Raw genomic sequence first — 139,526 nt, 5'->3', positions numbered from 1 at the left:
ATTTTTAAAGGACACCACTGGGTTGTGAAGAAAAGCCTATTAAGCTTATTAATAATAGCTTTGAATTAGACAAAGAGAGGACAAAAGGTAACACATGACTAACAAAGTGTCTGGGTGACTATGCCATGTCCATATTTTAATGTAATTCTACTTCTACTTCAGTAATTTTGAGCTGAATTGGTCACAAATTCATCTTTTCAGTCAGTTTGTGGTTTTGGCTCCGTGTGTATAATTCTGTTATAACCACCCAACAGAAAAACCGACGTTTGCTTTTCTTAAATCACATTTTTTGACCCAGGTCCAGTTTGCCTTGGCTGTCTTGGATGGTTCGGTCACTTTACCATCTCAGGCTAAGATGGCGGACGAGGTTCGTCAAGAGCTGCAGGAAAAGGTGGCACGAGGAGTCGAGCAGCGCCACCTGCTGATTATGGACCAGGACCAGTGGGAGTACTGCCAGACACTAGCTCACACTGCCGGCTTCCCTCTGCTGCCTCCGGTTGTACGCAGCCTGTACGAGGAGGTAGCGCAACAGCGACAGATTCATCCCCAAAACTACCGGAGGCTCAACTACAGGGTTATCAGTGAAACTGAGTGGGAGCTGGTCAATAGATCAGCTGACAGTGATTGATTAAAGGTTCAAAAACAGGTGTACACAGTCACACAATCACCACAGGATGCAACACAGCATCGTGAGGTAAATTTACACCAGCTTCATTAGAGGTGCAGCCAAACATGTTTCCCTCAAACTGATCTTAAATAACTTCAAACAGAAAGACAAAGGTGAGTTCAATCATACGGGGTTCTAGGATCATTTTTACGTTTCATGGTTCCAGCTCCTTCAATGTGAGAATGTGAATCATTTTCTTCACGTGATAGTAACTCAATACTTTTAGGGGTTTGACAAATTATTATTTTAGGCTGTGAGAAATTATACAGCGGCAAGAAAAGTATATGAACCCTTTGAAATGACCTGATTTGTCATAAAATGTGATCTGATTACATTGATCTCACCTATTGAGTATTAAGCACTTGTTCAAAAGTAAGTGAACCCTTGGATTCTACCAGCTGTCCGAGGCTCCTGAACCATTATCAAACTCAAACAAGCACTTTCAGTACCTGTGGATCTCACCTGTAGAGCTGCCTCCAGAAATTTGGTCTATTCTGCTTCAGAGAGCTTGTGCTCAGACATATTCTAAGGAAATCTGTCTTCTGACATTTTATAAGATTTAAATTTAAAAAAATCAGTTGATTAATTCTATGAAAATCCTGGTCATCAGTTTTTGACTCTTTTTAATGAACAGATCAATCATGTTTGTTCTGTCTAGCACTGTGGCTGTAACGAACACAGCAGCCTAAATGAATATTGTATATTCAAAGTTCTTTATTACTTTCAATAAAACGTCTTTGTTATAAATGATTTTGAAGAATTTTGCAGAGTCCACTGGAACTTCCTGCATGCTGTGGACACTATGAATGGCTGAAATCGAATAACCTTTATTCATCAAGAGTAACACTAGATTACCTTATGTGTTATAGCAGCCAGTGCTTCTTGTACAACTCCTTCACTAAAGTCTGTTTTAGAGGGTTTGGTGGTGTTTTTAAACTTATCTACTGTACTAGCAGTGTGAGTTGATGGCTGTCATCACTTTGGTCTGATATATTTCAAAAAGCATTGGAAAGGGATAGGTTGCCATGAATTCAATTCAGGTTCATGTTAGGTGCAGGATGACATATAATAACTTACCAACACTCTCTTCCTTCGTTTCTCTTCGTCTTTTCACTGTCAGCTATCTGATAGAGCAGCTTGGAAACAGCCTGCTGGGAAAGCTGACTCAAGTTCTTATATTTGTCCAAGACTTTGGTTTATTGAGCAAATACCTGGGACACTGTTTCCATTAGCCTTAGCTGTACTTTGTCTTTCCCACTAATTAACATTTTTCAATCACACCTCTGGACATTATCAACTAAATTCTCAGATCAAACTGCCTAGAGTGAATTTAGGTCTGATTGCACACACTCAAGTTGGACCTTAAATGCAACTGTAACACCTCTAAATTGAATTTGCATCCTGCCAAGTTGGTTTGAGTTCTCCAACCAACTTTGCTCAGACTGAAAAAGCTACTTGGACGAGTATTTCAACTTAACAAGAACAAAGTAGGCATGACTCCATCCAAAAGATCTGTCATTTGAAGAAGCAGAAGAAGTGAGGTCAAGATATAAACCATCATCTGTAGGAAGAAGATAAATCAGGTTCAGGTTCACATAACTTCTAGCAGCCCATAAAACTTGTTCACATAACAAGTTTTATGGGCTGCTAAAACCAAGCTCAACCTCTACCAACGTGATGAAAAGACCAAGGTGTGGAGGAGGAAAGGTTCTATTCATGATCCAAAGATGAGCTTGTTTGGTTTGGATTCTCTCTCTCTCCATCTAAAACCTAAATGTATCTGGAAGCTATATTTTTAGATTTTGTTGTAAAATGAAATTATTTGCAGAAATACGTCAAAAATGTTTGTACTAAGTAAAATGAGGTGTCGTTCAGTGCTTTGGTGCAGCCGTCTGATCTGCTGTGTAAGAGGCCCAGCGGATACGTTTGCTTCCAGAAAAATGGAGATGATGGTTCAGCTAATTAATTATTTCTGAGACGTTGACTGCAACCGAATGCATTGATGCGTTAACCATGAACGAGGCCAAAGACACAGGGAGCTGATGTCAACAACAGACTTTAATCCAAGTATTACAGCACAAAACGTCAAAGAATGAGGTCTGATATCACTGACTGACCTGAGCTCAAAAAAAGGTCACGTGAAGCAGGAACATCCATCATGCAAGTGATGCTCTTTAAAGAAAACGTAACGACACGAGCACAGGTCAGTAACACGGCTGCCGTTCAGTGTTTCACAGGACATTTAAAGTGCAGAATCACATACTAATTACAGGTTTTAGCGTGTTTCAGTGAAGGTTTGTCATTAGTTCCACTGAAACGTGACATAAAAACAACTAAGTCAGCAACACGTTAATACTCGACAGAAGTCGTATTTTACATCACAGAGGTCACCTCTTTACTTTCTTTAGGTGTAGGTTCTTGGGCAATGCCTGAAATGAGTCTTTAAAATAGGTGTAATTCTGTTTTTGGACATTTTAAGAATAATTGTCCAGTTAGTTTTTTCAAAACTGTAAACTGATTAAAAAACAAAAAAGACATTTGAAGACGTAGGCCTCAAACATCTACGGACTAGCAATAATTATTTCAAATGTATCTTATATAAAAGACGAAGAATATAATAAATGTATGCCTAATAAATAAAAGGAATCCACATTTAAAAATTACAACACAACAGGGACAAATGTAGGTGCTATTAATTTTAGAAAATACATTAATACATGGGAACAACATTCTGAGGACATGTAGTTAGTAATTCAAGGGGACAAATTACTGAATTAAAAGTACAACAAACCTACAGCTATATAGTGACTTGAGGGAAGGTCATATTCATAAACTGTGGCTCTAATCAAACATCTACGGTTTGTGTTGTAGAATAGTTTTTCTTATTTGCACAAATGAATTCTGTACTTTAAGACATAACAGTAATGTTGTCATTTCATTTGGTACGTACCTGTGTCTTTAAACAGAAAATACAAAAAATATGATGTTTAGTTATTTTCTCATTATTACTTCTGTAATTAAATCCCTCCTGATTTAAATTTACATTTTGCCTATATAAAATTAATCAAGAGTAGTTTGGGTGTCATTAAGTGTATTGTTAAATTTCTGGAAACATCTGGAATTTGAAAAAATATTGAAAAGTTTCCATAAACTTTCTCTGTTTGGCTGCAGTGGAGTTGATGTATCAGTTAAAGAACACTGTAACAGGGCACTGGAAACTGGCCTTTGCCAATTATCTACATATTTGTTTAAAATTTGTCCTAAATTTGATGGAAAATTGCAACAAAGCTCAGGTACTGTAGGTACAGCCCTGAGTACTAGTACTGAAAAAATACCATACCCAGCATTACAGAGCAGCTTTCATTTATCTGCTGGATTCTTCATCTGCCTTTTGTCTTTTATAGAGAAAACAGCTCCCATGTCCTAGAAGATGACCCTTGAAGACTTGGATTCATTTTCTACATGCAACTCCCTTGCAACCTTCTCATCCACCTCATGATCATCCTCTCCCACCGCCTCCTTTTTCAGGATCTTCAGTGGCCACCAAAGGGAACCGCTCCGATGGTCTCTGCGGATGGTGTGTTCTGCCGACCAGCAGCAAGGAGTTCCCTTATCCCCTGTCAGGAAGTAGAGCAGGGCGTTGAGCCAGGCATTGCAAGAGGCCAGTGGACGAGTGACTTTGTAGCAGATGGAGACGGTCTTCATGGCGAGGCAGCCGCCGAGCTGCCCTCTCCGCAGGAGCAGAAACAGTGTCCGGGTCACATGGAAGGGCAAGAAACAGAGCGCAAACAGCAAAGTGATAGTTAGGATGGTTTTAATAGATTTACGCCGGCGACGGATGTAGTGGGAATACTGTGAGCCAGAGATGGAGACTGAGGTTCTTTCTCTATCTCTAGCTGCCTCTGTCACCACATCCCCCACTGGACCATCCTCACCACCCTCTATTGAACTAGGAGGGGAGCGCAGAGTCTGAAATATTGTCTTGACCACCTGAGAGTAGCACCACGCAATGATAACAAATGGCACAAAGAAGCCCAACACATGGAGGACAATTCCATATGGGACATAGTCAGCAAACTCCTTATCAATGGCATCATCCCAGCAGTTCATATACCCCTCCATGGGCTGTTCTCTAGTTGTGTTCCCATCGTTCCATGGCCCACCGGGTCCAACACCTCCTCGCCTAACGTATCCTGTCTGGGCGAACCTGAAAATGGGGCAAGTGAGAATAAAGACCACCACCCACACCACAGCACAGGTCGCCTTCACCACCCGCTTGCTCTCCAGAGTGATGGTCCTCATTGGATGGCAGATCCCCAGGTACCTGTGCAGTACAACCACTGGTAAGTTCAAATTTATTGTTCCAGCTTATTTTTTAATCAGTTAGGTTCTTTACTTGATGATGAAGTGCAAACTACCACAATCTGTCAGCAACAACTTGAGAAACTGTCCCTGTATAGTGGGACAAGACTCTCTTAACTGCAGTGTGAATGATATATACTGATATATAATATATACCTACTAATGCATCTGCATGCTTTTTGTTGCCTGCCTGCAAACATTTAACATTTACATAACTGTGGCCAGTCTGCAAAACTCTCAGGTCATCTTTCGTGGTTTTCTGCAGAAAGCTTGTTCGACCCTTAAACAGTGTTCATTTGTGGGGTTACACAGTACATTAGAAAAAGATTTTTCCCGTCAGTGCATGGATTCATGAACAGGCATGCAAGACATAGGCCCAGGGGTCAAAGTGTTCTTGGGGCCCTTGGGCCTCTGTGTGAAATAACAGTTAATATTTCTCTTTGGTAAGTCAAACAACTACAAAGAGACAAAATATACGTGAAAAGCCTTTTCATGTAGACCGTCGTGGGACAGGTTAGCTTACTCTACTGATGATGTGTTGTTGCATTAGTTCCAAATTGAAAACTAAAAACAAACAGCAGAAAAGGTGTTTAAAATGCTGCTGATGAAAACATTATATCCCAATTTGCTAGTTGCACATTCAGAGTTTCCTACCTGTGCACGGAAATGCAGGTGAGAAAGAAGATGGAGCAGTAGAGGTTGAAGTAGAAGAGGAAGCGGACGAGGCGACACATGAAGTCTCCAAACACCCAGCTGTCCCTCAGCACGTAGCTCGCCACCAAGAAGGGCAGCGACAAGCCGTACATCAGGTCAGTGGTGGCCAGATTTACCATGTAGATCAGTGAGGTATTCCAGCGTTGCCCACTGCCACAGCAGCCACCGTGGTGGCAGCAGGAGCGCAACAGCACCACCGAGTTGAGGGTGAGGCTGAAGAGAAAGGTTAGCGAGTAGCAGACGGGCAGGAAGACATACTTGTAGGATTCATCAATGCTGCAGGATGATGGAGGGAGAGACAACGTGGGAAAGGTGCCAGAGGTGTTGGGATGGTTGCTTGCTGCTACGGCCGCCACCAAACTGATGTCTGGCGTGATGCTGGGTGTTTGGATCAATCCCATGATAAAGGCTATTTCTGGCAGAGCTGGATTGGTTCAGGTTCCTCTGGCATCATCTCCACTCCAGACTCAACTCTTCTCCCTTACTGAGGTTTCCTTCATTTGTCCTTCTCTGGATCTACTGTAGCTATCTAATTCTCCTTTGTCTCTATCCTTTAGTTGACTGATCCATGTCTCTAGTAAGAATGGGTCTCTGTGGCAGAGAGGAAAGAAAACACCTCGTCATTACTTCAGAAAAACTTGTTCAGAATGTACTGCCGGTGTTTTGCTGATGAAGACTATGTCTCGCTCTACTAGCTCCTCAATTATTAACAAAGCTTTCCGTAAACTCTCCATTCATGTAGCCTTTCCGTACGGCAGGTAGGTGGTCTGTTCCAACTGTTGAAGCGTTTCGGTCAGGGTTTAAAATCAAGCAAGCAGTGTTTTGGAACACAGGTGTCAAATAATGTCACCACTGTTGCAGTTTGTGTTGAGGTTCATAGGCCGTGAAGAAATGAAGCTCATTCATAATATTAAAGACTGTCAGACATACTTACTAATGTTAGAGTAGAAATCAAACTATTTCAGTCTGTTCAGAATGAGATTTACTTCATATTTACAAAATATATCAAAAGCAATATGAAGATATATATCAGTAAGTAGAGACAAATCAATGGACAATCAATAAATAATTAGATTTAGGAAGTGGGATATGGTCATGGACATGTTGGGGGCATGAATTTGGTGACCTGAAGTGTAGTTAACATTTTTAATAGTCTCACTCATTGAAATGCAATAGATTTTTTTAACCACAAAACCTAGAACGTTCTCTCAGCTGACCATGGATTGTCATAATATTTTAACAGGACCTTCATGGTCCTGAAAAGAATAAACATACTGAAAATTCTGACCTCACTTTGACTTTTATTCAAGAAATATCTCCAAACGGTTGATGGACATGAACTTTGGTTCATATTCCCTTCAAAATGAAAATAGTAAGAATATGAAAGTTTCTAAGTGGCCCACTCAACCCAGCAGTTAGAAAAAGACTTCAGATGACTGTAGTTTGTTGTTTAATCATTCAGTCTAATTGTGACACAGTTTCCCACAGTTATCAAGCTGACATATTTGGATTCTGCTTTTGTCCAACAGAAGCTCTTAAACCCACAGATATTTAGTTTAGTATCATAGAAAATGGAAAACAGCAGCACATCCTCACATTGAAGATACATAGATATGTTTGTTAGCTTTTGTTGAGTAATGCAACTACTCAGATATTTGTTCTTTCAAGAACACATGAAAGAACTGATGTGTGTTGTTGGTTGATCCGTCTTGGATGAAATATGGAATATGTCCAGTCAGAGTTGATTTCGAAGGGTTTGACTGGTGTTGACGTCCTACCTTCAGCTGTCCTTGTACAGACTGTTCTGATCTCACCTTGTCCGGAGTCTTCGGTGGAGTTGTGGTTCAGATGTGTCTGTTTCGGGGCGAAGGGTCTCTCAGGGCTTCTCCCCTGACCTTCAGCTTCTCTGTAAATAATTGATCAGCGTTCATTCAGTCAGAACTGCAGGAATGAAACCCAATACAGGGACTGCAGAGGCGGAGGAGGTGCAGCTCCGAGCTGCTGATTTTATAGGACGCACTGGCTCTTAGCTACTGAGGTTTAAAATAATGTCAAATCAGAATTAGAATCAATCTACTTAAAAATGTTTCAATTAATCTATTAAATTGTAATTTTAATAGCCTGTTGCATAATGTCTGTGTAGATGCAAATTAGTTGAGTTAACTCTGCTTCAATTGTCCTGCACATGATCCGAGCTAAAAAGAGGAACCACAAATACTTTGAACTAAACGCATGTGCACTCTTCACTAAACTTTACATGTTACTCATTTTCCTCAAGAAACCAAGAAATATAAGGTTTATGTTTCTGAACTTTCAACTACTTTCACTTAACATCCCATGCTACTTTGCATTAAAAAATTACATTGATGATCAAGAACAAGACTGACTAAAGAGTATAAGTCATAGTTTGTGAAAAAGAGAAGAACATAGTTAAACGTGTTTCTTTTCTAGTTTTAAAATGGTTGAAGCCTTTAATCAACAGCTGCTGTATGATATTGATTGTTCTAAAATGTGTTTGTGAAAGCAGATGAGGTATTAAGTCACTCACCTTTTCTTGCAGAGAAGCTACTGAAGCTTTACCTGTGTCGCTTTCTCCTCCTCACCCTGCCTCTCCTCATCTGAAGCTGTAATTAGAAAGCGAAGTGACTTCAGGAAACTGGAAACCTGCTCCTCCTCCTCTGCTCTGCTTCTGGTCTTTGTTCCATCGTCATCATCAACTCTGATTCATAAATACTCAGTTTGTCCTCTGACAGCGAGCACATGTGTTTGAATAAGCATTGAGTGTCCTCAGTGCAGGCTGGGAGCAGAGGTACATTATGAATGAACATGAGACGTAGGACATGAGATCACTCTCATATTTATTAAAAACCTATTAATACCTATTGCACATAAAGAAAAACAACACATCCCTTCATTTGACTTTTACAAGATCCAAGAATCGGTGCAACTTTTATTAGATTCCCAATCAGGCTTGATTATGAATCGGTGCAGGGACTTCAGGAGCTCCAAGTTTGCTCTGTGTTATTTGGATCTACATATTCTGACTGGTTACAGACTGTTAATAGGGCCCAATTCCCACATTTTCACAACAGAACTTAAATACATAGTGTTTTCTTTCAACAAGACAAAATGGTTGACTCAGTGTGGGAAACGCCACATATGTTAGCTAACTAATTCAGCTACATGTTAGTTAATTAATTCAGCTACATGTTAGTTAATTCAGCTACATGTTAGTTAACTAATTCAGCTACATGTTAGTTAATTCAGCTACATGTTAGTTAACTAATTCAGCTACATGTTAGTTAATTAATTCAGCTACATGTTAGCTAACTAATTCAGCTACATGTTAGTTAATTAATTCAGCTACATGTTAGTTAACTAATTCAGCTACATGTTAGTTAATTAATTCAGCTACATGTTAGCTAACTAATTCAGCTACATGTTAGTTAATTCAGCTACATGTTAGTTAATTAATTCAGCTACATGTTAGTTAATTAATTCAGCTACATGTTAGTTAATTAATTCAGCTACATGTTAGTTAATTAATTCAGCTACATGTTAGTTAATTCAGCTACATGTTAGTTAATTCAGCTACATGTTAGTTAATTAATTCAGCTACATGTTAGTTAATTAATTCAGCTACATGTTAGTTAATTAATTCAGCTACATGTTAGTTAATTCAGCTACATGTTAATTAATTCAGCTACATGTTAGTTAATTAATTCAGCTACATGTTAGTTAATTAATTCAGCTACATGTTAGTTAATTAATTCAGCTACATGTTAGTTAATTAATTCAGCTACATGTTAGTTAATTAATTCAGCTACATGTTAGTTAACTAATTCAGCTACATGTTAGTTAATTCAGCTACATGTTAGTTAATTCAGCTACATGTTAGTTAATTAATTCAGCTACATGTTAGTTAATTAATTCAGCTACATGTTAGTTAACTAATTCAGCTACATGTTAGCTAACTAATTCAGCTACATGTTAGTTAATTAATTCAGCTACATGTTAGCTAACTAATTCAGCTACATGTTAGTTAATTCAGCTACATGTTAGTTAATTCAGCTACATGTTAGTTAATTCAGCTACATGTTAGTTAATTAATTCAGCTACATGTTAGTTAATTAATTCAGCTACATGTTAGTTAATTAATTCAGCTACATGTTAGTTAATTCAGCTACATGTTAGCTAACTAATTCAGCTACATGTTAGTTAATTCAGCTACATGTTAGTTAATTCAGCTACATGTTAGTTAATTAATTCAGCTACATGTTAGTTAATTAATTCAGCTACATGTTAGTTAATTCAGCTACATGTTAGTTAATTCAGCTACATGTTAGTTAATTATTTCAGCTACATGTTAGTTAATTCAGCTACATGTTAGTTAATTCAGCTACATGTTAGTTAATTAATTCAGCTACATGTTAGTTAATTAATTCAGCTACATGTTAGTTAATTCAGCTACATGTTAGCTAACTAATTCAGCTACATGTTAGTTAATTCAGCTACATGTTAGTTAATTCAGCTACATGTTAGTTAATTAATTCAGCTACATGTTAGTTAATTCAGCTACATGTTAGTTAATTAATTCAGCTACATGTTAGTTAATTCAGCTACATGTTAGTTAATTCAGCTACATGTTAGTTAATTAATTCAGCTACATGTTAGTTAATTCAGCTACATGTTAGTTAATTCAGCTACATGTTAGTTAATTAATTCAGCTACATGTTAGTTAATTCAGCTACATGTTAGTTAATTCAGCTACATGTTAGTTAACTAATTCAGCTACATGTTAGTTAATTAATTCAGCTACATGTTAGTTAATTAATTCAGCTACATGTTAGTTAATTCAGCTACATGTTAGTTAATTCAGCTACATGTTAGTTAACTAATTCAGCTACATGTAAGTAAATTAATTCAGCTACATGTTAGTTAACTAATTCAGCTACATGTTAGTTAATTAATTCAGCTACATGTTAGTTAATTAATTCAGCTACATGTTAGTTAACTAATTCAGCTACATGTTAGTTAATTCAGCTACATGTTAGTTAACTAATTCAGCTACATGTAAGTAAATTAATTCAGCTACATGTTAGTTAATTCAGCTACATGTTAGTTAACTAATTTAGCTACATGTTAGCTAACTAATTCAGCTACATGTTAGTTAACTAATTCAGCTACATGTTAGCTAACTAATTCAGCTACATGTTAGTTAATTCAGCTACATGTTAGTTAATTCAGCTACATGTTAGTTAATTAATTCAGCTACATGTTAGTTAATTCAGCTACATGTTAGTTAATTCAGCTACATGTTAGTTAATTAATTCAGCTACATGTTAGTTAATTCAGCTACATGTTAGTTAATTCAGCTACATGTTAGTTAATTCAGCTACATGTTAGTTAATTAATTCAGCTACATGTTAGTTAATTCAGCTACATGTTAGTTAATTAATTCAGCTACATGTTAGTTAATTAATTCAGCTACATGTTAGTTAATTCAGCTACATGTTAGTTAATTCAGCTACATGTTAGTTAACTAATTCAGCTACATGTAAGTAAATTAATTCAGCTACATGTTAGTTAATTAATTCAGCTACATGTTAGTTAATTAATTCAGCTACATGTTAGTTAATTAATTCAGCTACATGTTAGTTAATTAATTCAGCTACATGTTAGTTAATTCAGCTACATGTTAGTTAATTCAGCTACATGTTAGTTAACTAATTCAGCTACATGTTAGTTAATTAATTCAGCTACATGTTAGTTAATTAATTCAGCTACATGTTAGTTAATTCAGCTACATGTTAGTTAATTCAGCTACATGTTAGTTAATTAATTCAGCTACATGTTAGTTAATTCAGCTACATGTTAGTTAATTCAGCTACATGTTAGTTAACTAATTCAGCTACATGTTAGTTTAGTTAATTAATTCAGCTACATGTTAGTTAATTCAGCTACATGTTAGTTAATTCAGCTACATGTTAGTTAACTAATTCAGCTACATGTAAGTTAATTAATTCAGCTACATGTTAGTTAATTCAGCTACATGTTAGTTAACTAATTTAGCTACATGTTAGCTAACTAATTCAGCTACATGTTAGTTAACTAATTCAGCTACATGTTAGCTAACTAATTCAGCTACATGTTAGCTAACTAATTCAGCTACATGTTAGTTAATTCAGCTACATGTTAGTTAATTAATTCAGCTACATGTTAGTTAATTAATTCAGCTACATGTTAGCTAACTAATTCAGCTACATGTTAGTTAATTCAGCTACATGTTAGCTAACTAATTCAGCTACATGTTAGCTAACTAACATGTTAACTAATTCAGCTACATGTTAGCTAACTAATTCAGCTACATGTTAGTTAATTCAGCTACATGTTAGTTAATTCAGCTACATGTTAGTTAATTAATTCAGCTACATGTTAGTTAATTCAGCTACATGTTAGTTAACTAATTCAGCTACATGTTAGCTAACTAATTCAGCTACATGTTAGTTAATTCAGCTACATGTTAGTTAATTAATTCAGCTACATGTTAGTTAATTCAGCTACATGTTAGTTAACTAATTCAGCTACATGTTAGTTAATTAATTCAGCTACATGTTAGCTAACTAATTCAGCTACATGTTAGTTAATTCAGCTACATGTTCGCTAACTAATTCAGCTACATGTTAGCTAACTAATTCAGCTACATGTTAGCTAACTAATTCAGCTACATGTTAGTTAACTAATTCAGCTACATGTTAGCTAACTAATTCAGCTACATGTTAGCTAACTAATTCAGCTACATGTTAGTTAATTCAGCTACATGTTAGTTAATTAATTCAGCTACATGTTAGTTAATTAATTCAGCTACATGTTAGCTAACTAATTCAGCTACATGTTAGTTAATTCAGCTACATGTTAGTTAACTAATTCAGCTACATGTTAGTTAATTCAGCTACATGTTAACTAATTCAGCTACATGTTAGTTAATTAATTCAGCTACATGTTAGTTAATTCAGCTACATGTTAGCTAATTCAGCTACATGTTAGGTAACTAATTCAGCTACATGTTAGCTAACTAATTCAGCTACATGTTAGTTAATTCAGCTACATGTTAGTTAATTAATTCAGCTACATGTTAGTTAATTCAGCTACATGTTAGTTAATTAATTCAGCTACATGTTAGTTAACTAATTCAGCTACATGTTAGTTAATTCAGCTACATGTTAGCTAACTAATTCAGCTACATGTTAGCTAACTAATTCAGCTACATGTTAGTTAACTAATTTAGCTACATGTTAGCTAACTAATTCAGCTACATGTTAGTTAACTAATTCAGCTACATGTTAGCTAACTAATTCAGCTACATGTTAGCTAACTAATTCAGCTACATGTTAGTTAATTCAGCTACATGTTAGTTAATTAATTCAGCTACATGTTAGTTAATTAATTCAGCTACATGTTAGCTAACTAATTCAGCTACATGTTAGTTAATTCAGCTACATGTTAGCTAACTAATTCAGCTACATGTTAGCTAACTAACATGTTAACTAATTCAGCTACATGTTAGCTAACTAATTCAGCTACATGTTAGCTAACTAATTCAGCTACATGTTAGCTAACTAATTCAGCTACATGTTAGCTAACTAATTCAGCTACATGTTAGTTAACTAATTTAGCTACATGTTAGCTAACTAATTCAGCTACATGTTAGTTAACTAATTCAGCTACATGTTAGCTAACTAATTCAGCTACATGTTAGCTAACTAATTCAGCTACATGTTAGTTAATTCAGCTACATGTTAGTTAATTAATTCAGCTACATGTTAGTTAATTAATTCAGCTACATGTTAGCTAACTAATTCAGCTACATGTTAGTTAATTCAGCTACATGTTAGTTAACTAATTCAGCTACATGTTAGTTAATTCAGCTACATGTTAACTAATTCAGCTACATGTTAGTTAATTAATTCAGCTACATGTTAGCTAATTCAGCTACATGTTAGGTAACTAATTCAGCTACATGTTAGCTAACTAATTCAGCTACATGTTAGTTAATTCAGCTACATGTTAGTTAATTAATTCAGCTACATGTTAGTTAATTCAGCTACATGTTAGTTAATTAATTCAGCTACATGTTAGTTAACTAATTCAGCTACATGTTAGTTAATTCAGCTACATGTTAGCTAACTAATTCAGCTACATGTTAGCTAACTAATTCAGCTACATGTTAGTTAACTAATTTAGCTACATGTTAGCTAACTAATTCAGCTACATGTTAGTTAACTAATTCAGCTACATGTTAGCTAACTAATTCAGCTACATGTTAGCTAACTAATTCAGCTACATGTTAGTTAATTCAGCTACATGTTAGTTAATTAATTCAGCTACATGTTAGTTAATTAATTCAGCTACATGTTAGCTAACTAATTCAGCTACATGTTAGTTAATTCAGCTACATGTTAGCTAACTAATTCAGCTACATGTTAGCTAACTAACATGTTAACTAATTCAGCTACATGTTAGCTAACTAATTCAGCTACATGTTAGCTAACTAATTCAGCTACATGTTAACTAATTCAGCTACATGTTAGTTAATTAATTCAGCTACATGTTAGTTAATTCAGCTACATGTTAGCTAATTCAGCTACATGTTAGCTAACTAATTCAGCTACATGTTAGCTAACTAATTCAGCTACATGTTAGTTAATTCAGCTACATGTTAGTTAATTAATTCAGCTACATGTTAGTTAATTCAGCTACATGTTAGTTAATTAATTCAGCTACATGTTAGTTAATTCAGCTACATGTTAGTTAATTCAGCTACATGTTAGCTAACTAATTCAGCTACATGTTAGTTAATTCAGCTACATGTTAGTTAATTCAGCTACATGTTAGTTAACTAATTCAGCTACATGTTAGTTAATTCAGCTACATGTTAGCTAACTAATTCAGCTACATGTTAGCTAACTAATTCAGCTACATGTTAGTTAATTCAGCTACATGTTAGTTAATTAATTCAGCTACATGTTAGTTAATTCAGCTACATGTTAGTTAATTCAGCTACATGTTAGCTAACTAATTCAGCTACATGTTAGTTAATTAATTCAGCTACATGTTAGCTAACTAATTCAGCTACATGTTAGTTAATTCAGCTACATGTTAGCTAACTAATTCAGCTACATGTTAGCTAACTAACATGTTAACTAATTCAGCTACATGTTAGCTAACTAATTCAGCTACATGTTAGCTAACTAATTCAGCTACATGTTAGCTAACTAATTCAGCTACATGTTAACTAATTCAGCTACATGTTAGTTAATTAATTCAGCTACATGTTAGCTAACTAATTCAGCTACATGTTAGTTAATTCAGCTACATGTTAGTTAACTAATTCAGCTACATGTTAGTTAATTCAGCTACATGTTAACTAATTCAGCTACATGTTAGTTAATTAATTCAGCTACATGTTAGTTAATTCAGCTACATGTTAGTTAATTCAGCTACATGTTAGCTAACTAATTCAGCTACATGTTAGTTAATTCAGCTACATGTTAGTTAACTAATTCAGCTACATGTTAGTTAATTCAGCTACATGTTAGCTAATTCAGCTACATGTTAGCTAACTAATTCAGCTACATGTTAGCTAACTAATTCAGCTACATGTTAGTTAATTCAGCTACATGTTAGTTAATTAATTCAGCTACATGTTAGTTAATTCAGCTACATGTTAGTTAATTAATTCAGCTACATGTTAGTTAACTAATTCAGCTACATGTTAGTTAATTCAGCTACATGTTAGTTAATTCAGCTACATGTTAGTTAACTAATTCAACTACATGTTAGTTAATTCAGCTACATGTTAGTTAACTAATTCAGCTACATGTTAGTTAATTAATTCAGCTACATGTTAGTTAATTCAGCTACATGTTAGTTAATTCAGCTACATGTTAGTTAACTATTTCAGCTACATGTTAGTTAATTCAGCTACATGTTAGTTAATTCAGCTACATGTTAGTTAATTCAGCTACATGTTAGTTAATTCAGCTACATGTTAGTTAACTAATTCAGCTACATGTTAGCTAATTCAGCTACATTTTAGTTAACTAATTCAGCTACATGTTAGTTAATTCAGCTACATGTTAGTTAATTCAGCTACATGTTAGTTAATTCAGCTACATGTTAGTTAATTCAGCTACATGTTAGTTAACTAATTCAGCTACATGTTAGTTAATTCAGCTACATGTTAGTTAACTAATTCAGCTACATGTTAGTTAATTCAGCTACATGTTAGTTAATTCAGCTACATGTTAACTAATTCAGCTACATGTTAGTTAATTCAGCTACATGTTAGTTAATTCAGCTACATGTTAGTTAATTAATTCAGCTACATGTTAGTTAATTATTTCAGCTACATGTTAGTTAATTCAGCTACATGTTAGTTAATTCAGCTACATGTAAGTAAATTAATTCAGCTACATGTTAGTTAATTAATTCAGCTACATGTTAGTTAATTAATTCAGCTACATGTTAGTTAATTCAGCTACATGTTAGTTAACTAATTCAGCTACATGTTAGTTAATTCAGCTACATGTTAGTTAACTAATTTAGCTACATGTTAGCTAACTAATTCAGCTACATGTTAGTTAACTAATTCAGCTACATGTTAGCTAACTAATTCAGCTACATGTTAGCTAACTAATTCAGCTACATGTTAGTTAATTCAGCTACATGTTAGTTAATTAATTCAGCTACATGTTAGTTAATTAATTCAGCTACATGTTAGCTAACTAATTCAGCTACATGTTAGTCAATTCAGCTACATGTTAGCTAACTAATTCAGCTACATGTTAGCTAACTAACATGTTAACTAATTCAGCTACATGTTAGCTAACTAGTTCAGCTACATGTTAGTTAATTCAGCTACATGTTAGTTAATTCAGCTACATGTTAGTTAACTAATTCAGCTACATGTTAGCTAACTAATTCAGCTACATGTTAGTTAATTCAGCTACATGTTAGTTAATTCAGCTACATGTTAGTTAATTCAGCTACATGTTAGTTAATTAATTCAGCTACATGTTAGCTAACTAATTCAGCTACATGTTAGTTAATTCAGCTACATGTTCACTAACTAATTCAGCTACATGTTAGCTAACTAATTCAGCTACATGTTAGCTAACTAATTCAGCTAGATGTTAGTTAACTAATTTAGCTACATGTTAGCTAACTAATTCAGCTACATGTTAGTTAACTAATTCAGCTACATGTTAGCTAACTAATTCAGCTACATGTTAGCTAACTAATTCAGCTACATGTTAGTTAATTAATTCAGCTACATGTTAGCTAACTAATTCAGCTACATGTTAGTTAATTCAGCTACATGTTAGCTAACTAATTCAGCTACATGTTAGTTAATTAATTCAGCTACATGTTAGCTAACTAATTCAGCTACATGTTAGTTAATTCAGCTACATGTTAGCTAACTAATTCAGCTACATGTTAGCTAACTAATTCAGCTACATGTTAGCTAACTAATTCAGCTACATGTTAGCTAACTAATTCAGCTACATGTTAACTAATTCAGCTACATGTTAGTTAATTAATTCAGCTACATGTTAGCTAACTAATTCAGCTACATGTTAGTTAATTCAGCTACATGTTAGTTAACTAATTCAGCTACATGTTAGTTAATTCAGCTACATGTTAAACTAATTCAGCTACATGTTAGTTAATTAATTCAGCTACATGTTAGTTAATTCAGCTACATGTTAGTTAATTCAGCTACATGTTAGCTAACTAATTCAGCTACATGTTAGTTAATTCAGCTACATGTTAGTTAACTAATTCAGCTACATGTTAGTTAATTCAGCTACATGTTAGCTAATTCAGCTACATGTTAGCTAACTAATTCAGCTACATGTTAGCTAACTAATTCAGCTACATGTAGTAATTCAGCTACATGTTAGTTAATTAATTCAGCTACATGTTAGTTAATTCAGCTACATGTTAGTTAATTAATTCAGCTACATGTTAGTTAACTAATTCAGCTACATGTTAGTTAATTCAGCTACATGTTAGTTAATTCAGCTACATGTTAGTTAATTCAGCTACATGTTAGTTAACTAATTCAGCTACATGTTAGTTAACTAATTCAACTACATGTTAGTTAATTCAGCTACATGTTAGTTAACTAATTCAGCTACATGTTAGTTAATTAATTCAGCTACATGTTAGTTAATTCAGCTACATGTTAGTTAATTCAGCTACATGTTAGTTAACTATTTCAGCTACATGTTAGTTAATTCAGCTACATGTTAGTTAATTCAGCTACATGTTAGTTAATTCAGCTACATGTTAGTTAACTAATTCAGCTACATGTTAGCTAATTCAGCTACATTTTAGTTAACTAATTCAGCTACATGTTAGTTAATTCAGCTACATGTTAGTTAATTCAGCTACATGTTAACTAATTCAGCTACATGTTAGCTAATTCAGCTACATTTTAGTTAACTAATTCAGCTACATGTTAGTTAATTCAGCTACATGTTAGTTAATTCAGCTACATGTTAGTTAATTCAGCTACATGTTAGTTAACTAATTCAGCTACATGTTAGTTAATTCAGCTACATGTTAGTTAATTAATTCAGCTACATGTTAGTTAACTAATTCAGCTACATGTTAGTTAATTCAGCTACATGTTAGTTAATTAATTCAGCTACATGTTAGTTAATTCAGCTACATGTTAGCTAACTAATTCAGCTACATGTTAGTTAACTAATTCAGCTACATGTTAGTTAATTCAGCTACATGTTAGTTAATTCAGCTACATGTTAACTAATTCAGCTACATGTTAGTTAATTCAGCTACATGTTAGTTAATTAATTCAGCTACATGTTAGTTAATTCAGCTACATGTTAGTTAATTCAGCTACATGTTAGTTAACTAATTCAGCTACATGTTAGTTAATTCAGCTACATGTTAGTTAATTCAGCTACATGTTAGTTAGTTAATTCAGCTACATGTTAGTTAATTCAGCTACATGTTAGTTAATTCAGCTACATGTTAGTTAATTCAGCTACATGTTAACTAATTCAGCTACATGTTAGTTAATTCAGCTACATGTTAGCTAATTCAGCTACATGTTAGTTAATTCAGCTACATGTTAGCTAACTAATTCAGCTACATGTTAGTGAACTTCTGACTCTTGGCAACTGGGACTTCGAAAATCTGATTAAAAAAACACGTATATATAGAATTTAAGTAGAAAACAAACAGATTTTCACTTCTCTTTGCCTCTCAAAATATATTTCAGAATAAATGTTTCCATTTACAAATACATTTGGAATTATTGTATTTACATTTCTAAATATTCTTGAGGTCACAGTGAGACAAACGACATTTGATTTGTTCCCTTTGTTCTTTGATTTTCAGAACAAACTACTTTCATTATTCAGCACTTGTGAATTATCCCTCGCTCCGTTTCGTCCCACAGTAACGTTGTTATCACACTGATCATCAGCTCATCGTTACATATGGGAATAAACACACTTCCTCTCTTTTACAGTACATTGCTATTTCTATTAATGTGACATTCAGCATCTTATATCACTGTACGAGAACATAGAAATAATCAGTATGAAAATATAATTTTTTAAGGCACTTGAAAACATTGCTGGTAGTATTTTATAGAAGCTACATTTTAAATGATCCAAATAGGTTATTCTTGACAAGTGTATAAACAAAAGGTAGATTGCTGCAGTCAGATTGAAACCCCTTTAAAAATGTTGAGGATGTTATGATGAACAACTATGTAGTAACATGAATATCGAGTTGAAAAGAAACGTAAGATTGCAGCAATATTTAACATACGTCATCACATATACTTGGTTATATTTAAGTGGATTATTCCCTTGCATTTCTTACAAGTAAACAGTAACATATTTGCTGATTGTACCTGAAGTGATTAATAAGAATTTAAGGGAAATGCCACCAAAATTAAAATAGAATTTTAAAATTTCACAACAAACATATCTTTCACAACTTTGACTTTGTAACATCGGTCCAGGGACTACACATGTAGATGAATTTTCAATGATGTACACTGTACCTGTAAAATAAGATTCACTGTATAAATGATCATCATCACATTTACTTTCTGAAGTTTTAATTTTTCTAATCTTAGGTACAGATTAGTGTTGGATAACCTTTAATTTATTCATATCTAACTAAATCATTTGAATAAATGACACAGATTTTGCCTCAATATGATGATCGCAAAACTAATTTTGGTGAAATTCCCCCATTGTTTTTCTTAAGAAAAAACAACTATGAAACTATCACGGTGTCAGTTAAGTATACCATACAAGTGTACTGTTCCCTTATTATAATCACAGAGAAATGTAATAAACACAATAAAACTTACATAAGATAAGTTAGGATCCCTCATCTGCATATAAATGTATGTAAGAACCAAATCCCACTTTGTCAACAGATGCTGAGTTGGCTGTCATCAAATGCAAACTTCAGATGCATGGACCTCACCACAACATTTATGTATCCTACATTAGAGTTCAATGCTGCTGCTGAAGTCCTGATGTTTTCTTTTTCTACACAACTTAAGATTTCACAGTTTTTCCAGCATCTCCAAATCTCTGAAAACGTGGTTTGAAATCTTATTTTTTCTTTCTTTACATTTAGAGCTGGAGTTCAGCTCTGATCTTAAAATGGACTCTTGATGATTCAGTTCACTCGACATCCACATCGTATAGTCAGAGATAATATCTCTACAACAATCACAAACAGAGCAATACACAGGCCCTTAAGCATCACAGTAAGAATTTTTAAATAAAATTGAATCATCACTAATAATTAATAATGCTATCATGATTTTCTTTTTTCCTTCATTCCATCATTTTATCTGGAATTTAATGCATTTATTTAAAAGGAGGCCTTATAACATGAAGTGTCTTTTGCATTATTGTACAATAAACTTTAATAAAATTTTCTCCCACACTATGAACAATACATTAGAAGAGAATGTGAGGTTGCATTCTTTACTGCTGTAGAAAATCCCTTATTGCTGACACCAAATATATAACAACACATAAAAGAAGCTCATGAGCCACCATGAATAATAAATTCCCTGCACAAATCTTTTTACAGGCATCATTGACCACAGCTAAGCTGCATAAATACAGTTAAAATTACTTAATCTATATGATCTTAATTAGATCAAAATGTTATTTATGACCTCACTGCCATTCAGAGCGCCACAGTGCTAACATGGTAGATGTTCTGTTTAACTAAGACCACCATATTTCTCTTTAAATAGTTTAAACTGAAATTTTAACTCGTTCATTTTTCTTACTACAAGTGGATACTGGTGGAAATCTCATTTTGTGTGTTTGTAAATAAACTAAATGATATTTTTTAACTGGCAGTATTATATGAAGGTCATTTTAGAACCTGAAGGTGGTGCCTTATTATAAATTTCTTTACATGCAGTTCAGAGGTGGGAACATCTTAAATAGTTTATTTTCTGTGAAGTAAACTGACTAAAATAACCACAGCCTTCCTCTCCTGTTATTCCCAATCATTAATCATCACCTGCTAATTATCTATGTATAGCTGTGTAACAATGGGTGACCCAGTTACTGGTATCCATCTACATGTCTGTTTTCTCTCCCAGCCTCCACCTTCATTTCCAGATAAACTACAAAGAACTTGAAAGCCCCGATCCTGAGTAGCTTAATGGTAAAACAAAGCACTAACCCCACGCAATTCAAATTGCTGTTAGGAATAAATTATGACAAGGTCCAAGAGCTGTTGTTCTTCTCTTCCTCTGTTTTACAGTCCAACATAACTCTCCCTAATCAGAAGGTGTCTGGGGATGCTGACAAACTTAGTTCCTGTATGGATTTAAAACACTGATATTCTTCGTTTCTGTGGTTGGTTCTCATCGTTTCCTATCAACCTGCAGTCATGTACCAACTCTCAAATCAACTGCTTTTGGAAGACTCATCATGCCAGTAACATTTGATGTCATTCTCTGTGCCACATTAACGGCGTACCACATTTTCATGAAGTAAACGACTCCTGGCTGACGTGAACCTGCAGCCCAGCCTGGTCCCAAAGTGGCTAAATGGCTGTTCTGTTTGTGTGGACCATCCAGTCTGTGGTCCTGTGTTAGGTCAAGTCCTGGACGTCCAACAGCATGGCGTCCTGCTTCGTCCTCAGCTGGTCTCGTACCAACAGGTGGGCGACCAGCTCAGAGCTCAGAGCTGCAAGAAAAACAGAACCGAAGAATGAACTGCATTAGAGACCAGTTTGCCTGCAGTGTTTACTGTGCTGCTGTGACATCTGATTTCTGGTTGGAGAAGGCAGATGAAGCATTTGGCACATGTTTTGGTAATTTGAATACTTAACTACTTAATGTTTAATTGAGAGTTGCCAGATTGAGAAACTGAAGAGTAAAGAGGGGAACAGATCGACTCAGTCGCCTGATCTGTTTACTGTAAAGTTTTGTCTTAAACCTTGAACACTGTAAAGTGCCTTGAGATGAAATCAAGGTGCTATAATATGGTGCTATATAAATAAAATTGAATTGAATTGATCCCAAATCCAGGCAAAGTGCTGAAGACCAGACTAAAAGCAGAGCCCACAGCCACAGGGGACGGTGTCTGTAGAAGACTGGGATTTACTAAATATTAAACATGATGATTTAGTTTGACGTCATGTGTATCAGTCCAAGTACTGCAGTATTGTGTGTACATGCCGTGTATGTCCTCTTGTAGTGATGTTCTCAAGCTGCTGAGCTGCTGCACCGAACACTCCTTCAGCTCCCAAACCTCCAGATGTTTCCGCTTGGCAACACTGCTGCTGCCGGCCAGCTGCTACAACACACACACACACACACACACAGTTGACATTATAGTGTTCTATGTGTGAAAGTATGATGGAAAACCAGTAGGGACGATATGAACAACAACTATTTACCATCAAATTTCCAGCTGCACATACTGTAACATTAGCTCCTAAAGTTACTGCCTGTTATCTGTAAGTTCCCACATTCAAAACCTGATGTCTTTAAAGATTTTCATTTTATGATCATGTGAACAAGAAAAACATCAAATCCTCACATTTAATAAGCAGGAAATTGCAAATGAGTGACAGAAACCACAATGCTGCTATTAAATAGTAGCTGAAGACTACTTCATTCTTAGTAATCTTGCAAAAACAATTACCCTCTGAGATTAATAAAGTTTGTTGAATCTTGAATACTTTCAAGGTTTTTAAAAACCTATTTAATGCTTTTAAAGACTTTTCAAGAACTGCAGTCTCCTTGTTTTAGTACCCATGTTTCCTTTACCTCTTTCTCCTTCTGTTCAGCCAGCAGTTTGTCTCTCAGTGTCCTCAGAGCTATGGCCACTTCCTGTTTTAGACCGGCAGCATGGCAACCGTGTCCCATCCCTGTAACCTGCAGGAGAGGTAGGATGAGTGGTTTAAAAGTCTTGTTTGTTTCTTGTCTTTTAAGTCAAATGAAGCTGAATTCAAATCTGCATGTTGGATTCTGTCAAACAAACTGCATTAAAATGAGAAGAAACTGGTTTCTGAGGGACATCAGTGAGGGGCAAGGTACAAAAAGAGTAGAGGCCTGTTTCTACTACAGGAATTTTTCCCAAGACCCAGGAACCTTTTGAGAAACTTGGTTCCTCTACTTGTGTTTCCACCAGAGGAGCCAGAGTCGAAATGTTATTCTTGTGTCTTAGTTGTACGTCCCGAGTGTCCCAGGTCGGGGTGTAGTACTTTCTGAAGAACATCACTGATTGGTGAATTTCTGCACAGAATTTTACACATGCAGTATTTTTGCACATGTAAAAAGTGACTGACTGTCGTGTGTGTGTGTCAATTTGCTTAATCGTCCTAGGGTTTTGGCCCTGCAGTGAAAGTTCCTTAAGTTTAATTCCCAGGAAAGAAAAGTACCAGAAACCTGTGGTGAAAATTGAGCCTAGAGGCTGTTAAAGATGTATTTATTTAACCTTTATTTATTTATATTTATTAAACCAGGTAGAGAACAAACTCTTCTTAAGGCAACCTGACCAGTACATCAACATTACATTGCTACATTCCTTAAAGAACAAACAGAAAGTGACCTTTTTGTTGGTTCCTTCCTCTTCGTCCTCACTGTCGCTGTTGTTGATGAAGCACAACTGCAGGTTTCTGTGGTTCTGAAATCTGGAAACAGAAAACGAACATCTTGAAGCTCCAACAGGTCTACATGTATGAGAGTTTCAGTGTTGCTGTTGTTCGTCTCTGCACCATTTTCCCTGCTCAACTCTGAGCACACATCTCCAGTAAAGGTCTCCCAGAGCTGAAACTGTTTACACCACGTTATTCTGTTTATTCTTTCTCAAAAATTCACATATTTCAGTTTTTTTTCTGCAGTGAACAGTGGGGACGTTTGTTACGTTTGTTCAGAGCAGCGTCTCTGCAGACTGGTTCATTTACTGCCTGTGTCAATGAATTTTACACTTTCAGTACAGCATAAGCAGAAGTGCATGCACATCAGTAATCCACATTCCCATTGCTTCAGGGGCACAAGCCCCTATTGGTTTTACAGTGGCAAGAAATAGTATGTGAACCTTTTGGAATTTGGAATTAATTTGTCAGAAAATGTGCTCTGATCTTTATCTAAGTCAAAAGTATCAACAAATATAATGTGTCTAAAATAATAACACAAAAAATATGAGGTTTTATGTCTTTATTAAGAACAACCATAAAAACCTCATAGTCCTAGTGGATGAAGTATGTGAATCCTTGTAATAATAACCTCCAAAAAGCTAATTAAAATCAGGCATTAGCATACCTGAAAGAAAATTAGTTTAGAGCTGTGGACTAGAATTACTTCGACTGACAAAAACCAGATGCTTATGAAGATGCTTATGGGAGCCATCCCTCTCCAAAAGGAGCTGTCAGAGGATCTACGATCAAGAATTGTTGATTTACATAAATCTGTAAAGGGTCACAAAGTGATGTCAAAGACTTTAGAATTCACCAGTCTACAGTTAAACAATCTACAAATGGAGACACTTTGGGACTGTGGCTACTCTACCAAGAAGTGGGTGGCCAGTCAAAATGACCCCAAGAGAAAACACCTACATTACCTCATTGATGAGGTAAAGAAACAACCCAGAGAGACAGATTTAAAGGCATCATTAGAACTGCCTAACATCTGTGTTCATGAGTCTACAGTTGGTAAAACATTGAACTAGCAGGGTGTCTATGACAGGACACCACGAAGGAAGCTGCTGCTCACTAAAAAGAACATTATTGCAGCCTGAAGTTTTCCAAAGAGCACGCTGACACTCCACAGCAGTGTTGGCAAAATGTTTTGAGGACTGATGAAACTATATTAAACTATTTGGAAAGAACACACAGCACTTGCTGGTGCTGGTGTGTAAGCTGGTGTAAAATACCAGTATGCTTTTTTCACTAACTTATGAGGGTTTTATTGTTGTTTTCAATAAAGACATGAAACATCAGAATTTGATTCATGTTATTAGTTTAGGCTCATTATATTTGTTAATACTCTGGACTTGGATGAAGATCAGAGCACATTTTATGACAAATTAATACAGAAAACCATGAAATTCCAAAAGGTTCACATACTTTTTCTTGCCACTATGTATATAGGAACACTAGCAGACATGGTCAACTGGACACCTTGGATGTACAAGACAAACGGTCATGTGTCCGGGATGTCCAGTAGAGATCAGCATTTCAAAAGGTCATGTGTCAACCTGCTCTTAGAGACAATGTAATGATCTGGAAGAAGAGCTGCTGCTCCTTTGTGTCCTTCTGTGACAGCTACATGTTCTAAATCCGACTAAATCATTCCACTCTCCACTGTTCACAAACCCACTGAACATTAGAAGGTTTAAAATGTGGAGTTCTGTTACCGTGATGTGACGGCAGTGACCCAGCACCTCCTGAAGTCTTCGTCCTCTTCCTCCAAGATGTTTCTCCACACTCCCCCCTCCTCCGTCCTCTTCCCCGTCCCTCTCTGCAGGACGACAAGGGTATGTTACACAGATCATTTGACAACAGATGATTCACTGATGTGGTTATACTAAAATATATAACTAATATAAAGGTTTCTCTAAATACAGGGTGTGAAAATAGTCAGTCTGATGAAGGCTCAGAGAGCTCTGATCTGATCTGATCTGATCTGATCTGATCTGATCTGATCTGAACTAATTTGATCTGAACTGATCTGATCTGAACTAATTTGATCTGAACTGAACGGATCTGAACTAATTTGATCTGAACTGAACGGATCTGAACTAATTAGATCTGAACTGAACTGATCTGAACTGATTCTCCTGATTCTCATTTACCCCCACACTGTAAATTACAAACAAACAAAAATCAGTCATCTTTAAGCCTCCATGTTATGTTTGTGTGTCATCCTTCCGTCCGTCCATCGACCCCGTTCCTGTGAACTCTTTGAGGAAATTCCTTCAAATTTGGCTCAAACCAAATCAACCAGGAAAAACCAACAGCTGTAACTGACCTTTGCCCTTTCCACTCTCTCCTGCTCCTGTTTCTCCAACTCAGCAATACGCTGGCCCAGGTCCTCCCAGTGCATGATGGGAAGTTCCTTGTAGTCTACGGAGGATGCTGCTGCGATGTGGTGATGAAGCTGCTCCTCCTCCTCTTCCTTCTCCTCCTCCGTCTCTTTCTCTCCCTCCATCCTCCGGTCCACAAATTAACCACAACAACAAAACTTCAAAATGTTTTAGACGTTTATATGAAACTTTCATTCAGGCCATAAAACTTGAAATTAAATAAAAACCTCATCTAACAGAAAATCTACTTTTATAGGTCTGAATATGCCTCACTACTTTAAATACTTAAAGTACATTTTCCTGATTGCATGGGTCTATCTATCTCTTTCTCTCTATCTCTATCTATTTATCTCTCTATCTATTTATCTATCTATCTATCTCTTTCTCTCTATCTCTATCTATTTATCTCTCTATCTATTTATCTATCTATCTATCTCTTTCTCTCTATCTCTATCTATTTATCTCTCTATCTATTTATCTATCTATCTATCTCTTTCTCTCTATCTCTATCTATTTATCTCTCTATCTATTTATCTATCTCTATCTATCTGTCTATCTATCTATCTATCTATCTATTTATCTATTTATCTATCTATCTATCTATCTATCTATCTATTTATCTATCTATCTATTTATCTATTTATCTATCTATCTATCTATCTATCTATCTATTTATCTATTTATCTATCTATCTATCTATCTATCTATCTATCTATCTATCTATCTATCCATCTATCCATCTATTTATCTTTCCATCTTCCCCGCAGCCCTCACTCCTCTCTGTCCGTCCTTGTTTACCAGCAGCGGGGACTCCTCGGAGGGTTTTACCCACCTACCAGTCACATTGAGGCGGCCCCGGATCTCTCCGACATGTCTCCGTCCGTCACCCCGCGGCTCCCTTCAGCTCGTCGGCTCCGCTGTCTGAGCTGCTCCGTTACTTTTTACAGCGACATTAAGTAAAGTTTGGGCCTAAAACTAGTTTGACTCCGTCTGAAGGAAGGCAGGACTCACTCTCCTCCTCCTCCTCCCCCGTCCTCACCTCTTCCGCTCGTCCCACTTTAACCTCTTGGCTTCGGCGGATCTTTGATCGGTGAACGGCACCGGGACCGGGACCGGGACCAGAGCCGCTGCTGGTTCAGAGGAGCAGGTCCAAAGCTTTAAACTGAAGAATGAAATAAAATATGATGATACAAAGATAGAAAAGGACCACAAATACAAATACACACAGAGAGACAACTCTAACGTGTCTCTAAAAGAAGATTTAGATTTAGTTTATTTCACTGGTTCCGTTTCAGGACGTGAAACTAGGATTAACACATTTCGACCCCGTTTAAAAACGTGTCCTGCTTCACTAAAGGTTCCAGTTCCTCTCCAGCAGCCTGGTTCGGGTCTTTCCTGGTCCCGTGTCCCACTCAGGGTTAACTCAACGCGGTGTCCGGTTTCACCATTTTTTGGAGATGACGACTCGGAGCAGATGAAATGTTCAGTGTCCATAAAGCGACTGAGTCTCTAACTTGATCCTGTCCACATGTTCTGTGTTGTTCCTCAACAGGTTCCGATGGAGGAAGAACGAATAATGCAAAGAAGGGAAAAGTGTTTTAAAGTGAACTGAACTCGTTCCAGTAGTGTTCCAGTAAAAGATTAAGTTTGAATAAAAACGCCACTCTGCATAAATTAACACTGAATCCAGTGTTCTATGTTCTATATGAGCATGAGAACAAATAACAAATAAAATGTGCATCAACATAAACATTTCAGGAGAGTGCGAAATGTTCAATTCTTCACAGGAACACTCTGGTTCTTCTAACCCTGTAGAACACTCTGGTTCTTCTACCCCTCCAGAACACTCTGGTTCTACCCCTCCAGAACACTCTGGTTCTACCCTCCAGGACACTCTGGTTCTAATCCTCCAGAACACTCTGGTTCTTCTAACCCTCCAGAACACTCTGGTTCTTCTACCCCTTCAGGACACTCTGGTTCTAATCCTCCAGAACACTCTGGTTCTTCTAACCCTTCAGAACACTCTGGTTCTACCCCTCCAGAACACTCTGGTTCTAACCCTGTAGAACAGTCTGGTTCTAACACTGTAGAACAGTCTGGTTCTTCTAACCCTCCAGAACACTCTGGTTCTTCTACCCCTCCAGAACACTCTGGTTCTTCTACCCCTCCAGAACACTCTGGTTCTACCCCTTCAGAACACTCTCGTTCTAACCCTGTAGAACAGTCTGGTTCTTCTAACCCTCCAGAACACTCTGGTTCTACCCCTCCAGAACACTCTGGTTCTAACACTGTAGAACAGTCTGGTTCTAACCCTCCAGAACACTCTGGTTCTAATCCTTCAGAACACTCTGGTTCTAACCCTCCAGAACACTCTGGTTCTTCTACCCCTCCAGAACACTCTGGTTCTAACCCTCCAGAACACTCTGGTTCTTCTAACCCTCCAGAACACTCTGGTTCTAACCCTGTAGAACACTCTGGTTCTAACCCTCCAGAACACTCTGGTTCCTCTAACCCTCCAGAACACTCTGGTTCTACCCTCCAGAACACTCTGGTTCCTCTAACCCTCCAGAACACTCTGGTTCTACCCTCCAGAACACTCTGGTTCTAACCCTGTAGAACACTCTGGTTCTAACCCTGTAGAACACTCTGGTTCTTCTAACCCTCCAGAACACTCTGGTTCTAACCCTGTAGAACACTCTGGTTCTACCCTCCAGAACACTCTGGTTCTAACCCTGTAGAACACTCTGGTTCTTCTACCCCTCCAGAACACTCTGGTTCTACCCCTCCAGAACACTCTGGTTCTACCCTCCAGGACACTCTGGTTCTAATCCTCCAGAACACTCTGGTTCTTCTAACCCTCCAGAACACTCTGGTTCTTCTACCCCTTCAGGACACTCTGGTTCTAATCCTCCAGAACACTCTGGTTCTTCTAACCCTTCAGAACACTCTGGTTCTACCCCTCCAGAACACTCTGGTTCTAACCCTGTAGAACAGTCTGGTTCTAACACTGTAGAACAGTCTGGTTCTAACACTGTAGAACAGTCTGGTTCTTCTAACCCTCCAGAACACTCTGGTTCTTCTACCCCTCCAGAACACTCTGGTTCTTCTACCCCTCCAGAACACTCTGGTTCTACCCCTTCAGAACACTCTCGTTCTAACCCTGTAGAACAGTCTGGTTCTTCTAACCCTCCAGAACACTCTGGTTCTACCCCTCCAGAACACTCTGGTTCTAACACTGTAGAACAGTCTGGTTCTAACCCTCCAGAACACTCTGGTTCTAATCCTTCAGAACACTCTGGTTCTAACCCTCCAGAACACTCTGGTTCTTCTACCCCTCCAGAACACTCTGGTTCTAACCCTCCAGAACACTCTGGTTCTTCTAACCCTCCAGAACACTCTGGTTCTAACCCTGTAGAACACTCTGGTTCTAACCCTCCAGAACACTCTGGTTCCTCTAACCCTCCAGAACACTCTGGTTCTACCCTCCAGAACACTCTGGTTCCTCTAACCCTCCAGAACACTCTGGTTCTACCCTCCAGAACACTCTGGTTCTAACCCTGTAGAACACTCTGGTTCTAACCCTGTAGAACACTCTGGTTCTTCTAACCCTCCAGAACACTCTGGTTCTACCCTCCAGAACACTCTGGTTCTAACCCTGTAGAACACTCTGGTTCTACCCTCCAGAACACTCTGGTTCTACCCTCCAGAACACTCTGGTTCTAACCCTGTAGAACACTCTGGTTCCTCTAACCCTCCAGAACACTCTGGTTCTACCCTCCAGAACACTCTGGTTCTAACACTGTAGAACACTCTGGTTCTAACCCTCCAGAACACTCTGGTTCTTCTAACCCTCCAGAACACTCTGGTTCTTCTAACCCTCCAGAACACTCTGGTTCTAACCCTGTAGAACACTCTGGTTCTTCTAACCCTCCAGAACACTCTGGTTCTAACCCTGTAGAACACTCTGGTTCTAACCCTCCAGAACACTCTGGTTCCTCTAACCCTCCAGAACACTCTGGTTCTACCCTCCAGAACACTCTGGTTCTAACCCTGTAGAACACTCTGGTTCTACCCTCCAGAACACTCTGGTTCTACCCTCCAGAACACTCTGGTTCTAACCCTGTAGAACACTCTGGTTCTAACCCTGTAGAACACTCTGGTTCTTCTAACCCTCCAGAACACTCTGGTTCTAACCCTGTAGAACACTCTGGTTCTTCTAACCCTGTAGAACACTCTGGTTCTACCCTCCAGAACACTCTGGTTCTAACCCTGTAGAACACTCTGGTTCTACCCTCCAGAACACTCTGGTTCTACCCTGTAGAACACTCTGGTTCTAACCCTCCAGAACACTCTGGTTCTACCCTCCAGAACACTCTGGTTCTAACCCTCCAGAACACTCTGGTTCTACCCTCCAGAACACTCTGGTTCTAACCCTGTAGAACACTCTGGTTCTACCCTCCAGAACACTCTGGTTCTAACCCTCCAGAACACTCTGGTTCTAACCCTCCAGAACACTCTGGTTCTACCCTCCAGAACACTCTGGTTCTAACCCTGTAGAACACTCTGGTTCTTCTAACCCTCCAGAACACTCTGGTTCTAACCCTGTAGAACACTCTGGTTCTAACCCTCCAGAACACTCTGGTTCTACCCTCCAGAACACTCTGGTTCTTCTACCCCTCCAGAACACTCTGGTTCTACCCTCCAGAACACTCTGGTTCTTCTACCCCTCCAGAACACTCTGGTTCTACCCTCCAGAACACTCTGGTTCTAACCCTCCAGAACACTCTGGTTCTAACCTCCAGAACACTCTGGTTCTACCCTCCAGAACACTCTGGTTCTAACCCTGTAGAACACTCTGGTTCTAACCCTGTAGACACTCTGGTTCTACCCTCCAGAACACTCTGGTTCTACCCTCCAGAACACTCTGGTTCTACCCTCCAGAACACTCTGGTTCTAACCCTGTAGAACACTCTGGTTCTAACCCTCCAGAACACTCTGGTTCTAACCCTGTAGAACACTCTGGTTCTAACCCTGTAGAACACTCTGGTTCTACCCTCCAGAACACTCTGGTTCTACCCTCCAGAACACTCTGGTTCTACCCTCCAGAACACTCTGGTTCTAACCCTGTAGAACACTCTGGTTCTAACCCTGTAGAACACTCTGGTTCTTCTAACCCTGTAGAACACTCTGGTTCTACCCTCCAGAACACTCTGGTTCTACCCTCCAGAACACTCTGGTTCTACCCTCCAGAACACTCTGGTTCTAACACTGTAGAACACTCTGGTTCTAACCCTCCAGAACACTCTGGTTCTTCTAACCCTCCAGAACACTCTGGTTCTTCTAACCCTCCAGAACACTCTGGTTCTAACCCTGTAGAACACTCTGGTTCTTCTAACCCTCCAGAACACTCTGGTTCTAACCCTGTAGAACACTCTGGTTCTAACCCTCCAGAACACTCTGGTTCCTCTAACCCTCCAGAACACTCTGGTTCTACCCTCCAGAACACTCTGGTTCTAACCCTGTAGAACACTCTGGTTCTACCCTCCAGAACACTCTGGTTCTACCCTCCAGAACACTCTGGTTCTAACCCTGTAGAACACTCTGGTTCTAACCCTGTAGAACACTCTGGTTCTTCTAACCCTCCAGAACACTCTGGTTCTAACCCTGTAGAACACTCTGGTTCTTCTAACCCTGTAGAACACTCTGGTTCTACCCTCCAGAACACTCTGGTTCTAACCCTGTAGAACACTCTGGTTCTACCCTCCAGAACACTCTGGTTCTACCCTGTAGAACACTCTGGTTCTAACCCTCCAGAACACTCTGGTTCTACCCTCCAGAACACTCTGGTTCTAACCCTCCAGAACACTCTGGTTCTACCCTCCAGAACACTCTGGTTCTAACCCTGTAGAACACTCTGGTTCTACCCTCCAGAACACTCTGGTTCTAACCCTCCAGAACACTCTGGTTCTAACCCTCCAGAACACTCTGGTTCTACCCTCCAGAACACTCTGGTTCTAACCCTGTAGAAACACTCTGGTTCTTCTAACCCTCCAGAACACTCTGGTTCTAACCCTGTAGAACACTCTGGTTCTAACCCTCCAGAACACTCTGGTTCTACCCTCCAGAACACTCTGGTTCTTCTACCCCTCCAGAACACTCTGGTTCTACCCTCCAGAACACTCTGGTTCTTCTACCCCTCCAGAACACTCTGGTTCTACCCTCCAGACACTCTGGTTCTAACCCTCCAGAACACTCTGGTTCTAACCTCCAGAACACTCTGGTTCTACCCTCCAGAACACTCTGGTTCTAACCCTGTAGAACACTCTGGTTCTAACCCTGTAGAACACTCTGGTTCTACCCTCCAGAACACTCTGGTTCTACCCTCCAGAACACTCTGGTTCTACCCTCCAGAACACTCTGGTTCTAACCCTGTAGAACACTCTGGTTCTAACCCTCCAGAACACTCTGGTTCTAACCCTGTAGAACACTCTGGTTCTAACCCTGTAGAACACTCTGGTTCTACCCTCCAGAACACTCTGGTTCTACCCTCCAGAACACTCTGGTTCTACCCTCCAGAACACTCTGGTTCTAACCCTGTAGAACACTCTGGTTCTAACCCTGTAGAACACTCTGGTTCTTCTAACCCTGTAGAACACTCTGGTTCTACCCTCCAGAACACTCTGGTTCTACCCTCCAGAACACTCTGGTTCTACCCTCCAGAACACTCTCTCTCTCTCTCTGCCCGGCGCCTCTCGGCTGCTGTTCCCCCCGGTGGCCACACGGTGACGCTGTTTCCCCCCCGCTGAACTCCCTCTATTTGCTGAAGGACTATGTTGTAAAAATCTTTCAAACTTCATTTTCGGGGTTCCGGGGACTCTCCGTGAGGTCTGCTCGGTGTTTCGGGGACAGTGAGACCGGCTGTTCCGGAGGACACCCCCCAGCCCGGGGTGGATGTGTGGGGCAGCTTCTTAGCGGTTTTGTGATCTCTGCTCCGGAGCTTTTTTTTTTTTTTTTACTGCAAACCAAGTTAGCTCAACAGCTAATCCGAAAAGTCACGTCAGCTGTGCGGACCGGAGCTCAGAGTTCCCCCGCTGAACCGGGACAGCCGGCTGACTTTTAACCGTATGTAGCGACCGAAGTCTGTCGGCTGCTTCGTGTTTTATCGTTTTCAGTTAGCGCCTCGATTTTCGTGGCAGACGGCAGCAAGTGAACCGTAGCAGCGGACACTAAATGTCGCTCAGACCCGCGGCCAGACTCGGATAAAGTGTTTTATTCTGGGGGAAATGCGGTAGGGAGAAGGCGGACTCGGTGTTCAGCCCGCTGACTCGGCGGCTCTGGGTTTGCTGCTCGTGAGGCCTGCGGGTCGGGCTTCCACCGGGCTCGAGTAGAGCCCGACGCCGCCGTCGAAGGGTCTGAGGGCGGCAGTCGGTGCTGCCACCGCCGGGCCTGCGGACCGAGGGATGGAACGGATGGAGGTGGACCAGTGCGCAGGCGCAGCTGGCGGAACAGGAGGCGGGGCTCTCCGCAGGTCGAACAGCGCCCCCATGATCACCAGTGTGAGGTCAGTGGTACTACAGCTGTCTGACACCGAATCCCATTGAAAAAGTAGGACATTTATAATTGGTTTGTTTTTAGGGGCCCACACATATTTTATTAAACGCGAGGAAAGACGTGATGTAAATGTTTAGGAGGTACAGTGTCATCCGGTATATCATACATATCTATTAGCTTTAATTTCATAAATAATCATAAGAGTTAGTCACTAATAACTTGTACTCATTTTTTGGATTTTGGAAATCAGACGTTGTTCCAGCACCTGCACTGTTAATAGTCGTATAAAATGGCACTGCACTTGTTTTAATATTTGCTATATGTTAATTTGTGTATATGATTTGTTTAATTATATGTATGATCTGTTTTAAATTATGGATCTGTTGTTATTCACTAATAGCTAATGGACATCTAATTAAAACAAAGAAATACACACTCATTAATTATGTATTATATTAGCCTTAACTTTTCTAATCAGGTATACATTATTAATCCTGTACGATATTTAAAAGAAAAAGGAAATTTGATCTTATCTTTCTAAAAACAGTGAATTAACAAAAGTATTATTGAAGATAATGTGTTCAACAATGAAAATTAATTAATATAACTGGACAGTATTATCTTGGTCTATATGGATTATTTACTTTTCACTGTTTTATGTCATTATTCACTAAATATCTTTGACCCTGGGCTCAAAACAAAATATAAAACATTTGAACACTGTGGGTTTAAGGAAATTATAGTTCATAACTTTTTGTGTTTTTTTATGTGAGTTCATCATCCAAACAATCAATTAAATGAAAAAACAGAAGATGAATTAACAACAAAAATTGGATAGTTATATTCCTCTGCTTTCACTGTATATGAATATGTTGTTAATGTCTCTCCTAGCGATGGGATGACGGTCTTCAGTCCTGTGTCCTCAGCTCGATATAGGCGCAGCAGCGTGTCCATCAACCCCAGCTGCCCTTCACAGGTCAGTGTGTAACAGTGGATGGATTTTTAGTGTTACATTAGATATAAAATTATCTTGAACTTGAACATAAACATTTCTGTTGTGTGAGCAACACTGTGATAGAGCGATGAAGCAGGAATGCCAAATAAATATAATTTTATTGTTAAACTTTGTTTTCTGCTGCTTTGACCCATCGTTTCTCCTTCAGGTGGTCCCCCTCTCTCCTTTCTCTCTGACTGGAGACAGACTCGACCAGAAGAGACAGGTGAGGATATATTCAGATGTCTTCCTCCTCTACAATATTTTTCTTCTCTGTTCATTCACACCAACACAACGCGGTCTTTGTTCTGACACATAAACAGGCTGGAAACAAGCCAGACAAAGTAGATGCCAAGTTCCATTGGTAAAACTGAATTACAGTGTTTGTAGTTTCCTTTGTCCAGTTATGTCTATGACTCTAATCTATCATCTTTGAGCAGTGATACCACTTGTTTGCCTCTACTCTTTTACTTTTATTTAAAGGTAATAATTTGATTTTCTGAAGTTTTAAGGGTATTCTCAAACTTGTCTTATTTGGTCTTGTTTGACTGTCGTTTGAGCAGGTCTTTTACAGGATGTGGTCTCAGTCCTATTCTAAACCAACCCAAAAGCACAGCAGTGACCACAAAGAGACACAGACCTTCCAAAAAGAATCATAAAATGGCCTCAGTGTGATACAACATGACCTGAATAGAGAATTTTCAAGACATTATTGTGATGCAAATTCTGCGAGCAGTTTTGCTCTCACAGGGACATTGACAGGATTTTCTTCCTGTGTATACTTTTTCCTGTTCCCGTCTCAGACTTAGATTTAACCCATGAGAGGACGAGAACATTCTCAGGTGTGCTGATACATTTGGTTCACTTAGATTATTCTTTGTGGAAAAATAAACATCAAAGGGACAATACACCAAACATGTGGACTACAGACAAGGAACTGCACATTTCAAAATGCCTTAAAAACAGGTGAATCCTGCAGTAAAAGTGTGTCCCAGTGAGCTCTGATAAACCTCCACACTACTTGTAAAGACGCTGAGCCTGAATATGAAGGTTTATCACGTTTGTTTGTCTTCAACACAGGAGGAGAACTTGGAGATGACGCTCAGAGGGAGTCTGCAGAGACTGAAGTACAGCTCATACTCAGCACTCTTTCACATTTTTAACATTTAAACAGAGTGCAATTAATCATTCCTCTCTCTCTGCCTCTCAGTGCTTCCAGTTGACCCCCGTTCCTCCAGTCAGTCAGTGGCACGACCACTCATCAGCGGTGAGCATCTCCACACCAGCGTTACTCTACCTGGTTCTTATTTTTAATGATTTTTAGGCCAGTTCAAGTCAGTTAGGACGTTTTACTCAGGTTAATTTCCAATGTAAGTTTGTTCAGATTGAGCTATGTAATAGTTTTCAGATTAAATTCAGAATAAATGAACAGAATCCAGATCAGTGGTTTTAGACTAAATCCAGATCCTGGTTTTGACACATTTTTCTTTCCACTTTTTCTTCTTCAGTGGTTTCAGTCACAGGACAGTGGCGTTACTCCAAACTCGTCTCCAAGTCCCACCAGAAGGTTCAGGTACACGCAGTAAAACCTGATCGTGGTTTTTCGGTACTTTATTCTGGATCTCCTGACAGTTGTGTTTATTGTCCAACAGACCAGCAGTCAGTGCCACAGTGAGGTGGCCTCCGTTAACTCCTCTGAAAAGAAAAGGTAATTATTACACGTGTTTGATGGAAAGTACATTTACTCAAGTTTGTACTGAAGTACATTTTTAAAGTACTCTTACTTCATCTGAATATTTCTGTTCTGCTACTTTTTAAAATGATTAATATTGAATTCTCTCAGTTTAATATTGATGAAGTGAAACAGTAAAAGTATTAGTTCAGTATTTGTTAAAAAATTAAACTGTTTTAGAGTCATTTAAAGTTTAATACTACATTCCTTAATACAGTATTATTATAGTATTACAGTAGTATGTGTCCTTCTCAATTGAATGCATGTTACTGAAGTACTTTTATGTACTTTTATGTACTTGTAGTTTATTTATGTTACACTTGTCTCTCAGGAGGAGTGGAGTCTGACGGACCCCCAAAGAAGCTTTTTGTTGCTGGGGTGACAGATCCCACCCACTGCAGCAGCTACATGGTCAGGTGAGGCTCATCTGGAGAGCGCTCACTTACTTCTATCGGTGGTTACATGTTGGTTTAATCCTCGTCTCCTTTCTTCCTCCCCAGCGTCTCTCAATCGATGGCAGACTCTCCTCCTGCGGGAGCCGTCAGTCCTCAGTCCACCGCTCTGTCTCGTTCCCCTCCCCCCTCCTTCACCCCCTTCACCTCCCACCAGCACCCCGGACACTAAACCCCACCTCGCCCAGACTCCGGACCCTGTCACTGTGGGTACAGGCCGACCACCAGCAGCTTCAGAAAAACCTGAGGGGACATGACAACCTCATCGCACCTTATTTCTGCTCCAGTCATCTGCCAGCATCACTGTAAGTCCCGCCTCTTCCTGTGACCATTTGACGAACAGAAGAACTGAAAGTTTAATCTGTTCATCCACTGATCCCATTGGTTGGAGATTAAAACCCGCCATCACTCATCGTATTTGAAACCTCTCAGTCGATTTTCAATCTGTCCCCGTCAGTCCATGTTGGACTGTGTTGGTCCATGTAGCGAAGCAGAAAGACTCACATTGTTGCTGTGTCCCATTTTGAGGACTGACAGTGACAGTTCAAAGAAGATCAGCGTCACTGCAACATCACGTTGTCGCACTGTGTGCAGACTATCGAACAAGGCGGTTCTGGTTTGTTACAGAGAGAAATAAAACGTGATTGTTAGTCGAGCAGCAGACGGATAAAAAAGAACGTGTTGAGAACATCTTCTTTTACATTTGTTCTGTGGACATCGAAGGAGCCTGAAACATGTTACTGCTCATTTTGCTGCATCTTGGACGATGAAACCTTGAGCTGCACAGGATGCAATTCCAGGTCCAATGTGACCAATCAGTCGATGCAGTTTCTGTAGTTCAGATTGCCTCTGATCGAACGTTCAGAGGTTCCAAAGATTTTAACTAATAAGGTCTTGAGTTGTAATCAAGACGTAGAGAGCGACAATATGTTCCGAACGCTGATCTGAATTTGGTCTAAAGGATTCGAGGCACTTCAGGAACACGTGGTTGCACATCCAGTGACCCAGTCAAGACCTGCAAGAACTAAACCAAACAGAACGTTTAGCTGAAACTCTGCTTCTTGTCCTGGAGTTGTTGTTGAAGCAAAGTCTGTAAAGTATTGATCTTTCTGTGAGGAAGTTGTAGAATCAGATGTATTTAGATGAAGTCGTCACTGATGGGTCTGGACTCACACTTACTGCGTCATTTCCACCATGAACTTCGCATCTTAAGTCAACAAAACAAATGACAACATGTACTAAAACCTGAACCTATAAAACCGTATGAAGGGCGTGAAGTTTTAGTTTTTTGTGTTTTAAGTATTTTTGAGCTCAAACCAGCTCCACCTGAGTCAGACATGAGGTTTCAGTCACTGAAGCCTGAGATGTTTTAGTCGTGTGTCTCCTTGACTGAATCCTTCTGGTTTTTCCAGAACCAAACGACAGACGTCACACGTTCATTCAGTTTTAAACTTGGCTCCCACCTGACACGTAGGAGTGTGAAGGACTTGTGGTGTTCAGCACCACGTCTGTTGTGAATAGTGTATCTATATGTGAATAACCACAGAGCAGCTGATATGTGCTCACTTTTCTTCAGCCTGCAGAGTTTGATTGTACATATTGACTCTGCAGAAGCGACCGCACTCTTCCCTCTTAAAGCTGCATTTCTACTTTTACTTTTCATCTCCTTCGTCTACTTGAAATCAGCCACACTGTCCTTCTGAGTAGCTCCTGAAGGTTTAACAGCAGTTCGATTAATCACAATAGCTGCAGCCATCGACCTGCATCAATCTGGATTCATTCTGTTTGCACATCAGAGAAATCCCTTCAGACTGTAGTCGGGGCTGGTTCACGGCTCATCAAATAATGACTAATGACTTACTTTATTGATCCCCTGCCAGACAGAACATATCGGCGCTACTACAACAAGTAGCCAGGAACCACTCCCCGTAAGTTCATAGACAACTGGACCACCGGAGCTACTGCCGCCTGTACAACATAATCATCAATCAGTGTGATTATGTCGTTACCATAAGAGCCTTTACTCTGTTATCAGAAAACATGTAGTGAGGCCTCAGTGGTTCTGCTTCATTCAGCTCCTAACACCAGAAACCATCATTAGAAAGAATCCAGACATGAGAAGCTCACGTTCTGTAAAAATCACGCGTCGCCATCATGAAGCCTTTTCTCTCTTTATCCTGATCGAATGAAACCGTCGAATTCGAACACGTGCACAAAGCTGTGACTCACTCGAGTCCCGTCAACGCATGAAGCCGACTCAGCCGAGGAGTCGGAGCAAACGAGCTTCAGTTCTGCTTCCAACTTTTGCACTTTTATTGAACCATTTTAAAATTCTCACTCATCGTTGTGCCTCAACATGTCGTCATATTTTAGAGGAGCGACGGTCAGTTCTGATCCCAAAAGCTCTTATTGATGTTTTTAACAGCTTCCTGGTCTTTTCTAGTCACCTGACCTGTCATCTGTGAGATGTGTTTGTACATAGAGTCTGTATAAGCTGTTTTTATCCAAGTGTCTTTATTCCCCGTGCAACAACAAACCAAACAGTGAACTGATGTGAGTGGTCGCTGTTCATCAGAAACGTTCCAAAATTATGATTTTTCTGACTGATCAGAATTTTTATTTTCCGTTATAGTGACTTTGCACAGTTATAGTTTGACCATTTAATCTTTTGTTTGTGTTACATGCTTGGTAAAAATATCATCATGTAAGAAATGCTGTTAAGTTTTGCTGCTATTTCTCTTTTTCCTGCTTTATTTCTTGACTTGTTATTTTATGTACGAGTCCGTCCTGGATCCCGTCTCCAAATTCTGATTTCATTCATATAAAATATTAAAACTCATAAACTTCTTTGGTGAAAAGTTTGATTCAGCCGTTAATTCACTGTGTTAGATACGATTTAAGCACAAAAACATCAGAGTGAATGTCTGTTTGATGCCACATTTAAACGTTAAATTTGTTTTGTCATCTGAGAATTTAGTTAATAGTTCCTCACAATTTCTGACACAATATTTATTTCATCAGATCTTGATCTGCTTCATTTTGAATTCTGCTCTGCATTAATCCTGTAACACGTCGAAACAGGACGGACTCGGGTAATAACACGCTGCCAAATCCAGATTGACACCAACTGTAGCTTTAAGGCAGTTTTTTAGTTTTCACTGGTGCTCATTTGACTTTCTGCTTTAAAGAATGTTTTTAAGCCAAACATTGTCGTCACATTGATTGATTAGAGTAGAACGGGTGTCTGCCTCGTGTCGTGTTGCAGATTAACGGCTCAGATTTCATTATTAGTTGTTGTTTTTTAATTCAACATGTATTTTATCCATGTATTTCATTTACATCCAGCTCTTTATTCTAAGTCATTTTCTTGCACTGTGCCAACTTTAAATTAACCAAAAGGATAAACGTGGTACTAAATTAGATCGAATATTTACAGTATTTGTTTCAGTTCGGTTCTACTACCACAAAAATGCCAGTGTTCAGTGACAGTATAAAAAAATCCCAGTACATCTTTGTGCATATCTAAATAAACAGAGATGACGTTGAGCATTTATTCATCTGAAGCTTCAAGAAGGAAAATTAAAAAAACAGAACTTTGCTTCTCGTTAGAACAGGACAGTTGTTCTTTTTTCTTTTACTTCAATATTTGTCTTATTATAAACTTAACTTTCTGTTTCTCTTCACCTGATGCCATTGACTTCTTTTTGTTTTTTTGCCATCGAGTCCTTAAAAAGGTTGAATTGCTGTTGGAGCTTCGTTCGGTTTGTGTTTAGCTTTTCGTCACCACGTTAACAGTTTGTCAGGGTTAAAGTGATATTTCTCTCTGGCAGAACGCTGAAACGGATCCTTCCTGTCGTTTAGTTCTGACGAGACCAAAAACAGAGAAAAGTGTTTGTGAATGTTCCCGTAGTGCGGATGTAGCCGACACCAGCAACCAGCAACGATCTCCCAGAGTGAGACACGACTTTTAAAGTGGCTGCATGTTAAAGGGATTGAAAAGCACATGTATGAAAGCTTTCACAAGTATTTTCAACGTGTAAATAGTTTTTCCTTAGTTTCCTTTTTCTTTGGACAAATTCTCTACAGAAGACAAATGATGTATTTTTATGCAACGGAAAAAAAAGAGTCTATATTCAAGTGTTCATTCCCTCGTCAAGCTCACGGCTGTAAAACTGATGCAGAGCGACTTCTTAGTTTTTAGTGGAAACAGTTCATGTACACACTATAAAAAGTATATTGTATATTAAAACTATCAATAAAGAAAATATCTGACGTCTTGGTTTGTCATTTTGTGGATCTTTAAACTTCCTAGTTTATTTTTAACCGGTTTGTCTTGAAGAGTCTAAAGTTTTCACTACTCGTGTCCTTTACGTAAGTACTTTTACTCAAGTACTGTGCTTAAGTACAGTTGAGGTACTTGTACTTTACTTGAGTATTTTCAATTTGTTCTTTTACTGTTACTTTCAAACTTTAGTTACTTTTTCAGGATTAATTCTTATGAAATCATTTTTATGTTAATAAAACTCTGATGAATTATTAATGAAGTCGTTAAACTCAGCTCCACTTTTACTTTACTGCTGTTTCTGTTGGTATCAACATGTTTTTGTCTGAATCTTTGAGGAAGTTGTCAAATTAATTTGGAATAAACTTCTACATTTATGTATCAACAGCATCAAATACTAAACTATTTAAATACGGTTTTCTTAGTGAAGTACTTCTACCTTGGTACTTTAAGTAACATATGCACTTTACTGTTACTTGAGTAGATATATTGAGTGGTACTTGTACTTGAGCTCTGAGTTTTTGTACCGTTTACTGCACTTTAATAGTCATTTGCAAACTTGTCTGACACAATAACCTTTGATGAGAAACAATTTTGCTATAAAACATTTTATATATTGTATTTTTATAGCAAATTTATTACAAATCCAAACTGAAATGTCTCCAAACACGTTCTAAAGCAGTGAAATAAACCAAAAACAAGAAAAGACAAAGTTATCTTGGATTGAGTTTTTTTATTAAACATAATTAAAAATGTTTACACCAGCGACTGACAACAGTCAAAAAGCAGATGTTTGCTTTAATCTCGTGGCAGCTACCATCATGATCGACTCTATGGAAAATAAGACTCATGATATTTAAAGGTTCTTGTTGTTCCATGTTCAGACTCAAACTAACGCTGTGTCTGTGTATCTTCCTTCTGACCCACAGTCCCAAACAAACACTTCAGAACCACTGGTTCTGACTAACCAGTGGTTTTGGAGTTAGAGTCGGGACCAACGCACGTTTACAGGAGATTTGTTGACAAGAACAACAAAGTAAAAGGGGGAAATGTTCTCGACAAGCTGTGCCCTCACATTAGTGATGTGTTCAGTAAACTTCAGTAATTATCAGCTTCAAGAAAGAATCTGAGAGTCAAAGTCGGACTTTGAATTAAATTGCTCCTAATTGACTTCCACACAATTTAAAGCGATGACGACGGTGAATCATATTTTGTTGCGGTCAACAAACCCAAACAAAGACTAAAAGCAGCAGTGAACTGCATTTGCTCACTGTAACATTCAGAACCTGTGTCGCCCGCTGCTGTTCCAGAACTATTAAAAGTCAGTGACTCACAATGAGCGACATGTTTTTTCCTCACAGTTTGTGTAACTGTCGTATTTTTAAGGGGACAGCATCTTTTTTACTTGTTTCTTTGTTTCAAAGATCAAAAACTGGTGGATTTTAAGAGTTGTTGAACAGCAGCAGAAACAAAAAGAGCTAAATCAGGTTCTGGATTTTCACACATCACAGTGAACTTAGATAAACCTCCTGTATATTCGAGTCCTCAAAGTCTCTTCAGAACATCTGGATTAATAAAAATTTTAATGGATGTAAAATCTGTCTAATGCAGTAAAACTAATTCAAAGTCATCAGAAACGTTGTCAGTCTGTAAATGATCCGTTTTACTGACGAGCTCCTACAGTCGACCGTATCTGCCGACTGGTGATTTACACTTTAACTTCACTAACAGGTTAAAAAACGTGTTGTTGAGTCTCTGACAGTTTCTTCACTTTATTTTTGACCCTAACCAGATGTAGGAGTGATTATTCAGAGACAAACAACAGAGATGTGAATGACGATTCAACGCCGTCGTTTCTTCATATGACAAGAACCTTTGTGATAACAGGACGTAGAAACACTGATGTTTCTCTTTGATTTTCAAAACCTGAAACTGAAAAACCTGATTCTGCTGTGACACAAAGAAAATCTCACCTGAAGTTCGTTCAGTGTTTCGTAAAAGCTCAAAATAAAAAAATCTATTTTTTGGATCCAGAAACTTTTTCAACATCTTTGTCTTATAAACAGAACAGAAACATGAACACACACACACACACACACACACACACGGAGGAACCGGTGTGTTATGCATGTCGTCAGGTGAGTGTAACGGGAGAAAAAGAAAAGTCTACGTGTTTGAGACGGGTTGAGAACGACGTGATGATTGACAGGTCAGCGGGAGAGGAGGGGGAGGTCACTGGAGTTCATGATCAGGCTGGAGTCCAGGTTGAGGCTCTCTGAGGAAACAGAGACGTCACGTGATCAGTGAAACGGAAACGATCACAGCTGCTAAGACTGAGAAAAACCAAAGCGGTTTCCTTCCACTGAAAGCCAGGACACGTAAAGACTCAAACTACAGAACTGCAAGTAAATCATGAATCACGTCAAAAATGAACGAGTTAACGTGATGCGTCCTCTAGTGATCAGGGACGTTGGACACTGGACACAAACGCAGTTTAGGAGTAAAGTATCAACGAAACACCGACCTTGGTCAAAGTTGAGCTTCTTGTTAGAGGAGCCGTCGCCGAGTCCTTCGATGTCCACCAGATCGCTGTTGACATCCGAGTCGTTCAGAGCGCTAAGAGTCACGTCTGCAGGAGGGAGGAGGAGGAGGATGAAGAGCAGGTTAAAAGGACCTGTTTGTTTCTCTGTTATGCTGCTGTCATTAAATCAGTTTAGTTTTCTAAAGTTCTCTAAGCTTTCGTTCTTCTTCTCTCTTCCGGAGTAATCACTCCGAGCTTCCTGCTGCGTTCACGTTTCCTGTTTCTATGAACATTAACCCACATTTTCTTCCATAAAACCGTTACGACAGATTCGCGTCATTTCTCACCTGCTGTCTTCTGCTTCTTGATGGGCGGGGCCATCGACGGGCTGCTCTGCATTCCTGTCGCCACAACGACCTGCGAGGCCGGAACCGAGACCATGGTGGGAGCAGCCGGAGCCGGAGTCATGGACACTGCGCTCTTCTTCACGGTCTTCTTCGGGGATTCAGAGGAAATGGGGACTCTGCTGTCCTCGTACAGCTTCCTCTTCACCGTGCTCTTTATCTGAGCGCTGCAGAAGAAGAAGAACAAGAACAGCACACGGGATTTACACGTTACATGTTTACTAGTCAGGCGTGTTTCCAATAAATGTTCCAGAAACAACTAACACTACTTCACAGCTATTTTCTTAACAGACAGGAAAATCTGTAGAATCTGTGTTTGAATTTGTCTGTGTGACGTCTTCAAAATGTTTCTTCAATCCTGAAGCTGTTTCTCATTTCTATTAAACAGCAGATATTCAACTAACAGTTTCAGATCAATTAAATGATTAAATGTTAAAAATAAATTGTCTGTAATGAGATTTTTAAAAACAAACGTATTCATCATGAATAAGACAATTTATCTAGAACTGTGGCGCCCTGTCTAAATGAAGGGGTTATAAATCCTTTAAATGGGTTTAAATGTTGAAAACAACTCATATTTACTGAACGTTTTCACCTTAATCCCCTTTAGAATCCTTTTAACGAGTTTGGAACACATCAGAAAAAGCCTAATTAACAGGAGAACTACTCCTTTACCACAGGGTTCTTACACAGTTCGCTCTTTGATCACAGTGCTGATGTTGTTGAGGTCGTCTCCAAATCGACGCACCGCCAAACGCAGCATCTCGATCTCCGTCTCCGTCCATTTGGCTCTGAGGACGAAGACAGAGAGAGTCAACGTGCAGCGAAGACGCTTGCAACTCAGTTTATGTCCGTCAGTGTTGACAGATCAACACATCACTGTAATCTGGGGTTTGGAGATTTAGGTGATGTCATTTTGAGCCTAAATTAATTCAGCTCTGAGAGTTTGTAGTCGTCTATTTACTTTCTATGAGATGAAAACTGAATCTGAACACTGATGAATACAGGCCCAGCACCCCAGATTACTGTTGTGTACTGTGTCTCACCCTGCAGGGCTGGAGTCAGACACCGGGTGCAGCTGCATGGTCAGTTCTCCCAGTTTGGTGAAGGCAGCTCCGGCCGCTGAGAAAATCTCCCCCACCTGCAGGAAGAGGATCATGTGCTGTTTGGTTACAGGCAACATTAAAGGTTAAAGAGGTGGAAGTCAGCACAGTGTGTGTACATGGAAACATCATTATGTTAAGTCTGGTCCATGAAAATATCCAAAGTTACAGCACAGAGTTTCTACATCTACAAACACGTACACAACAGAGCTGAAATGACAGAAGAGTAGCAGATTACTTTACAGACTGTGTATCTACAGGAGTTCTTTGATAGTCTGTAGGTAACGAGCCGACAAGGTCGTGTGCAATGTTTGTGAATCTGTTTCAGGTGTTTTAGAAGATTAGAAGAAATAATCGGTTGGTTCGTTACGTGTTTCTCTCTAGTTTCAGTTGTTCAGCTTTTTTAGAACATGTGTGTGTTTTGTACAGTTTTTGTGCAGACAAGGAACTTCTGGCACAACTTCTGGTCAGAACCCCAGTAACACTTGCAGGTTAAAGAGTTTTACTGTTAGACCAACACATTTTGAGAGATTTCTATTTGAACTACAGGAAACTTAAGCACATCCAAAAACATTCCCTGACACCTTTTTAATGTCAAAGCCATTAACAGAAAAAATAACTCTTATTAGAGTCAGTAAAAATGAACATAACTGTTGGTTGCAGGTTTAGCTGATTACTGTTGTAAGGCTACATATCTAAAACCCCGATGTGCTATATATAAAGATAATATTAGTGGCATAAACAAATGCTTAAACTTATGAGATTTTTGAATAGAGTTTGGTGTACAGCTGAATCATCTGCTATGTGCAAGTTCGCTTTGATGTGCACTGATCCTAAGAAACTCCACAGTAACCAGGTAAGAACTCACCTTGGCAGACGCAGACGTCATTTCGGTAAAATATTGATGCTTTTTTCTTTTTAAATTTGTTTTTCAATCAAACCAACAGGAAGAGTCGCAGCTAGCCGCTAGCTACAGTTAGCTTCTGTAACGTTAGCTAGCTCGCTGTCGTTAGCGGGCTTCCATTCAGACTTTGCCGATATATTTTTAAAAAGCAAATCTATAGAATATATGTTTCCGTTTTAGCGGTGTGGTTTAATTTAGAACCATTTATAATTCATATATTCAGAGGAAAATATTGTAAATATCCAACAACAAAGGTGGACAGGATAAAGGAAATGTTGCGCGACTTCGAAAGTTGAACTCCATTGGTCGGTCTGACAGGAAGAGGCGGGGCGTTTTTCATCGGACATTTTCATTGGTCGCTTCGCTGCTGGTTACGAACAGCACCGAGTGAAGCCGAGTGATGAGGATCAGCTGACCGTGAGGCTCGGTCGCTGTGTGTCGTCCTTCGCAGATTTTGTTCAGTTTCATGAATAAAACGCAAAAATAACCGTTTGATCGACCGTGAAGACCGGAGACAAACATGCCGTCTCTTCTGTTCTGCGGCCCGAAGATGGCCGCTTGTGGAATAGTGATCAGCATCTGGGGGGTCATCATGCTGGTAAGAAATATGGATCTGTGGAGCCGACTATTTCCTGGATAATGGGGCTTATCTAGCTATGTGGAGACGTTTTTAAAAAATATATATCGGATGTTTTTAGTGTGGTTTTTATCGAAGTTCGTCAGAACCGAAAAATGTTGGAAAAACAAACCATCTGTCGCAGAGTAATCCCTGAACTTACATACGTGTCTGGTGAATAGACGGAGCCCCGTAGGCCGAGCCAAATGTCTCGGTGTTTTAAGTGATCGGTACGTTTTAATTCTGCTTCATTCATCAGTGTTTGAGCCGCCGATTCGTTATTTAGTTCACCAACAAACATGTTTTACAACTGTTTTATTAACTGACTAATCCATCGAGTCACTTTTAGGAGAAAATGTAAAATATTTGGTGTTTTCAGCTTCGCTAACGTGAGAATCGACGCGTTTCTTTGACAGATGTGAAAGAAAACTTAGTATTTTTAGACTGTTGGTGAAATGTGACCACATTTTATTAGGATGTGGTTAATTAAAACAGTTCACTGTGTCTTTAATGTTGTCTACTAGGTTTTACCATTCAGAACTGCATTTAAAAACGGACTGATTTCTAAAATCGCTCGGTGTTTTTGTTTAAATCTCGATTAGCTGCAGTTGTTTTCTGATTATTAAAACTTTTTCCACCATGTTTGTGAGACAACTTTGATTAAAGTGTCTTAAATAGAGGAACTGAGTGTTGGAAAAATCCGTTTTAAATGAATCATGTGACTTTTCGTTTTGCCCTCATGTGATGTTTCAGACTTCAGGAAGTCGGTTTGTTTCCACTGACACAGAGAAGGACAGAGCCACACGAACAGTGTTGTTTAGTATCTGATATATGAATCTCTAACTTAAATCATGAATCTGTTATTACAATTGTTGCTCTGTTAACTGAAGGTGGCTGTGGTTCAGTAGTTTGAGGTTCAATCCCGTGTCACCTTCAGTCCTGCTCAGTTGAAGCACGGTTTGACAATAAACTTGAATCTTATCTAAGAACTGTTGACTTTTGACGTCCAGTCGTATCCTGCGTCCTCTGCCGTGTCCTCGAGCCTCATGTTGATCCACCCTGTGTTTCAGGCGTTGCTGGGAATCTTCTTCAGCGCGAAGTCGGCCGTGCTGATCGAGGACGTCCCGTTCACTGAGGAAGACATTCACAACGAGTGAGTGGACCCTGAATGATGGGTACTACACAAACCAGCTGCTTCAGGTGTTTCTGTGCTGTCTGAGTATTAGGAACACACACACACACAACAACACACACACACAACAACACACACACACACAACACACACACACACACACACACAACACACACACACACACCAACAACACACACCACAAACACACACACACACAGACACACAACAACACACACACACACACACAACACACAACACCACACAAAAACACACACACACAACACAACAACACACACAACAACACACACAACAACACACCACACAACACACAAACACAACAAACACAACAACACACCACAACACACACACACACAACACACACAACACACAACACACACACACACACACACAACACACACACACAAACAACAACACACACACAACAACACACACACACAACACACACACACAACACACACAACACACACACACACACACACACAACACACACACACAACACACACACACACACACACACACACACACACAACACACACACACACACACACACACACACACAACACACACACCACACAACACACACCACAACACAACACACACAAACACACACACACACACACAAACAACACACACAACAACAACACAACACACACACACACAACAACACACACACACAACAACACAAACACACAACAACACAAACACACACACACACAACAACACAAACACACACACACACAACAACACACACACACACACACACAACAACACACACACACACACACAAACAACAACACACACACACACAAACAACAACACACACACACACAAACAACAACACACACACACACAAACAACAACACACACACAAACAACAACACACACACACACACACAACAACACACACACACACAACAACACACACACACACAACACACACACACACACACACACACAACAACACACACACACACACAAACAACAACACACACACAACACACAACAACACACACACACACAACAACACACACACACACACACACACACACACACAACAACACACACACACAACAACACACACACACACACACAACAACACACACACAACAACACGCACACACACACACACACAACACACACACACACACACACACACAACACACACACACAACAACACACACACAACAACACGCACACACACACACACAACACACACACACACCAAACACCAGAACATTAGGAGCTCTGATCCAAAATGGTTCAGTTACCACAGAAATTGGTCGACTACGTCTTGGCTGAATCTTCTAATGCTTAACATCATCGCACACACACACAACAACACACACACACACACCAGATCCTTCAGAAACGGATTCAGATCCAGTGCTGATCACTTTCAGTTCTGCTTCTGTTCTGATGTGACTGGATCACATCAGTGTGTGTGTGTGTTGCACACAGACGTGCACACTCCCAGTAACCCCCCCCCGTGTGTTCGTCTCTCCTGCAGTAAAAATCCTCCTCAGAACATCTACAGTCTTTACAACCAGGTCGGCATCAACTGCTTCATCGCCGCCGGCATCTACGTGGTGGTGGGCGCCATCTCTCTCTGCCAGGTCCGACTCAACAAGCGTCAGGAGTACATGGTCACATAAAGAGCTGACCTCTGACCCCCGGCGGCAGCTGCTAGAGCCACTTCCTGTCCACGAAGCTTCAAGCAGAGCGGGGGGGGGGTCTTCTGGATTATTTATTTTCTGTTTATCGTCTGTTGTGATGTTTGTTGTTGTTGGATGAAACTTTGCATCGTTCCTATGATTCATGAACACGACCGAACGGACTTCCTACCTGCTGCATGTCATCTCACCCCTGAACCCGATTCTAATTAGAAATGAATTCTTCTCCACTGAAGGTAGATTTCCTGTGAGCTGGTCCAGATCTGAATCAACGTCAGAATTGTCAGTAAATCAACGTTCAGATCTTTCTGCTGTTTTCTGAAGTAAAAGTGTGAACGTGCTGTTTGTCGTTAACGCGACTGTGGATCAAACTGTAAAAAGGTTTAATGTGATCAAATGACGATGGTGGATCATCTTTGCAATAAAGTGTGTGTGTAAAAAAAGATCTAGTGCTGTGTGAATCTGTAGGGTTTAAAAATGTTCTTAAAACTATTCAGAAAATGATCCAACCTGAAATATTTGTGTGTGTGAACCTCAGGACTTATTAGTTCATTAGAGTCTGTAACTGGTTTAAGTACATTTATATAAGGTATTTGAGTAAAATGAAACATTATACTTCTGCTGAATGTTTTTCCTCCATTGTGTTTGAGCGAGTTTCGAGTTTCTCTGATAAACTGAGCATTAAACTCTAGAAACCGGCGGTAATAATAAAAAAAGATGAACCAACTGGTCGTATTCCTGAAAACAAGCTGATTTCAGGAATTCTTTTAAATATAGGACGGCACGGTGGTGGAGTGGTCGGCACTGTCTCCTCACCGCCTGTCAGCCAGAAAGGTCAGGGGTCAGGGTTCAAATCCACTAGGCTCCGTTCTGCGTGCATGTTCTGCCTGTGTCTGTTCTCTCTGGGTTCTCCAGCTTCCTCCCACAGTCCGAGGACAATACATGAGGTCGGGGTAACAGGTGATAGACTGCCAACCAGTGCACGTCGTGCTCTATATCCAGGTCAGCAGATCCCAACAGGAAGCAGTGAAAACTGATTGTACACTGGAAAGCTGTGTTTGTGTAGAAAGTAACTAAGTACATTTACTCAGATATACTTTTACTTTACCTGAGTATTTCCATTTCTTACTTCAATGTTTTGCTCCACTATATTTGTCAGCTTTAGATTCAGATGCAGAGTGTTTAACAGAAAGCAGTAAACTATTACAGTACTTTTACTACATTAAAGTAAAAGTACCTGCTCTGACTACTTGTCTCTTCCTGACTCGACCATTCATCAGTGCAACAGTCCCAGTGTGAGTGACGAGAGATTTACAAGCACAGGAAGGGAAAATACATTTGATGATATTATTTGCTTTGTTTATTTTTTTCAGTTTATTCTAAATATTTAGTGTAATATTTATTTGCTTGCTGCCGCTCCACACACTCTTTTAAATTCCCTCCTCCCACTACTTCCTACTCCACCATCACCTCTCAAAGAGAAGGTCGCTCAGGAAGAAGTGAAGGTGAGTAACACACTGACATGAGCAAATCCGTAACTTTAGTGCGTTTGCTTTGGTCCAAATCAGTGGACGAGTTTTTGAACTTGGAGTTTTTTCCTCTTAGTTCAGTTTCTGAGAAAAATCCAAGTAATAAAAAATGAGTCATGTCAAACTACCTGAGAACATCCTCTCCTCTGATTGGTCAGAGAAAAGTAAATACAGGAAGAAGGTGAAGTGTTGTTCTACTGTCTGTTTGTGTGACAGGAGAGAGATGAGTTCACTAGGAATGTTAACACAGGTTGATCCTTGATCCTGTTGATTATTGTTTATTACGTTACATCAGACCTGGTGTCTGTGAGACACTTCACCTCCTCACGTCTCCTCGTGTGTCCATTAATCAGACAGCATGTTTTTAGTGGACAAACAAAAAATCTACAAACTACCCAAAGTGCTCAAATCAGATTCATGGCGTTTGGTCCCGTTTTGGTTCGGTACGCGTTCTCACCAGGAGGACCAGAGTTCACCGGACCACCTTATTTCTCAGTGTGGTTGTTTTATCATGTTCACACCAGACAAAACGAACCGAACTTCTCAGCTCAGCTCGTGACCTTCATCTGTCAGAAGAGCTCATTTAAATAACGTGGCTGTTAAAACGCATTTCACACACAGTTACATTCGGAATTATTCAACATTTCAATTAGAACATGGAGACAAAAGCTTCAGCTCTCTGAACAATTTAAACATCTCAGCTCAACTAATATTTGAATTAGTTCAAACACAGCAGCACCTTCCTTCAGCAGTTTCTGGGATTAGCTGCATTTGATTTTGTTGTTTAACAATATAAGTCAAGTCTAAACTAGATCTAGAACAGGAACCAAGTTAGAAAATCAACCTCATTCATTTAACATGGAAAACATTAAATATTTGTGTGTCTTCAAAAACTGTCGCGACTCAAACACTCAAGGTTTTGGACTAAATGTTCGAGGTTCGTTTGTCAGCTCGGGGTTAGTTCACTTCCTGCTTCAGGTCTCCACTGCGTCTCTATAGGATTAAAGTGAGAACTGGAAGTCAGCTGTTCTAAAACATAGAATTTCTTCTACTTTAACGTTTCTACTGACTCGTGTCTTTAACATTGCTGTTCATGTTCAGTTCTTATATTAATATCTTGATATTTTCCTGCACTTGTTTGTACTACTCACATTTCACAGCTTCGATAATGATGACGACCTGTCCCGGTCACACAAAGGATTCTGACATTATAGAACCAAAAGTGCACAGACTGTCCTAAAGACAGTTGTTGGACCAAAATATATTTATTCTAAAATGTTCCAACAAGCAAAACCATGTCTTGTAGTGCTACACGTGTCCATTTACAGTATTTTGATCTTTTTCCATTTGTGGCTTTTCTGTAAATTTAAAAAATGATTATGAGAAATCTTAAAATGAAAGATTGTTTTTTCTTTTAGATAAACGGCAAAGGAGCCGAAATGACAAGGTGAGAGCTGTGAAACACATCACATCCAGTAACTTCAATGGTAAAATATATGTAGAAGTATTTCTACACTCAATAACGGCGCCAATAAGATTCATTTATTAAATCTTGGTTGGTTTAATTTGGCATTAAAATACTGGTGTCACCAAAGTTAGAAATGAATTAGAAATAAAAGTGAAATTAGTGGTGAGCCACACGATTATTGTAGTAAAGCTAGTTAGGACATATCAGACTTGAAATCAGTCCACTCCCCCTACTTGCTCTGCTACGCTCTACACAACCCTTCAGATATTAGTCAGTGTCAAACTAAAATAAGTAAAAATCTGCTAAACTTATTAATCACACGTTCTGATGTCACAAATCTGCTGCTGACTGTTCAGTGACCTGAGTGCGGTGATCACGTCCTGGTAAAAGCTTTGTGTGATATTCAGTTGTGTCTTTTCAGTTATAGTTTAGTTCATTTGTTGCATCTTATTATTTAGAGATCTGAAAAAACATGTTTTACATGTTAATTAAATCAACCATGTTCAAAAATGGTTAAAGCAGGAATCGTTTCATCAAGCATCATTAGGTTTGTTAAACTAATTAAACAGTGTGTTTGTCTTTCTCGATACATTCTTTCATTTACATTTGTCTCGCTGCTGCTTCGATGAATAAAATTATTCTGTTGTCGTCGTTTCAGAGAAAAACCATCCGACATCTGAAATCCAGCGGGAAGCTACTTCCCACAGAATTTATTGTTGGAAAAGTTGTTGCTAAATCAGCACTTCTCACATAAAAACACCAAGAAGAAGGAACGAAGCCTTATTTTATCCTGGCTACACTACAGTGATGGTGTATGGAAGTGAGCGCTTTGAAAGCACAGAAGAACGGAGCTGCTACACGTTCAAAAATGTGATGTGGGACGAGGAAAGGAGCCTCATGAAAGTCACCAGAAGGAGCCAAGTGTCTCCAGCACTGGAGAAGGAAGCTCAGAGGCTCTTTACACAGAAATCCGATTATTCCAAAACCAAAACCGCTCAGAAGAAAAAGGTGAGTTTCAGTTTTAAGATCTTTGTACTTTGTGTTTCAAACTTTTCCTCTTTACAAAAGTAGGAACACTGGGAGTCAGAATACAAGAGGAAGTTTCACAGTTGAAATGTTTTTAAGAATCTTGGGACATTTTTCAAATGAGCTTTAAGCTAAGTGTTCTTAAGCACAATGAGTTTAAAATAAAATAATAGACACTTTATAAGTAATCAGCATAATTTAAATATTTAATTTGGAAACTTACTGATAATAGTTATTGTTATTAATAAAATCTGTCTTTGTGCAGCTTCAAAGTGCTGATGGAACAATTAACATCAGAAGAATTATAAAGGTACAGAAGAGTTCCACTCACCTGGAGGCGGAGATGAAGCAGCAGCTGCACAAGCTGAAGGTGACAAATCGACGTCTGGCTTCAGCACTTGGCTTCGAACCCGATGAAGGTTTTAAAGAGAAACTTGATAAAAAGTAAAAGTACAAGGAGGAACAATCAAACAGATCAGAGAGGTGTAAAATCAAGGAGAACGTGGATTCACTGGAGCTGATGGACACACTCTGGTTTAATGTTATTTAACCATAAGACAGTTTTCTAATTAGTTCAAGTGCTGGTTTTAGTTTTTGGTTTTAGTGGAGTAAGTTTTGTCTTGTCTGTCTTTGTCTCTAACTGTATCAGGATGAGTTAAAACCGTCTGAGCAGCTTGGACCTTGTTCTGACACAAACTCATCCACAGATCTTTGATATTTCATTTAGTCCTCAGTGATTATGTCAATAATTGTGACTTAATGTGCACATTTTTAAAACATCCAGTGAGGTAATCTGCATTCATGTGTTAAATGTGTTCTCCTTTCATATTCTTCAGGGTTTCTGACTCAAAATGTGCAGGATGATTCACAGTGATCCACGTTAAGCTGTCTTGAAGTTAACCTCCAGATAACTGGGTATACGGCGCTCCGCTGTGTTCATACAATAAGAGACGATACTAGAACATTTACCCTGTTGTAAATGCACCAGCCTGAGGTGAAACTGAGCTGACAGGTGACGTCACAACTCTCCAACTGTGGATGTGAAACTGAAAGTACCTGCTGGGCGGGAAAAAAGGCCAAACCAACGTTCACGGAGGGGGGAACTACTTCTAATCTGGATGTTGGGAGGATTCACAGCTGAATTTAAAGAAACCTAAATATTTGCAGGTGAGAAACATCTTTTTTAAAAATATATTTCAGCACTTATATGAAATAAATGGGATAAAGAGACAAACATTAAAGCATGAAGTTGGTACCTGCCGGGTCTCTGACTGCACCAAAGAATTCAAAACTCATCCCGCCAACGAGTTTCTGCAGCGGCTGAAAACTGTTCTGTACGTGTAAAGAAGGTAAGTCCTCGTTTTTAAAATGTTCCTTTTAAAAACTGGATGTTCTGTGATAAAGAACCACAATAACCAGTTTAAAGTTTGAAGTGAGCTGAGATTAGCAGAACGTTTTGATGGTGACACGTAACGTACTGTGAGCTGCAGATCACTGTGACAGCTGATTCACACCTGGTTCATCAGAACGACTTAATGTTCACCTGTAGCTCAGGACTTTAAAATTATAATAATAATAATACATTTATTCATGGAGCACGTTTCTAAACATACGTTACAAAGTGTTTCACAAAAGAGACAAAAACACAGGTAGCACAACAACAAGATCAACTTGAGCAGCACCAGGAGACAGTGGAGAGGAAAAACTCCCCCAGAGGAAGAAACCTCCAGCAGAACCAGGATCAAGTTAAACGACCGGTTGGGGTGAAGAAAAACAATAAGACAAACACAACTCACAACAACTACAGCATCAGTCCTTAGGATCAAAGAACTGCAGTGAATTACTTTCTGTCCACCATCACTCATATCTCCTTCCAGAGAGAGCGCGGAAGAGGAAACCTCATGTAGATTTAATGGAAACAGGCAGTTTGCCTGAGCTGGTTTAAATATGAACACTTTTCCAGAAGCATTAAGATGAAGCAACACTCTCATTTCTCTTTGTGTGGATCAGAGATGCCAGAGATTTCAGAGGAAGGTTGGAAATCAGCTCTGACCTGCATCATCAGTGAGCTCGATGCTGAGCAGTACAATCGGATGCTGGAACTTCTGCGGAAGGTTCCGAAAGGCCGAAGGACTGACAGAGAGAAGACGCCTCAAATGATCATCGAGCACTACGGAGTGGAGGACTCCATTTTTGCCATCACTGATGCTATGGAAAAGATTCCAAGAAGGGACTCTGCAGTCCAGGACCTGCTGCGTCCTTTTGTGGAGAAGCTGAGAAACAAACAGGAAAAAAAGAACCAAGGTGAGTTCACACAGCAAAGTCCTGCACAAAGCTCTGTGGTTGTTCCACTTTGTGCAGGACTCGAAAACAACAGGAGATAAAGCAGAAAAATACGTGTTCACTTGTTTTCATGCCTCTGTGTGTGTGTGTGTGTGTGTGTGTGTGTGTGTGTGTGTGTGTGTGTGTGTGTGTGTGTGTGTTCAACTTTTTAAAATGTTATTTTCAGGAAAGAAGAGAAAATGTGAAACTAATTCAGAGTCAGAGGAGCTGGAGCAAGAGTCTGCAGCTGGTAGGTGATATTTACACAGGAATAATGGTTCATCACTGTTCACCAGTCAGCAGCTGACACTTACCATGATCCTGTGAATATTATCATGGAATATATGATAATATATCATAAAAAAGAAAAGAGGAATAACGTGACGGAGGTCCTGTAGAGTGGGATCAACAAACTTGTAAGAAGATCCATGTAAGATATTTTCCCACCACTCTGAGGTGATACAGGACGTAGATGGAGGCTGAGGGGTGTGTAGATGTGCACGTAAAAGTTTTCACTGTGTTCAAACATCATTTCAGGGTTTAAGAAGAACAACGTTGTGAGCGACTCCGATTCTTCTGACGAGGAGCAGGACGCTGCAGCTGGTGGGTGAATACGGAGTACACACGAACACAGTGATGAAATGTTTTATTACAGAGAAAACTAAAATTAACTGTATGATTAATGCTAAACTGTAAGAAATCTAAACTCAATGTGATGTTTGAGAAAACGTCGTCTCATCGTTTCCTCTCTAGTTCACCTGCTGTTTGTCTTGTCAATTCTGCTGATTAATGAAATGAGTTAAAGGAAACTCTGCTACGACAGCACACAGGACAACATCAGTACAGAAACTGACTCGTTTCTCTTTTATAGATCAATCAAAGAAATGCAGGTCTGACACGGTATGACTTAAACTTACTGGGTTATTAATAAACTAATGCACAGTCATGGTTTACAGTTGTAAATGTCGCCATTATTTAACATGCTGTTTATTTTCTAGGAGCAAAAAGTTCAGAAATGGGTGAGTGGATCTGACTTCACGGCCTGATTCAGACATTTGTGTTTGTGTTTGCCCTGATGTGTTTTTTCCTCTGTGTCCAGAGAAAAACTATCCACGACCTGAGGACCGCCGGTGACCTTGGCGATAAAGCCATGATTGGAAAGGTTGTGCAGAAATCTGGTCTGCGCACATATAACACAAAAAAGAAGATGACAAAGTTTTTCTTTTACCTGGGGGTGGCAGATGACACAGCCAGCATTAAAGTGATGGTGTATGGAAAAGAGCACTATAAGAAAATCGAGGAGGGGAGTCACTGGTTGTTCAGAAACGTCATCATGGATGAGAATATGATCAAAATTACTAAAAACAGCAAAATAGCAAAGACAAGCTGTGTCGTCATCTCCGAGGAGCTGGAGCTGGAAGCTCGCATGCTCATTTATCCCCAAAGTCCAGTTTGTTCCATCAAAGAGGCCAAAATGTCTGAGGACAAGAAGATGCTGAGTGTGGAAGGAACTGTAAGAGAGGCGAGTTTCCATCAGATATACTGCAGTACGCATGTGTAGAAGTATTAGTACTTCAACCTGAGTGAGGGTTTTATAGTGTAGTGGAGTTTGTGTACTTCTACAACCACTGATAGCTGATCTGATCTGATCAGCTTGTCTGTATTGGTTTAATCAAGCTCCTCCAGTTCAGGTTCTGCAGGCAAACCCCCCCCCCCTCTACATTTAAGACTAGATCCACCCTGAGCCTGGTTCTGCTGCAGCTTTCTTCCTCTATAGGAGGTTTTTCCTCTCCAATGTCTCCTGGTGCTGCTCAGTGGGTTGTTGGGTTTCTATATATCTCTGTATGCAGGTATATTATTTAGTCTTGTTGTGATTTGGAGCTTTATAACCACCACTATTCAACTAGCACGCTAGCATGTACACTTCAGTTTGAAGGAGTCATTATGCATAATTTCAGGTTAATAACTTTATTTTGGGGCGTCACTGAAATAGTTTTGGTCAATTTGCAAATAAAACAATTTGTTATATGTTTTTTCAATCTTTAATGTTGTGGTGTTGATCTGCTCAGATCCGTCCTCTGGAAAGTTTGAAGAGCAAACGGAGGAAGAAGGAGAGGCAAGACTTCCGACTTGAAGATGAGACAGGTTTCATCGTGATCAGCTTGTGGGGCAACGACATCAAGCAGCTCAGAGGAACTTCAACCGGAGACTTGGTCAGGGTGACCAACGTGAAGACCAACGACTACTACGAAACAGTCTCACTGAACTCCACGGATTTCACCAGAATCTTCAAGGTAGCAGCATCGACACTCGTCACAGTAATGACACGATTTGTGGGAGGAGAACGATTTTGCCCCAGTTCTGGAAGAATCCTCCCTAATGAACAGTTTTCTCATTAGCTCCTAACTACTGAAGGATTTCCTGTGAGTGTCCTGAAGCCTGACTGTGAATATGAATCTGTCTTTGTGCAGGTCCAAAGTGCAAATGTGCAGAATGTGGAAATTGAGATCGTAGGAATCACAAAAGCCAACAAGATGGGGACTGAGCTGGAGGCAAATATCAACGGCAGTGTGCAGACACTCGTGGTGGATTCTCCACTTATAGCAAAGGTGTTTGAAATAAAATTGAATGGTAACATTGAAGAAAAGCTCCTTGATAAAATGCCTCTCTCAGCAAAGGCAAAAATAAAAGGAAGTAAAATTCAAAACATGAAGGCAGCTTAAAGAATACAGAATAAAATTGAAATGTGCAAACAGACAGAAGCAGGAAACAGTGATACCAGACAAAGACTGAGCTGCAGTGTGAAGTAATAAAATAATTAAGCCGAGCACGTGTCCAGACTTACTGATGTAATTCTTATTTTAATGATACATCACATACTGAACGTCTGGAGCTCATGTCTGATTTATTTACCCCCACCCCTTAATTATACAGTTTGTAAGAGTTCCTCGGGAACTTCTGTCACAGATCTGTATATCGACGTCTTCACTTTGTGTTTCCTGCAATTTATCTCAATAACAAGTCTTCGTGTTGTTGTGTCCATAAGTTTTCTGCCTCAGTCTGTCGGCACATCCTGAGATTATCTCACGCTTCTCTACTTTGCATGTCGATATTTAATCAACTCTAGAATGTTTCACTTTTCCAAACAATTTTCTTATTTCTTATTATTAATTAATAAACACTGTAAATATCACAGGATATTAACATACGCCTGAAATTAAATGTTTCATCTTCTTTGGTTTATTCAGTGTGTAACTGAATTTAATCTATTTTCTCTAAAATCATTTGTAGTTTTTGAGTTTTTATTCACATTTACATCACTGTCCTCAAACGGTTAGTGTTGAGGTCTGTGCACTTTTTCTGAGCTTGTCAAGTTTTCTCGTAACTATAAAATCATATAGTTGAAATCTTTAACTTTAAAATAATAAAAAAAAAAAAAACATGAATAACAGTTGTAGTCTGGTGGTTAATTCAATAGAATATAAAATCAAATCATGTACAAATCTTTTTTATATGTTTATAGTTAGTTTAGAATGTATTTATTATTTGCATCGAGGTTCATATGACAAAAACTACAAACTTTTTATAATCTTATATAAAAAATAATAAACTGATAACTCTGTCAGCTGGAGAACATGACAAGCAAACGCTACAGAGTCAATTTACTAGGTTACAACTGTAGTGTGACATAAATCTGAACAAACATTTAAATAAAATCATCTTTGATAAGTTATTTACATTTTATTTCAGTATCTAATTCAGTCAGTTTCCTCCTAGTAAGGATCAGTTTTTTGGGGAGGGCTGAGAAAAGATGCTGATGTGAGTGATGTGATCTACACAACATATCTTACATATGTTTGCAATGTTAGAATATAAGTTGACTTTTAAATGTATTGATGATTTATTGATAGCATTATTAATGGTGATGTTTTCATCAGTTCTGCAATTCATTCCAAGCACATCGTGCTTTGTCCCACTAGTGACAGCCTATGAAAGTAGAAGTGCTGTACTGTGCACCTACAAGCGCAGCGTCTTCAATTTACTGAAGGAAACAATGCAAAGTGATCGTCTTTTCTCACTTCAATAACTCCAAGTGAGACTGAGATGGTGCCTGCATGAGAAAGAAGAAGTGGAATTCAAGTCAGTGACAAACGTGCAGGTCTAGGCCCAGACTGTTCGGTCCACAGCGGAGTGTTCTGACAAAGCATTGCTCCCTTTGAAACATGCTGAGAAAGGTCCAGGCTGAAATTAGACAGGGTTACAGAGCTTTACGACTATCATACCTGGAACAGTCAGAACACATATCCCTGTTTTTGGAACATTCCCACCGATCATCAGTTGCAGGACTGCAGGATATTTACCTGCAGAACGAGAGGAGCTCACCACAGCTCAGGTCCTGGTGTGTGGGTAAAAAGTAATCACACAGTGGGGAAAAAGAAGTTTTAGTCTCTTTAAGGAATTTGTTGATATGAAAATATCGAAAATACAAATGTAGACACTTTCACGTGTCTCACAGTATTTATACACGTGGACTGTTTACATCTGGAAGTGGACCAACAAATTAAATACATTTTTCAATTAAATCCAGGCTGAGCCTCAGACCCCACTTCAGTTCACTGAAGTGGGGTCTGCCACCACCCTAATGATTTCAGCTGAGCAGCTTTCACCCCACAAAAGGAGAAAGGAGTTCGAGCTGTGTGGAGACCAACATTGTCTCTGATGTTTGTTTCTTCTTTTAAAGGATCCGAGCAGAGCGGCCAACCTGACAAGGTGAGAATCAATTATCACGTTATTAAAGTCAAGTCAAGAAGCTTTATTGTCATTCCAACCACATATAGCTGAAGCAGTACGTAGTGAAATGAGTCGTTTCTCCAGAACCATGGTGCTACATAAGACAGTAACAAGACAGAACATGGAGCTGTGGACTGCTAAGTTGTCCTAGCAAAACACATAGTGCATCCTGTGCAACCTGGTGCAAACAGTGCAAGAACACAAAGAGAAAGTGCAGACAGACGTCAGAAGACAGTGCAAAAACAGAACACGAAACTGTTCAACAGTCTGGTTGTGAGGCCCGAATGCTCCGGAACCTCTTCCTGATGGCAGAAGGGTGAAGATTGGGTGTGAGGGGTGGGTGGGGTCGTCCACAATGCAGGTAGCCTTGCGGATGCAGCGTGTGGTGTAAATGTCCGTGATGGAGGGGAGAGAGACTCCAATGATCTTCTCAGCTGTCTTCACTATCCGCTGTAGGGCCTTGCGATCCGAAACGGTGCAGTTCCCAAACCAGGCAGTGATGCAGCCGCTCAGGATGCTCTCAATGGTTCCCCTGTAAAATGTAGTCAGGATGGGGGGCGGCAGATGGGCTTTCCTCAGCTTCCTCAGGAAGTAGAGACGCTGCTGGGCCTTTTTGCTGATGGAGCGGGTGTTGAGTGACCAGGTGAGGTTCTCCTCCAGATGGACACCAAGAAATTTGGTGCTCTTGACGATCTCCACTGACGCTCCATCGATGTTCAGTGGAGAGTGGTCACTCTTTGCTCTTTTAAAGTCAACAACCATCTCTTTCGTTTTCCCAACGTTCAGAGACAGGTTGTTGGCCTTGCACCAGGCTGAGAGCTGATGTACCTCCTGCCACATGCGCCGGCTGTCTCCGCTGTCCTCAAAGTGGCCGTGGATCCTCCTGGCGTGCGCGCCCTTCGCCTCTCTGATGGCTCGGGACAGTTCAGCCCTGTCTTTACGGCCATCATGTCTCCTGCTCTGAAGGCGGAGTCCCTCGACTTCAGCAGGGCACGCACCTTAGCAGTCATCCACGGAACAGACGTCCATGTTTGTTTACTAATGATGCGTCGATATATTTTTTCAATTTGTTTCTAGAAGAAGAAAATACCTCAGAAACAGAAAGGCAGCACTCAGGCTGCTGCTAAAACCTAAAGGTGAAGAAGAAGTGGCTTCGTATGTTAAGTTACTCAATAAATGACTCTGTGTATTTAACATCCGTCATCTTAAACCTTTGAACATGTGATTTGAAAAAGAAATATGTTTGGTTCTTTTTTAAAATGCTCTGAACTGATTTATTTTTTTGTGTTTCTCACTTGTTTTTCTGCAGGTTCTTCATGGTTCTGAAATGAAAACAAACACTCACCTGGATCCAGAGTTTAACAGCAGCCACAGACGTTGATCAATTATAAAGAAACTGCATCAAGCTCAGCACTGAAAACCCAAGGAAGCAAAACGAAACAGTTAAAACATGTAAAATGTTGTTGGTACAAAAAGAACATCGTTTTATTTTTCTAATTGATTTTAACAAAGAACTGCGAAGCTCTCACCTCCACCTGTGGGTCACTGATCTGTTGTCTCCTAGTTTTTAATAAAAAACTTTTGGCACTAAACAACATTTTGTGTTTGATCAATATTAATATGAATAAAACGTAACAGAAGGTAAAACAGACGATCTGTAGAAAACTAAATGAACAGAAGTTGATGTTCTAACGTCAGATTAAGTTCAGTGTGGTGGAATAAGAACATCTTTATGTTCAGAGCCTGTTTCATAAATAAATAATATCCACATTAAAGGAATGATTATTGAAAACTTGAAACCTTTCCTGGAGAACAGTGTCACTACATACCACTGTTCATGGTCACGGTTTGAGTTCACCTGGACCTTTTCAGTCGTCGGCAGCTGATGAAACTGACGTCACACTGAGACAGACAGCACGTCTGGGACGTGTCCTCACATTTCCAAGTTTAACATGAAGAGAAATGTTAAAACTAAACACATTCAGAAGACGTTCTCTCTGAAGGCTGAAGGCCGTACAGTTCGATTTCAGAAACCAGGTTCCCGTTTAGAAATCAGTCGACTGTAACCTGGTTACTTAAGTGCATGTAAACACATTTTTGTTATTGACCTTTTCCTCAACTGGAAAAAACGGTCTATTCGTTTCCAGGTTTGAGACCTGGACTGGACTGAAGAAAAAGAACAAATGAGAAATTATTTCTACTCGACTTTATTAAAAAATATTTATCAACAAAATCATCAGGAAACGTGCACACACTCACACACAGAGCAGGATCCGCTCACGTCGACCACACGCTCACGGATTATCAGGAGAAACAACAGAGTTATGAGTTTATATTAAAAAACAAAAAAACAAGACAAAAGAAAAAGTTCTATCGATCAATCAGTAAGTGAAGTCTGTCATTCCAAAACACTTTGCATCCAGGTTAGGAATAATTAAAGGTGGAGGATAAAAATGACCTGATGTTTCCCGTTTGATTTTCCAAAAATATACAATATTTCTATAATTACACACAGAGAAGTCTCTGGTTGGCGGCTGGTTTTGGAAGGAAACGCTTCACTTTGTTTTCCTCTGGTTACGTGCACACACTCGAACATTCAACCAAACAGAAAAACAAGAATCTACAAAAATAGGCCATCAGGCTTTTTACACTTTGCATGTTGAGTTTTCCTCTGAGTCGTCTGTGCACATCGAACCCGCTCCTCTTAGTTAATATTAAGACAGAACGTCTTTATTCACATATTGACAGATGAACAGCTGCGGCTGCTGCACTACGCCAACGCTGCTTTAACTTACTTAGAATAAAACCTCGTTTTAAAGAGAAGGGACGTTTTTCTACGGTTAAACACCGAGCCGAGCCTGGTTTTAAGGAACATGTTTAATAAACACACAACGTCACCTGCTGTTCAAAGTGATGAAGTGATCACTGTAAAAGAACAAAACCAGATTCAGCTACTGAAAGGAGAGCAGTCTTAAACTGTCAGATCTCCATAGAAACATTAAGCTGCTGTTCTGTTAATGTTCCCCACCCCCAGTAAAACATCCTTCACTGTCACTGATGGGAAATGAAACAGATCACGTGGATATTATTACTTTGTTTTGTTCTGCTAAGGTTGTAATTCGTGGAGATATTGACATGATTTGTTCAGGAGCAAACATAAATGTCAAATTTCTGTTTCAGACACTAACAGAACGAAACACGTCAAGTGAACAACTCCCAAAATCACAAGTGCATCAGTACAACTCTCATCCTGTTGGTGTCCTGAAGAAATCCAGATGACGTGATTACTTCAGACAGTAAAATTTAAACTGCAGATAAACCTGAATCAAATAAGAGGAAGATTTCCGTTAAATTACCGGAGGAACATTAACAGGACAAAACTCTTTCAGTGCTCATATGGACACGTGACTCGTGATTTAACACAGGACAACATTTGTCAACCTGTCCTTCACCTAATTAAGTTTACTTTATATTTGCTGCTGCTGCTGCTGCAGGTGTCCACTAGTTTCTAGTTTTTCTGCATGCGTCTGTCTGTATTGTTACCGGCACGTGAAGCTGAACTGTGGACATCAGACGACTTGACCAACTGGTTTATTATTCCGATAATGATAAGTGCTGCCAGCTTTACATTATCATCACATCATAATACTGACTGATCAAACCAGAGCTGCAGTGACTCCGCGATTAAACAATCAGCAGCTATTTCCACCAGTTCCTCAATTCAGAAACTCACTTCATTTTCTGAAAACAGGTTTTACATTTTTTTTATGTGATCCGGCATGAGACAGATCAGGTTCATGTTTTGAACTGAAGCCATCACTGCAGCGGATTTCACTCTGTAAATGTCACATTTTGTGATGTTTAAGACATTCGCCTGGCTGCAGGGAACAACTGGATTCACTCGCTGATAATCTGGGCTTCTGACTCTGGCTGGTTGAATTCTACCAGCTACAGCTGATATTTAAAACATAAAATAACCTGTGGATTTGGACAAAAAAAACTCATTTGAGAGGGAAGTCTGAAAAAAATAAAGCTTTGACTCAGATGTGTCTTTTTGAGGGTTCGGGTTAGAGAGAGTTTTTCTACCTGCCGATAGCTGTAGTTAAACGTCTAGTGTGGCCTGTTAGTTTTAAATGAGTCATTCTGTTCCCCTTCTTAAAACACACAGGGTGAGGAATGACGTGTTGACGCTTTGTGCGTTTGCTGCTGGACAAACTGAAAGTGCTGAGAAGCTCAAACAGACGACGTCCACTGAACAAACTCCTGGTTAGACTCGTTCTCCTTGGTCAAAACCTTTATGTTAAGATTAAATGTTTTGAAAACTTTCTGCATCAGAATTTCATGACATGTCAGCAGCTGAAAATTTTAAGCTTTTATGAACGTAACAATACGACAGCAGTGCTGCTCCTGTTCTGCTCTCTCATTGGCTGACGATGAGCTGTCGCAGGTACGACTGTGTGAGGGCTCGCAGCTCCTCCAGCGTGTAGTCCTCCGGCATCGGCAGGCGGGTGATGTGCGGCGCCATCTGGACGAGTGGGATGCTGAGGGAGTCGGACGCTGCGTCGCCCTGCTGCAGGCTCAGCACCACCCGCAGGATGTTGGACACACGCTTCGCCATTTCTGTGCGGAGGAGGGGGAGTAGATGTTAAAGGATGGATCAGAGTGGACAGAAGCCTCTTTTTGTTGTTGTGGAACTTTTCCTGATTTCACTCATTTTCTATCTACTTGTTGTCACTTAAGACTAATATCGGTTTTTAAAGTGAACAGCTGCTTATCTCACATCCTGCAGCTACAGAACATCGTTCATTCAGAGGTATGACTGTGTCCAGCTGACCAAATGTAGTGCTGCGTGTAAAAGTTCTTAAACACAATCTGATGCTTTTCTGTTTGGGATGAAGTTTACAGTGAGCTTTGTTGAAATTAACAGTGTTTCTGTAAAGTTGTTGAACTGTAAGAAAGGGATTAGATGACACATCAAATCAACACTGTGAGTGAGTCAGGTAACTGATGAAGAGTCCTACTCTTACCTGACTGAGCGAGCCGGTCTCTGGCCGTGCTGCAGGGCAGCAGCTCGATCCTGCTGCACAGAGACGTCACGTCTGTGTAGAGACGCTCCAGCTCGTAGCCGGCGTTTTCCATCTGGTGCCGAGGATGAAAACACAAACATCAAACTTCAACAGTTGCCACATTACTTCTCCATGTTCCAGTACTATGCTTGAGTACAATACACACTTGAACCTTCCTCAAGGAAAGTAAACAATGTAAACGACAACATTCTACTTTTTACTCAACTACATTAATCTGACAGCTTTACTTACTTTAGTAAGTAGTAGTACGTATGACTCAGATTATTACTAATACAGATATAAAACTGCTTTTTTGTTATCAGTGATTAATTATAATTCAATAACATAATAAAGATTTTCTGCACAAGTACTTTTACACTGACTGTTGTACACTGTGGTATTACTACTGTTAAACTGAATACCCATGAAAAACTACCACTACTACTACTTGAAATATTACACTTAAAGTTCTCTGAACGTCTTGTTGGCCAACTACCTGCTGGATTTTCTGCAGAGTCTTTATGACCCTAATGTAGTCTAGGTAGACCCTCCCTGCAGTGTCCCAGTCCTGGATGGTGGCGCTGTGTTCAGGGACTGCCAGCCCCTCCAGGAACTCGAGCAGGTAGTCGTGGTTATCGTTGATGATACAGTCTACGGAGAAACATAGTATGTTTTAAAACATAGTCACAAACTTTTCCAGAACAGACTTGAACTCAGTCTTCAGTGTTAGTTTTTATCTGAAAGCTGATATCAGATATCTGATTTCCTGCCTGCTGAGACAGCCCAACGTTTCTTTTCAGCTCTTTTTTCTCATATAATAACATTATAGTTTATTTTATTCATGGAATTTTATTTTTAACTAACTGCAACAGACCAACACTAAAACTAAAAAATGAAAAACAGATGAGAATCATATCTTTAAAAGATGTTTCAAGTGAAAACCAGTTTAAACTAAACAGCTTGTGTGATTTCAAATGATTTAACAGGCTGTACCTGAAGCCAGGTGCTGGATCAGCAGCCGGTGGCACTGGTTCCAGTATCCGGCCCGGTACAGGTGCAGAGCTTCCTGTTGTCTGTCAGCATCTCTGCGGGCTCGCGTGGCCTTCGCCTCATGGATCCACTGATCTGGGATCAGCAGTCTCTCGGTTAGGAAACGCTCCCTCTGGAGGGTCTCCTCCGTCTCCTTCAGGGGGCAGTGGAGGGTCAGCAGCTCCTTCACCGCTCGCTCCCGCTGACTGACGTCAGAGAAAAATATTTAGATAAAATAAAATATATCGTTAACTCTTCTCCAGCATGGAGGGCGGCGATGTTACTAATAATAATCACCAGGACCAGACATCCAGCCTTAGATTTGATCGTTTACATCATTAGAGGTTACTAATAGGTTCCTTTAATATTAAGTTAATGAGCTGAAAGCAAGATAAATAAAAATAGGTTTGGTTTTTCATCTCTAACCTTCAGATAGATTCTTCTTGTTATCAAAAAATGTTTATTCTCTATCACAGAAACATCTGCGTCTTATGTTTCATAATTAATCCAGTTTCATGCCAAGCGTCTGAACGTACGTGTGGTCTGGGATGTGCAGCAGGATAAAGACGGCCATGTGCCACAAGCCAACGCTCTCCAGCTGTGCGGCGTAGCTGGCGTGGAGGAGTCCCTGCCGCGAGGTGCTCAGGTGGGTGTAGTGCAGCGCCTGCAGGACACCCCACAGGTGCCAGCTGAGACGGTAATCCAGACGCTCCCAGGTGATCGTGAGAGGGTCCAACAGCTGCTGCAGGCTGTAGTGTCTGCAGGAAGAGATGGATGAAGGAAGACAATGAAGGAGCAGTCCATCATAGTTTGAAGGTGGATGGTATAAAACTTCCATCTGTCTCTTGATGATGATAATAATAATAATAATAATAATAATAATAATAATAATAATAATAATAATAATAATGAATACTTTATTGATCCCCTTGGGGAAATTGTGGGTGGACAGCTGCTAGACGGTATGTCAGCGCTACACTACGGGGTTTCGGGGCCTGTCCAAGGACACCTCAGCAAGTAGCCAGGAGGAACCGGGAATCGAACCACTCACCCTGGGGTTCATAGGCGACTGCTCTATCCCCTGAGCTACTGCCGCCCCATCTAGAGGAGTTGTTTTTGTTTTTAACAAAAAGCAGACAGATGAATTAAAGTTGACCTGCATTCACACCACAGACTACAACCATTCGCCCTTTAATCTGTATTAATCTTCTATTTACCGCCATTCCCAACTCACTGAAACACAAATGAGTAGTTATGTTTTGCACTTTCTTGGTTTATGTGAAGCTGTTCTGTCTTGGTGCGTTTAATGCCACCAGATTAATTCACAGAGCTGAATGATCCACCTGAATTCACACCAGCTATACACTCAGTTTACCTGTCACTGTAGAGTTTGAGTAGGTGGAAGCAGAGGTCGTACAGCGGTCGTTTAGACTCTTCCTCCTCCTCCTCCTCCTCCTCCTCCAGGTCTGGCTGCTCTGTCTCCAGGTACGGGGGCAAAGGCGCACAGGCGTACTTCCCCCCCTCACATGAGCCCTGCAAGATAGACACAAAAAGGAGAACGACACTTTAACACATATACTCCTGATAAATGTGTGTAGAGTAGACAAAGAATAAAAACAAGTTTGAATCAATGATCCATTACAGGATAAATATGCCGTGACCAAGCAGCAGCCAACAGCAGCTCACCTGGAAGGAAGCTTCGTATTTGGAGAGGGCGTCGGCCACAGAGGCGGTCGGAGGCAACACGAACCAGAGGTGGATGGCCACGCAGCGTTTCCAGTCCAGCTGAGAGCACACGTTTACGACAGCATCAGACGACTGCCACACCTACAGGACCCGAAAAAAACAACAACATACGATCAGCATCAAACTACAGCGCTAAACAACAAGGTGGCAATTTAAAGATGTTAAGAAGCCACTTCTACCTTGGATGGAAGTTACATTCTGACACAGATACTTTTTAAAATGACATTTTAAACCATGTAAAGAGGTAAATGTTAAGCTTATAGGGCAAAAATCTAAAATGTGCGACTATCCCCATGTTCTTGTCTTTAAACTTTAAAATCTCTTTAAATAAATCAAACATCTCACAGGTTTTCCGGCGAGCAGAGCGAAGATGCGAAGTCGTTCCTCAGGTAAGTAGCTGTCAGTCTGCATGCGGTTCCAGTCCGCGAGCTGAAGGGCCAGCAGGTCCCGGCAGTACTGAGAACCCATGCCCTGAGACAGCAGCAGGGACAGACGGTGGTCTCCTGTAGATGAACAGCAGTGTGTTAGTGGTGCAGAGACATTAACCACGTCAGGCCCTCTCACAGAGCTGCTTTTACTGCACGATCACTGCACACACGCTGCAACTATCAGGTTTTCTTTTCATAAAATTTCCATTTCCAGTCAACCATGTTTCTGACACTAGCATCACTTCCTCACCTTCCTTCTGTGCGAGTCTACACGCCTCACTGATGCGGTTGCCTGTCAGGTAGCTGAAGATGGCCTCCGTGTGGTGGCCTTTCCCTGCCAGAGCCACCTCTTCTTCCACCCTGCAGATGGCGCCACAGGAAAGCCAGGCCGAGAAGGTCCGCCTCCTCTCCAGCTGCTGCTCATAGTCGCTTGACGTTTCCATGTCTGGGTCCTGGTGTGCAGGGCCCAGTCGACCCCACAGAGCCTCACACAGGGTCCAGACCTCAGCCCAGTAACCCAGGAGGGCTGAAGGAGAAACAGCGAGTGAGTCATGTTCTGTGACAACACTCTCTCGTTCACATGATCACACATACACCTTCATAGCTCTTTATTTAAATATATAAATGCTATGTTCAGTCAGGATCTAAACTTTTTAATCTCTAACTGGAAATCCTTTGACCAAGCTCATTGAGTCCCGATATTTTAATTAGTCTCCGAGTTCCGTCACTTACGGTCGGCATCACCCTGCTTTTCCCTCAGTTCGGTGATCCACTCTGCGTAGTCGTGCAGCGCTGCCACGCCGAGCTGCGGTCGGATCAGAGGGCAGGCGGCGTCTGTGGTGCTGACGGTGCTGTGCTTCAAACAGATCTCTAGGGGGCGTTGCAGCACTGCCTGGCTCTCTTCTTCATCCTCCCGCTCACTGGTTTTCACTGCCAGAGGCTCCAGAGCCACAAGCTTCTCTAACACCACCTTATAGGGGCTTTCTATCAGTCTGCAGGAGATTAGAGCAGGTCAGTGAAGAACACGGGACTGAAGACATATATATAAACTCTACGTTATTAATAGTTTATATAAAAACCCTAATTTATCATATAACATATCTATATAACATATATATGTTACATAGAGTCTGATTCTACTTCTCTTACGGTTTGTTTCTCGCAGGTTTTGGCAGGAAGCTGAAATCGGTCTTGGAGGTCAGTTCTTGGTGGTCGAGCAGTTTAGAGGGCAGTGAGCTCAGCTGCTGTCCACAGTGTGCCAGTGTCCAGCCAGGACCCCACCCCACTCGAAAGGATCGTCCGGCAAACAGCGCAGCATCCATCAACAACCGTCCCTGCAATATAAATCATGATGATGGTTCTTTCCTGCACATTCAGTCCTTTCCTGCAGAGTGTATATATATATATATATATATATATATAAAAAAAAAAGAAGAGCACCAACCTTCCCCAGAGTCACCGACTCTTTGAGGGGGACGGGGCCACCCAGCCGACGGACCCCAACCGTCCTGATCGCAGGTTCTGGAGCTCGAGGAGGCAGAAGGAATGAGGAGGGGCCCGGAGGCGCCCACTGTATTGACCGGGGGGGTTCGACTGCAGCTGGAGATGCCCGGGACAGAGAAGGAGGAGGAAGAGGAGCACGGGGAGAATCGGAGAGCTGAGAGAGGAGTCCGGAGGTAAAACGAGTCTGAAGGAGACCCCCCACTGCAGAGGGACAGACGTTTTTATTATCTGATCTCATTTCTCTCTGTCATGATTATAGAAATAGCCGTTTCAGTTTTAATCTGTTAATTATTTCAGCTAACGTCACATTACACTGAACCACAGCCAAAAACAAGATAACTGAAGATACTGAGATCAAGTACTTTCACTATCACCTCACATTTTAATTACTAAATGATTCACGAAGAACCCTGAATATGAGTAAGCTGATTATCAGATTGCACAATATAATGTTGCTGGTCGAAAACAGACTTTACGGCAGCAGAAGATGCAGATGGCTAGAAGAGGAGTTTGGGAAGGTAGCGTCACCTGCAGCCGTAGCACAAAGCACTTAACTCCCAACAGCTCAAAAAAAAAAATAAAAAAAAAAAATCGGGTTTTATACCGGAGGGACGTCCCTGAGTTCCTGGTAAGACAATGCGAGGAGACGAAACATCAGTGGCAACCTTCATCACTCCCTGATCGTGAAACATGTCACTCTCTTCATCATCCTCAGCAAACAGTGACGCCTTCATAATCTGAACAAAACAAAACATTCAATTATTTTATTCTTGCGGGCAGACCGATGACTTCCTGTGTGTGGAGCGGTGCTCTGACTCTACCTGAAGGGTGTGAGGATTGATCCCCAATGCTGACACTATCTGGCTGGAGGCAGAGACGCCTACGTGCTCCGCAGAGATCAAACCCCCGAGCTTCCCACCAGTCGTGTCCATGTCCACCACCAGGAGGTCGCCTTCGTCCTCTCCTCCAAGCATGCTCTCTGTCGGGAAGCCCTGCGTGATATCGGCCATATCACTGTCCAACTCTGCCATGCTGCCTGCAAGATCCACGACAGACGTGGACTGATGGTGCACAGACACAGTTAGTGACGAGAAAAAGGCTTCAATACGAGTCAGACACAAATAAAATCCAGATCACAAACAACTTAATCAGGTTGTTGAATATCTCAGAGTTATCGTGTTTTTCTGTCTCACTTGTATTTTGTCTGTGGAACGTCTGAGAACAACACAATAAACCTGCCCACGTTGAAGGAGGTTAAGTAGATAAATCACCCACTGATTTGGTTGGTGAAGCATTGTTTAGATGCATGTCTATTATTAATTATTAGAAAAAAACTAATTAAACATTTCAAATGGCTGTTTGAGCTTCGGTAGTTTTTAAATCACTTTTGTATTCTGACAATAAAAACTACTAATTAGTTTTGTCTGATTTCAGTGTTATTTTTTTTAGTTCTTTTTGAACCGTCATTGTAACAAGACAAAGGCATTTCCCTCTAAGATCAATAAAGTCTGACTCTGGAAAGAAAACACTGCTGAAGAAAATTTCCAGCGGCGGTGTCCCATCTTCACCAACAGTAAGTTTAATATAATTTTAATATTTGTAAAGAAACTGTTCTTCACACAAACTGTACAGACCAAAGCTTAAATATCATCTGTATTAACTTTATTTCTTTTGATTATTGCAATTTAAAAACCAACACAATTATTATCACACAACTTACAGCAGGCTACATTCTAAAATATCTTCCTGCTAAGCTTCATTATAATATACTGATACTTTAACACACACAGACTTAATGTCTGAAGAGACGTTTTGTCCTCAATAGGAGAAGTATGTTGTGGTATTTCTAAGATTATAAAAGACAATTTAATACACTGCATATGTACGTTTAAACTAAAGCTAAAGTAGCAGATTCAAGGTAAAGACATTATTATAAACTCTGTTCTCAAAAAAACATCAGTGTTAGAAACAAAGTGCCTTAAATAAAAACACCTTTGATATTTGTGTTTAATGAAAGCAAAGAACCAACTGCAGTAAAGTCAGTCACACAACACAATGAGATGCAGAAGTGAAACTCAAACGAACACCGTGATTAAAAACACAAAACGTTTTCAGTCCTACACTAATTTTAAGGCGGAGGATATTCTAATAGATAACGTAGGTAACGGCAGCGCCGTCTGCGGCACTGTTCACACACGTTGTCGCTTCCGCACTTTTCATATGCATTACTGCATCTCATTTATATGTACTCTTGATTTCTTATGACGTGCACAACCAACGCAGGTTACACAACAGCACCAAGGTGCATGCGATGCAGTGACTGTGTAGTAACTCATCTGTCTCGCAGTGTAAACATGTTCAGTCCTGATCACGTTCACACGGGAGACGGTGAAACAGACATCTGATGGAAGAGATGGTTGGTTCAAACTACAGCAAACGATGAGTTGGTCATTTAGTTTAAGATGGATCATGTTAAAATAAATAGAAACATTCTTATGTCCGACCACCTCATGCTTCTATAAGAATTTTTGCTATTATAAACACTTCCTCCTTTTCCAAACACAAACCCTGCTGTGTGTCTGTTCTGTTCAGTTTTCCATACCAACTGTTCATTTAGATCTGTAATGTTCAACAGAAACTAATCCTCCAAGAACCAGAAACATCCTGCGCCAACGAGTCACATGTCCATATTTTTCTCTATAAAATTCTGTTCTCTGTGTCTGTTCTTCATCAATTCATTTGAATCTTCACTGGCTCCTCCAAACACAGATCTCATTTTCTGACTGAACAGCATCAGAAACCACTTTTATCTTTTGCGACCTTCTTAGTTTAATCAATACTTGAGTCATTCAAGGCCTTGTTTTTTAAGCAATTTAAAACTCATGAATTTTAGCTGAGGTGCTAATTTGTTCCTGGAGCTGGTCAACATGTACTTTGACTCTGAGCTACTTTTATTTAGGATTAGCGTAGTCCTTGAAAATGAAAGTTAAATATCTAATCTAATATAATGTTGACACACAAACGGTGTCATTTGTCGTCCTGCCACAACTAAAACAGCTGGACAAGCAGATGTTTGGGTGAATGCTCCTTTAATCATCTCAGATGTGTCAATGAGGATGAGGATGATGAGTGTGAAGGGGCACAGGCTGCGCTACCTGAGCCTGTGGCGCCACCTGCTGCTGAGAGGGAGCAAGTTGCTGCTGCAGCCTGGACGGAGGCAGGGGCATCATCGTCTTTAGCTTCTTGGGGTCAGTTTTGGGTGGGACTTCCTCCTCCTCGTCTGAATCTTGAAGGCCATATTTGGAGAAATGGGCCACCTGAGAGAGAGGGAGGAGTCAGTTACACCTCAGAATAACAGGAGGACAATGCACATGCAAAACCGTCACAGCAGAGTCTGTGGTGACGAGTTGTTTCACAGTGTTTGTGTTCAGATTGGAGCTTTTTCATAGGGTTTGAATGTGTGTGTGAATAAACACCAGAAAGGAAAAACTTTTGGTCTAAATGTGAAATATTAATCATATAATAATCATCAAATAATAATCAGCTTCTGAGTCAGAGCAGACAAACAAATAAACAGCTGTAACCATGGCAACTGTACACAGGAATGATGAAGACAGCGGCAGGCCTCGAAAAGCTAAGAAGATAAAAATACAGCAAATGAAGAATAAAAATAAGAGTAAACTGTGACTGATGAATAAAATTAACACTAAAATTTATAAATTAATATAAAACATTTGGTGACTGAAGGAAGAATTATTTAAAGCAAACGTGACTGACCTCGAACACCCAGGATCCGGTCTCAGGTCTGTACTCCAAGAAACGAGCTCCCTGTTTGCGAGAGGCTTTTTCCAGCCGACCCTCGTAGTTCATGTCAGTCAGACGCTCAGGGCTCCTGATCTGAGTGCAGGTCGTCTTGTCATTTGGCCAAACGCCGTCCAGAGTTACCTCCGCTCGCCTATGAACACACAGAAGTGGATTACCAACAGATCACTGAACAGTTCGAGGCACAAACACGTCCATTAAGCCTGGAGCTCACCTGTTTAGCCCCTCTCCTTCTGGCGGCTTGTTCTTGTCATCCGGATACACGATGACTTCTTTGCGTCTGAAGTGGACGATCTCATCGAGGTTCAGACCCGAAACATTCACCTCCCCAGGGAAGAAGATGGAACCGTAGCCTGTAAGAGCCAATCAGAGCAGAGTAGTGAGTCCACTGTTCAACCATAGTTTTACATCACGTAATATTGTACGTGTTGAAAACCTCTCCTAGGTTACTGTTGTAAATCTCGGTTTTTTACTGATGTATTAAGATCAGAAGCTCAGCTGTTCACTGACAGTTTCAATCAGCACAAACATCATTAGCCTTTAGAAACAGATGACAGCGAGTCTTAACGTTACCTTTTCTGCCAACAGTGAAGTTTTCCACAACACATTCTCCGTTTTCATCCACCATCTCGGCCAGATCCTCCATGGACGGGATGGTGTAATAACCAACACGGGTCAGGAGGATGCCTGATAAACAGAATAAAATCATGTATTTACAACTCTAGGAAACAAACATCAAATATTCATTTCTGTTCAAAGGTTCTTGTTCTTGTTGTTACTGTTCCAACCGACATCTATGAAAACACTTTTCTAAACAATATTTAAACCGTTTAAAACCTTCTAAAGTCTTTTATTGCAGATACGCAGTCTGATTTCTATTATTATTATTATAAAAGCAAACTTATGTGGCCTCAAGCCACAGAAGTTCAGGTTAACGGGTTCCAGTGTGGAGGGTTAATCTCTGACCTGCAGGGTGAGGAGGCTGTTGCTCGTGCTGCTCCTCCTCTCTCTCCTCCTGCAGAGACTCCTCCCCCAAAGATGCAGACACATCATCGCTGCTCAGCTGAGAAAAAGACAAAGTCAAATAACTAAATGAACATAAGACACAGTTTGTACAAGTGAACTATATTATTCAAATATCTCAGGATTTCCAACCTACTCGGCTTTTCCTGTCTGGGAATTATTAAAAACTGCTTGACTCAACATCAGCTGAAGTTCAGTTTTTTCAGCAAAATTTGTCACTGCCCAGAATATTTATTTGGATACTGACAGTGCCCTGAAATTCTATCATTTCAACTAAATCCAGGTGAGATCTGAGGCTGCTGACCTCCAGGCCATTTCTGGCTGGTTTGTGCATGTTGAGGTCAATGATGGTGTCCTGCAGGCTGGTCTGAGTGCGGCCCTGTGGGATCGGCTTGGCAATGGGGTTGACGTAGAACTGGGTGACCTCAGGGTCGTCGTCAGCCCGACCGCTGGGACCTGCCAGCTCCCTCAGCTCCTCGTCCTCCTGCACAAGGCTGCACATGGGAACAGAGAGTATTGCCCATTATTGTTACTATCCACAGTATTAAAATTAATATACAGCTAGTTATACAGTATCCAAAGAACAGACTTGTACATATACAACAAGTTTTCATTGAAGTCCACAAAAAGCTTCTCCAAGTCTCTACCTTCGTAGAGTTTTCATTTTTAACCTTTAATGTTTCCATATTCCTCTCTACCAAGTTAAAAACATCTGCTGAATAAACAGATTCAACTACTGCACTACCTAACTAACTGTATCTGGTTGTGTAGACCAGTTTAACTGAAGCAGCTCTTTAAAAGAAAAAAAGAAAAAAAAAAAGCTTTGCTGAGACCTGTGTCCGTTTGGTGGATATTCCAATGGTGATGCAAGGTCGTCTGTTTCTTTGTTGATTGGGCTGTTGTACTGACTGCTGTTCAAGTTCTTCAGCACAAGTTTCTTGATGCTCTTTCTGTGGACAAAACACACACAAAACACATCAATTTATAGGATTTATTCTAAAGACATTGTTACCATGGTAACAGTACAGGTGCCACGGACTGATTATACCTGGGTATAAAGGCTCCGTTGGTTAGTGATGGCTCATCATCGTCCAGCCCGTCGAAAAGCTGTGACTTGGAGGAGCCAGATGACGTCAGAGCTTTGGGTCTCACTCTGGTTGCAGGTCGAGGAGTCAGCTTGTAGTGGGTGGGCGTGGTCAGGGCCTTCTGGGCTGTTGGATTGGTTGGTTTTAGACGCTGTAAGGACAAAGTTGTGATTGAACACACTGGTCATATTTTGAATATTGATGTTCAATATTTGGATCAAGTAACTTGAGAAATAAGATGTGCAAGATCTGACTGCAGTAGTCAAATTTAAATGTATTGTTTCGCTTCTCTCACTCTCACCTCCTCTTTTTTCTTGGGGTCTGACAGCGGGTTTCTGAACAGTGGCGAGTCTCCGTATGGTGAATATGCCAAGACGCTGAGCTGCTGCTGAAGCATGACCTGTTGGGCAGCTGCTGCATTTGGATCAGTGAGAGCTGGCGGGGAAAACGAGACAAATGCAACCAAACCATTACCACTCAACATGTCAGAGGAGAGAGGTCAAATGTACCACCAACTCTAATGACCAAAGTCAAAATAAAATAAAGATAGAGAAGCAGTTTGGTTTGTTTGGAGAATAGGGTGGAAGGAAAAAATACAACTGTAATTTTATCAATAAACTTGCACATTATTTTGAATTCTCTTTAAGGAAAAGTTAAAATTTAATCGCAGTTTTCTCAGATTTTAAATCAGACCACCGCTGCTGTGGATGTTGCTGCTAGTCTTTGTCTGCAGCTGCTCACCAACAGGTTGCTGAGGAGCTCCAAATCCAAGCGTGCTGGTTCCACTGTTGAATCCAGTCGTCCCAAACGTTCCCATAGTTCCCAGTGTGGTGCCCAGTTTGTTCTGGTTATTCCCAAACAGAGACGTCTGTCCTGTGCCCACTGCTGAACACACATGGCTCTGTATTAATACACTGTAATAACAGCCTGTGTCACTCTCCAGCTGAACGGCTGGTTTGTCACATTGGACTCTTTAGGTACCATTTGTCGACAGGCTGTATTCACATAATGTAAATATTAAGTTTACAACACCATTGGACTGTGGAAAGGTTTATCATAAATTATCTAAAATCTAGAAAAGTCTTTAGCTGCAGCCCTAAAGGAGAGTGGTTTGTAGATCAGGTAAACCTTCTGACCTGGATAAGTAACACACAGGTCGCTGTTTGTCAATTAAATTCATTTTAGAACAAATATGCATAGTCATTTCTTATTTTCTTTCTGATGTTGGAGTTCCCGAATTACCTGTTCCAAAGCTGGTTCCTAGTCCAGTTCCCAGACCTCCCGTGGCAGGCTTGTTCCCAAACAGACCCCCACCAGCAGGGTTTGCCCCAAAACCTGCACAAACACAAAAACAAAAAAAAGTTAATGGCAATAAACGACGATGCCTGATGCATCAGTGAGCATTTCACTTTGCTGTGATACATTCCTACCTCACCCAGCCCCAACTCTAAACATTAGGGGACTTACCGAAGGTGGAGGTGTTGGTTCCAGTTCCCAGCGTGAGGGCAGGCTTATTGCCAAACAGCCCGGTGCCAAAGGACGGGGCACTGGTGGTGGTGGTGCCGAACCCAGTCGTCTTATTTCCAAACAAACTCTGCTGTTTGAATTCAATAAACGATAAAATTAAAATCCACAATGACACATTGGTTTTCACACAGTGTTCAACAAACTGTTGTTTCACTTTCTATTACTGACACATCAGTGCGCTGCAGTGTGAGCTGAGATAATTCATTTTGATCCTCAACATTTTTATAGAAAACAAAGACTTAAACATGTAACCCCTTCTTGTTACCGTGAAGTCTTTTAAAGTTGCAGGAAAAGGTCACTTAAAATTACAAAGACCAATTTACTGAAATTCATTGCATTGAATTAATATTAATATTTAAATGGTGACATGGTTTAAAAGAGCACAGCTTCAGTGAACATTAGTATCCAAATAACTGGAAGATTAACTTTACTTTATATGTGAATGTATGTGGCAAACTTGAAGCTGTTAATGTTTTCTTAATACAGTCGCTTCCAGAACTCAGATGTGGTTAGCAGGGAAAAAGTGACACTGTCCAGATCTCAGACAGAAGAAATTCTATACAGAGAGAAGCTCATTTTACTGACACTCATTTAGAAAACGTGCAACATTTTCATGTGGCTGAAACCCTGTATGATACTGGAAGTCACACCTTCAGCTTCTTCTCAGCTCATCTTTCTAACAGTGTTGTTGAATTTTGTACCTGTGTACCAACGTTTCCAAATCCGGTGCTGGTTTGGCCAAACAGCCCAGTGCCTGTCCCAAAGCCAGTGGCAGTGCTGGTCTGAGATGTGCCAAACAACCCCCCCGACTGAGACGCTGCTGTGTTGCCAAACAAACCCTGAACCGCAGGAGAGAACAGGTGTGAACCAACCTCAAGATTTTTCTTTCTCTGAAGTCTTGTATGAACTTAGGTTAACAAAAAACCTTCTTAGAGCTAGAAAACCATGTTCTCACCATGCTGCTGGTGTTGGCCTGTCCCATAGTGTTGGTGTTACCAAATGAGAAGCCGGTGCTCTGTGTGGTGGTGGGCTGGCCAAACGGCTTGAAAAGGCTGCCGGCTTGTTGCTGGTTTTGCTGACCAAACAGGCCTCCTGTGGTCGTACCAAAACCGCCAGTAGCTGTAGAGAGAAGAACACACACATTGTTTATCAAGCTCTAATCATCACATCTCCTTTTCAGCCGACATGTAGAAAAAATTAAACACATTAGAAAGAGTCTGGAGATGTATCAGCTGCATCACTGTGGTGACATCCTGACTCCAGTCTGAATAATCAGATTCTGTTGTTGTTACCACTCACTTGCTCCAAAGCTGCTCTTGTTCTGTCCAAAAGAGAAGCTGGTGTTGGGGGCCGTGGAGCCGAAAAGACCGGTGGCAGCGCTGGAAGTGGGTGTAGCTGAACCAAACAGCCCGCCCGTCCCCGGAGCCATAGGGTTGGTCGGGCCTTTTCTGCCTGCCTGGTAGTCCTCAAGCCTCAATTCCTGCAGGGAAACGCACCCAAAATAAGTCAACGCAGAAGAGACAGTAGTAACCAGATAACTGATGTGCTGCATTGACTGGTCTGTCAGGTCAGCCAACAAACTCACCTCTAGTGATTTGTTCTCATACTCCTTCATGGCTGTGATGCACTGGTGTTTGGTGTTGATGCTTGTGGTCACGCCGGCTTTCACCATTGTGTCGTTACCTGTTGGAGGCTGAATGGGGAAAAAAAAGAAGAAAAGGTAGGATGTGTAAAACAATTAATTACACATCTCATGTCCACATTTGCCTGTGATGACACACTCACGTTGAATTTTATAGTCGTTCCTGGCTGCTGTGCAGCAGAGAACCCTGAGCCTCCAAACAGTGAGGTGGTTCCACCGAAGGGGTTGGAGGTGGTGTTGGTCGACCCAAACAGCCCGCCGCTGCTGGTGCTCGTTCCGAAGCCTGGGGAACATGACAGCACAATTATTTACAGAAACATGTCAAAATGATAACTAGGAAGTTCTATTTGTGAACTGAAGTCCAGCAGTAGAGTTATATTTCAATAATCATGTGACATTTTATTTTATAGAGCTTCTGTTTATTAACTCAAATGGATTTTCTAGACAGTTTTAGAAAAATTAATGTGACAACATTTCAAAACAAAAGTTGATTAATATTGATGGGATTTCCTGTGGGGAATGCAACTCAGTTCTGTTTACAATTAATATTACTTTTAACATCCTTGGTACTTGGTTCTCTTACGATCTTCACCTGTGTTTATGGCTTCTTTAGTAAGCTGGACAGTTGTTTCTCATTAACCAAGACTCCTTAATGATCCTAATTTTTTGTGGCACTATCAAACAGTTCTTGTTCAACACAGTTAAGAAATTTAAATAGCACTAGCTGAAATTTAGTGGCACTACAGCACAATAGTTATACTTATTGGAGGAGCCATTTTCAGTCTTGGTTTGGTGTACTTCACTTTTGGGTCCACTATATGTCAGAAAACATAACTAGGTCCAATTCATTATAGGTAGGTACTGTTATTATAGGCAGGTGTTCCAAGACGGACAAAGAGTTTTTAACTGCTTCACTTCTCATTGTTTCACTATGTTTTTACACTTTGCTCGTCACCCACTACGCCAGCACTTTTAGTTTTTTGTAAATTGTTGAATTTATGGAAAGTATACGTATTATGTTATGGACTATCGATGTCGAGGACTGGACACTTTGTATGCCATGCTCAATACATAATTCACCGAAAACAGCAGAGCAACGCTTGGACAATATATTTCAATACTGGCGGGTCAATTACTTTTTTTCCATCCAGCAGCCACTCAGTGGCTTTAGCTGCTACATTTATACTATACTAGCTTATGAATTATCTAATCTGACAGAAACAGAACATCTATAAAGTTTAGAAAACAGATATAGACAGTTATAGAGGATCCTCACTTCCAAAAGATGTGGGTTTGTTGGCACCAAAGGCATTGTTCTGCTGAGAGAAGAGTCCGCCGCTGGTTCCTGTGCCTGTGTTGCCAAACAAGCTGGTGGAAGTGCCGCTCGGTGCACCAAAGCCAAAACCGGTGCTGGTGGAGGAAGAGGAAGCCGGCTGGCTGAAAGTGTTGGAGCCAAAGAGACCACCTGGAGGAACAGAACAGGAAGAGATTAGTTTTCCTTCAAAACCTTTAGGCTCTTTATTTTTTTATTTAGTAGTATCCCTGAGGAATAAGTGGATTTTAAGTGCTTCACAACAAAATTAAGAATTAAAACATATAGAAAGTAAATCAGGTTTTCTGGCCGTTTGTTCAATGTGTGAAGCATAAAACATTTTCTCTTTTTTTGTTTTGACTGGATGAATAGAGTCAGAAGGTCTCAGACCACCTGAGAGTCTGGACCATTCACAGTCTAGTCACAGATCAGATTAGTATTTTGGCTGTGCAGAAATATTGTTGTGTGGATAAAAAAAACAAGTCTGGAGAATCCTAACAACAGAATGCCTTCAGATCATTTGCATAGATCTCAGCAGCAGCAGACTGCAGGACTGAGACACTGAACGAACAAACACCTGCTGCTAGTTTTCCTAACAAGAGAGAATAAGACAAACCAGGTTTATTCTGTGTTGAACCAAACAGTCCTCCAGTGTTGGTAGTCGTCCCAAATGCAGACGTTCCAAAGCCTCCTGTCGTCCCAAAACCTGTGTCTACAGATACAGAGGTCACATGAGGACAGTTCCGGTTGATGCTAACATGACATACTGTGACCTAAAATTTCTATCATGTTTTGCACTAACTGGACTGTAAGTCAGGTCCAGTGTTCACCACCTGTGATGAAAACCCTTGATTTAAGATAGATTAACTGAATATTCAGACAATTTAGTTAAAGATAAACATTTTGATGATTTACATTTGATTAGTGAGAAAATTATCAAGTAATTGATGGTATCAGTGTGAAGATTGAATTAGTTTCCTTATGTATAAACTGAAGCTAGAAAACACAACTGTCAGGCTAGCATAACGAAGAGGACTTGGTTTCCAGACTTGTCTTTAAGAATCTACTCAGCTCGAGCTGCTGTAGGTTTAAATTCTAAAGTTTAGATAACTTAGCAAAAAACACTTACTCTGCTGTCCAAAGGTCGATGAGGTGCCAAACCCTCCTGTTCCTCCACCGAAGGGAGTACCAAATGACTTGTTGAACATGTTGCAGTGCTAGCAGGACCACATAAGTCTTCTGTTGAGAGAATCAAAAAGGTCCAAATGATCAACTTTTTAAACAGCTGCAATTCTTCAGCAAACAACTCTGGCCACAACATGCTGTCAAGGAAAGGTTTAATCCACATTAAATTATTTAGCCAGTTTATTGGTTTAGTTTAGAATTTGATGACAACAGTATTTTCCAAATCATTCTCAGTAGTTTCATAGCCAGAAAATATTGTTTTAGTATTTTAGAAGCCTATCACGTGATTTGCCTGAATAATATAATATAATATATATATGTGTGTGTGTGTGTGTGTGTGTTATATTTACACTAGAAAGTAAGGATACTTTCTGGAGAAACACTCCAGTAAATTACTAGTGCAGTCAAAGTAAAGTAAGTAACTTAAGTACATGTTTCTATGTTAGAGCCCAGCTCATGTGTGAACGTGCACTGAGCAGCTAAATAGCTTCCGGTGTTCGTGTGAACCCTGTTTTCGAAAGGATCCCCTGTCCTGAGCTCAGGCTTTGAGTGTTACTTTGAATAGTAAGTAACGTCAACGTTACTGCAGAAGACAACACTAGTCGACCATCGGTCCACGTGCAGCTCACCGGGCTGTGTCACCAGTTAGTAACAGGTACCTAAAAAACATGACATTAACGGCAGCCCCAACAGTTCCGCAGGAATAAACCGGTTAGGAACCGAGTCCGTCCGGTAACGAGTCAGAGCCAGATGAGACCAGTTATAAACCGAAAATCAACACAGCGAACAGCAACCTACATATAGCATAATTTCCGCTTTAGCTAACAGCATGTTAGCTCAGTGGATTAACCGCAGAAAGAACACGTTCAACAAATCAACTCTTCCTAGATAAAGAACAACACCAGCCTTTAGATTAATCTAAAGTCTCGCGGATATTTGGACATATATGTGCTGCAGACAGTTCAAGTTTACTATGTGCGTCAGGCTAATGTTAGCAAGCTAGCTCTCCCGCTAACCACTTAGCGTTGCTACGTAGGTAAGCGTTAGCAAAACAACAACAACACAGACAAATAATAAATGTTATTTTCATAAACATGTACCTTTAACAGCGCGTATATGTCTATGGTTTCCTCTGCGGTCGTCTTCCCACGGTCTTAAAGCGCTGGAGTCCAAAAAGTTGAGGGAGACAAATGAGTTTAGCTTCTCCTCGACAGAGCCGGATAGCTTTGTGTCAGCGAGGAGGGAAAACTGTCGACCAGCGAGCGTCACCACGCACTTTCATACGTCACGACGCTGTGCCGCTGCTGCCGACGTAAACACGCTTTTCCCTGTTTAATGAATAAATGAAAAATAAATGTTCAGTTTATTTCTGATAGTTTCTGACAGTGGAAACAGGAAATCCAGCATTTAATTCTATTTTGAATGTTTTTATTTAATCATGCGTCTCACTGCTACATTTAAGGGAACCACCCTCCATATCCAAGTTTATGTTATTATTTTATTTTAATTTTCAATGTGTATATTTGTATGTACATACATCTAATGCCTCTTTTATAACCTGTACATTATACTATTGCACAGTATAGTCAGTATAGTGTTTGTACTTGTATTTGCACTTGAACTTTCTATAAAGCTTTAAAAAGAGTACTGAGAGTAATGCCCTGAAAAGAAAATATAAGAAACATAACATTTGTGTTTTTCTATTTGTTTTATGGTTTTACTACAGGAATTAACTAACATGTGATATGATCATGTCACAGGTTATTAAGAATGTCAACATTAGCAAGTTAGATAAATGAGGTCGTTTTGGTGTCAGAACTAGGAAGGACACATAACAAATAATATATCATAAAACACTGGTTGCCATGTTTTGTGATGTACCAAAGGTCTAAGTAAATTGTTGCATTATTAATGCTATGACCCTAATTGATGATTTCTGTGATGGAGATTTGTCTTAACAGTTACAGCCTTTCGGTCTCTTGGTGGCACACAGCTGAAAAAACTCCTCATGATGAAGGAGGCAGGTGAAACCAGCAGGTGTCACTGAAGCAGAGCATTTGAGCATTTTTCAGTAGTCACAAGGGTTCGAGTGAATTATTTAAAATTTGTGGAAGCTGATTTTATTCATTTATACAGAGTTTTTATTGCTACCTGAGATATATTCTTTAACCTTTTGACCATCATTTTTGGTTACATAAACCAAAATATAAATATATACAGTTTAATTATATTATTGTACAAGAAGTGGTACCTTATATGACATGATATGATATAATATGATATGATATGATATGATATGATATGATATGATATGATATGATATGATATGATATGATATGACATTATATAGGACAGATGCCAACACATAATATCTTTGTTGCAATTCAAGAAAGATGTATGAGGAATGATTTAGGAAGTAGTCAGACAATTACCAGAGCACAAAGCCAACAATGAGACGACGAGTTTTAATGAATAGCAAAGACGTCCAACTTCAGACGACCTTTAATGGCATTTACTTACATCAGTCATCCAGGTGAAGCTATCTGGAGGTTGAGTCACAGGAACTGGATTTCCTTCTCATTACTTGCAGGACCTCTAACAACTTTATTTATATCAAACCTACTTTTTTAAATAAACATACACAATTGTCTTTGTAGATATAGATGATACACAAATACAGATGTGTGTTAGTTTCCAAGTCATACCGAATGAGGCTGCATGTGTTATGCATGATGATAACAAATCTCAGCCGGCCCCCTGTGACAGAACTCTAGAAAGAGCTGTTACATGTAGCTAGTACTGTCTGTCAGAATCACAAATAGTCCAATGTTTAGTGTAGTTATTCCTCAAAAAAACAAGTTTGAATTATATCAAATAATATCTGGAAAGTTTTCTCCACAATAACAAACAGCACATTGTAGCTACTTATTTAGAATTTCAACATAAAAATGAAAGTGTTACGGTAAACTAAAGTAATATTAATATTTTAAAATCTTAGTGAGATCACTTGTTTTGTCTGTACACTGAACACACAAGTTGCTCTACCAGAGAAGAGTTAAAGCCGAACTCTCCACAATGAATAAATGAACAAGTGGGTCAATGAATCATAATATTTCAATCACTACTTCACTAAGACACACAAATACAAAATATACATACACACAAGGGGTGCTTGAAAGCTTGAAAACTGACATATGCATCTATTAAAATGTTGATCTGTAGCATGAAATCAGGGTGAGACCTTAGTGACAGCTGGGACAGTGGAGATGATGCATGAGCACAGGTCGAACCGTCTGGTCTCTGACACCATAGATGAGAGAACTCAAGCATCTGGGGAAGATGCACAAACACACGTACAAAACTATGCTGACACGAACAAATGTTATCGCTGCTACAATTTTGGAAAGAGCTGTAAGCATCGGGTTGTAAATGGTGGAGGAGAGACTGAGGCCCAGCTGTATTAGATGCAGCAGCAGTGTGTTACGAGCCTTCCAAACTGAAGCTTTGTCTGTGGAGGCCGACCTGGCTGCTACCATCACACCAATATAGGAGGAAGTGACTACCACACCGGCTGATAGGAACAGAACACAAGTGTAGACTGTAGTATAGTCATTAGACACAGATCCAAGAAGCATAGCTACATCAGAGCAGAACTCCTTCATTAGCAGGCTCTTTAGGTCTTCAAAAGGAAACTGTAAGAGCAGCAGAACTCGAGTGAGAACGTTCAGTGAACTGAAGGCCCAAACTACAACGATGGCCACTCCTGTCCTTCTGATGGTGACGACGGTGGCGTGCCTCAGTGGGTGGCACACAGCTACATATCTCTCCAGAGACATCGCCACCAGCGTGAGAGGGGAGATGTCATTTGTGAGACTGGCAAACATAGTGAGAACACCACACATAGGATACGTCAGCCTTATTCTACACGCAGCGATTACATACAACACCTGGCTCAGAGCCATCTGTACAGTGTCTGCAAAAAGGAGGTTATACAGAAGAATGTAACGACAGGTGTCACGAAACACTGCTTTACTCCTTAAGGTCAACAACATGGTTCCATTGATGAACAGAAACACACAGCACGGCACCGAGGTCAGAGTAGAGAACATCGCTCTTTCTAGTAACCCTTGATATTGCTGTTGACTGGTGACGTTAGTCAGCGACTCATTCACATCTGACATTTTACAACAACAATTACCTCTTAATGTGAGTGGAACATTAACACTGAGCTGCTTCAAGCTGGTATTCCTACAACAGTGAAGATTCACCCACAGCACAGCTGCCTGCTGAGTTCACATACACAATCTAAAATGAATTCAAACACCCTCTGCACACAGTTTGCAGAACAGCTGGTTTCCCTGAGAGCTCAGCTGCTCTGCAGGGTTTGCCTTCCCTCACACACTGTATATCAGCTCCTCACACCCCCCTCACAGGGAACCATCCCTCACGGGGTTAACAACATTTAGATAGGTAATCTCTGTTCCCTTATTGCCAATGGTCAATTTCCATTCCTGACACAGACCTACCAGATATTCCGTTTTTTAGCAAAACTAAAACTGCTTTGCACTGAATTCTGTATGTAGACATTACCCGAGTCTGGGTTACCTAGACTTTATCTCACTAAAACAAAATCTGGATAATTTCAGAGTCTCATCGTGAATCCTGCACGTCTTTACCAGGCGTCCTGCATCATGCTGAAATCAAACTGAGTTTCTCCCCAATTGAGAACAAAGCTGAGCCGGAGTTTCCTGCTGTGTGCTACATGTGAGGAAGCACAACTCCACACAAGTCTGGACCTGATTCTCCTAACAGTGGAGTTAATATGTAAAAACACCTCTACACTAAAATAACGAGACCAGGACATAGTTGATTTTACCTCATCAACAGAATCGACACAACTGAATTATCCGACTTAAAATATTTGCTTTCAACTAACATGATTCAATTATGTCAATTCAGTTGACATGATAAAGTCAATCATCTCCTGGTTTCTCTGTTTTCTTTTTTTATTTTTATTTATATATTTATAAAAATAAATATATATTGGTTTACATTTCATTTATGCTGTCGTCAAGAGTATCCATCTCATTTAGTAAAGTCGTTACTACCTGCATTTCTTCAACATCCTTGTAGAGTTAATATAACACTCCCCTTTTGATGTTTGATCATTCTTGTATCTATGATATTAAGCCTGAGGTTCAGTTATGAAACTATCCACTTTCTCTGCACTCTTACACCACACATGCACTTTGCTGAAGGATTCAGGAGATCAAGGACTCATCAGACCATATCACTATTTTCAGTTATGTTTCACTTCATTCTCAATAAAAGTGCATGTGGTGTACACCAACAGAACCTGTGTGCTGTGTGGCTGGACCCTATGGTGAGGGGATTCGCTTGCTATGTAGTGCTGTAGGGACATTTTGATGGCAGGCTTTGGGTCCACTTGTACCCTTCAAAGGAAGGGTCACTGCAAATCAGAACAAAGTTGTTCTGAATAATTATCTTTATCCTGTGATGAAACATTTCTATCCTGACAGGACTGGCCTCTACGAGGATGACAATGCCTCCATCTACTGTATGAGACCTAAGGGGTCACTGAATGGTTAGACGTCAGCACGGCAACTAGGTTACAGATAGGTAATGTCCATTTGCTTTATTCCAGAAATTTTATAGCTGACACAACGTACGAGAGATTATTTTTTGTTGTTAGATTTATCAAGTGATATTTTCATTTGTTGTTTTCTTTGTAGTTAGCATGGCCATCAGCCACAGTTCCCTCACTACCTAGGTTTTTCTTGTATCTCAAGCAGGGCTGGCCAACCCTGGTCCAAAGCCACTACCATGCTTGTTTTCCCAGTCATGCCTGGACTTACAGCTTCTGATTGGTTGATCACACCTGGTCCACATAATCAGCACTGGGTAAAGCACGGACAGCTAGACAACAACAGGACAGCAGCTCTCGAGAACCAGGGTTGGCCAGTCCTGACCTGAAGCCTCTGAACTTGAAATTCCATACATCCATTTCCTGCCACTTATCTAGTCCCAGGTTGAAGTGACAGCAGGCTGAGCGGTGTGGTCCAGTCCAGGCATCAGAAGGCCTCCTGCTCAAATGCCCAAACCACCTCAACTGACTCCTTTCACCCAGAAGTGGGAACTTCACTCTGAGCTGCCTTCACATGTATGAGCTCATGATTCCCTCCGAAAGAATGAGGCCACCCGTTCTTATTCTCTTTCTCATTGCATATAGCTCATGATCACTAATACTTTGCTTCAGAGTCACCTCTATCTTTGCCATGGTGGTTTGGTATAATGCCTGAATTACTGTTGTTGCATTAACCCATGTCAAGGTGAATGAGTTTTTTTGGTTTGCTGCCTTCTTCCTTCGCTGCAAGGTAACTTTCAAGCCACCAAGGAGTTTGTCATGCTTACGTGTCTTAATGTATTATGAATGTGTTAAGACATCCAGTCAAGAAGAAGCTGAAACCAAAAGACAACCAAAGATAAAATACATCATGGTAGGTCATGTCATGGGCAACTGGACTTCTTTCTTGTTAGGTCGAAACATTTCTCTCCTCGTTCATGTTAGTTAGGAAACGCTAAGAATATCCCCTGTGCTGGTTTTGTTTCAAAGCGAAATAGAACATTTATTTGCTATGACACAATTTCCACACAACACTTCTTGATGTACTGCTGCAGACGGCAGAACAACGGGAGAACTCTAACAGATTTCTTTACATTAACAGATGTTTACACATTTATAAATAGACATATGCTATTGTCTTTTTAGATATGTGTGTTTATTGTGTGTACATGTGCGCATGTATTGTTATAAATTGTGTAGATTTTCAAATGTGTAAAATGTAAAACCTAAATTCTGTGCAGGATATTTAATCTTATTTGGATATTTCTTGTAAAAACAACAGTAAAGATTTGTTTAAATGTAAAATGTCAGAGAACTTAAAAGGTAAAACAATGGTCTTAGTCAGGTTGTGCTCTGCAGGAGAATTGTGGACTGTTAGGTACTTTGAAAACTAGCGTGTGAAGTCCAGCCTTTTTGTTCAACTCGAGGATAGTTTACCATGTCTCTTGTTTTCTCAGCATCTGCAGTAAAAATGTTAAATCAGGAGAAACATAATCTTTACTGGCCAAGTTAGCGCATCAAAGGGATTTTATTCTGGTTTCTGGTGTTTCGCAGTAACATTAACAAGGACGACACACTGGCAAACAATCATGGTCAAACATGGGCAGAGGACGTGTGACTGTTATGTACAAGAGAAAGAAGCATACATGTGTATGAATATATAAGTAACTTTATGTACAGTTCATACAGTAGGAATTATGTGCAGTGGTGGTTGTATATACAGGTTTTATTTAAAGTGATAATGACCATTTGTAAATTATTATTTCACTATTAGGTGTCATCCATCCATCAGGCTGGCGCCTATGTAGGTGTCTGACCAGATGAATATTGTTTCAAGGCACAGGTTGTTTTAGTGTTGTGGTGGAGTTGCACAGAGGTTGTTCATGATAATCGATGACTAAGTAGCTGTTCACCTGAGTGATGGTGTGTGGAAAGAAATTATTCTTGTATCTCGTTGTGTTGGTGTACACTGTACTGTGGTCTGAAGTCAACCACATGGGAGCAGTTGGACCAGTGTGGAGGCTCTGCAGTGAGTTTCTCTGCCTGTTTCCTGACTCTGGAGTTGTACAGATCCGAATGAACTAGAGTCAGAACCAATGAGCTTTTCTGCAGCCATGACTGTCTATTGTAGTGTCTGCTTGTCTTGTTTAGTGGCTGAGCCAAACAAGAGATGAGATGAGAACAGACTGGGTGTAAATAAGCAGTTCCTGAGCTAGGTTTCATAAGCTGATGCATGAAGTTCCTTTTTGGATGATTGTTTGAACACCGAGCTCTAATTCCAGGTCTTGTCACAGTGGTTATGAGGAGAAAGAGCTGTTACATGTGCCTAGTACAGCCTGTCGCATTCATGAACAGTGAAATGTTTAGTGTGGTTCTGAAGAATAAAATATTATTCCACAGCAAACCAAGGTTAAATTAAGTTTAAAAGATGTTCTCCAGAATAATATATAGAATATATAAATGTTGATCTGTAGCATGGAGTCAAGGTGAGACCTGTGGACAGTGGAGATGATACATGAGCACAGGTCGAACCGTCTGGTCTCTGACACCATAGATGAGAGAACTCAAGCATCTGGGGAAGATGCACAAACACACGTACAAAACTATGCTGACACGAACAAATGCTATTGTTGCTACAATTTTGGAAAGAGCTGTAAGCATCGGGTTGTAAATGGTGGAGGAGAGACTGAGGCCCAGCTGTATTAGATGCAGCAGCAGTGTGTTACGAGCCTTCCAAACTGAAGCTTTGTCTGTGGAGGCCGACCTGGCTGCTACCATCACACCAATATAGGAGGAAGTGACTACCACACCGGCTGATAGGAACAGAACACAAGTGTAGACTGTAGTATAGTCATTAGACACAGATCCAAGAAGCATAGCTACATCAGAGCAGAACTCCTTCATTAGCAGGCTCTTTAGGTCTTCAAAAGGAAACTGTAAGAGCAGCAGAACTCGAGTGAGAACGTTCAGTGAACTGAAGGCCCAAACTACAACGATGGCCACTCCTGTCCTTCTGATGGTGACGACGGTGGCGTGCCTCAGTGGGTGGCACACAGCTACATATCTCTCCAGAGACATCGCCACCAGCGTGAGAGGGGAGATGTCATTTGTGAGACTGGCAAACATAGTGAGAACACCACACATAGGATACGTCAGCCTTATTCTACACGCAGCGATTACATACAACACCTGGCTCAGAGCCATCTGTACAGTGTCTGCAAAAAGGAGGTTATACAGAAGAATGTAACGACAGGTGTCACGAAACACTGCTTTACTCCTTAAGGTCAACAACATGGTTCCATTGATGAACAGAAACACACAGCACGGCACCGAGGTCAGAGTAGAGAACATCGCTCTTTCTAGTAACCCTCGATATTGCTGTTGACTGGTGACGTTAGTCAGCGACTCATTCACATCTGACATTTTACAACAACAATTACCTCTTAATGTGAGTGGAACATTAACACTGAGCTGCTTCAAGCTGGTATTCCTACAACAGTGAAGATTCACCCACAGCACAGCTGCCTGCTGAGTTCACATACACAATCTAAAATGAATTCAAACACCCTCTGCACACAGTTTGCAGAACAGCTGGTTTCCCTGAGAGCTCAGCTGCTCTGCAGGGTTTGCCTTCCCTCACACACTGTATATCAGCTCCTCACACCCCCCTCACAGGGAACCATCCCTCACGGGGTTAACAACATTTAGATAGGTAATCTCTGATAACACCCTAGTTCTCAGCAAAACTGAAAAATTCAACACATTAACTGAAAAAACAAATCGTAGCAGAAAAATACCACTAGTTCACTTGTGATTTATTTTTCTATCATATTGTTGACATTCTAATGTGTGTTTTGCATTTAGCATTATGGAAGGCTTTTCATCTCCAAGTAGGGATAGATAACGTGTACTTTCCAGGATGACAACGCTGCCCATCGACAGGACATAAGAGGTAAATGAATGGTTTGATGATCATGTCTGCACGGTTAATCCTAATGCCCTTTTTTCTAATAAGTTCAACACCTGAAAAAAGAACACAAGTTTCCTTCTGTTGGTGGAACTATCAGGTGATATGTCCATTTGTTGTTTGCTAGTATTAGGCCCTGTGTCGCCCTCTGGACTTGAAATTTCATACATCCATTTTTCTGCCACTTATCTAGTCCCAGGTTGAAGAGTTAGCAGGTTGAGCAGGGAGGTCCAGTCCAGTCCATCAGAAGGCCTCCCGTTTAAATGCACAAACTACTTCAAGTGTCTCCTCTCACCGAGAGTAGCAACTCTACTCTAAGCTGCTTTTTAGATGTCTGAGAGTAACAAATGTGTTTATTAGGACCCAGTCAGGCACAAGTCAGTTTTTAAATGTATACTGGAAAAAAAGCAATGAATATTACTGAGATGAATGGAGAGGAGCTAGCTGGGAGGGCATGTGGACCAGGATAACAGAGCAGAACAGAGAATTTGGCGATTGGTGTGTATTTTTTAAGGAGAGAGGGATCTAGTCCAGAATTTCTCAAAGAAGGTTGCACACATGAAATTTTAAAATAGTCTGAGACATATCCAGCAGCCAATATTCAGAAAGAGGGAGCAAGCTAATCACAAATAGAGATTAAGAACTTAATGGACTGACCTCAGCTGAGCTACAAGATGGTTTCATACTTGATGTGATTTGTAGTAACTCAGATAAGGACCGACTTAAACTGCTTTGTCTGGGTGAGGAGTTAGGGATAATAGAAGCTCTGATTGATTCTATTCATCATTAAAATATGTTTAGAACCTGACATTGGGTTGGGTTTACTAAATGACCAACAGTCTGAAACAGAAACTTAGGACTGAAGAGATGAGCAATGATCAGGTCTGAGAAGTATTTAGCTGTGTACCATCGTACTGTAGTGGAGTAAAAACTCATCTTGCTTCAACATAGAAGAGGTACTAATGAACCTGCTGACTGGTTGTTAAATAGACGACATTTACAATGACCTTTACAAGGACTGAGAGGGCGTTAAAGTCCTTTTAGTTTAGACTGCTTGCGAGTCGTGTCATAATGAAGAGAGTGAGTGAGTCTGAGGGCTTTTTAGGTACCCAGTCCAAGTCTGAGACGGAGATTGTTGGGTATCTTACTATTGCCAGGAGTGACAGCTAGCTGAGGATGGAGCTGATGTTGTTGGGGCAACAGGAGAACTCACTCTGGTGATGGGGAGTAGTCTGGAGCAGGGTGGTGTCATTATACAGCATTAATTCAGAAACTAATTCTTCTTTGTCTAAAATCATATTTGAATGAAAACATTGGGTCATCTAATAAAAAGGGGTTGTTTAAAATTCTGAACTTCTGTCTCATGTCCATAATTCTATTTATAAATGAGGGCGCCAGCACCCGTTATTATTATTGCTCTCCAGATTCATCTTAATAGAATGCACCACCCACTTTAATCTCAGTAATAAACACAGAGTAGAAACCTTCATCTTTCAAAACTAAAATTAATGGCCGAGCTGCTGTATGGGATTGTTTTAGGCCGTGCAAGTGTACCTAATAAAGCAGCTAGTAAGTTTATGTCCTGTATATATATATATATATATATATATATATATATATATATATATATATATACACATACACACACTATAGTGTTTAAGCACCACGTTTGACAAGAGGACACAATAAAGAGGCAGTGGACATGAGCGACTTCTGTCTGTTGTAGTTCATATTAGACTCAGAACACACCAAACATCAAAAACCTGCCCAGTGCATCTAGAAATCTACAATTCTTCAACAGTTAAGTTTTCTCGTGTATTTTGGACTTGTTCATTAAAGTTAGTCATAATTTCTCCTCACAGGGGTAAAACACCCCCTCTCCATGAAGAATTACACAACTAAAAACCCACAGGAATAATTAAGCATGTCAATAGCTGCTGAAAGCATTAATGAGTAATGGTTTGAATATTTAATGTGTCTAAATGAGTTATCAAGAGACAAATGGTCAAATGGGAGGAATTACTCCCTGTAACACCCTAGAGAGATTTGAACAGATCACAAACAACTTAGGCACAAACATTTTCTCCCAAAAGAAATTAGCAAAGGAACATACGTTATGGAATCATGTCTGTAAACATCAAGAAGAAGAAGTTAACTTCTGAAACCAAACACGTCTGGAAACGTTGGTACCAAAGAGTCCGGAAGCCGCCATTTTGGGAGATCAATGTCGGGAATCGAACCAACAATCCTGTGATTGACAGTCAACTGCTCTACCTATTGAGCCACAGCCACCCCTGTTTTTATGGATGGCACAGTGAACTGTGTTCACAGACAGTGACCTTTGACCACGCAGTGATCACAGAACGCTTTAATGCGGCGCCGTATGACGGCCTGAAGATCACAGACATCAGCATTGGGTTTTAATCTTTTGAGGATAATTTACTGTAATGGAACACAGTTATTTTAGATTGACAATAAAAACATGATATGATATGAACATTAAATAGTTTGACAACATTTTAGATGTACTCTTCACAGATTGGTGAACCTCTGACCATCTTTACTTCTAAGTGACTCCGACTCTCTAAGATGCTCCAACCAAACACTGACCTGTGTTCTCAGCTCTTCCTTGTTAGTACCACTTACTTTTCCAGACTTGGTTGCCTTCTGATAAGTCTTCTATGTTCTGCTGTGAATAAAATGTGACTTTATAAAAATTTGCATTCTGTTTTTAAGCGGCCTGGTGGCTCAGTGGGTAGATCATCTGCTTTGAATGCAGAAGGTTTGGGGTTCAAACGGGGAGTATCTCGCCCCGTCTTGAGCGAGACACTCCACGCTAGCTCCCCGGGTGCTGTATGTAGCTGCCCACTGCTCCCCCAGGGGATAGGTTAAATGCAGAGGACAAATTTTATTGTAAAATGTGACATCTGACGATTAAAGTCTTTCTTCTTATGTAGATTTTACACATCGTCTCAACTGTTTTGGAAATGAGAAATAGAATTACTTCACGTTAACATGAACTGCAGATGTTTACCAGTATAATAAAGGTGGAGCATGATATTAAAGATTGGAGTGAAGTTGTCAGTTTTCATGTTCATGTTCTTGTTTGCATCTGCTAAACTTTGTCATAGTTTCTCTACCGAGGTGCAAAACATCTCTTCTCCACAAAGAATCACATTAAGAAAAACCCACAGGAATTATTCATCATGTCAATATTTACTGAAAGCATTAATTAGTAGTGGTCTGAATATTTAATGAGTCTAAATGAGATATCAAGAGACCGGGTCAGAGGGGAATGTTTCAGACAAACATTTACACTGAAGAAATTAGCAAAGAACCTGTTAATTAAGAAATAGTTTCTAAACTTTAAGCAAACTGAAAATATGTTGAAACAAGTATTAACTCCTGAAACCTTCTGTCTCAGACTCCTCCTGGCTACGATTAAAGGATTTATTTCATTTATTGATTAATTTATTCCAATTTCTTTGAGCCAGTGGCCATTAGGACCAGTGAGTTCAACTCTCAGGAACCTACCAACTGAAGCGAACCAGGATTAAAGGGACTGAAGACAAGATAAGAGTCATTTACTGTTGATGTCAGCAAACAATTGCTATCTGGGCACATCCAGAACTATTTTAATGGATCTGTGTCAGATAACATAAAGGTGATAAAACCTGAATTTCACTGAACTCAAGCTGCATTTTTGTGTAGTAGTGTTGATAATACACGGCTGACCGTGGCTCAGTTGGTTAGGGCAGTTGAATCCTTGGTTTGTGTAATGTGAGGAGTTCAGGAGGTACTGGTTAATGTAGCGGAGTGATTTGGTGTCAGGTGTATGTGCATGTCAGTGTGTACGCGAAGGTATCCGTGCATGTTAGTCCAGGAGCCACTGATGTACCTGTGTGTTAGCAGCACTGTTAATAAAGTTCCTTGTTGCGATAAGCCAGGAATGGTTATTATGACATTACATGGTGTCAGAAGTTAACCATGGCAAAGTTCCCACCGCCGGACAAGTTCGACTTCAGCCACCCGGAGCTCTGGCCTGACTGGAAAACTCGGTTTCACAGGTACAGGACCGCAACGAAGCTGGATAAGGAGGGAGGAGAAGTGCAGGTGTGTACTCTACTACTACAGCGAAGCAGAACACATCGTCAAGACGTCTGTGTATGATGCTGACGGGGATGAGAACAACTTTCAAATAGTGCTCGACAAACTGGCCAAATATTACGTGCCTAAAGTCGAATGTGATTCATGAGCGGGCAAAGTTTCACCAACGCGCACAGATGCACGGCGAGGAATACATACGGAGTCTGCATGAGCCAGCGGAGAAATGTGACTTTGGAGCTGTAAAGAATGAAAACATTAGAGACAGACCAGTCATCGGTGTCTTGGACAAAGGTTTATCACAGAAACTCCAGTTAACACCAGATGTAACCAGGACAGTACAAGCAACAACATTCAGGCACACGGAATGACTTTAAGGGACAGTGCACCAGATGTGATAAGCAGCATGAGGGAAGTTTGCCCGTATGTATGTATGTTTGCCCCGCTAGGAGCGCAGAGTGCGGAAAGTGCAGGAAAAGAGGGCACTATGCTGTAATGTGCAGGACATCTGCTGTAAGAGAGGTGTGCACCAGGCCATATGAGAAAGAGACATTTTACTTAGGGGCTGTAACAATACACGATTCCACCACACCCTGGCCTATATGTAGCATATGTTTACATAGCAGATGCTACGTGATGTGCAAGCACAGATCTGAATGGGCCAGTTCCAGTTCAGGAGATCTACAGGTTCGGCTCTGGGAGGATTTGGATCGTGATTTGAAACACACACAGAAACAGAAGTAGAGTGCATATAGGTGAATGTATTGATATTTACAGTATTTACAAAGGAAAGACAATCAACTCCAACAAAATAATCAGTCCATAAGCCCACCAGGGCAGAAGTCCATGGCACGAAGACTGGATAAGCCTCAGGAGGAAATTATAGACAATTGGGAGAGCAGGCACAGTGCCTCCTACCGCACTGGCAGATGTATGGCTGTAAGCTCTCCTGGGCTGGTTCTTCAGGCCCAAGGCCTAGTGGTAGCTCGCCATATCATAGAAGGACAAGATTCCTGGGCTAGGATAAGAAACCAGTTCCTGGTTGTAATATACCTCATACAGCACAAACAACGTGTTTGCAAATGGCTTGAGACATCTACAACTGCAGCAGCTCCAAACTTCCTTACTCCATCACTAACAATGGAGCGTCCCCATTTTTAAATAGCCGAAAGTCCCGCGAGATCTCAGACATAATCGGGCTGAAAAAGGACAGCCTAGAAACGGCTGGGTTACACCCTCCCCTCTTTAGTTCATGCACGTCCCTGTTGCATGCATAACTACAGGTTCGGGGTAACTGTGGGAGGTAAGGTCCACTGCATGGGCATGACTGAGAACGTTCATTCAAGATTCAAAAATTCAAGATTAAAAAAACTTTATTGATCCCAGAGGGAAATTGTTTTGCCTCATTACCATTGTTGTCAAAACAGACAGAAAGAAAAGGAACCACAACCAGGAAAGATCCAACACCAAGATAAATACACAATAACATCAATACAGAAAAACTCAATATATAAATATACAGAATACGTAAATAGATAAATGAAATTGGGTCGATATATTCACAGCAAGTTTATGACAGTATCACTTCCCCCATCCCTTACAGAGGGGGGAGGAATTGTACAGATTGATGGTCACAGGTAGAAAGGAGAACATTTAATGTTAATAAGTCTTTGGCTGAACGTGCTCCTCTGTCCAACACACTGTGCAGTGAGTGGGAGGGGTTGTCCAAGATTAAGAGGAGTTTGGACAGCATCCTCCTTTCAGCTACAACATGTAGAGGGTCCAGCTCCACCCCCAGAGCAGAACCAGCCCTCCTGATCGGTTTGTTTAGTCTGTTAGTGTCTCCACCTTCATGTTGCCGCCCCAGCAGACCACAGCATAGAAGATGACACTGGAACCACAGACTCATAACACCTCCTCCCCCTGTATAGAGAGAGGGATGACAGGACTCCCAGATTTCCTGAAGTCCATCACCAGCTCCTTTGTTTTGTTGATGTTCATTTGCAGATGGTTGAGTCCACACCAGTCAACAAAACTGTCCACCACTCCACGGTACTCCGTGACATCTCCACCCTTAATACATCCTACAACTGCAGAGTCATCAGAGAACTGCTGAAGATGACAGGACTCTGAGTTGTACCTGAAGTCTGAGGTGTACAGGGTGAAGAGGAATGGAGACAGAACTGTCCCCTGTGGAGCAGCTGTGTCAGTGTCAGACACACAGTTCTGCAGGCGGACGTACTGTGGCCGGTTAGTGAGTTAGTCCATGATCCAGGAAATCAGGGGAGTGTTGACCTGCATGTTTTTTAATTTCTCTCCCAGCAGTGCAGGTCAGATGGTGTTGAATGCACTGGAGAAATCAAAAAACATGATCCTCACATCCTCACTAAGCCCCCAGGCTTGTCCAGGTGGGTGTAGGTGCGATGGAGAAGGTGTATGATGCCGTCATCCACTCCAATATGGGGTTGGTAAGCAAACTGGAGGGGGTCAAGTGAGGGTTTGACCAGAGGTCGGAGGGACTCCAGGATCAGCCTCTCAAAAGCCTTCATAATATGTGAGGTCAGAGCCACTGGTCTGAAGTCATTGAGGACTCTGGGACATGGCGTCTTATTCACTGGAACAAGGCACGACTTTTTCCACCCTAGAGGAACTCTCTCCAGGTGTAGGCTGAGATTGAAGATGTGTTGGAGAACATCACAGAGCTGAGGAGCACAGGCTTTCAGCACCCTTGGACTGACTCCATCAGGACCTGCCGCTTTTGTGGGATGAAGCCTGTTCAGCTCTCTTCTCACCTGCTCAGCTGAGATTGTTAGGGTGGTGGCTGAGTCGTGTGGGGGAGGGACTGAGGAGAAGTTAGTGAACTGAAGTGGGCGCTGTGGATCAGCCTGGAGTCGATTGAAAAAATGATTCAATTCATTGGCTCGGTCCACTGTCCCCACAGTCTCCTGGCTGCTGGACTTGTAGCCAGTGATGGTCCTCATGCCCCTCCAAACCTCCCTGCTGTTGTTCTGTTGAAGGTTTTGTTCCAGTTTTCTCCTGTACGTCTCCTTCCCCTCCCTGATCCTGACAGACAGCAGTCTCTGGACCCTCTTTGCTGCCTCCCTGTCTCCTGATCTGAATGCCTTCTTTTTGTCATTCAGGATGGCTTTAATGTCCTTAGTGACCCAGGGCTTATTGTTTGGGGAGCAGCAAATGGTTTTTGTGGGTACGTGGGTGTCCACACAGAAATTAATGTAGTCAGAGATGCAGTCTGTCAGTCCATCGATGTCCTCACCATGAGGTTCACAGAGAGTCTTCCAGTCTGTCTCTTCAAAGCATCCCTGCAGGGCAAGGTGTGCCCCCTCTGTCCACCTCTTTACAGTTTTAATGGTGGCAGGCTGCCTGTGAACCAAAGGTGTGTATTGTGGGAGGAGATGTACCAGGTTGTGATCCGACTTTCCCAGAGGGGGGAGGGCAGTGGAGCTGTAGGCATCTTTAACATTAGCATACATCAGGTCCAATGTCCTCTCCTCCCTGGTGGGACAGCTCACAAACTGGGTAAAGGTAGTGGTAAATCGGCTGCAGCAAGGCTTGCGCCTGCGCACTACTTCATGTAGAACTTTAAACACAGCCTGGACAACCGAAATTAATGGGTTACCCAATACTGAATATTGCAGTCAGCTTGGTGGTTGACACTGCCGAGTAGAGCGTCTGAGGACTGTCTCAGCCTCTATTGGCCCAGCAGGCATGTCAACAGAAACAGGATTTGCAGCACCTACTGATGACTCAGATTGGTCAGGCTCCAGATCTCCAGTCTCAGGCTGCACAGACAAATCAGCATCAGGAAAGTTCTCAGACACATTGGCGAGGACTTCTCCGTCCACAGACAGTTCCACAGCTTCAGGTAAGTAAGCTCCAGGATTTTCTTCCATCCTAAGCTCTTCGAAGATTTCCTCTGACTCGTTAGCACTCCATTGGGAGCTGTAAAAGCCTTGCGCATGAAACAGCACCTGGGGTCCACAAAGCAGAAGGTTTCCACCCATGCACAGTTTGTTCATACGGACAGTGAGAAGGGAGCTGTGGCTGCACTGACCAACATCACGCAGCAACTGGCACAACAGTTGACAGCCTAGAAACGGCTGGGTTACATGTAACATTGAGGATTCAGGACAGTGAGGTTGAGTTTAAAATAGACAGTAGAGCTGACACAAGAATCATTTCCAGAAGCACATATGAGGCACTGAAGACAAAACCTAGACTAGAACCTTCACATATTTCCCTTGAATGCCCAGGAGGGAAATTGACAAACAAAGGCAAGTTCAGAACATTCACACGTTATAAACACAGAATATAGCTTTACCATACACATCGTTGATGGTCACACAGTTAACAACCTGTTAGGTAGAGAAGTGTCAGTGGCCTTAGGTTTAATTAGAAGTCTGGAGAATGTGTCAGATGCCCACGACATCTCAGTTGGTCTTCTACAAACAAACCCTGTTAAAATAAACCTTAAAGAAGGCGCAACACCCTATTCCATCACAACAGCTCGACGAGTTTCAGTACCTGCTTCCCAAAGTGAAAGAGGAACTGAAGAGGATGGAAAAGTGTGGCGTGATCACAGAGATAACAGAACCTACTGACTGGTGTGCCCCAATGATTCCTGTTCCAAGAAAAAATGATAAAGTGAGAATGTGTGTGAGACTTAATCGTCTCAACGAAGCTGTAGAGCGGGAAAAATACATTCTCCCCACACTGGATGATATGCTTCATAGGCTTTCTGGTTCAAGCATGTTTTCCCTACTAGATGCTGCAACAGGCTTTTGGCAAATTCCTCTAGACAAAGACGGCGCCAAATTAACCACATCTATAAAAGGGGAGATATTACTTTAATCGCCTTCCGTTCGGGATCTCCAGTGCTCCAGAGATCTTCCAGAGAGAGATGAACAACCTTCTCAAAGACCACGAAGGTGTGGCAGCTTTAATGGATGACATAATCATCTACGGGAAAACTGCTGCCGAACACAACCAATGCCTGAAAGAGGTACAACACACTTTGGAAAAAGCTGAGCTTAAACTGAACAATGAAAAGTGTAAACTGAGACAGAGACAGATTAGATTCCTGGGTCACATTGTAGACGAGCATGGCATTAGACCAGACAGTGAGAAAATACCACCATCAAGCCACCGCAAAACACCACAGAGCTCTTGGTGTACTAGGTATGGTGCATTACTTACCTTACTTGGCAGATGTAACTCACCCACTTAACGACCTACTCAAAGCTGACAATGCATTGGCCTGGGGGCCAGCACAGGAACAAGTATTCACCAGAGTCAAACAAATGCTGACAGAAGCACCAGTGCTATCCTTTTATGATGCCACAAAAAAGACAACCGTAAGTGCTGATGCAAGCAGCTATGGACTGGGAGGGGTTCTCTTACAGGATCACAAGGGACAGCTACACCCTAGACTGCTTAATAGTCACCTGTCAAGCACGACTGGAGCAGCTGTGAGCTATAGAGCTACACCCATTCAAGCCACTGTATTTAGTCCGGCACAGTTGATGTTAGGTCGCCAGATGCGCACCCCGATTCCAACGCTGGAGAAGACTCTCACACCTCAGTGGCCGGATATTACCTTTGTGAAAGCAGCCGGCTAAAAAACAAAAGCTGGCTAAAAAACAAAAGCTGGCTACAAACGTTACTTTGACAAGCGTCCCGCAAGCCAACAATTACCACCACTGACGAGAGGAGACTAGGCTTCTGTTAAACTCGACAACCAGAAAGGATGGACTACGACAGCCACTGTCCTGAGCCGGTGTTTTACACCAAGATCCTACCTAGTGCATACAGATGGTGGAGTACTTCAGAGGAACAGATTTCACCTGCGTCTGATCCAACCAACTCTTCCTCAGCTGGAGCTTGAGGGGGGAGAGGACAGAGATGGGACAGAGACTGTACAAGACAGAACTCACAACAATTCACTTACAACAACATACAACATACATTCACATACAGAGCTACAACAGAACAGCGAAACAGCTGAAGAAAACAAGCCTGCCGCAGTGATGACATCAAGAGGCAGAGTGGTGAAAACACCATCTAACCTGAAAGACTTAGTCACGTAACTAGTTCCAGACACTCATAGATCGCCAGTCAGGCAGATTAATCTTCTATGTAGGTAACTTGCGGACTACCTAGAAGCCCTAGTTTATGGTTATTTTGTTTATGCTGTTAATGAAAAGAAATACAACAAATGTTAGACTAAAATGTTAAATGGAAGAAAACTGTTTCCTTTGGAAAACGTGCACAGTGTGTTACTCAAAGAAAGGGAGGTGTAATGTCAGGAGTTCAGGAGGTACTGGTTAATGCAGTGGAGTGATTTGATGTCAGGTGTATGTGCATGTCAGTGTGTAAGCGGAGGTATCCGTGTCTGTTAGTCCAGCAGCCACTGCAGTACCTGTGTGTTAGCAGCACTGTTAATAAAGTTCCTTGTTGCGATAAGCCAGGAGTGGTTATTATAACATTACAGTTTGGTGGTTCAAGTCCCAGTCCCCCCTGATCCCTATATATACATATGGAAGTGGGCAGAACAGCAGAGCCCAGTTTAGCAGCAATCAGAGATCTGGGGATTCTTGTTTTCATCTCTGACTAAGTTTTTGGAAACTTGCACTTTTGACCACACACAGTTTTGATCTATGATAATACGACATTCAGCTGTTATAGACACTGTGAAACACCAGTATGGCCTTCCCCCTTAAGATGAGTGCCTGCTATCTTCTTTCATTTGTTTTACTTTTTACCTCCATTCATTTTGGATTTGTTTGTGTTTGGTGTGAGTTGATGAAGCCTATTGGATCTGTGGGATCTGCCCACTGTACCACAAAAGAAATTAGCAAAGGAACATACGTTATGGAATCATGTCTGTAAACATAAAGAACAATTGAAAAAGAAAAGTTAGGACTAGTGAAATTAACTTCTGAAACCAAACACATCTTAAATAAGTTTGGACTTTTCCCAACAGTCTGGAAACGTCTATTGAACAGGTAGGTGTGACTCGAGTATTCTCTAAGGTTGGATAACTTTAACTTAAAGGACGTCACAGTGATGTAAAACCATCCTGTGTATAAAGGTTACATTGCAGGAGTAAAGATACCCAGAGAAGCTCTGTGGATAAGGAATAATCACAGCCCCCTCCTCCTCCTGGCTGGATACTAAATATATAACAGTAATACCAATATAGCTGATACCAGTAATCGTAAAGATGAGCTGAACACTGTGTTTCCTAGTATAAATACAGCCAGGCAAAGCAGCTTTTTTTCTGTCTGTCATGTCTTTGTTGCAGCTCGAGGTCAATACCACTGTTGGTCTGCAGTATCAAACGTCACAGGAAGTAGCTCTGTTTGGTTTGTTTTCCGTGGGATCGAGCTGCTCCTTCCTTTATATTAACAGTGTTTTACTTTTCACCCTGAGGAGTAAGCAGGTGTTTTGTGAGACGGCTCGTTACATCCTGCTCTACAACCTGCTCTTTGCAGATACTGCTCACATGGTGTCAATTATTCTGCTTTACTTACTGGCAGCTTTACGGATGCGACTGACCTACTATTCATGTGCTGCCCTGATCCTGCTTTCTGACTTAACATTAATCATCTCCCCTCTCACCCTGTCTGTAATGTCACTAGAGAGATTCGTGGCTGTGTGCTATCCACTGAGGCACGCTGCCATCTTTACCACGAGAAGCACAGGGAGGGCCATTGCTCTGGTTTGGGCCTGGAGTTTTATTTACATGCTCATTCGAGTTTTCATGCTGTTATATTTGCTCACACAAACCTATATAAGTGTCTATATGAGTGACTTCTGCTCTAAGGAAGCTGTTATTGTTGCCTCAGTCTTTAATGATTTAGAACAAACGTGTTCCAGCACCGTCTTCCTATCAACAGGTGTAATAATCATTACCTCCTACGTTGGTGTAGCACTTGTTGCCAGGTCTGCCGCAACAGGAAAAGCCTCAGCCAGAAAGGCCCTTCAAACACTTCTGCTTCACCTGATTCAGCTGAGTCTGATCCTGACCTCCTCTTTCTTTTCCAACATCATTGCAGCCTTTGGTAGAACAGTGGGAAGATTAGCCCTTACACGGGTTTACGGTGTGCTTTTCGTGTTCCTCAGCATCCTTCCAAGGTGTCTGAGTGCTCTCATCTATGGTCTGAAGGATCAAACCATCAGACCCGTCCTCATGCAAAATCTCTGCTGCCAGTGGAGATGTTCAGTCGTGCTCAACATGTACCACTGATATATTTACATTTACACACCATCTCACACAATGCACGTGGCTACATACGTTTTGTTGCTACAGCAATAATAAGGATGTATTTCTATATTCTTATAACAATCTTTAAGGTTGGCTGATGTCATCAAAGCTGACGGGAGTTCTGGAAGAATATCCTGGCATTTTTCTTCTTGTCTCCTCTTAAATACAGTTTAACTCAAACATCCACCTTTTTAACATATTTTCTTATGCTGTACTTGAAGCTGATGACCTATCATTTGTGTAATTAAAGGTTATTACAACACCTGTGAAAAGGTGGTACAACATTAAATCATCCCAGTGGTGTGGAATACTTTTTGTACAACCAAATTACTATTGTATAACAAGAGTATATATAGCATTTAAAGCAGTAAAAATTTGAATATTAAGATTTAATTAAATATAAATACTTCCTAATATTTAAGAAAATGAAATAGTTTTGATCATGATTAGTAAAGTAAAAGTAGATTAGATTCAGTTTTTGATATGTTAATAGTAACTATAATATGAAAAATAAGTCACACTTCATTTTGCCTTTCTTAGTTTGTTTTATTACTGCAGTAAATGCATGTTGTGTTAGTGTTTTGATGCTGAAACACAAGCTGTGTAATCAAGATTAAAGCTTTAAAGCTAAAGGCAGAAGAAACATTGATGAAAGCAAACCAGACTGTCATCACCTCTCATGTCATGATCCTGTTGTACTCATGTTTCTGAACTTCTGCCTGCGTAATCTAAATCAGTGTCCAATGGAGGTCTGGACTTAGAATCATACTCAAAATAAAAGCGGAAAAGTCTGATCTAACTTGTTCGAAAATTAAACTCAAATTGTGGCTCAGTAGTGTGTGAGGCCTCCACGTGCCTGTGTGCACTCCCTACAACGACTGGGCTTTGCTCCTGATGAGATGACTGATGTTCTCCTGAGGGAGCTCCTCCGAGACCTGGATCAGGGCATCAGTCAACTCTTGGACAGTCTGTGGTGCGACGTGGATGGAACGAGACTTGATCTCCCAGAGCTGCTCGACTGGATTCAGGTCTATGGAACGGGCTGGCCAGTCTGTAGCATCAATGTCTTCCTAATCCAGGAACTGCTGATGCACTCCAGCCACATGAGGCCTAGCACTGTCATGCATCAGAAGGAAGCCAGGGCTCACTGCACTAGCATGTGGGCTGAGAAAGTCAGGCTGTTACTTAACGGCTGTTGGGGCACCTCTGGCTAACACATAGAGATCTGTGCAGCCCTTCCAAGGAAATGGCTCCCCAGATCATCACTGACCCCGTGATGCTGGAGGATGTTGGGAGACACAGCAAACATTCTTGCCACAGTGTGCTTTGATGTGCCATTTTGGATGAGCTACCACTACCTGAGCAACGTTTGTGGATGAAGACAAATGATGAAGAAAAATGGACCATTCATATTACTCAATACTCTTGTTTTCTTGTGTTGTGAGGTCTGCTAGCTTAACTCTGTTAGCCATGGCTGCTTCTCCCTCTTCTTCTTCTTCTCCCTCTTCTTCTTCTCCTGCTCTCTCTTGCTCAGTGTGTCATATGTTTAGTTTTTCCTCTGCCTCCTTTAGTGAGAAGGGAATTTGTAATAAATGCAGTTTATTTGCAGCTTTGGAGGCGAGGCTGACTGATTTGGAGACTCGGCTCCGCACCGTGGAAAACAAGCCAGCTAGCCAGGTCCCGGTAGCCGGTGTGGAGCCAGCTAGCCTAGCTCCTGTTAGCCTAGCTCCTGTTAGCATAGCTCCTGTTAGCTGTCCCCCGGCAGTTCCCGAGCAGCCGGGAAGTCAGGCCGGCTGGGTGACGGTTCGTAGGAAGCATAACCCTAGACACTCGCCCAAGGTTCACCACGACCAGGTTCACGTTTCTAACAGATTTTCCCCACTCAGCAACACACTTGCTGAGAAACCCACTCTGGTTATTGGCAGCTCCATAGTCAGAAACGTGAAGTTAGAGACTCCAGCGGCCATAGTCAAGTGTATTCCTGGGGCCAGAGCGGGCGACGTCTAATCCTATTTAAAACTCCTGTGTAAGGATAAACGGAAATATAGTAAGATAATAATTCACACAGGAGTTAATTAATTAATTAATTAAAATTAATGTTGAATCGGTGTGTAACTTTGCCAAAACGATGTCGGACTCCGTAGTTTTCTCTGGGCCCCTTCCCAATCTGACCAGTGACGACATGTTTAGCCGCATGACGTCATTTAACCTCTGGCTGTCTAAGTGGTGTCCCGCTAACAACGTGGGCTACATAGACTAAACCTGGGCTGATTAGAAGAGACGGCATCCATCCCACTTTAGATGGTGCGTCTCGACTCTCTAGAAATATGACAGAGTTTATTAGACGACCTAAACCCTGACATGTCAGAGTGGAGCCCAGGACGCAGAGACGCAGTCTTACACACCTCTCTGCAGCTTCCTCACAGCCGTCACCCCCCAAAAACTACTATAACCCTATAGAGACAGTGTCTGCTCCCCGAGTACCTAAATTATTTATATCTAAAACTAACACAAGAGGAGTGATTCATAAAAACCTAATAAAAATATAATTCAGGTCTACATCCCCTCCCGTCCACTGCGCTCAACCAGTGAACGTCGTCTGGTGGTACCAGCACCACAAAGTCGACACCAAGGAAAACTGTTCAGCTCAGTGATCCCACGATGGTGGAATGAGCTGCAGAACTCTGCACGCTCAGCCACCTCACTTTAATATTTAAAACACTGATGAACACAGAACTCTTCATCATCTTCCTTTGCACTTAAAAAAAAAACAAACAAAAAAAACTCTACTCTTCCGTTCTCACATCTCTTGAAACAGAAACACTTCTTTAACAGCACTTTGCTTTGATGTTGTTTCTTCTTGACTTAGATTTTGTTTGCTTGCCTTGTTACTCACTTGTAAGTCGCTTTGGATAAAAGCGTCTGATTAATGACTAAATGTAAATGTAAAATAAAGACGACTCCTCTCTCAGAACAAAATAACAACACAACAATCAAATGTGGACTGTTAAATATCAGATCTCTCTCGTCTAAATCCCTGTTAGTGAATGATTTGATAATTGACCATCAAATAGACTTATTTTGTCTGACTGAAACCCCTTACTGAAAGAGGTTTCTTCCTCTAAAGGGAGTTTTTCCTCTCCACTGTTGCCTAAAGCTGCTCAAATGGGATTGTTGGGTTTTCTATCATTTTTTGAATAAATATTCTCTGTAAGGTCTTAAACCTTAACTAGTAACTTCTTTTGTGAATTGACGCTATACAAATAAAACTGAATTGAATTGAATAATTAAAAAGAGTACTGATACATGATATGATCGTATGGAGCAGAGAACAGTATGACAGTATTACATCACCATGTGCTAACATGTTAATCCTTACAAGTGATGTCACGTGAAGTGGGCGTGAGGACAAAACTCATATACTGAGTGAAAGTTGGTAAACCTTGTAGACAAGCTCTACCAACAGTAACACAGCCTGTAACCTGCTGTCTGCAAAGTATTAATGTTTTTTCATGTGAACTCAGCGTCTCTAGTCCAGACGATGTAGTGTCTTTACAGAATATAATATATGTACTATAATACATAGTGAAGAAAAATCACTTTTTAATGTGTACACAGTCAGAGATTTGTCAGAATTATTCCCTACGATGTCATATGCAGTTCAATCTAACACCACTGTTGTGGTGCAGTATCAGGAGTTACTGGAATCAGTGTTTTTTTTAATGCTGTCTGCGCTGCCATCCTGTGTGTGTCTCTTCATTAACGGCACCATGCTGTTCGTCTTGAGGAGTAAACCCGTGTTTCGAGAGACCTCCCGTTACATTCTTCTCTATAACCTCCTCTTAGCAGACACTGTACTGCTAGCACAGAGTCAATTACTGTACATACTGGCTGCATGTAGAATCAGGTTGACCTATCCTGTGTGTGGAGTTCTCACCATGATTTCCAGTCTCACAAATAACATTTCACCTCTCACACTGGTGATGATGTGTCTGGAGAGATATGTGGCTGTGTGTTACCCACTGAGACACACTAGCATCATCACCATCAGAAACACAGAGATGACGATCACTGTGGTTTGGGCTTTCAGTTCACTACATGTCCTGGCTCATGTTGTTTTGCTGTTACAGTTTTCTTTTAGAGACCTGCAGAGTCTGCAGATGACCAACTCTTGTGACAGACAAAGCATGTTACTTCACCCATTGTCTGATGTTTATGACAAAGTTTTTACCTACTTAGTGTTTCTTTCGGCTGGTGTCACAGTGACTTTCTCATATATTGCTGTGGTGGTAGCAGCCAGGTCAGTCTCTGCAAACAAAGATTCAGCTCGTAAGGCTCGTAACACTCTGCTGCTGCATGTGGTGCAGCTGGGTCTCAGTCTCTCCTCCACTATACACAACCCACTGCTCATAGCTATCTCAAAGGTCCTAGACAGGATAGTAATAGTTCGCATTCAAATAGTCTTTTATGTGTTTATTATCATCTTCCCAAGATGTCTGAGCGCTCTGATCTATGGCATCAGAGACCAGACCATCAGACCTGTCCTCATGTACAGTCTCTGTTGTCAGTGGAGACGTTCAGCTTTGCTCTCTGTCGTCCCGGCCAAAGGAAAAATTTGAACACTTATGACTTCATAGATACTTTTAAGTTTCTTTGGATAAAAATATTATTTATGTAATAATATAATTGCTATTTATTCAAAATGTAAATGCAGAAAATTTCCTGATCCCCACCTGAACTTTCAGTCCTGTCAGATCATTCACTTATTCCCATTGTCTTTAGATCTAATCAGCGTGATTGTTTTTACCTATGACCCCCCTTCCCCCTTCCAATATTCTGTCTAACTATGAACCTATTTTTGTGTATGGAAAGCAGGAGGTTGACATCTGTGATAAACAGTTTGTACCACACTTACTGCATCTTAATAAATGTCATCAAAAAGTTTGTTTTTGGTTTATTTCTACTACAGAGTAATATACAGTATTTCAACTGTGGCCCTGAGAGGAATGTGAAGCGAAGCCCATTCAGTAATTTGGGGGAAATTCACAAGGAGTGGACTGAAGGTCCCAGAGTCTGGAGGGAGAGTGGAGAGGCACAGAAGTAGAGGTCCAGTGTGAAACTTCCACAGTCACTGATCATGTCATGGTTTCGGCCTGGCATCAGGCCAAGCTGAGGATTTCCCTCACTGCTCCACCTCACTCTCCCTCTGGACTCCGCCCACCAGCCAGTTCTCTCCCTCTGCTCTTGCCAATCAGCGGCATATTGGACTCACCTGTGTTCCCCTCACACTACATAAGCTCTCCTCAGACTTTCCTCCCCTGTCAGATCGTCGTCATTCCCCCCTCTTGGTTCCAGCGTCGTTTTCCCCAACCTGTCTCCAGCCTGTGGTTCCTTGCCTGTGTTCCTGCCTGTTGCTTTCCCTGACTGTTGCCCAACCTTGCCTGCTCCTGCTCACTCCTCCTCAGCCCTGTCTGCTTCCCCCCCTGGACTCTGGATTTTGTGCTTTCCCCTCTGGATTCCCTGGACTATGTTCCCCCCTCTGAACTCTGGACATTGTTAACTGTTCCCGTGAGTGTTTTCCTGCCATCGAGCAGTGGTTTTTGGTTTTGTACTTTGGTTCCTGTTTTGTTACTTTGTTCTCCGCCATCTGGGTAGTTTTCTGTTGTTACTTTGTCCTCGTGTTTTTGCCTATTTTTGTAGTGTCTGTTGACACCCCCTTAGTTTCCCTTGTTTTGGTACTTTTGCTAATAAATCCTGTTAAGTTCATTCCTGCCTCGTCCCTCTCCTTAAAACTGTGACAGAACGATCTGACCAGACCGCGGCCATGGATCCTTATGATCCTTTTTACGGCCACACAAACCTCCCTCCCTGTCTTGATCATTACGGGCTTTTCCCTGAAGCACTGCAGGAGAACTATGCACACCCAGAGGATTATCGGGACTCACCTTTCTGGGGTACACGTCTGGTTATGGCCCCCAAACCAATCAGTTACCTGCAATCCAGATACCTGCGGCGGTTCCGCCAGAGGCGTCGGAATGCCACGGCCGCTCCAGTCTCAGTCACGGCCCCAGTTCCTGCTCCAGTCTCAGTCACGGCCCCAGGTCCTGCTCCAGTCTCAGTCACGGACCTAGTTCCTGTTCCAGTCACAGTTCCAGTGGTCGCAGCTGTTCCAGTCACAGTTCCAGTGGTCGCAGCTGCTCCAGTCACAGTTCCAGTGGTCGCAGCTGCTCCAGTCACAGTTCCAGTGGTCGCAGCTGCTCCAGTCACAGTTCCAGTGGTCGCAGCTGCTCCAGTCACAGTTCCAGTGGTCGCAGCTGCTCCAGTCACAGTTCCAGTCGCCGCAGCTGCTCCAGTCACAGTTCCAGTCGCCGCAGCTGCTCCAGTCACAGTTCCAGTGGTCGCAGCTGCTCCAGTCACAGTTCCAGTCGCCGCAGCTGCTCCAGTCACAGTTCCAGTCGCCGCAGCTGCTCCAGTCACAGTTCCAGTCGCCGCAGCTGCTCCAGTCACAGTTCCAGTCGCCGCAGCTGCTCCAGTCACAGTTCCAGTCGCCGCAGCTGCTCCAGTCACAGTTCCAGTCACCGCAGCCGCTCCAGTCACAGTTCCAGTCGCCGCAGCTGCTCCAGTCACAGTTCCAGTCGTCACAGTTCCTGTCACCGCAGCCGCTCCTGCTATCGCAACTGCCTCAGCTTCGGCTCCTGTTCTTGATCCTGTTGCTGTCACCACGATCGCCGCTACCCTGGTTGCTGCAATCACCGCTGCTCTGGTCACCACAACAACTCCAGTCCTGTCTCCAGGCGGGTCGACGCGGAGGTCGTCGTCGCCGTCTCTCCTGTCTCCAGGCGGGTCGACGCGGAGGTCGTCGTCGCCGTCTCTCCTGTCTCCAGGCGGGTCGACGCGGAGGTCGTCGTCGCCGTCTCTCCTGTCTCCAGGCGGGTCGACGCGGAGGTCGTCGTCGCCGTCTCTCCTGTCTGTTTTGTCTCCCCAGCCTCTCCTGTCTCCAGGCGGGTCGACCCAGAAGTCGTCGTCGCCGTCTCTCTTGTCTCTCCTGTCTCTGAGCGGGTCGACGCCGAGGTCGCCGTCATCGCCGCCTCTCCAGCCTGTCCCGTTCCTGCCGCCGGAGCAACCGCCCGGCGCTCCTCAGCCGGCACTCCAGACGCCGCCGCCGGAGCATCCGCCCGGCGCTCCTCAGCCGGCACTCCAGACGCCGCCGCCGGAGCATCCGCCCGGCGCTCCTCAGCCGGCACTCCAGACGCCGCCGCCGGAGCATCAGCCCGGCGCTCCTCAGCCGGCCCTCCGGGTCTCAGCTCCGCAGCCGGTCCTCCGGGTCTCAGCTCCGCAGCCGGTCCTCCGGGTCTCAGCTCCGCAGCCGGTCCTCCGGGTCTCAGCTCCGCAGCCGGTCCTCCGGGTCTCAGCTCCGCAGCCGGTCCTCCAGGTCTCAGCTCCGCAGCCGGTCCTCCAGGTCTCAGCTCCAGGCAGCCGGCTTCCGCTTCGCAGTCCGCCGGAGGCTCTCCTGGTCTGCTGGCCGCCTCCGGGACGTCCGCCCGCCGCCCTTCGGTCAGCGGCTCTCCTGCCGCCTCCCGGCCGTCCGCCCGAGGCGCTCCGGGTCTGTTCGCCGGCTCTCCTGCCGCCTCCCGGCCGTCCGCCCGAGGCGCTCCGGGTCTGTTCGCCGGCTCTCCTGCCGCCTCCGGGCCGTCCGCCCGAGGCGCTCCGGGTCTGTTCGCCGGCTCTCCTGCCGCCTCCCGGCCGTCCGCCCGAGGCGCTCTGGTCCTGTTCGCCGCCTTTCCTGCCGCCTCCCGGCCGTCCGCCCGAGGCTGTGCCTTCTGGTTCGTCATCTCTCTGGTCTTGGTTGCCGCCTCCCGGGCGTCCGCCTGAGTCTCTCCTGGTCTGCTGCGCCCGGTCCCTCCTCCTGGCCTCCCTCCGCCCGCCCGGTCTGGTGTTTGCGGGCCCTCCTCCTGGCCTCCCTCCGCCCGCCCGGCCTGGTGCTTTCGGGCCCTCCTCCGGGCCCCCTCCTCCCGCCCATCTTGGTCTGCTCGTCCTTCCTGGTTTTTCGTTGGGCCGTCTGGGATCCGGCCCTTGCCGGGGGGGTTCTGTCATGGTTTCGGCCTGGCATCAGGCCAAGCTGAGGATTTCCCTCACTGCTCCACCTCACTCTCCCTCTGGACTCCGCCCACCAGCCAGTTCTCTCCCTCTGCTCTTGCCAATCAGCGGCATATTGGACTCACCTGTGTTCCCCTCACACTACATAAGCTCTCCTCAGACTTTCCTCCCCTGTCAGATCGTCGTCATTCCCCCCTCTTGGTTCCAGCGTCGTTTTCCCCAACCTGTCTCCAGCCTGTGGTTCCTTGCCTGTGTTCCTGCCTGTTGCTTTCCCTGACTGTTGCCCAACCTTGCCTGCTCCTGCTCACTCCTCCTCAGCCCTGTCTGCTTCCCCCCCTGGACTCTGGATTTTGTGCTTTCCCCTCTGGATTCCCTGGACTATGTTCCCCCCTCTGAACTCTGGACATTGTTAACTGTTCCCGTGAGTGTTTTCCTGCCATCGAGCAGTGGTTTTTGGTTTTGTACTTTGGTCCCTGTTTTGTTACTTTGTTCTCCGCCATCTGGGTAGTTTTCTGTTGTTACTTTGTCCTCGTGTTTTTGCCTATTTTTGTAGTGTCTGTTGACACCCCCTTAGTTTCCCTTGTTTTGGTACTTTTGCTAATAAATCCTGTTAAGTTCATTCCTGCCTCGTCCCTCTCCTTAAAACTGTGACAGATCATTTGGGTTCATTTCATCTGCTTGTGTTGGGTCATTGTATTTTATCAAGTCCAAAGACAGAGCAGCCATCTATAAGGAAATTCTAGAGCACTTCACTTCTGCTGACAAGCTTTATGGACACGATGAGTTCATTTTCCTGGCCACACTGTCAAAAGTACCTATACCTGATTTAATGACCTAGACCCGGAAACCTGCCATCCAGACCCAGAACTTCTTAAAATAGACCTTTGAACCAATTAAAGCCTGTCACGTCCTCTTTGCCCCTGGTTGGGGTTGTAACCCAACATTCACTGCATGAACACTTCAGCCTATAGTAAAAGGGGAAATTGTTAAAGTCATGGGGCACCATGTAACTGTCACCCATCCATATGAGCATCTAAAGCCTGAAAGAGTACATGGGAAGTGCAGGAAGAACAGCAAGTGTTCTTGTACTGTATCATTTATAATAAATAAAGTTGATTGTCACGTTATGACCGATGGGAAGATAATGTTTATTTCCACCAGCTCTACTCACAACACTTGGTTGGGGTTAGAGAAAGCTTGTGGTTTTACTTCATCCATTAAAAGTTGAGTGACTTGGAAAATTCTCAAATTACTGAATAAACCATTATTTATATTTAACTTCACTAAACTGCTTTAGTTGTCTAAACTTTACCAGAGAGAAAAATGGATCTGAAATCCAGTCTTCTGTTGTTGAGAATATGATAAGTTGCATCAAGGAGTAGAGAAAGAACTGCTGGAGGAGTTACATCATCACTTAATGTGATGTCTTAGTGCAGGAGTGGCCAACCCTGGTCCTTAAGAGTCACAGTCCTGCTTGTTTTCCAACTATCTCTTTTTTTCATGCTTCTGATTGGCTGAACACACCTGATCCATGTAACCAGCAGAGGGTAGGGCAGAAATAGTTGGAAAGCAAGCAGGGCTGAGGCTCTTGAGGACCAGGGTTGGCCACCCCTGTCTTAGTGGGTGGGAGGGCTGAGCTCAAATACTCTGTAAAGGTCAGCAATCATACCACACCAGTACTGTTTACTGTGTGTTGGGACAGACCAGCCTCTAACCTGCACAAATCTACATGGATATTTCTGGGGGTCTGCTTGTGAACTACCAGGCAAAGCCTACTCTAAGGAATAGGGGGAATAATGGATTTATTTAATTCATACAAGCAAATACTGAAGAATAATAGTTCCTTTATGTTTTAATAACATCATCAGGTTATTTTAAACGCTTCTCTAAAATGCTGTATGCTAATCAGTCTCAGAACAACATCAATGTCGGATTAGTGCCCTTTTCGATTCTCACTACAGTAACGACCTGTGTGTTTCTCTACATTAATGGAATCATGTTATTCACCCTGAGGAGTAAGCCTGTATTTCGTGAGACTCCTTCTTACATTCTTCTCTATAACCTCCTTTTAGCGGACACAATACACTTAGCAGAGAGCCAGGTAATGTACATGCTGGCTGGTTGTGGAATCAGGCTTACGTATTCTGTGTGTGGGGTTCTTGTCATGCTCGCCACTCTCACAAATGACATCTCACCTCTCATACTGGTGGTGATGTCTCTGGAAAGATATGTAGCAGTGTGTTACCCACTGAAGCATTCAACTATAATCACCATCAGAACCACAGAATTGGCTGTCATTGTAGTATGGATTTTCAGTTCACTAAATATACTCACTCGAGTTCTTCTGCTGTTAAATGTTTCGTTTGCATTTAACCAGATGACAGACTTTTGTGGCAAAGAAAACATGTTGCTGAATCCATTGTCTGATGTTTATGACAAAGTTTTTACCTACTTAGTGTTTCTTTCGGCTGGTGTCACAGTGACTTTCTCATATATTGCTGTGGTGGTAGCAGCCAGGTCAGTCTCTGCAAACAAAGCTTTAGCTCGTAAGGCTCGTAACACTCTGCTGCTGCATGTGGTGCAGCTGGGTCTCAGTCTCTCCTCTACTATACACAACCCACTGCTCATAGCTATCTCAAAGGTCCTAGACAGGATAGTAATAGTTCGCATTCAAATAGTCTTTTATGTGTTTATTATCATCTTCCCAAGATGTCTGAGCGCTCTGATCTATGGCATCAGAGACCAGACCATCAGACCTGTCCTCATGTACAGTCTCTGTTGTCAGTGGAGACGTTCAGCTTTGCTCTCTGTCGTCCCGGCCAAAGGAAAAGTTAGAACACTTCACTAGAATCACTTCATAGATTCTTTTAACAGGTCTTTTGTTTAAAACAATCTTTTGGATGTGGTCAATTAATGTAATATTTGAACTGTAATTTGTTATAAATGTAAATGCACAAAGTGTATTATTGTATTATTTAAAGTAAACTTTAAGATTTAAAATAATACTTTAAATTAAATCAAAATGAACACTGACATAGGATAGATAAGTCTACCTGATTTAGGTATGATGATATGAGTGGTGTCTGCACAGACTGTCTACAGTGCCTGTGCATCGACTGCACATGTATCAGAAAAGTAAACTAAATCTTGATTTCATACATTTCAAATATGTAACATTGTTTGTGTAACATTTCAGTGACTAAAATGTTTTTTGTGTTTGTTTTATGTAGTTTTGCACCTTTAGTGTCTCAGAAAGCGTTTATGGGATGTGCAGGAACAACAGCAGGTGTGCTAGAATTGTATCACTGCTGAAAAATACAGTCCACCCGTAACCTCAATTACAGAGTGAGCATTTACATTTTTTTATCATATTTTTATCGTCCAAAGTTGTAAATCTTAAATTCATCAGCGTTACGGTTGATATCTAAGGGTCTATTGTAAAAGACTATACAGTGCATCCAAATAGGTTAACTAAGCCTATATGGATGCTAACTGCCTAATGTGGACCTGAATAAATAGATATGTTGAATCCTTTTAAGGTCCGTGGGCCACAGATGTGTCAGCCTTTCTCCCTGCTCAGCTCTGTTTATGTGTCATGTACAGTGCACAGAATTTCTGCTCTTGAGAGTGTGATTCACTGTGTTGATCAAGCACTAACACAGTTTACATCTATAAAATATGATGCTGTAGAGTAGACGTGTGAGCATTTATTGTCCATGATGGATGGTGGAGCCAGTATCTTTTGCTTAGAGCAACAGACGTGCATGTGTGTCAGAAAATTAAATGTAAAATCACTTTCAAATAATTTGTTATCTGGAAGTTGAATCATGGCAACTGGACCTACTTCTTGTTAGGTCAGAACATTTCATTACTCATCAAGTAGCTTCTTCAGTCTGAAGATAGTTGGTTAGAGACACTAATGTATCCTCCAGGTTTGGTTTCACTCCACCTCTGGACTGAAGATACTGGAGGGGGAGGATGTGAAGGATGTAATAGTCACACCTCCATTAACCCCACTCTTATCACACTCTTAAACTTTTTCCTGTTAAAAAACAGTAAAGAATTGGCAACAGAATTTTTACAGTAAATAAAATGTAAAATGTACAGTTTTAAAAAGCTGTTATTGTGTCCTGTAACAGTAAAATACTGACCAAAGATTTACTAATTTATTTGTGTATATGTTTATCTGCATCTTTTCAGATTGTTATTGTTAAATAAAGTACAGTACATATATATATATATATATATATAGTACTGCATACTTTTGCAAGAGCGTTTCATTAAGTAACGTTTTTTCATACCTCTTACTCCTTACTATTAAACTACATTATAAGGAAGTAGTGATGTAGTGCTGTTTGCTGGGGTGGGGGGGTCATCACTTGCAGGTCCAAAGTGATGACATCTGTCTCTGAAAACAGAAGAAAAAACACAACATGACACTGGCTGATTTGTTTATACGTAAAATGTTGTAGTTTTCTTTAGTAAGCTAATTTTAGCAAATAAGCTCATGAACATACAGAAACAGCTATGTTCATTCAAGTTAGGCAGTTAGAATAGGCAATGTCTGGAGGTGTGCACATGGCAAAGGTTCATCTAAGACAAAGTAAACTCAAGTTCATCCTGTAATTTGCAGGATGACAATCAGACGTCCAGTACCAGTCTGCAATGTCACAACTGCCACTAAAGAGAGAGAAAACTTATTATTACCATTCCTCCATGAAAAAGAATGAAATGTTTTTGTCTTTATCAATGTGTCTCACCGTTTAGCAATTTTAAAGATCTGTGCTTCTCATGGCACAATATGACTTGCTCAGAAATGTTATGAGCTTTGCTAATGCTAACAAGCAAAAACAAAAGCCACTTACCTGTTAATCTGAAGAATGAAGACGGGTGAAATTCAAACTGGATTGTTTATTCGAGCATGTGGGATCACTACGGTTTCTTATGTTCCCAAGATGCATTGCAAAAAATAAAATATTGTACTGTTTTCTCTCCTCAAAGTATTAATACTGTAGAATACTGTTATAAGAACAGCAATGTACTGCATTTGAGGATTACCGAAATATACTGTTGAAGTTTTTAAGTAAATTAACAGCAAAGTCTAAGAGTTAGGTTTGTCCAACCTGGTGGACGTGTGAATTGGGCCTTATCTTTCTGGGGATGGATGGATTTACTTGCACATACGAAGCTTCCCGCACCCCTCTCAAACCACTTGTCCTTTCTGTCTAATATGTGAAAGTCACTGTTCTCCATTGAGTGTCCGTAAGATGAAGGTACACAGCTGATTCAGGTCCTGAGGTGTTGCTCCTCCTGTGCTGTGTCATCCTACTGTGTAGCGGCTGTTTAGTTTCTCCAATGTACAGCTCAGTGATCCTAGCCAAAGTCAACATATAAACGACTATTATTAACAAAATCTGCTAACTAATCCAAATATAAACTGACAACATGAAGTGTGACACTTTGTTCTTTTTTTCTTCTTTTTACTCTATATATGTCATCCTTAGGCAATCTTAATAGGAAACACTATACATTTCCATTGCTACGCAGATGATACCCAGATATACTTATCTATGAAACTAGAAGAAACTAATCAATTAATCAAACTTCAAGCTGCTTAAAAGACATAAAGGCCGGGATGTCCTCTAATTCCCTTCTCCTAAATCCAGACAAGACAGAGGTTATTTTGTTTGGTCCTAAAAATCTCAGACACACGATGTTTAATCACGTTCTTACCGTAGATCAGATAACATTGGCTTCAAGTAACACTGTGAGAAATCTGAGTTATCTTTCTTAGTTATCTAACTTTCCTTTTTTATAAAACTTATAGTTAGAGATGGATCAGGTGACTCTGGACCATCTGATAGTTCTGCTGATATAGGTTAGTCTCATCTCCACTGCTACACTCTGCGTTTGCGTTTGCGTGCACAATAGAAACCTTGGAAACCTGAGTATTGAACAGTAAAGTGCGAAGTGTGGCTCACAGATTTGAGCAGTACGGAGACAGAAAAGTCGAAGATCGATTTTCTGTTCCTTCTCTCTCTAGCTTTTCTTTTGTTTATATATGTGTCGGAGGGGTGACAGACAGCGACAGTCAGTCATGGAGCTCCTATCTACAGTGCAAATTGTGTGAATTGAAGAAATGCACAGTGGAACTGTGCCCTATTTTAGAATTCTACTGGAAAATTAGTGTTGGTTTCAGTTTTATTTTAATTTCGGGAAGACATGATGAAAAATGAGGTTGTATCGCTCTGTCTAGTCAGCTGATAGTAGTAGAGTGGTGAATGTCTGCAGCCTTTGTTCTTCACATGCACTCTTGCAGATAGCAGACTAACCCGGTTAAAACAATTTGATAAATGACTGGATCAACATGTGCATTTGTTTTCTTTTGTTTAAATCTAAATAATTTGTAGCTTATACGTAAATTTAGTGTTAAAATGCTGTCTTCATGACCAGTATGATATTTTTCACACCACAATGGTCCTTGACAAGATTTACCTTTAACAGAAATTACTAAAACTGAAACTAAAATATAGTAAAACTAAATTAAAATGACCCCATGAATGAGAAACTAAACTGAAATTACTGCTGGAATAAATAAAAAACAACTATAGTATGTAAAATTATTAAAACATTGCCAGGAATTTATTATGCAAAACCTGTATACTATTATTACTACTATTTCTAAAAATCTAAACCCAATTTATCAAATACAAAATTTTGTTAGTGGCCGTGTCAGAATTCTTCTTATGCAGTAATTGCCTGTAATCTTTTTTAAATTATTCACGTGAACTATTGTGTTTCGATCCTCAGAATGAGAAGGTGTGTCTAAGTCTTGACTCTTTGGATTTGCTAAGATGTCACATTAGAGGGTGTGAAGGTTGAAAAACCTTGCAGAACAGAGCTGCCCGTTTTAAATTAAACACAGCCTACAATCTTCAGAGGGTAAATATATATTGATAACTTTTTTGTTGTGAGTTCATTTGGCATCTCTGCTCTGCTACTGGCAAACAAATGCAAAGGAAAAGGTTTACCTTTTTACTTATTTAGATCTCGTCTGCAATGCAGAATCCTCGGCAATCAAACACCAACACCACTGTTGTGGTGCAGTATCAGGGGTTACTGGAATTAGTCTTGTTTTCCGTTCTGTCTACAGCGCCATCCTGTGTGTGTCTCTTCATTAACGGCACCATGCTGATCGTCTTGAGGAGTAAACCCGTGTTTCGAGAGACCTCCCGTTACATTCTTCTCTATAACCTCCTCTTAGCAGACACTGTACTGCTAGCACAGAGTCAATTACTGTACATACTGGCTGCATGTAGAATCAGGCTGACCTATCCTGTGTGTGGAGTTCTCACCATGCTCGCCAATCTCACAACTGTGATCTCACCTCTCACACTGGTGATGATGTGTCTGGAGAGATATGTGGCTGTGTGTTTCCCATTGAGGCACACTAGCATCATCACCATCAGAAACACAAGTGTTGCTATTGTTGTGGTTTGGGCTTTCAGTTCACTAAATGTGCTCTTCTGTGTTCTTTTATTGCTAAATTTTCCATTTGGAGACCTGCAGAGTCTGCAGATGACAGATTTTTGTGGCAAAGAAAGCATGTTGCTGGATCAAGTGTCTGATGTTTATGACAAAGTTTTTACCTACTTAGTGTTTCTTTCGGCTGGTGTCACAGTGACTTTCTCATATATTGCTGTGGTGGTAGCAGCCAGGTCAGTCTCTGCAAACAAAGATTCAGCTCGTAAGGCTCGTAACACTCTGCTGCTGCATGTGGTGCAGCTGGGTCTCAGTCTCTCCTCTACTATACACAACCCACTGCTCATAGCTATCTCAAAGGTCCTAGACAGGATAGTAATAGTTCGCATTCAAATAGTCTTTTATGTGTTTATTATCATCTTCCCAAGATGTCTGAGCGCTCTGATCTATGGCATCAGAGACCAGACCATCAGACCTGTCCTCATGTACAGTCTCTGTTGTCAGTGGAGACGTTCAGCTTTGCTCTCTGTCGTCCCGGCCAAAGGAAAAGTCACCATACAAATCAACCATTAGCTGAAACATGAATTCATATACTTATTGTGAGGTAATTATTGTGTTTTATTCAATTCAAGCCTGTTCGTGTTTGTCTTTCTGCTTCATGTTTGTAAATGTGAACAGAACATTAGAAAGCACTAAAATCAATGCAGTCCCCACATATGGAATAATTAAATTTAGGCTGTAAGCGAAATTCAGACCTCTCTGATAGTGTTGATAGATTACCTACATTAAGAAACACAAAAACAGGAAATACAAATGCCAGATTAACGTAAGTAATTTAATTATCTGTAAGTTTAAAATGAAGTTTTGTGTTGTTTCAGTCTGTGATTATTAATTTAAAACGTCTTACAGAACATTTATTATGTGTGTGATTCTATAAGAAACTCAATAAAGTTTTGATAAAGTCCTTTTAAATGTTGATTTAATGCAATAATTAAGTATCTGTATTCCTTTATCCAAATATCCTGTACTTAGTTTTGCATGAAATCTTGTTTCTCACTGTGCTTTTAGAAAAATAACACACTGAGCTACTTTTTTGCTTTTGCATTAAGTAACAGGAATGTGTTTGTACACCTTTCTGTTTAATGTATTTACACATGTTTATCCTCACTGCAATATCTATTGCACAATATTTTCTTTTCAGTAACATGCGGTAGATCTCACTGTTTAAATACAATGAAAATCAGAAATACAATAAAAAATGGTAAGCATTGCTATAGTTAATATTTTTTTTATACAAACACTTATAACAGTAAAATAAAATAATATGGTAAAGAAAAAGTAATACTTCAAGTTGCCACAATTTGGCTTTGATCGAAATACAGTACTCGAAAACAACACCTAGAGTTCTAGCAGCAGGTTTAACAGACTGTAATAAAGGCCCTGTAGATGGCAGTGGTTTACCAATAATGAGAATTTTTCGATTTATTAGAATTTAATTGTAGAAAATTCAACATTCAAAAAGCTTTATTAATCCAAAGATAGTCAGTCAAACATTCTTATAGTAAATTCAGCCTACTTTGGTCCATCAAAGAAATAAAATCAAAATAAAAGTTAAATATCATATCTGCAGAAGTAGGACAATAATTTTCTAGGACAGTAGTCCAGGCATCTTTAAAATAGGTTGTATGAAGGACATTTTAAATTATTATAAAATAATAAAATATATAAGAAATCCATTACTTCAAGTAAAAACTTAGTTGGAATCATGTCAAGAGGGCTGGACGATGCCTTCGTATGGGATATGATATCAAATGGACGACTGGAGTAAAGCAGAGAATTAGCTCAGGGAATTTTGATGTGGACAGACACAAAATTAAAGATTCTGTGTGATTAACTCCACCTTAGAGACAAAGTGAGACAAGAACTTATTGCAACCAGCAACACAATTGGCTGAGTCATGGGCGAGCCTGGGTTAACTAATCTATCAATCATATCTGGGACTGTTTCTACTAGCAGAGAGAAGCTCTAAACCGTACGCACAATCTGTTTGTGCGTACGGTTCAAATTAAAAACAAAAACCTTGAGATCGAATACAAACAAATCCATGTTATCCACAGATAATAGCTACAAACAAGTTGACACCTCCTTCCATCACGGGGGATATGACGTGGGACAAAGAGTTGAGTGTTTACGTAGAGTCATGTGAGGTGGGTGGGAGGACGGAGCTAATTTACACAGTATACCAGGAAAGATAAACCCTGCAAACCAGTTGTGGTTCATGCACAGCCTCTAACCCACACGCCATCAGCACAGGAAAAATGTAAATGTTGTTTGAATGCGAGCATGTGTACTCTACATCTAACAGGAAGTCTTCACTGCTTTAAGAATTTTTCATGGACAAATATTGTTGTGCTTTTGCAATTCTATTAATAGTTCTGCTCTTCAACGCTTCTTTAAAATGTCACACGTCAATGACTCTCAGACTCTCAACATTGTCAATGTCAACATCACTACTGAACAGCAGTATCAGGGAGTACTAGAAAAACTGTTGTTCTCCTCAGTGACTGGAATACCATGTTGTGTGTTCCTGTTCATTAATGGGACTATGCTGTTCACCCTCAGGAGTAAACCAGTATTTTGTGACACCTGTCGTTATGTTCTTCTGTATAACCTCCTTTTTGCAGACACTGCTCAGATGGCATGTGGCCAGTTACTGTACACACTGGCTGTTTGTGGAATAATACTAACGTATCCTATGTGTGCTGTTTTCACTATGTTTGCCAGTCTCACAAACGACATCTCCCCTCTCACGCTGGTGGCGATGTCTCTGGAGAGATATGTAGCTGTGTGCCACCCACTGAGGCACGCCACCATGATCACCATCAGATCCACAGGAGTGGCTGTTTGTGTAGTTTGGGCCATTAGCTTACTCAATGTAGTCACTAGAGTACTTTTTCTGGTAAAATTTGCATCTGAAAACTTACACAGCTTGCAAATGTCAGATCCTTGCTCTGGTTTAGCCATGATGGTGGACCCACTAACCAATCAGTACAACAACCTCTACACTTATTTCCTCTTTATATCAGCTACTGTGGCAATAACGTCCTCCTATATTGGTGTAATGGTAGCAGCTAGATTAGCCTCTACAAATAAAGCTTCAGCCCGTAAGGCTCATAGCACGCTGCTGCTCCATCTGGTGCAGCTGGCATTCACTCTTTCCTCGACTATGCACTCCTCTGTTATTCAGTCAATCTCCAAAATCTTTCAGAGACTAGTAGCTGTACGTCTCAGGACTGTTCTATATGTATTTAATTATATCCTTCCCAGGTGTCTGAGTTCTCTCATCTATGGACTCAGAGATCCGACCATCAGACCTGTCCTTATATACCATCTGTGCTGTCAAATGAAACTCTGCCATAGAAATGAATCAAGAATTACTGCAAGAACAAAATACTGATTTGGTTTATGTCAAAGCATGTACGTATAAGAAAAAATGGCAGATTTCCTTACTCTTGACATTTAATGTCTTCTGTATAGTATGTGTTAAGTCTGTTAAGTAATATCAATACATTAGTGAAGTAACACACTACATGTTCCCAAGAATTATTATTACACAAGTTTAAGAAAAGCTGGGACTTTTTCTAAAAACATAATTTTGTGAGTTATCAGTTTGCTTGAACATTGCCTCTTACGTACTTTCTCTCAGTGTTTTCACTGATCCACATTGTACATACAAGCAAATCTAGACTTTATGCTGCAACACACTCAAAAAAAGTTGAGACAAACTGAGAGGTTGGTGAAATGTTGGCGTAACACTGTTCTGTGTTCTGTGGCTTTATAGAAACTGATTGTGTGGGCTTGACTATCCATGAATGGGCAAATATGCCATTTATTAAACTGCAAAAATTACTTTCCTTAGTTGTCAAATTATAAAAAAGAGTAAGTAAAAGAAAAGGTGATATAACACAGTAGTAAACATGACTCTGGCCCAATGTGTTGTAAATGTGTGGCTGACGCCCTCTCCCTCCAGTTTTCTCCAGAAGAGGAGAACGATGCTGATCCGGGCTTCGTTCTCTTTTTACTCTGTGTATATGAAATATTATTAGAAACATAAATTGCCCTTGCTATGCAGATGATACCCAGTCAAACTATTTTACATGTTTTCATTTTTGTCCAGGCCAGTTTCATTGGTTTGTTTTTTAAAAAACTTCTGTTGAACCACAACTCAAAAGCAACGTTTGATTTTCATAAGTACATTTTTCAGTCCATTCTTATTTCTTATTACTTTTGTTCGTTTCCGATGATTTAAGTGACTTTGGTGGGTTCTTCGTTCTTTAATAGAAGGGTACCCACTGATTTCTGTCCATCTCCACTATATATAAAACTATGAACTGAGGTAAAAAATCTTCTCAGTATCTTAAATTGTCTCATTGTAATTGTTTAATTCTTTATTTGCTGTTCTTTGGTTTATGACATTGCCGTATATGTTAAATATTGTATTACATTTTATGTATTGTTAGTAACTATTTATATTTAAGTGGTTTAATGTAACACAGTCTGTTTTCTTAAATGCACGTAGTTTCTCCGAAATATTTAATATTCATCTTAGTAGAAATAGCAATAATAAATCTAGTAATAGAAATAAACTGGTTTTTATGTCACATAGAATTTACTGGAAGTTAGCACTGGCTAACTTTAGCCTTGGATAAACTGGTAGTTAAACTGCAGTTGTGTTGTTTTTGTGCTATGCAGAGTTACTTACAAGTTTATTTTTCTTCACTTCTTTCTGTATTTTATGTATTTGTTTGATATAAGTTGACGTTAGCTGGTGAAGTTTAGCTTAGCTTTAGCTAACGTTTCTCCTGGAAAAACAAAATACATGTTGTTGAATTAACATCACAGGAGTTTAATTTACTATTTAATAAGTCGAATTACCGTTTATTTATCATTTTATTACACAAAGCCAATAATATCTTCAGTAGCCCAGTGAGACATCATCATTGTTAATAAATATGAACAATTATTATTAAAATATTATATTATCTTGTGTTAATATTTGTCTATTTTAACAAAGACAGTGGACTTATGGTATTTCGTGAATTTAAAAACCTCTGTAGTAAGCTTGACGTTATGTTTTTGAAACCACTCTATTTATTTATGTTATTATAACTTAATAATAATTAGTTTAGGTTTTATTCTGTCTCGGTTTTCTTAATAACTGTTTGATGTGATCTTCCCCGTTCTGTGTCTGGTGTACGTGCTTTTATTTTGAAGGCGGGGCAGGAAGTGTTTGTCCATTGTCGCTGACTCTGGTCCTGCTGCTGCTCAGCCTCCTCCGGTCGTCGCCATGGTGCAGATGATGGAGTCGCAGTGTGAGTATTTCATGTATTTCCCGGCGGTGCCCATCACGGATCTGTCGGACCCGGCGCGCTACCGCACTCTGCCGCGCAGGAGTCACCTCTACCTGGGGGAGACCGTCCGCTTCCTCCTGGTGCTGCGCTGCAGGGACGCTGGGGCGACGCCTACCGAGCACGGCCACGGTAATGAAGGACGAGCCGGGGGGATGAGCCCTGATCTGGCTTTGGGTGGAAGGGAGGAGGGGAGGCAGCTAGACAAAGATATTTACACAATGCACAGAGGAGAATTAGTGGAGGATGTTCGGACCTGTGTCTTACTCTTGTTTGTGTTCGTGGCACCAGGCTGACATAAAAACACAAAAGAACACAGCCCACCAGGAATGATCAGTATAGGCAACATAATACAGGCTACACACAAAGTACAAATAAATACCACAGACGTTTAATAATTAATAAAAAGTTAATAATTAATATACAGCTACAGACACTGTAAGTTATAGACATCAAAAACACACAGGTGCTATCATACATCACGTACCTGCCAGCAGGTGAGTGTCCACCTCTCAGAAAGGTTCCAGCTCCAATGAGCAGGTGACAGAATAGATATTTGATTTCAGTGCAGGGCTGTTCTGAAACAGTGGGTCTTAAAAATTACCAAGAAAAACTGAACAGGGATCAAATAAATAGGAAATAATTAAAACTTGTGGCTTAGATTCCAGAGAATTATGGAATAAACCAGGACTGACCTGAATTACTGCAGTTGTATGTTTGTATTTTACACACGTCTGTCCAGACAATGAGTTTATGTGGGACAGTGGGACATATATGAGGCCATTTTGACCTTGACCTTTGACCGTCTAAACAGTTCAACCTTCAGTTCAATTGGACATTTAAAAAAATGTGAAAAAGTCCCCCAGATGTTTCTAAGTAGTTCTAAATAGAACACTGAGCTGAAAACTGGGTTAAAACCTAATTAAACACTAGTCCAAACTCGGTTTATGAGTTACATTTCATAAAAACTCTTTATCTGTGTGTTTCCTCTCGCCCGGCAGGAAGCAGTGACGGCACCCCAGCGGGTTTTGGGACAGAGTCGGCCAGTAGCCGAGCGTGGAGAGAGCTGGCCGGCTCTCTGTGTGCCGTGGCCAGCGTCAGTCCAGGCGAGAGCAGCCGCCATCGAGGGAACCACCACCAGCTTCACCACGACTTCCAGAGCAGCGGGGACGAGGTCAACGAGGACGGGGAGGAGGACTACATCGCGGCAGCAGAGGCAGCCATCGCAGCCCTCGGCAGCAGGGTGGACTCCCGATGTCGGAGCTTCAGGGACTGTAAACCACTGCTCATCCACAACTCATCTGGCACGGCAACAAGGGAGTTCCGCAGGGCACCTGTTCAGGTACAGCAGCATTGATTGTCAGGTTGAACCCAGAAACCTTCATCTCATGTCGTCCCCTAACCTGCTACACTAAGACATCAGCTCCTGCTCTGAGCTGTGGCTGCATAATGTTACAGGTTCATGTTTCTGATGGAGTTTGTGTCCTGTCTGTTTCTCCGTGTCAGTCTCCTCTGGACGAGCCGGTGGTTTTGACAGATGAAGTAATCTTTCCCCTCACCGTCTCTCTGGACAAACTCCCCGTCAGCACCCTCAAAGTCAAGGTCAGGAGGAACATCTGTCGGATTTTGTGTGATGGAGACACTTTAGAGAGAGTTAGCGAGAATGTTCATACATGTTGGAGACACCTGAGTCCAGCTGTGGATTTAATAGTTAAGATGCAGCGACTGAGTTTCAGCTCAGTGATGTTGTGCTGTGTGTTTGTGTGGGTTCAGGTGATGGTCACAGTCTGGAAGAGGGAGGCAGAAAAAGCAGAGGTGCAGGAACTTGGCTACCTGAGCGTCCTGCAGCAACGAGAACCAACTCATACCTTCAGACATGACCTGAACACCTTCAAGGCTCAGGGTACGACACACACATTTATAGTTACAGGAGGAATTTTCTTGACCTCTAGTGTTTTAGTCACAGTATTTCCAATTTAGTCTACGTTGAATCTGGTTCAACATTTTCTGCAACATCGTCCAGCTGAATTGGGCTGTTGTGTAGATGCAGCTCCATATTTCTGCTGTTGACCTTCATATTTTATATATGAGCCTGTGGATCTGAGCACGTTGGAAGAGGCCGTCTCAGGCTCCAGGAAGCTCTGACTGACACTGTTCTCTCACATTTCATACACTAAATAATTAACTGGTTAACAAACCTTCCTCTCCTCTCATGCACAGTGAGCACCACCCTGACCGTCCTGCCACCTCCAACCATCCGCTGCAAACAGATGACCGTATCTGGGAGGCACCTTGCCGTCCTCAAAGGTAGGAGACCATTTATTTCCAGTTATTATTAGATTCAGACCAAAAAACTAATTTTACACTAAAAAAAATACAGATAAACATTTTAATCCAGGACTTTTGATGTTTGATCCTTCGGTAAAATCTGAGTAACACTGTGAATTCAAGGAATCAATTATCTTCCTCCCTGAAGGAGAGACATGATTTGAATTTTAAAGTGAATGTAAACACAGTAATGTTGTAAATGTCTCATCAGCAGCAGTTTGGTCATTTTAAACATCTTTATGGAGAATTTCAAAACTCAGCTGTGCACATCTTCTCCTCTCAGTGCTCAATGAGTCCTCACAGGAGGAGGTGAGTATTCGGGATGTTCGGATTTTACCGAACCTCAACGCCTCCTACCTTCCCATGATGCCAGACGGCTCGGTGCTGCTGGTGGACAACGTGTGGTACGTCCTGAAACGTCTTCATGTGATTCATAGTTTTATCACCTCACTGTATCCTGGGTGGTGAAGAGACGTCACTAACTGTTTGACCTTATGACCTTGTGTTCTGTCACCTTTCCTTATGACCTGTCCCGTCGTCCTGTAACCTTTTAGTCATTTAAGTTCTGTTAACTGTTGAGAGTCTGTGAATCTGCGTCAGTCATGTAAACAAACTCGAGACGTAGCTTTATTATTGTGAGTTTCCATTCTCTCTCCTGCTCCGCAGCCACCAGTCCGGTGAGGTCGGCATGGCGTCGTTCTGCCGGGTGGACAGCCTCGCATGCCGCCTTCCCAGCATGCTCGGCGCTTTGGAGGAGCACGACTTCCTGTTCCAGCTGCATCTCAACGACATGCCGCAGGACGACTCCAACGAGGTTTGGACGTGTTTGCTTTTAAGGTTTTTGAGTCTCGTGATCTTTTATTTAGTTTTATTTCAACTGTTTCTGATTTTGTGACAAATTGTGTGTTTGTGTTTTTAAACCTCTGTCAGGACTTAATGTTTGTAGAATCAGTTTAAAAACTTTAAATAAATACAGAAGAACTAAAATTAACAGTTAAGGAAAGAGCAAACATCCTGAGCAGTTTTCAACATGTTTTTGATCTGAAGTACAGTACAACTACTATTCCTGTTTACTCAGTATTACTTACTTTAGTAATTTGTGTATAGTATGAACTGAGCACTTGTAATTAACTTGTAATTGCTCATAATAATTAATTAGTAAGTAAGTAGAAGTTTAATTCTTTACTCAGTTCAGAGTACTAAGTATTTAATTAAATTGTTAATACTTGCTCTTGCTTAACAGCCTGTTCACAAAGAAGTTCTCTAAAAGGATAAAAATGCAGTATTCAAAGTAGAAAGTCACAAATTATGGAAATACTTTAAAAACAAGGAAAGTACATGACTTACGTACTTCGTTACTTTCCACCACTGGTTTTCTCCAGGGGCTGGAGGTTCCTCTAGTCGCTGTGCTGCAGTGGTCGACTCCCAAGATGCCTTTCACAAACTGTATCTACACCCACTACAGGTGAGAACCGAGAAACACCTGACAGACACCCTGAAAAATAGACCTACATAAAAATACACACTGACACCTTTCCCCGCCCCAGGTTACCCAGTATCCGTCTGGACCTACCGCGGTTCGTCATGACGGCGAGCTGTCCGAGCACGGTCAGGGTGAAGGAACACTTCAACGTCAGATACGTTCTGCTCAACAACCTGCAGGACTTCCTGGCCGTGCGGCTTGTCTGGACTCCAGAGGGTCAGTCCGACCGTGACTTAACTCAGTCTGATGTGATGTAGTCTGAACCTGAACAAGTCCGGGGATTCAGAGTAATGTTTCCTCAGTTCGGTCATCGGTGTCCAGAGAGCTGTAACTGTTGTGTTTCCAGGTCGCGGTCAGGGCGAGGACACGACGCTGGCTGCCGTGGTCTGTCACACTCCTCTCAGTAACCTCGGACACTGTCGGAAAGGAAGCACGCTGTCCTTCAGTGTGGCGTTCCAAATCCTCAAACCAGGACTGTACGAGGTACAGAATCATAGGAAACCTCAGTTCACCATAACTGTAGGTTTCCTGCTCACATGGTTACAGCTTCTCTTCTGTTTCCTTCCTGCAGCTGAGTCAGCACATGAAGCTGAAGCTTCAGTTTACTGCCTCGGTTTCCAACCCGCCCCCAGACGCTCGGCCCCTGTCACGTAAGCATTCTCATGAATTTGACCAGAGACCAGTTCCAGAACCAAAGCTGCTCTTTCTTTACTCTTTAAATAAGAAGATGAAGGAGTTTAAGGGTTAAATGTTGTTTTTCTTTCGTCACCGGCCAGGTAAAAACAGCCCATCGAGCCCGGCGGTTCGAGACCTGCTGGACCGACACCAGGCCAGTCTGGGCCGATCTCAGTCCTTCTCCCACCAGCAGCCGTCTCGATCCCACATCATGAGGTAAAGAAAAGTCCTGCATTTAGAATCTTTAAAGTAAAGAGTACTAAAAAGAGTAAGTAAAGTACTAAACTTTAAGTATAACTTGTAAAAAGGGCTAAAGTATTTCAAGTATTTCAAGTATTTCATTCAGAAATACTGTAATTACATTGTCATCGTCAGTTTAGCAGATATTTAGGATTTAAGTTGGAGATTCATATCTAACATTCATTCATTAAAAACATCCTTTGGAGCTTTGGACCATAATCCATCCAGTGATGACTACAAATACAGAAACTGAAACAAAAATTTTTTTCTTCATATATAAAAAGCATCAAATGAAACAGTTTATTAAATCTCAAGTTAAAGTTAGTGGGCTGACTGACCAATCAGCAGTCGTTTACTGTTGTAGCTTAGTATTGGTTTCTGGTGCGGTAATACTTTTTTTAATACAGGTCCTTTTTACCTTGACGTTATGGGATCCGTCTATTTACTGGAGAAGAAAATTTGTTAGGTTATATTTATTATTATAGTATAGTTATTATAGATAAAGCTTAAATATAATGTGACATACACTAAGTGGCTGTAGTCATCTGATCTCATCTGTTTGTGTGTGTGTGTGTGAGGACGGGCAGTGCCATGGAGCGGCGAGCCATCACTCCTCCTGTCGGTTCACCGGTCGGTCGCCCACTCTACCTGCCTCCGCAGGACAAGACGCTGCTGTCACTGGACAAGATCGCCAAGAGGGAGTGTAAAGTCCTTGTGGTGGATCCTGTCAGCTAGGGAGCAAGGAGGGAAGGAGGGACAAGGAACCAGAAGGAGAAGGAACCATGGAGGAGAAGGAACCAGGGAGGAGAAGGAACCAGGAAGCAAAAGGAACCAGGAAGCAGAAGGCTGTGGTAGAAAAAAAAGCCTTTTAAGAAGTTAGTGAGCTGCTCAAACACAAACTTGGACCGACAACAGTGAGAGCAAGTGGGAGGTAGTGGAGAGGAGAATTATTAAATGGTTCTTCATGGAACAATGGACTGAGACAAACACAGGTTAATTAGGTTTTAAATGAAATATTTAATGTGATGTGTTCAAATGTTCCTGTATTATTTAAAGGGGAGTTTCCTCACAGCACCAGAAGATGTTTTTGAGCTATAACCAGTGGATTGATGGTTCCTAAATTAATGCTTTATAAATCAGATATAAATCATTACATTTATTTGTTTGATTAGTTTGATGATGAACGGCAGAATATGTGCATGTGTTCATAAGTACATGTCAAACTTCCCCTGAAGTAACATGAGGAACCTTAATGTGTTCCTTCTAAAGCATCAGTAAAACATTAATGAACAACTCATGAACCTGTGAGTTGCAGCCTTTTAACAATGGTGCAGGACAGTGAGTCACACAGGAAGAAGACGTTGGTCACACGTTTCAGTGTTATTGTCAGTTTACAGTCAGTATGATCAGCTCTCAACACTTCATGTGAAATAAAAAACATCAAAGAAGGACCCAGCTATGCTAACCGCTCAGACAGTCGCTATTTTTGTTTCTGAAATTCCCAAATTATAACAAACAATAAGAAACTTTCTTCATAAAGACAGGCCACTTATTTAACTGGCCAAATATTAGCATGCAGCTACAAGATTAAGAAAAGAAAACTAGCAGCATTAGCATTGCAGTGAAAGTGGCAGTGTTTGCAGAGGTCCCAGTGGATTTGAAGATAAACACTGCAAAATTAGGATTTTTGGAAAATAATTTTATTGTTGTTAATTTATTTCCACTGCTGTATTATTAGCAGTTTCATTTAATCAACTGTGCCTTTGAATGTGAGCAAATGCAAAGAAACCCAAACAAAAGAAACTGCATGAAAGAAATAAACCTTTAAATCTCTGTCAGATGAAACGCTCTGTAGCTGTTAGGGTAAATTATGAAAGTCTCATTTTAATGCTTGGATTTATTTCTTTTTACTTGCAGAAACTTTTATACAATACAATCTGGAACTGTTTTACACCTTTCAACTTGCAAATCACTGTAAACTGTGGCTCATAAACTAAATGAAAAGCAGTTATTGTGGTTTAAAAAACAACTTTTTTTGCCCCTTTATATGTCAAAGGATTCAGTGGCTGATCTGCTGCTCACTATCTAACTGTGACTAAGATACAGCTTCTGGTAGGTGACCAGCAGCTTTCAGTTCCAGTCACTGACACATTCATTACAATAATTTCATTTTTGTAAAAGTTAAAAACAAAACACTCTTTGGAGAAAAAGAGTAAAACGTTTCCATAAAGAACTTTTTCCATTAGAAATATTAACACACATCTGTTTATACTGAATTGTCATTTCTTAAAATGAAATTATCTCTTGTTTTTAATTTAAATGGCGACGCTGTTGTCGATGCGTCTTGGACACAGGTATGGATACGGCAGCTCCAGTTGGCTGTTACGTTTAGAGATGTCATTAGAAATGACCTCCAGTTCAGCCTGCACCTCCTCCACCAGCCTGCGGTGGGCGCCGTCTCTGAAGACGGGCTCTCTGTAGTGACACAGAGGAACCTGTAGGAAGACACACAGACCAAAATAACACTGGAAAATCAACAGCTCCAGTTACGTCTCGATTAATCCCAGACTAGTTAGAATCGCATCATTTCAGCTCTGCTGGTTCTGGTTCTGGTTCCTGAGGAAATCATAAAACTGACAAGAGGTAAAAATGGGCTCAAAAACTAATCCCAGCCTCAGGGCTCTGAAGAATCACTGTACGATGACTAAACATGATAGCACAAAGAGAACCAACTAGAAATGCCACAAAACAAGTGAAGCTGAACTCTGAAGTGTTTTTGAGACCTGGTCCTATCAGAATGAGGTGCGTTTGATTGACAGGAGTTGTGGGCGGAGACTCACAAAGTCGACGGCCGGTTGCGACAGCACAGTCAGTGACGTCAAGACGCGAAGGGTCACGTTCACGTCCGGCAGGAAGGATGTAATGTCGTCCTCCGTCACCGTGCCTTTGGCCTTTGGAGGAGAACGCATCATGGAGGACGGACAGTTTGGCATCCAGAGCGCAAAGTCCAGCTGGACACAAAGAGACGGAACAGAACCACGAGCACAGAGAGTTAGAGAAGCAGCAGCTGGAGGAAGAGTTCATCATCAAGACGAGAACAGCTCTGTTCTCTGTAATGTGAGAGAGTTGAGTTTAAAATGTAACGTTTCCTATTTAAACAAGTTGTTAAAATATCAATCAGTAAACAGAACCTCTGTTTAATAAGGTGTCAATAAAAGATCCACTGGTTTTAATATAATTATTATTGATGAAACATTAACAATCCAGCTTCAGGTGACTCACCTGGGAGAAGTTGACCGCCGCGTGTAGAGCTGAACAGCTGTAAATGATCATGGTGATGAACTTACTAACTTCAGCTTTACTGAGGAAAACCTGCGGGAAACCTGGAGGACGGAGACACAGAGGAGACGTCACACAACAACAACAACAACAACAACAACAACAGCAGCAGCAGCAGAGGGAGTTCCTGCTTCAAGACACAGATTCAACAAACGAACACACTGGAGTTGTGAATGAATCCGTGTGTGTTGAGTTCTGAGAGCCACTGTTGAAGCTCAGAGTCCTGCTGCACCTCGTGGTCTCCGCTGTAATACAGATCGACCCAGCTGACCACAAACCTGCCACACACACACACACACACACACACACACACACACACTTTAGTGAACTCAATTTATTTGTTCTTTAGCAGCATTTATTAGTGAACTGATGAGATCAGTATGTGAGTCTCAGGCTCCTGAGTTGAATGAATAGAACCATCGAACTTTACATCTACTGTCTTTTACTTTGAAAATCAGTGAACCCTGAAAACACCTGTCAACAACTGTCAGTATCATTAAGAACCTCGGTTAATTAAGATGAGAGCATTGTCACGTCCATGATTTAAAACCTTCATCCTAAATCTCCTCATCAGAACTAAATACCTGGCTGAGGTGTGCTTGTTTACCTGTGCAGTGCATTCCAGACCCTCAGGGCGTCCTCGGCATAGTAGCTCTGAGGTAGTTTGTCTACGCCGCGGTCGGACAGGTCATCGGGGACGCACAGAGATCGATAAGACATCCTCTTTGACGACCGGGAGAGTAAAATGGGTAACGCCTCCAGACCACAGCCGACCGCCTGCAGGAACAAGACCAGACCGATGAATCTGTTATCTACAAAACATCTGCTGCAGCTGAAGACACAATACGAACAGAGTTTGGTTTGTACCTTATCAAACACCCCATCAGGAGCCAGCAGGGACACTCTGGCACCAAAGTTGATCTGTGGTGACGTCCTGACATGTGGCATCAGCAGCTGTTCACAAAACAGCCAATCAGAGAACAGAAGACCGTCACATGATGTTAAGTCATGTTTGGAGCAGCAGGAAACAGGAAGAGGAAGAGGAACCCAACACAAACACAGAAGGAGGGAAATTGAAACAGGTGTGTAGGTGGGCAGGGGTCAAACAGGTCATGTGGACTGGAGAGCAGATGTGCAGCCGGATCAAGGAAAAAGTCCAGAGACATTTGGCAGAGCAGCAGGGGAAGACAGCACAGCTTTATGGAAACAGCCTGTTCTACTCCACAGGTGAACCAGAGCCACTCTGAGCTCAGGTTACCTGGTGCAGTGGATGAACCTGTGGCAGCTGTCGCAGTGTGGCCACACAGACCAGCTCTCCCATCATGTGGGTCTTCAGGTAGTGGGAGATCAACTGGTGACACTGGAAGTCTGCGCAATGAACCCACATCTTAGCCAGCAGCCAATCACAGCGGGAGTCAGAGGGCAGGAAGACCGGGTTCTGAGGGCCCGGACTCTGCTGCAACTGAAACAGAAGAAGAAGAAGTTACTGATTAGCAGTGAAAATACTACAAACATGAACTCTACCTGACCTAGAAAACTCTTCTTAAAGGTGTGGGTGAATCCTGGAGACAGTTTAGAGCCAGATTTAGAGACCATGATGGATCAGTTGGTAGGGCCGTCTTCAACACACCCCAGAGATGGTGGTTCGACTCTCGCTGGCCCTGATTTGATGATACTGTGTGTACCTCCCGGCCTACTGGACATTGAATGGTGAATAAAATTCCACCACCTGGAGCTCACCTGGATGGCGATGGGGACCAGCTGTCCCTGCTGGTTCAGGTGGAGAAGACACAGCGGTGCAGACATGTACGACTGCTTTCCGTTGATCATGTTGGTCGGGATGTCGTCCAGAACCGCGTAGTCCAGCAGGTAAAGGTTTCCTTTCTGTCACATGATAGAACATCGAGTTACAGCAGCTGGATTAAACACACAGATGGAAGCAGCCAACAGCTGGAGGTCAGAGGACAACATGCACACCTGGAGCTCCCGATGGAGGGAGGAGCCTTCAGGTAGGAAAGGCTGCAGCGTGTCAGAGGTGACGGACAGGTTTGGAGGGAGGGTGCGAATCTGATGCAGCAGCAGAGGGTTGCAGCCATTCAGACACTGGTAGCCAAAATACCAATCCTCCGTCCAGTGAGCATGAACGAACCCTGAGAACCGAGACATGAACCTGAATTCTGCTCAGTGACAGTTTAGTAATGACTCAGAGCATCACAGAGGAAAAGCTAATCATACGTCTTAGTGTGGACGGAGCAGTTTGAGGCCACTGATCTAACAGCGAGCTGGAAACAACCAGCTGGAAATGTGGGTTGTGTTTTTACTGTATCTGCGTGACGACCTTTACTTTGATGTGTAACGTCTGGTGTCTTACTGGCGACGCTGTTCTCGTTTCCACTGTGAGAGAAAACCATCTCGAATTCTGTGAAACTCTTCCAAGCCTCCGCTCGCGTGTTGAACCCTTTCAGATAGTGTGTGTTAGAAACTGGACTGAGGACAAAGAAACACACAGGTTAGACTCTGAACTGCTCTACTCTAGACATCTTTAAATTTGTACTTTTACCTCTTGTGTTTGTAGTTGAGGTTCGGCCCAAGTTCAGACAGATTGTCCAGAGCAATACACTGTGGAGTGCCATCGACGAACACGCGCCACCTGTAGCAAAGACACAACGAGAGGCCGAGAGAACGATGAAAACGCCTGTTGACACATGCTGTTATAATTCAAATTAGAACATTAGAACATACTGTAATATCACATGTTACTTTCTGCAGACACATCGTCATTAACACACATTAGCATACAGGCACAATAAGATATATTTAACGTGTTAAATTCAACCTTTTTCTAACCAAAGTAAAACTGGAAAAAGTTTCCTGATGTACTTTTAGGACATCCTCCGCTGTTTTACCTGATGAGCTTCTGTTGACGTTGCAGCTCTCGAACTCTCTGCTGCTTCAGCTTCTCTTCCGTCTCATCCTGCAACAAACACACTGCACAGAAGAAGAAATGGTCAGAACAACTTTCAGCTTAGTCACCTTGTACCAGACTAAACAGACATTTACTGCGGTGTCTTCTCTAACAACATTGTTCATTTTGAGTTTTCATAAAGTCACATTTGGTGAAACCACTGCTCTCTTCTCCTCTGCTTATCTAGTAAAAAGAAGGAATCTGATTGGTCCTCCCAGAAACATTCTGAACACTGATTGGTTCTTTGCAGATAGAACCTTAAAGCATCAAGTCAGTTCTAAAAACTTTGGAATAATCTGTGAATACACATCAGAACTTTAATCTCAGGTTCACGACACGTGAACAAATAGGGTTTTCTGTAGACGGTGTGTTTCTGGAGACAGGTGTCCAGACAGACAGGTGTTCAGACAGACAGGTGTCCAGACAGACAGGTGTTCAGACAGACAGGTGTTCAGACAGACAGGTGTCCAGACAGACAGGTGTTCAGACAGACAGGTGTCCCACAGGTTCTGTTAGAATAAGACTGAATCTCACATTTTCCACTTCGCAGCTCCACGTCGCCGTCTGCTGTTTGCAGCCACCTGTTGCACAGGAACACCTGTATTTCTGGGTCCTCAGGCCCCGATCCTGGTCCTTCAGTCAGCCTGCAAACCTCCACCCTGCTGCAGTGCCAGTCCAGGTTGGGTAGGTTGGGTTGAATCTCCAGCCGGAGCCGAACCAGAACCACATGACCCAGAGGCCTGTTGGCCTGGACCCGGACTGGACACACCTGAACAAGAGGAAAAGGAGGTTTTATTGACACGGTCTAATTATTTTATTTTAGGAGAACAACACATTGAGGTTCTGGGGGTAAGGTTTTTATGCTAACAGGATGGACTACCTGAACCATGGACCTGGCCCACAGACTACATGGTTCCTGCTGATCACCTGCTCTCGTCGCCCACGTTGGGAATATTTAGCAGGGGCGACGTCTTTTTATTAACTGCTGTGTTTGTGTTGAACAGGAAACGGGAAGAAACTCACAGATCCAGACACGAGATGACGCTCGCCCTCGTTCACGGTGATGGGTGGAGTCTCTCCCTGCGAGCCAATCAGACTGAGCCACAGGCGGCTGAAGGTTCCACAGGTGGGACCAGGTGAGGTGTAAACGGTCACCTCAAACTCCCGACGAGAAGCCATCGTGTCCAACGCAGCTGACAGACGGTGTTTATTTCCAGAAATGACAAAAACGAAATGATTAATAGAAACTTTGAAATGAAGGCAAAAGAACTTAAAAAAAAAAAAAACCCCGAATCCTGCTGCTGCTGCTTAGATAGATAGAGATAGATGGATAGATAGATAGATGGATAGATAGATGGATAGATAGATAGATAGATGGATAGATAGATGGATAGATGGATAGATAGATGGATAGATGGATAGATCTATGGTAGATAGATGGATAGATAGATAGATGGATAGATGGATAGATGCATAGATAGATAGATAGATAGATAGATAGATAGATAGATGATAGATAGATGGATAGATGCATAGATAGATGGATAGATAGATAGATAGATAGATAGATAGATAGATAGATAGATAGATGGATAGATAGATGGATAGATGCATAGATAGATGGATAGAGATAGATAGATGGATAGATGGATAGATAGATGGATAGAGATAGATAGATGGATAGATGGATAGATAGATGGATAGATGCATAGATAGATGGATAGAGATAGATAGATGGATAGATGGATAGATAGATGGATAGATGGATAGATAGATGGATAGAGATAGATAGATGGATAGATGGATGGATAGATGGATAGATGCATAGATAGATGGATAGAGATAGATAGATGGATAGATGGATAGATAGATGGATAGATAGATAGATAGATAGATAGATGGATAGATAGATAGATAGATGGATAGATAGATGGATAGATGCATAGATAGATGGATAGATAGATACACCAGGAAGAAACATTTCTGGAGCATCTAGACACTAGCACTGTAGATAACGTGATTCTGGTCTTATTTGGTTTCATATCAAAGCCAAATGTTGTGGTAACCCTGTCCTGTCATCATGAATCAACCAATCTGCTGTCACGTGCTAAAGTTGAATATGTATTTTGTGTTTGGCTTTAACTTTCCTTTTGGACTGTGGTAATAACTTATTTGTTTACCACACTGATATTTGACTTGGAAATTTGTACCAGTGACAGTTAGAGTCACATGAGACGTATCATTAACACACCGACAGAGAAAGATGAGAAAATAAACACAAACACTACACCCTTTCATATTAAAGGTCACTTCCTGAACCTGTCTCACCTGATGAGGAAGTTTCCTGTTCTGTGTTTTATTCTGCTGAATATTCCAATAAGTTTAAAGAAGCAGCTTTTTGTCCTTAAAATGTATTTCAATCATATGGGAGACAATCAAACAGTTAATTATTAATGAAAGCAACATAGAAATTCAAAATAATGCACATGACCTGACTGTGTTCAGATATTAGAAATGTCAGCATATTACATTTATTTATTTTGGGGCATTTTTCCCTGTTAAAAGATCCAGTTTATTCTATGCAGACATCCCAGCTACACTACAAAGAAGTGGTCATTTTAGGAAAATAGGAATTTCATTGAAACAGCTCAGTATAAACCAGAGTAAATATTCAGCCATTATTCACATAGGTTATTTTAGTTGGTTTGGTTTTTCCAAATCACATTTTTATTAAGTTTGTGAATAAAATGCAACAGGAAACAGCAGAATATCGTGTGTCAGAGACGAATATCAGGATCCAGCCTGATACCGTCTGTGGTGACAGATTCAAGAGCGTTAAGCATTTTTACTTTAATTCTATAAAAGATAGTTTAATACTATCCAGTTGATTCCTGCACTGCTGTGATCTTTGACCTTGTCCTCTTTAAAACTGCATCTAATGTTTAGAGACGACAGTCGATAGCAGAATAAGCTCACACAGCAATCCTCTGATGAAAGGTTCATGTACTTTCAGAAAAATAAAATATGCAAGACTGGCTTTTTACAGCTCAGTGTGTTGTTCCTTTGTCAGCAGTCGTACGTTAACACGTATTTGCTGCAAATGTTCCAGTGATTTTAACTAATGTGTTGACAGAAACATTTGACAAGAAGTGAAATAACATTTATCTGATCTTTGGAGGCAGTCACAGAAATGTGAGTAAAAAATGTCTATTTACAGAAAACAGTGAGGAACTTGCAGACAGGTATTAGGACAG

General features: G+C 41.2%; 17 protein-coding genes across 29 annotated transcripts in view; 10 read left to right on the top strand and 7 right to left on the bottom strand.

The window, feature by feature from the left end:
* LOC113160312 (dimethylaniline monooxygenase [N-oxide-forming] 3) overlaps nt 1-1,424 on the top strand; it is a 7,337-nt gene extending 5,913 nt beyond the window's left edge. For both annotated transcript variants that reach the window (XM_026357520.1, XM_026357521.1), the window contains one exon: nt 299-1,424. In XM_026357520.1, coding sequence (XP_026213305.1) covers nt 299-628 — 330 coding nt within the window. In that variant the 3' untranslated portion in view covers nt 629-1,424. The remainder of the gene's footprint in view (nt 1-298) is intronic.
* A 142-nt stretch (nt 1,425-1,566) lies between these two features.
* Nucleotides 1,567-8,512, bottom strand: LOC113160310 (P2Y purinoceptor 3). Of its 2 annotated transcripts, none has more exons than XM_026357515.1 (4): nt 8,292-8,512; nt 7,522-7,649; nt 5,684-6,334; nt 1,567-4,991 (listed from the first exon to the last, which is right to left on the bottom strand). In XM_026357515.1, the coding sequence occupies exons 3-4, from the start codon at nt 6,142-6,144 to the stop codon at nt 4,091-4,093; spliced, it is 1,362 nt and encodes a 453-aa protein (XP_026213300.1). In that variant the 5' UTR covers nt 6,145-6,334; nt 7,522-7,649; nt 8,292-8,512; the 3' UTR covers nt 1,567-4,090. The 2 variants fall into 2 exon arrangements, with proteins under 2 accessions (XP_026213300.1, XP_026213301.1); XM_026357516.1 differs by having other exon boundaries at nt 7,558-7,649.
* A 12,054-nt stretch (nt 8,513-20,566) lies between these two features.
* Nucleotides 20,567-28,244, bottom strand: im:7136398 (schwannomin-interacting protein 1). 3 transcript variants are annotated; one of them, XM_026357562.1, is made up of 7 exons: nt 27,203-28,244; nt 26,316-26,496; nt 25,702-25,805; nt 23,896-23,977; nt 23,112-23,219; nt 22,518-22,635; nt 20,567-22,023 (listed from the first exon to the last, which is right to left on the bottom strand). In XM_026357562.1, exons 2-7 carry the CDS (start codon nt 26,493-26,495, stop codon nt 21,929-21,931), a joined length of 687 nt encoding a protein of 228 aa, XP_026213347.1. In that variant the 5' UTR covers nt 26,496; nt 27,203-28,244; the 3' UTR covers nt 20,567-21,928. The 3 variants fall into 3 exon arrangements, with proteins under 3 accessions (XP_026213347.1, XP_026213346.1, XP_026213349.1); XM_026357561.1 differs by having other exon boundaries at nt 27,207-28,244; XM_026357564.1 differs by having other exon boundaries at nt 22,518-22,632; nt 27,207-28,244.
* Nucleotides 28,245-33,075: 4,831 nt separating this feature from the next.
* On the top strand, nt 33,076-41,371 carry LOC113160391 (protein FAM122A). The gene is made up of 9 exons (XM_026357614.1): nt 33,076-33,931; nt 34,813-34,897; nt 35,085-35,141; nt 35,996-36,058; nt 36,135-36,182; nt 36,424-36,488; nt 36,568-36,623; nt 36,979-37,063; nt 37,148-41,371. Exons 1-9 carry the CDS (start codon nt 33,831-33,833, stop codon nt 37,269-37,271), a joined length of 684 nt encoding a protein of 227 aa, XP_026213399.1. The 5' UTR covers nt 33,076-33,830; the 3' UTR covers nt 37,272-41,371.
* Nucleotides 41,372-42,099: 728 nt separating this feature from the next.
* Nucleotides 42,100-46,614, bottom strand: LOC113160353 (chromatin complexes subunit BAP18). Its single transcript, XM_026357574.1, has 6 exons — nt 46,278-46,614; nt 45,353-45,447; nt 44,996-45,097; nt 44,250-44,473; nt 43,906-44,010; nt 42,100-43,656 (listed from the first exon to the last, which is right to left on the bottom strand). The coding sequence occupies exons 1-6, from the start codon at nt 46,296-46,298 to the stop codon at nt 43,592-43,594; spliced, it is 612 nt and encodes a 203-aa protein (XP_026213359.1). The 5' UTR covers nt 46,299-46,614; the 3' UTR covers nt 42,100-43,591.
* Nucleotides 46,615-46,696: 82 nt separating this feature from the next.
* rnasekb (ribonuclease, RNase K b) lies at nt 46,697-50,197 on the top strand. The gene is made up of 3 exons (XM_026357612.1): nt 46,697-46,911; nt 48,000-48,082; nt 49,590-50,197. The coding sequence occupies exons 1-3, from the start codon at nt 46,834-46,836 to the stop codon at nt 49,732-49,734; spliced, it is 306 nt and encodes a 101-aa protein (XP_026213397.1). The 5' UTR covers nt 46,697-46,833; the 3' UTR covers nt 49,735-50,197.
* A 1,002-nt stretch (nt 50,198-51,199) lies between these two features.
* Nucleotides 51,200-59,537, top strand: LOC113160307. 5 transcript variants are annotated; one of them, XM_026357511.1, is made up of 13 exons: nt 51,200-51,257; nt 52,700-52,728; nt 53,408-53,757; nt 54,041-54,145; nt 54,612-54,942; nt 55,786-56,079; nt 56,285-56,347; nt 56,635-56,700; nt 56,969-56,997; nt 57,096-57,116; nt 57,197-57,619; nt 58,167-58,391; nt 58,569-59,537. In XM_026357511.1, exons 6-13 carry the CDS (start codon nt 55,788-55,790, stop codon nt 58,818-58,820), a joined length of 1,371 nt encoding a protein of 456 aa, XP_026213296.1. In that variant the 5' UTR covers nt 51,200-51,257; nt 52,700-52,728; nt 53,408-53,757; nt 54,041-54,145; nt 54,612-54,942; nt 55,786-55,787; the 3' UTR covers nt 58,821-59,537. The 5 variants fall into 5 exon arrangements, with proteins under 5 accessions (XP_026213296.1, XP_026213295.1, XP_026213297.1 ...); XM_026357510.1 differs by having other exon boundaries at nt 54,612-55,124; XM_026357512.1 differs by lacking the exon at nt 52,700-52,728 and having other exon boundaries at nt 51,239-51,257; nt 54,612-55,124.
* Nucleotides 59,538-63,085: 3,548 nt separating this feature from the next.
* Nucleotides 63,086-83,499, bottom strand: nup98 (nucleoporin 98 and 96 precursor). Of its 3 annotated transcripts, none has more exons than XM_026357474.1 (35): nt 83,357-83,499; nt 82,201-82,310; nt 81,688-81,783; nt 81,036-81,224; nt 79,903-80,042; nt 79,703-79,810; nt 79,417-79,597; nt 79,073-79,236; nt 78,819-78,956; nt 78,058-78,187; nt 77,833-77,925; nt 77,332-77,475; nt 76,892-77,025; nt 76,554-76,741; nt 76,339-76,455; nt 75,810-75,999; nt 75,449-75,545; nt 75,056-75,169; nt 74,697-74,835; nt 74,438-74,615; nt 73,816-73,977; nt 71,482-71,721; nt 71,265-71,397; nt 70,602-70,861; nt 70,307-70,491; nt 69,890-70,149; nt 69,408-69,683; nt 69,075-69,232; nt 68,670-68,810; nt 68,359-68,516; nt 67,520-67,741; nt 66,948-67,189; nt 66,451-66,605; nt 65,916-66,027; nt 63,086-65,508 (listed from the first exon to the last, which is right to left on the bottom strand). In XM_026357474.1, the coding sequence occupies exons 2-35, from the start codon at nt 82,277-82,279 to the stop codon at nt 65,309-65,311; spliced, it is 5,523 nt and encodes a 1,840-aa protein (XP_026213259.1). In that variant the 5' UTR covers nt 82,280-82,310; nt 83,357-83,499; the 3' UTR covers nt 63,086-65,308. The 3 variants fall into 3 exon arrangements, with proteins under 3 accessions (XP_026213259.1, XP_026213260.1, XP_026213261.1); XM_026357475.1 differs by having other exon boundaries at nt 77,332-77,472; XM_026357476.1 differs by having other exon boundaries at nt 78,058-78,184.
* Nucleotides 83,500-85,498: 1,999 nt separating this feature from the next.
* LOC113160987 (odorant receptor 131-2-like) lies at nt 85,499-86,437 on the bottom strand. Its single transcript, XM_026358458.1, has one exon. It carries the CDS (start codon nt 86,435-86,437, stop codon nt 85,499-85,501), a length of 939 nt encoding a protein of 312 aa, XP_026214243.1.
* A 3,944-nt stretch (nt 86,438-90,381) lies between these two features.
* LOC113160985 (odorant receptor 131-2-like) lies at nt 90,382-91,323 on the bottom strand. Its single transcript, XM_026358457.1, has one exon. The coding sequence runs from the start codon at nt 91,321-91,323 to the stop codon at nt 90,382-90,384; it is 942 nt and encodes a 313-aa protein (XP_026214242.1).
* A 4,531-nt stretch (nt 91,324-95,854) lies between these two features.
* On the top strand, nt 95,855-104,237 carry LOC113160984 (odorant receptor 131-2-like). The gene is made up of 4 exons (XM_026358456.1): nt 95,855-95,980; nt 100,496-100,593; nt 100,865-100,991; nt 103,293-104,237. Exons 1-4 carry the CDS (start codon nt 95,855-95,857, stop codon nt 104,235-104,237), a joined length of 1,296 nt encoding a protein of 431 aa, XP_026214241.1.
* Nucleotides 104,238-107,902: 3,665 nt separating this feature from the next.
* LOC113160982 (odorant receptor 131-2-like) lies at nt 107,903-108,874 on the top strand. Its single transcript, XM_026358454.1, has one exon. It carries the CDS (start codon nt 107,903-107,905, stop codon nt 108,872-108,874), a length of 972 nt encoding a protein of 323 aa, XP_026214239.1.
* A 5,369-nt stretch (nt 108,875-114,243) lies between these two features.
* On the top strand, nt 114,244-115,200 carry LOC113160981 (odorant receptor 131-2-like). The gene has a single exon (XM_026358453.1). It carries the CDS (start codon nt 114,244-114,246, stop codon nt 115,198-115,200), a length of 957 nt encoding a protein of 318 aa, XP_026214238.1.
* Nucleotides 115,201-119,411: 4,211 nt separating this feature from the next.
* LOC113160979 (odorant receptor 131-2-like) lies at nt 119,412-120,407 on the top strand. Its single transcript, XM_026358449.1, has one exon. It carries the CDS (start codon nt 119,412-119,414, stop codon nt 120,405-120,407), a length of 996 nt encoding a protein of 331 aa, XP_026214234.1.
* Nucleotides 120,408-122,292: 1,885 nt separating this feature from the next.
* On the top strand, nt 122,293-123,291 carry LOC113160978 (odorant receptor 131-2-like). Its single transcript, XM_026358448.1, has one exon. The coding sequence runs from the start codon at nt 122,293-122,295 to the stop codon at nt 123,289-123,291; it is 999 nt and encodes a 332-aa protein (XP_026214233.1).
* Nucleotides 123,292-124,776: 1,485 nt separating this feature from the next.
* Nucleotides 124,777-130,868, top strand: LOC113160299 (microtubule-associated protein 11-like). Its single transcript, XM_026357499.1, has 14 exons — nt 124,777-125,341; nt 126,247-126,584; nt 126,749-126,844; nt 127,016-127,145; nt 127,463-127,549; nt 127,854-127,974; nt 128,237-128,384; nt 128,953-129,035; nt 129,118-129,301; nt 129,375-129,386; nt 129,417-129,536; nt 129,625-129,703; nt 129,830-129,944; nt 130,547-130,868. The coding sequence occupies exons 1-14, from the start codon at nt 125,182-125,184 to the stop codon at nt 130,701-130,703; spliced, it is 1,830 nt and encodes a 609-aa protein (XP_026213284.1). The 5' UTR covers nt 124,777-125,181; the 3' UTR covers nt 130,704-130,868.
* A 97-nt stretch (nt 130,869-130,965) lies between these two features.
* zgc:152891 (uncharacterized protein LOC767741 homolog) overlaps nt 130,966-139,526 on the bottom strand; it is an 8,641-nt gene continuing 80 nt past the window's right edge. Inside the window, exons 2-15 of one of the 3 annotated variants that reach the window (XM_026357493.1) lie at nt 137,296-137,465; nt 136,807-137,041; nt 136,214-136,295; nt 135,868-135,957; nt 135,679-135,794; nt 135,285-135,457; nt 135,048-135,191; nt 134,566-134,769; nt 134,175-134,261; nt 133,915-134,084; nt 133,470-133,585; nt 133,251-133,351; nt 132,809-132,979; nt 130,966-132,463 (exon numbers count right to left, since the gene is read on the bottom strand). In XM_026357493.1, coding sequence (XP_026213278.1) covers nt 132,284-132,463; nt 132,809-132,979; nt 133,251-133,351; nt 133,470-133,585; nt 133,915-134,084; nt 134,175-134,261; nt 134,566-134,769; nt 135,048-135,191; nt 135,285-135,457; nt 135,679-135,794; nt 135,868-135,957; nt 136,214-136,295; nt 136,807-137,041; nt 137,296-137,451 — 2,025 coding nt within the window. In that variant the 5' untranslated portion in view covers nt 137,452-137,465 and the 3' untranslated portion in view covers nt 130,966-132,283. Of the gene's footprint in view, nt 132,464-132,808; nt 132,980-133,250; nt 133,352-133,469; nt 133,586-133,914; nt 134,085-134,174; nt 134,262-134,565; nt 134,770-135,047; nt 135,192-135,284; nt 135,458-135,678; nt 135,795-135,867; nt 135,958-136,213; nt 136,296-136,806; nt 137,042-137,295; nt 137,590-139,526 lie in introns of those variants that run through there. The other 2 variants (XM_026357495.2, XM_026357492.2) reach the window with 2 other exon arrangements.

This window comes from Anabas testudineus, chromosome 10, assembly GCF_900324465.2.
Source record: "Anabas testudineus chromosome 10, fAnaTes1.2, whole genome shotgun sequence".
In the NCBI taxonomy this organism is placed as follows: Eukaryota; Metazoa; Chordata; class Actinopteri; order Anabantiformes; family Anabantidae; genus Anabas; species Anabas testudineus.
The sequence above is the reverse complement of the archived record's forward strand: the minus strand, read 5'-3'. Positions and strand labels throughout refer to the sequence as shown.

Coding starts and splice junctions, on each gene's coding strand:
- LOC113160982 (XM_026358454.1), top strand. CDS start 107,903: ATGTCATATGCAGTTCAATCTAACACCACTGTTGTGGTGCAGTATCAG.
- LOC113160981 (XM_026358453.1), top strand. CDS start 114,244: ATGCTGTATGCTAATCAGTCTCAGAACAACATCAATGTCGGATTAGTG.
- LOC113160391 (XM_026357614.1), top strand. CDS start 33,831: ATGGAACGGATGGAGGTGGACCAGTGCGCAGGCGCAGCTGGCGGAACA. Junction 35,142..35,995: donor GACTCGACCAGAAGAGACAG/GTGAGGATATAT, acceptor TCTTCAACACAG/GAGGAGAACTTGGAGATGAC. Junction 36,489..36,567: donor AGTCCCACCAGAAGGTTCAG/GTACACGCAGTA, acceptor ATTGTCCAACAG/ACCAGCAGTCAGTGCCACAG.
- LOC113160353 (XM_026357574.1), bottom strand. CDS start 46,298: ATGACGTCTGCGTCTGCCAAG. Junction 45,098..45,352: donor TCTGACTCCAGCCCTGCAGG/GTGAGACACAGT, acceptor CTTCGTCCTCAG/AGCCAAATGGACGGAGACGG. Junction 43,657..43,905: donor GAAGCTCAACTTTGACCAAG/GTCGGTGTTTCG, acceptor CTGTTTCCTCAG/AGAGCCTCAACCTGGACTCC.
- LOC113160987 (XM_026358458.1), bottom strand. CDS start 86,437: ATGTCAGATGTGAATGAGTCGCTGACTAACGTCACCAGTCAACAGCAA.
- LOC113160307 (XM_026357509.1), top strand. CDS start 55,749: ATGAAGCAACACTCTCATTTCTCTTTGTGTGGATCAGAGATGCCAGAG. Junction 56,348..56,634: donor GGAGCAAGAGTCTGCAGCTG/GTAGGTGATATT, acceptor ACATCATTTCAG/GGTTTAAGAAGAACAACGTT. Junction 56,998..57,095: donor AGAAATGCAGGTCTGACACG/GTATGACTTAAA, acceptor TTTATTTTCTAG/GAGCAAAAAGTTCAGAAATG.
- LOC113160978 (XM_026358448.1), top strand. CDS start 122,293: ATGTCACACGTCAATGACTCTCAGACTCTCAACATTGTCAATGTCAAC.
- LOC113160310 (XM_026357515.1), bottom strand. CDS start 6,144: ATGGGATTGATCCAAACACCCAGCATCACGCCAGACATCAGTTTGGTG. Junction 4,992..5,683: donor ACCTGCATTTCCGTGCACAG/GTAGGAAACTCT, acceptor TGTACTGCACAG/GTACCTGGGGATCTGCCATC.
- rnasekb (XM_026357612.1), top strand. CDS start 46,834: ATGCCGTCTCTTCTGTTCTGCGGCCCGAAGATGGCCGCTTGTGGAATA. Junction 46,912..47,999: donor TCTGGGGGGTCATCATGCTG/GTAAGAAATATG, acceptor CCTGTGTTTCAG/GCGTTGCTGGGAATCTTCTT. Junction 48,083..49,589: donor GAGGAAGACATTCACAACGA/GTGAGTGGACCC, acceptor TCTCTCCTGCAG/TAAAAATCCTCCTCAGAACA.
- LOC113160299 (XM_026357499.1), top strand. CDS start 125,182: ATGGTGCAGATGATGGAGTCGCAGTGTGAGTATTTCATGTATTTCCCG. Junction 127,975..128,236: donor CTGCTGGTGGACAACGTGTG/GTACGTCCTGAA, acceptor CCTGCTCCGCAG/CCACCAGTCCGGTGAGGTCG. Junction 129,704..129,829: donor AGACGCTCGGCCCCTGTCAC/GTAAGCATTCTC, acceptor GTCACCGGCCAG/GTAAAAACAGCCCATCGAGC.
- LOC113160984 (XM_026358456.1), top strand. CDS start 95,855: ATGGCAAAGTTCCCACCGCCGGACAAGTTCGACTTCAGCCACCCGGAG. Junction 95,981..100,495: donor AGGAGGGAGGAGAAGTGCAG/GTGTGTACTCTA, acceptor CCATCACAACAG/CTCGACGAGTTTCAGTACCT. Junction 100,594..100,864: donor ATAACAGAACCTACTGACTG/GTGTGCCCCAAT, acceptor CGGGATCTCCAG/TGCTCCAGAGATCTTCCAGA.
- LOC113160979 (XM_026358449.1), top strand. CDS start 119,412: ATGCAGAATCCTCGGCAATCAAACACCAACACCACTGTTGTGGTGCAG.
- LOC113160985 (XM_026358457.1), bottom strand. CDS start 91,323: ATGTCAGATGTGAATGAGTCGCTGACTAACGTCACCAGTCAACAGCAA.
- nup98 (XM_026357474.1), bottom strand. CDS start 82,279: ATGTTCAACAAGTCATTTGGTACTCCCTTCGGTGGAGGAACAGGAGGG. Junction 81,784..82,200: donor ATCGACCTTTGGACAGCAGA/GTAAGTGTTTTT, acceptor CTGTATCTGTAG/ACACAGGTTTTGGGACGACA. Junction 75,170..75,448: donor ACAGCCTCCTCACCCTGCAG/GTCAGAGATTAA, acceptor TCTGTTTATCAG/GCATCCTCCTGACCCGTGTT.
- im:7136398 (XM_026357562.1), bottom strand. CDS start 26,495: ATGGAGGGAGAGAAAGAGACGGAGGAGGAGAAGGAAGAGGAGGAGGAG. Junction 23,978..25,701: donor GTCACTGCCGTCACATCACG/GTAACAGAACTC, acceptor TTCTGTTTCCAG/ATTTCAGAACCACAGAAACC. Junction 23,220..23,895: donor AGGAAGGAACCAACAAAAAG/GTCACTTTCTGT, acceptor CCTCTCCTGCAG/GTTACAGGGATGGGACACGG.